This window comes from Carassius carassius, chromosome 29 (genome assembly GCF_963082965.1).
Source record: "Carassius carassius chromosome 29, fCarCar2.1, whole genome shotgun sequence".
NCBI lineage: Eukaryota > Metazoa > Chordata > Actinopteri > Cypriniformes > Cyprinidae > Carassius > Carassius carassius.
In genome coordinates, this window is record NC_081783.1 from 15,862,397 (window position 1) to 15,964,473 (window position 102,077).

Below are 102,077 nucleotides of genomic sequence, written 5' to 3' on the forward strand. Positions count from 1 at the left end.
TTGTAATACATTTAATATCCTGGATACTACAATAGACAAGACATATATATGGTAAGTTCTGTCATGAAACTCAAGATGAAGCAGGCTGATGGGTCATTAATGCAAACCGGTGATATTCGATGGAATCGAACTTGGGATGAGGAGTGCAATGGCACTGTATGTTGGCACACGGCCCACAAGGCTATTGGTGACAGCAGCAGCAGTATGTCTTAAATACTCACAGCACCGTATTGGCGTATGTATTGGCAGTAGCAAGTTCATGTACTTGCTTTGAAAGCAACATAGATAACATTAAATCTGTGTGCACTGCAGAAGTTGTGTAAAAAAGTAATGCAATTTTAAACAGTTTAGTGCGCATTATGTATTAGACATTCAGCAAATGGACTGTGGGCCGTCCTGTTTGAGGCTGGAATTAGATCAGAATGCTTGTAGCTCCACATTTGCCTGATGGTTCGCATTAAATTCAACTGTGGTATCTGCTCAAAGAGCTCTTGACATCAATGTCATTAACATGGCAAGTGTTAACAAGAACTTTATTTCTTCCTTTGGTCTTAGCAGTGAAACAGACACTTCTTTGTCTAAAAAGAGATAAAATATGACAGTTGGCCAATGGAAAAAATAGAGTTATCCATGCCTAATGGGATTCAGCTGTGGTTCTAATCAAAGGAAGATGACAGGATATGTAACAAAGGCAGAGCAAGATGGTTCAAACAATAGCTATGAAGACTGTTTTTAAACAGACCTTCAGTCAGGCTGTTTTTATTCGCTCTGTGATCTCAGTCTGTGCTTAGACATGATAAAAAAAGGAAAAGAAAAAAAAAACTTACAAGGAGACCTGGAAATGATACAGACTTCTGTACAACATCATATAAAGACCCACATAGCTTGGGTATGACCGGGACTTCCCATGCTGCTTTGACTACAAATGGTCTCATTAATTTATCCTGTTGTTATTTTAGGCATGCTGGGAAAAAATCTGTGGGTTGTTCTGTATGTTAGACTTTCTTGGTGGGCATCACATTAGCTGCAGCATGGAATTGTTCATTACAGGGGAGGCATAATATTAAGCAGGCCTGCAAGTGTTCATCCACCCGTCAGACACATACCAACTTGACCAGTCACTTCATGAATATTACTGCATAACATAGACTTGATGTGCATCAAGACCAGTGTATAATTTTATTCTGCCAGTCGGTAAATGCATGAAAAATATACTAGCTAGTGAATCTTTTTTTGACAATATGCTGAATCTTGCAAAGATGAGATCTCCACAAAGAACCATTCAGTCAAAGGTTCTTTAAAGAACCATCTCTTTCTTTCCTTTTTATAATCTGAAGTACCTTTTTTCACCACAAATAATGTTTTGTGAAACAGAAAGATTCTTCAGATGTTAAAGGTACTTTATGGAACCATTTAGAGAATGGCAACATATTATTCTATGGCATTTTTAAGATTGTAGAGCCTTATTTTTAAGAGTATATGACAGTGAATGTTATCAGGCTGTTATTAATAATCATGTGCTAAACATAACAAAGACAAGACAGAGAGAATGTTTTTTTTTTTCTATGTTATTATATTATAGCAGAAGACATGCAACTCTTTGCCAGGTATAATGGAATAGATTATGTTCTGTTGAAGATAAATAGTAAGGAATGTTCCTCACAAGAGTGTTGTGGTCTGTTTTTATCTCTTTTAAATCTCAGGACTTTCCTGTTACTGCCAGTCAAAACACTTACATATACCACAACAACCCGCTCTGACTCAAACCACAAAAAGAAATAATAATAATAATTTGAAAAAACCTGTTAGGGAGTGGGAGTAATTTGTCTAGCATTTACAGGGTTATTTGACATTATGTTGTTCTCAACTCAAGACCTCTTGTTTGCTGAAAGTCTTCTTGAAAGCACAGTTACACTATGACAGTGACGAATGGAAGGAAAGTATTTGGCTTTTTTCAGTTTTGAATGCAAATAGCAGATAAGATTTGGTTTCACGAATTACATTCTCTCTGGAATATTTTTTTTTCCCGTCAGTGCCAGAAAACATTCCAGTACAGATTTTTTTATATGATCCCAGACTAAATAAGCTCTTTTGCACTACAATAATTATATCTGCACTGTTTACTTCACTGGTTTCCACTCTATCTGCCATGTGCCTTGTGCTACTTTACTTATCTTTATTTTTTACATGACCTATTTGTATATTTGTATAGTTGTACTTTATATGTTATTATTTTATTCTCTGTATTTAATGTTCTACTGTTAGTGTAATCTGTATGCATCAAGGGTCTGAGAGTAACGCAATTTTAATTATCTGTATGTATGTACTGTACATGTGGAAGAACTGACAATAAAGCAGCCTTGACTTGACTTGACTTGATACATTCAAGAAGGTAAAATATTGTTTCTTTCAGGTATTTTTTTTGTATCTAATGCATAGTCAAATGTAAGTTGTTATTGTAGTTGTTTTGTTTCTTTTGTATTTTTTTTTTAAGTTAGAGACTTAAGAGTTATTGGTAATTTAGTCATTCCACATTCCTCACAGAGATGGACCTGCCCTGTTCATCTTAGCTGAAGCCAAATCCCTTTCAGAGCCTGTTGATAACAATCCACCATCATTCAAGCCACTCCAGGATTACTGTGTGATTAATGTAGTGCAATATTATATTCTACTGAAATGTAGCACATATTTTAGATGTAATTATAGACTGTAAATACTCGAAACATTTTTATTTTCAGATACCGATAGCAAGACATTTCTAAGTTAAATAAGGTTCCAGTGAATCATAAATCATGGGCAAATCTAAAAAAAAAAAGATGGCCCATTGACTCACTGAGACAATTTCAATATGTTATGCCAGTTATGGCACAGACATAACAACGAAGAAACAAAATGCTTGTGAGTGCTCTAAAATAGCAAACAAATAGGAAAAAAAGCAATAACACTCTTCAGTGTCACATGATCCTTCAAAAATAATTCTAATGTGCTGATTCTAAAGAAACATTTCTTATTATTATCAATGTTGAAAACACTTGTGCTGCTTGATATTTTTTGTGTAAACTGTGATGCATTATTTTCATGATTCTTCAATGAAAATAAAAACATTATTTATTTATTTATTTATTGTCATTTTAAAGTGGGCCGTCATCTTGGAAATTACATCAAATCATGCCAGATGTTTGACCTTGAGCACCATTCCAGTGGTTGCTTTAAAGAAAGAGGTGGGAGAATTCCAAGTTTTTTCTGGAATGCAGCATTAGAGAAATGATGGGGGTGGGGTGATGTTTTTGCACAGCCTTATGGGAAGTGATGCCATTTCAAAACCTCAAAGGGCAAGTCTGGTCCAGCCATTCTGTTTGAGGACACGTCTGCGGTCTTCCTTTTGTGTTCACAAATGCTGCCTTGAAGAAGGCCTAGTTAAAACACACCTAACTCACACAAAACACACCTGAAAGCAAGGCTTGTGTCATGACAGAGAGAGAAGGAAATGTTCTCTTACGAGAGCTCTCTCGTACTGCGTCTTAGCTAAGACGCTACGGGAAAAGTCTCTTTTCACGAAATACTGAAGCAAAAAATTATCCTTAATTTTGTATTTTTGTAAAGCGCATTTGCAGCAGTACACAGCCATAGGCGAGACGGCTCGCTCGCTCACTGGCTTGTTCTGCGGCAACTGCACAGCCTATCGAGCGCAGGCTGATGCAACATCAGACCAATAAGGGCGCTTCGCGCCCTTCTTGCCACTTCCCGCCGAAACGGGTGTGGCCCAACCTATAAAAGGAGCTCGAAAAGGCTGACTCACCTGATTTTTCATCTCTTCAGCGAAGCTCACGCATCGCTGGATCACGAGGAAGCAAGCGCCGTCTGGAAGAGCACATCAGCAGGACGAGCCATCCTGAAGCCGCTGGCACCGCCGCCTTCCACTGCCGTTCCTGCTGCGCTATCCGGCGCCCATATCCTTTATAATCCTTGTTCTGTCATAATCTGTGTGTGTGTTCGCCCTGCGACGCACGTTCACAAAAGAGCTGCGTCTTTTTAAAGATGCCTTCGTGCGGCTCGTGCAGAACCCCGCTCAGCGAAGGAGATCGTCATGTCATCTGCGTCTCCTGTCTGGGTGAAGACCATGCAGCGCTCGCGCTCGCTGATGGAGGATGTCCTCATTGCGAGCTGATGCCTATGGTGACTCTGAGGACTCGCCTGGCATACTTCTCGAAGCCTGCATCATCCGCTGCGCCGCAGCGCCGTAAGAAGCGCCGCTCGCAGCGCCTACCAGAACCGCCTCCAGCTCGGCCGAGCTCGCCGGTTCCCTCCGCTTCGCCGGTCTCCCCTGCATCGCTTCCCGATGCTCAGTGTCCGCTGCTTGCCGACGCGTCATCGGAGGAAGTGGATCTCAGGCCCGCGTCGGAGGAAGAAGACACGTGCTCTCTGCTGGCTTCGGGCAGTGAGGGTTGGACGAGCTCCGTGGATCTCGCGCCAGCTGCTCAGAGGCCCAGCAGACGGGGGGATATCGATAAGGAGCTGATGCGTGTACTCTCGTTGGCCGCGGCGAGCCTCGGCCTCGAGTGGTCTGCACCAGCGCCCCCTTCACGTTCCCGGCTGGATGGTAGCTATCTTCCGGATGAGCGCTCTTCCTCAAGCTCAAAACACGCCCCTTTTCTTCCTGAGCTTCACGAAGAAGTGGCAAAGGCTTGGGACGCTCCATTCTCGGCGAGAATCCGCTCATCTGTTTCGCCAGCATTCTCCACACTGGACGGTGCTAAGAACAGAGGCTACCTGTCACTTCCGCCGGTGGAACAGGCTATAGCAGCGCACCTTTGCCCGCCCTCTGCTGGACGGCGGACTAAGGCGGCGTTGCCATCCAAAGCCTGCCGCATGACGTCATCGCTGCTCACACGGATATTCTCTGCTGCTGGGCAGGCTGCGTCTGCGTTACACACCATGGCGACGCTACAGATTTTCCAGGGCGATCTTCTCCGCAAGCTGGATGAGATGGGACCTGAAGCGATCTGTCTCGCGGATCTGAGGAGTGCTTCGGATCTCTCCCTCCGCGCTGCTAAGTCCGCTGCACAGGCCATGGGACGGGTTATGGCTTCCGCTACGGTGGCTGAGAGGCATTTGTGGCTGACGCTTTCTGACATCAAGGAGTCTGAGCGCGCTGCGTTTCTTGACGCTCCGCTAACTCCTACCGGCCTCTTTGGATCTTCCGTCAACGAGTTTGTGGAGAGATTCGCCGAGGACCAGAAAGCTTCACAGGCGTTCAAGCACTTCTTGCCGAAGCGCTCCAGTTCTGCAGCTAGCCGCTCTAGACCGGCCCCACAGAGCTCTCAGTCACGCCCACCGCCTCCTGCTGCGCCATCACGACAGCGTCAGCAACGCAGCTCGGGACCCCGTTCTCGCTCTTCGAGCCGTCGCCCCGCGCCGCGGGAGCCGCGGCAGAGGATTGCGGTGAAGCCAGAAGCCCCGAAAGCATCCTAGCACTGCTGGGAAAGCGCCGGTGTTCGAGTTCCGCTGCGGCCGAGCTCTCACCCAAGCGCGCCGCTGTTGCAGTTCCAAGAGTTGCGACTGCCTCAGTGTTTTCTGCAATGAGCAAGCCTGCACGAGTGCCCGCTTGCCTGCACACAAAAGCCGTTATCACGGCTACCCAGATGTTTCACAAAAACAGCGTTTTTTCTGGTGTCCCGGCCACGGCCGATGGTGCTATAAATGTTGTGACGATGCCCACTCCTCAGTGCCCATCTCCACATGTAAGCACAGCCCTACACACAGGGCCTGCGCTCATAATGTCGACTCAAGTCGGTCGCGCACACTACATAGTAAACGTGCCCACCCCTCAGTGCCCACAATTACTATGTCACACGCGTCATGCGGTTTCTGTAAAAACGAAACCCGTGCACGCTCGTCCGGCCACGGCCGATGGTGCTTTAAATGCAGTGACGATGCCCACTACCCAGTGCCCATCCCCACATGTAAGCACAGCCCTGCACACAGGGCGGGCGCACATAAGATCGACACAGATCGGTCGAGCGCGCCGCATAGTAAACGTGCCCACTTCCCAGTGCCCACATACACTATGTCACTTACGGCGCGGGGCTTCTGTAAAAACGAGGCCCGTGCACGTACATTCTGCACAGGCAGACGGCGAGTTGGAAGTGGTAAAAGTGCACACATGCAACCCACGGTTACTCGCAGATATATTGAGTCCCACGGGACCCGCTCAGCCTCCCTCCAGTCGGTTAAGCGCCGGAACGGGGTCGAGGATGAGCGATCTGCCCGCTGTGATCAGCGCGCTCCCCGCCTCAGATGCGCAGCACACTCGAGCGCCGCCGTTGCCCAGTCAACGGAGCGCGTGTCACATCCAGCCCTTAGCCATTCATGCGAATGCATGGTCAGCGCTTCCAGGGGTTTCGGATTGGGTGCTAGGCATTATAAAGAGAGGCTACTCGCTACAGTTTTCTCGACGCCCACCGCGCTTCTCAGCGCGCGTCGAAACTACGGTCAAAACAGAAGTAGCACACATACTTCGGGCCGAAATATCGAAACTGTTGAGCAAAGGGGCTGTAGAGCCTGTGTCTCAAGCTCAAAGCGAGGGGGGGCTGTACAGCAGATACTTTCTGGTGCCCAAGAGAGACGGGGGTCTCAGGCCCATACTGGATCTAAGGCAGCTGAACAAGGCATTGATGAAACGCAGTTTCAAAATGCTCACGACCAGGAAGCTCCTCGCGCAGATTCGCGGAGGGGACTGGTTTATGTCAATAGATCTGAAGGACGCGTATTTTCAAATACAGATAGCGTCAAACCACAGGCGGTTTTTGAGATTCGCCTTCGAGGGCCAGGCATACCAGTTTGCAGTCCTGCCATTCGGCTTGTCCGTAGCTCCTCGTACGTTTACGAGGTGCATGGATGCAGCGCTCGCTCCTCTCAGACTCAGAGGCATACGAGTGCTGAATTATTTGGACGACTGGCTAGTTCTGGCCCAATCACGAGCGGAGCTCGTGAACCACAGGGCTGTTTTACTCGATCACCTCGAGAAGCTCGGCCTCAGTGTCAATTGGGCGAAGAGTTCGCTGAACCCCAGTCAGACGATCCTGTTTCTGGGTATAGTTCTGGACTCGTGTTCCATGACGGCGCGACTGTCACCACAGCGCACGATGGGCATTCAGCGCGCAGCGAGTTCTTTCCGCTGCGGCGCGACTGTGTCGCTCAAACACTGTCAAAGGATGCTGGGTCTCATGGCCTCAGCATCTCCGGTTCTGCGGCTGGGCCTGCTCCGCATGCGCCCCCTGCAGTTCTGGCTGAAGGCTCGGGTGCCGCGCAGAGCGTGGGCGTCTGGCCGGCTGCATTTCAAGGTCGATCAGAGCTGCGTTGCGGCTCTAGCACCTTGGACAGCGAACGGCTGGTACCGATCAGGTGTAAGCCTGGGGACTTCCCCGAGTGTGAAAATGGTGTCGACGGACGCCTCCACTTCGGGATGGGGAGCGCTGCTCGAAGGCAGACCGTCCTTTGGCCTATGGTCAGAACGGGAAAAGCTCCATCATATCAACTGCCTGGAAATGCTGGCAGTGGAGAATGCGCTGACGCGCTTTTGTCCCCATATCAAGGATCACCACGTCGTAGTCCGTTCGGACAACATGTCCGTGGTGTCCTACATAAATCGCCAGGGCGGTCTCGGGTCCCGAAACCTGTACAGGCTGACGGAACGCCTCCTGATTTGGGCTCAGCGCAACGTGCGCTCGCTGAGAGCGGTGCATGTGCCTGGACTGCAGAATCTGGGTCCAGACAGGCTGTCCAGAGGCAATGTCCCTACGGGCGAATGGTCTCTACACCCGCAAACAGTTCGGCTGTTGTGGGAGAGATTTGGCAAGGCGGAGGTGGACCTCTTTGCGTCCCACGAAAACGCTCACTGCCCCGCATTCTTTTCCAAGAACGAAAGCGCGCTGTCACGGAAATGGCCGTGCTGCCCGCTTTATGCGTTCCCTCCCGTCTCCCTCCTTCCGCAGGTGATAGAACGGGTGAGAGAAACGAGATGTTCAATACTGCTTGTGGCACCTCTTTGGAAGAACCAACCATGGTTCCCAGATTTGATGCAATTAGCGGATGTCGCCCCATGGCCGGTACCGTTGAGGAGAGATCTCCTCTCGCAGGCCAGGGGCTCGATTTGGCACCCTCAACCGGAGTTGTGGTCCCTCCATGTATGGGCACTCAACGGTTACCCGCTGATCTCGCAGTGGGAGTGCTAAATACCATCACTCAGGCTAGAGCTCCGTCGACACGACGTCTGTATGCCTCGAAGTGGTCGGTGTTCTCCAGCTGGTGCACAGCTCGAGGTTATTCACCCCTTAGTTGTGAGGTGACGGAGGTCCTCTCCTTCCTACAGGAGCTGTTGGATAAGGGCAGAGCCCCATCCACGCTCAAAGTTTATGTGGCGGCCATCGCGGCGTTTTCTGAAACGGCGTCTGGTCAGTCAATAGGAAGGAACGATTTAGTCATCCGGTTCCTCAGAGGAGCTAGGAGGCTGAATCCTCCCAGGCCTCCGTCAGTCCCTATGTGGGACCTCGCGGCGGTTTTGGAGGCCTTGAAGGGTCCCCCTTTTGAGCCTATCCAATCGGTTAGCCTTCAGCATCTGTCGTTCAAGACAGTATTCTTGTTGGCTCTCGCTTCTGTGAAGCGTGTGGGTGATTTGCACGCGCTCTCGGTGAGCCAGTCGTGCTTGGAGTTTGGGCCCAATGACTCAAGGGTCATACTCAAACCTAGGCACGGTTATGTGCCGAAATCCCTCAACACACCGTTTCGGGCTCAGGTTATTGCCCTGTCCGCCCTGCCGGTGTCAGGGGAGGATGGAGACTCGAGTCTTCTTTGCCCTGTCAGGGTTTTAAGAGCTTATGTGTCTCGCTCTGCTGCCTTTAGGCAGACGGAGCAGCTATTTGTCTCATTCGGTGGACGTTCCAAAGGAATGGCTGTTTCGAGACAGACTCTATCCAGATGGATAGTTGACGCCATAGCGTTAGCTTACGCTTCCAGGGGCCTTCAGTGCCCGTTGGGCGTCAGAGCACACTCCACAAGAGGCGTCGCCTCATCGTGGGCGTGGTCTACTGGGATCTCCTTGCAGGATATATGTATGGCGGCGGGTTGGGCCTCGCCGTCTACATTTATCAGGTTCTATAACCTGGAGGTTCCCGCCTTGCAAGCAAGGCTGCTGTCGGTATAGAAGAATCAGGGCCCTGAGGGGAATTCTGAATTCATGAGCGCTAGACGCTGCCGACTGTTATATGGGCAGTATTGCGTAAGACCCGCATTGCCACATTGGTCAGGCCTTGCCTCGGCTGTGTGATGTCATATTGCCGCATCTACGGATGCTGCTAGATATGGGACGGAGGGTTTTTTCCCCCTTTTTCTGTCCCGGACTCTCTGTGAGTCCCTCAGGTGACTGTGCACTGTATATCCTGGGCGTTGCTTCAGGTTTATCGGTGTGTGATCCCTGCGCGCACGGCGTTTTACATCGGGTTCCCGTAGCGTCTTAGCTAAGACGCAGTACGAGAGAGCTCTCGTAAGAGAACGTACTCGGTTACTAAACGTAACCTCGGTTCTCTCTAGAAGAGCGAACGAGTACTGCGTTCTCTGCCGTGCGTACGATTCACTCTGGTTCGCTTCGGCGATGAAATAAATCAGGTGAGTCAGCCTTTTCGAGCTCCTTTTATAGGTTGGGCCACACCCGTTTCGGCGGGAAGTGGCAAGAAGGGCGCGAAGCGCCCTTATTGGTCTGATGTTGCATCAGCCTGCGCTCGATAGGCTGTGCAGTTGCCGCAGAACAAGCCAGTGAGCGAGCGAGCCGTCTCGCCTATGGCTGTGTACTGCTGCAAATGCGCTTTACAAAAATACAAAATTAAGGATAATTTTTTGCTTCAGTATTTCGTGAAAAGAGACTTTTCCCGTAGCGTCTTAGCTAAGACGCAGTACTCGTTCGCTCTTCTAGAGAGAACCGAGGTTACGTTTAGTAACCGAGTACGTTTTTATAGTGGGATATTCCCAGAAGAGGTTTTTCTTCCTGCGTAGCTGGACTTTAATAAGAAAATGGAGGCCAAAGTCTCTCCAAAGACATGTTGACAGTTTTGTGTCCCTTCTTGATTGAATTATTCATCCAGAATAATAAAACTTGACCTTGAAGTTTTGCTTTACCAGGCTGAGCAAAAAAGGTTTTGGGTTTTATGTACTGTTGAACAGTAAAAGCAACTGGAAATCATGTCCTCTGCAAAAAACATTATTGTCTTCTTATAATATGCTAAATTATTGTCCGATTTCAAATGCTGTTTAAATCGTTTTTTTGTTGTTTATGTGAACAAATTTAACATGTCTGCTGTGGTTTGTGATTTTATATTTTGTGTTTTAGTGATTCCGGGTGTATGTGCTGTAGAAAATACTGAGAAACTTAATGCTTTGGCAGAGGAAAATGTTGCGTCAGTTATATAACTTTTTTCAATAAAAGAAGAAATAGTTTGTGGACCACAATGCAAGGCTGGACTATGGGAATTGCATCGTAAAACAAAGAATATCGAGGCTTTGAAATCAATCTCTATGACTTCATACAATCTCACAACAATAACCCAATGTAGCACTGACACATAAAAAAGAAAAGTAGTTTCTGTGAGGTCACACACCCCAGTGAATCACGTCGATTTTAGAAAAGGCTGTCTTACTAAAATGGAAACGTCAAATTGGCCAGACCTCCCTTTCTATCACCTCCCGTTTCCTTTGAAACAAAGGAAATTCTTTTCCCAGCTCCAGTTGGTCCATACATCATATCTCAACATGTTCTGATAGTGCACTATCAACCTCCGCCCCATTAGACACCTGAATGACTGTACGTGAGGCTGTTAACAACACACAACAGACCTTCCATTAAAACAATAAGCCTCTCTTTTGGGGCTAGACTAACAGGACACACACCGATAGTTGACTTTTAACCCTGTCAAATAGCCGAGAGGGCCAGTAAAACCACAGGAAGTTCTGCATGGAATAAGCATCAAAATCCAGCTTTCCTAAGTGGATTTTAAAAAAGAGATAAAAAGGCAGAGGATAAACGCGAGAGCGTGAGACATAAACCCTCCTCAAAAACTCTGTTTAGTCTGTTTCTGCTTATCTATATTTGTTTTTGGATGTCTGTTAACTTGGAAAGGGAGGTCATTGTTAAGTTGCGAGCATGTTAGTGAACATTACAGCCCTAGAGACCTTTCTGGATGTCGTGCTGATGCTGTTAAAGCTGTGGCAAGGCCAGAAATTTTCAAGTGAGTGGACATTAGGGTGGACTTTGGCTTCATGAAGTGACTTTAGCCTTTGACTTTTGGCTCAAAATATTGGAAATAATACTATAACTTTAATAATATGAAATTGTAATGTTAAGCATAGTACATAACAGATAGTCTTGCATATATCGTTGAAAATGTCTCAACTAGCAGAATACAAGCATAATTGTTTCAGGAGACCAAACAATGCCAAATCGACTACATGTGAACAGTATATAAATGTGGCTTTTGGGCTGTGTTTTGGTTTGTAGCTTCACAAACATTAGCAAACTATTGTGGATTGACAGCTCTTGCATTTAGTAAGAGGGGTCTTATTAAATAGATTAGGTGAACCCGCCATCAGTCTGAGTGGGCTAGTGCCACCCTGGCCCTTATGTAGCCTCGCCACTGTGCTAAAGGAGTACCCCAGTTCAAATTACAATCTTAATAAATAATAATCTTCATATATTTATTCCAGATCATTTCTGTAAAATGAAACAAACGATTCACTTGAAAAATTTAACTCTATAGAGTGATTAATTCAAGAACCACCTTTTCTCCTAACAATGAGAATGTGCCAAAGGTGAGCTAATGTTGTATTCAAGATTTCAGTGAATAATCACCAGATATTTGCCCACAAAACTTTTCTCATGGCATCAGAAGACTATATAGTATGTGCGTTGTATGTACCATTTATATGATCTTTTGCATTATTTTTTTAAGTTTGAACGCAAGTCGACGTTTATTTGTCATTCTTTTCTATGCAGTACAAAATCCCCCTTTTGTTTTACAGTGAAGAAAATAAGTCATTTTGGATTTGAATGTCATGAGGGTAAATAATGGTACAGTTTTTATGTTTGGGTTAACTAAAACTTTAACTAGTGGTGAATTTGTTTTTCTTGTTTTCTCTTTTTTTCTCGATTTCCTTCGGATCAGTTTTTTAAACTAGATCACTGGATTCATTGAAAAGATCCAACTCAGCAGAATGCATTATTCAACAATCACTGCATGCGTCTCTCACTAAGGAGGAGATTTTTGTAAATAATGACAATTTTCTCTGACAAAGCTTTTTTTATGGCCTCAGAAGATTCAGAATATAGTATGAGCATTTATAAACCATTTATAATATCTTTAATTTTTGAAATTAGAAAGCAAGTGTTGCATGTATTAGTCATTCTTATTCTATACAATTACTGTACAATTTTAAAATCCTCCAAAATCCTCCGGGGCTGACTTGAGGATGAGTGAAAAATGAGACAGTCTTCAACGAAAGCTCAACTAATCCTTTAACTGTTGGTGAAAAAAAAGAAAGAAATCCTGTTATTATTTACTCACCCTGATGTTGTTCTACACCTGTATGACTGACTTTCTTCTTTCAGATTATGTGAACTAGATCGAATGATTCAGTAGAGAAGTCCAACTCAACACAATGATTCTTTCAAGAATCACTCCTTTTAGTGAATAATGACTACATTTTCTCACCCATAGCTTTTTTTTTTATGGCCTGTACCAATTATATGATGTTTTATGGTGCTTTTGCATGAATTTGGAACAAACGTCACAATTATTGGTCATTCTTTTCCCATGCAGTATTATTCTTCAAAATCCTCCCTTTGTGTTACAGGGAAGACAAAGTCAGTTGGAACGTGGTGAGAGTGAGTAAATAATGACACAGTTTTCATTTTTGAGTCACAGTAATCCCTAAACTGGTGGTGATACTGATTAAACAACCCAGGTGTAACAGTAGTCCTAAAATGACTGTCAACCACAAGTTTGAGCTTAAACCTGCTTTTGACATGCTGTCAGCATAGACAGCTGCTTATGTTTCAGCACAAAGACTTAGACGGATTTAGGAAAAGGCAGAGATGTAATCTGATGTGCACATCCTTATTTTAAGCTCAAAAGTAGCATGGAAAAGCTATGTGTGCAAAAATATACAGCCTGACATTGATCTACGACTCCGAGGCACGACATCAGCGACTTGACATTCTCCTTTCATCTCATCTTGTTTGACTGGGTGTAAGAGGCAACGTGGGTCTGTTTATCTGCTCCCCTGGACAATCTCAAAAAGTGGGGTCATCTCAAGGTCCACGATCAAGGCATCTGCCTAACAGCTGCAGGACAGCTCATTGGGGGGGTGAAGGGTGGTCCGGGCTCATGCCCTGGAACTCCGTCGCTCCTTTATGGAGGCGGTGAACTTGAATGAGCCCTTTCTGTCTGTTGAAAGGCTTGGTTTTGTGTCCATGGCCCGAGGCACTTTGCACTTTGCTCAAAATATCTTGTTTTCCACAGCAGGGGCTAATGGAGAACCCTGTGGTTAAATAACGCATATAGTACGCAGTGAAGAAACGAGTGTAAAACGTCAGGGCTTTCCCTGAATCCCAGGATCAACTTTTATGAGAGAAACCACAAATCTGTTCTCAGATCAGTCTTATGGTCAAGTTTTACCATAGGACATAACCAATCAGGGCTGAAAAAGTCCCTCTTTGAGTGTATTTAAAAATGATCCGGCTGAGCCAGGGAGGAAGCTTTCATCAGTAGCTCAATTCACACATAAGGTTAGATCATTATGTAATTATTCAATATTCATATCCCCTTTGAATGTACAACAAAAGCAATAACATGGGATGATTGTAAAGATTGTAAAGAGACAAAAAAGCATTGAAGTATTGTTCATTGTCCAAACGATAAAAATACTTCAACTCATTGAATGGAAAAGATATGAAGGGGGGTTGTTAAATCAGAGAATAAGAATTTGAGAAGCCCGAGCACATATGGCTGGAGTCATAGAGCGTAATTACTGCCAGGCCTGTTGCAAAAGGAGGGAACAGAGGTAGCTGTACAAATAGCGCTATGAATCATGGGATTCATATTTTTTCTAAGAGGCTATCAGACTCAAGCACCATATTTGGGCAGTCTGAAAAGCCGTGAGAGTTGTCGGGACATTTGTAAACCATAAAAACAGCTTAATTAAAAACCTATGAGGCCAAACGGAGCATTAGCAGAGAGGTGTAGATTCGTTTATTGACGTGCCATAGAGAAAGGCAGTGGATTTCTTAGTAAATGTTGACATAGCCTGGTGTATCTGCTCTGCCCCTAATTGCTGCTGGTCTCCAGTGACCAAGTAAAAAAGAGAGGCCTCCATACAAAGGACATGAGCCCCTGCTCATTACAGCAGCACTGGCTTATATAATGAAACACACAGTGCAGCACAATCACATTGGGGGCCACTGAGTCCCTGGAATGCTGAATTACACATCCACAGTTAGAGAGAGAGAGAGAGAGAGAGAGAGAGAGAGAGAGAGAGAGAGAGATACCTTTTGCAAAAAAAAAAGTCATCATTTGGCAATCGAATTGGAATATACTGTTTCCAAATCAGTGTTGAAACATCTGGAATCGTAAAGAGAAATTGTTAAATTCTTTCTCATAGCATTGTATAACAGACTTAGCAGGATTTTGCTGAGAAATAATTACTCTTGATAGCGTTGTTTATTTGCAGGTGCCGTCTACTTGTTGTAACTTCTGATTAACTAAAGAATTATGCAAATCACATAACCGCATAAACACCCATAAAATATGCTGACCCTGTTTTGCAGGCACTTGGTGAATAAGATACAGGGTATAAAATGGTATGCAACTGTTTAATTTCTTCACTGCAGGTCTCTTAGCTCAAATTCACTAAAGCAGGGAAGCCAGCTTGTTCCTGAGATATTTTGTTTATTTGAATCTTGGACTGATTTTGATTACAGTCTAGGGAACTGGGATCAAAACAGGCTGAGAGGGAAATGCTGTCCCACTCTGGTTCTCATCTGTGCTTCAGTTCTTTCCCAGGGCATGTTTAAAAACAACCAATAATTGTTCTGTTTGATCCAGTTCAACCAGAGATTTGTGCTTACCCTGGCTAAACACCATCATCTAAATGTGTACAATAATAAAAACAGGTGTATACAACACTAGTATAATTAACAATACATTCTAATACCCCAAAGTATTTCATTACAGGATTTATGAGCAGAAAGCAGCCACTGGTTACTTGGTGGTGATCTATGCCACGTCAATGTAAGTGTTACGCCAGGAATTCAGATGTGTCTGTGCCATTCTGAGGAAAAGCTCCCACCCACTTCCTGTCATTCTTTCTTGTATTAGCATCATTAAGACGTATAACAGTGCTGGCAGCCATTCCTCAATGCCCAGTAATGTTGTGTGCTGGTTGGAATTACAGTCTGACTTGAATGCACAATAATCTACCATTCCATAAATCAGATGTGTAATGCAAGTCTGTATTATGCATTCATAATAATAGTTTTGATCATAATGTCCCCGCCAATATTTTCTTGGCTTTTTAAAGGGGTCAAATGATGTTGCTAAATAGAACATTCTTTTGTGTATATGTTGTAATGAAATGTGTTTATGCGGTTTAAGGTTCAAAAAACACATTTTCCACTTACTGTAAATGTTTCTCCTCTATGCCCTGCCTTTCTGAAATGCATCGTTTTTTACAAAGCTCATCAGTCTGAATAGCAAGATGTGCTCTGAATGGCCAGCTATCCAGTGAGTTGTGATTGGCTGAATGCCTCAAGCATGTGACGGAAATGTTATGCCCCTCACATTACTGTGATGCTGTCTCCTGGCACGACAAGACAAAGACAATAAAACCAATTACAAACAAGGCCTTTGTTGCATCCAGTGGGGACATATTTACTGATTATAATGACTTGAACTGTCTTTTTGCGCTGCATAAACATAAAACTATGTCTGAATTTCTGATCAGAGAAACGCTACTCTACACTGCTCAAAACTTGCAGATAATAAAGCGAGAAGAATAGTTTAGAATCGTATTTGGCGTTCTGCCCAGGGAGAGGGCTCCGAGCTCTGCATTGGCCCGAACGCTTAGTGCTCCCCCTGGAATGGGTCGAAGGTGAGGAGTTGGTGTGGTGGAGTGATGCTGAAAGACTAGAGAGAATGAAGATAAGGCTGCTATGATTATTTATAGTGGTTCTTTCTCGTGGTGGTTGGATAGAGGATGTGATTACTGATGGTGAATTGGGCGCGTTGATTATCTGCACATGCTCCTCCCGAAATTTCTTAATAAAACATCACGTTGTAGGCTACTCTCACAGGAAGCAGTCCTCATCCTCCGTAAAAAGTGTTGCACACATATTTGAGTTGAACAGTTCCAGAACAGTGTTGTAAATACAACTTATCCACTGATTTCTAATTGTATCCTCTTTTGGAAGGCCAAACAACATTGTTTCGCTTTCATAACAAAACATACAGCTTCTCCACAACGGCGGCAGTGGCAACAGAGAGACTAAAAGTTACGCCTTCTGTCTTTGTGTGAACATTTGGGCGGTGTTATGCAAATCTTCCCATGTCATGATGCAGACGTGGGGTGTGTTTGAATGAACCTTTTTAGGAGGGCTTGGACAAGTTTTATCTTTTATAAAGAATATCTCTTTGGATTTTAGACTGCAACTTTACAGATTTTTTCTTTATGCACCAAGAGATTGTAACACTCCAAATAGAAAGGAAAAATTAAAATGGCATCAAATGACCCCTTTAAGGAAAAAATGGTGGTTTGAAATCTGGCCAACCAGTCATCAGCAGACGCACACTCTCTTGACTAGCCAGAGACTAGCAGTGAGCAACAGCCAATGAAACTGCAAAAAAGCTTAATACAGGTTGAAACTTTACCCCAACTCCAAATTTTAAGTCTCTTTTAGGTTATTTTTCTCATTCTATGCGAAATTCATTGTGAAAACAAGTCTGTCCTCCTTATGTTTTGTTGTCACATTTTCAGAAATCTACTTTCTTGTTACTCTGTGAATGTGCATTATGTGGAGAATTAATTTTGCTTGCTAAATATGTCATAAAACAATCGTGAACATAAGTCTTGTGTATTTATAATGACAGCATTTTCATTTTCTGTGAACTATGCTTTTATAAGTGAAACTGTAAAGTGTTTTTTGCACAATAATGTAAATGATGTAAAAACAATTCTTTGATGTCTTGCTCTAGAAGCAGAAGTACATAAATGTATTTGCCAATGTGACATCATAAATCCCACAACATTCAAATAAGCCATTTTTGGAGCTTGGTTAAATAATGTTGTTTGTTTTTTTTAAATACTAAGGAGGATGTTTAAAGATATAAAACTTGCATTATGTTTTAATGGTACAAATACCTCTTAAATGATTAAAGGAATGTCATGACCCCTTTAAATGTGCACTTGGACTTAGTTGGGAGAATAAGAATCCATTCTGGATTTTGAATTTGAAAGCTGTGCATGGACAAGGAGTCTATCTGTGGTTGGGAGTGCAACTTAACTTAAAAGCTTGTAGTGAGTTCAAAGGTAAACCTTTGTGTCATGGAGATTTATCGATCAGTGGGAGGAAGTGTTCTATATGAGATGTTTTAAAGTTTCCAGGTGCTGACTCTACATTGTGGTGGAAAAATCTCTAAGGCATTAACACCATCTCTTTTCAGGTGCATTCATCTTGAGACTGACAAACACACCTGTGATTGGTGAGATGCCTGGAATAACACTGCTGCACCCATAGAAGGCCCGACTCTCAGTCTCCATTTATTGCGCAAACGATTTCATGGCCATATCTGCCATTTGTTTGCATTGGCCCGTGTAAAATCATATCTTGTGCAGTGATGGATTACACAACGGAGCCAGTACGTGTCATATTAAGCAAGTTATCAAAACAGCACTAGAAACCAAATAGTGGAGATTGTTTCCAAGTGCGTCTTATGATTAATCCAGACTTGTAATGCTGATTCATATCTTTTAGGAATTTCTCTCACTTTGCTGGCAGAACCATTGCCAACCATTCTTACCTCCGGGTTTGTTCGTGTTCTGGACGTATACTCATAAACCAAGGAACCCTGTAGACTAAAAAGGGATTGGGATTGATTTGTGCTTCCCTTTTGACAAGTGACACAAATACACATTAAGCAGTGAAAGCGTTTGTTTTAGGAACTCTTTAAAACACCTCCAGAGGCCAAGAAATGCTCAACAAAACAAATACATTGCAGTGCTTGTTAAGCTTGGATGGGGAGTGGGGTGCAGAGGCATAGAGTCTGGTTGAGGTTTTGGATAGGAGTAGAGGAGCTCTGGCCACATGAAGACGCCCAGTCGCTTGCTTGCAGACATTTTGACTTTGTGATTTCTCACGTCATTGCTCAATCGCACACCCACACCCTTCACCGCGTTGGGGCAGGCCGTCTGGTACGCGCTTTGCTGTAGACCACAGCTCAGTGGGCCCTGCAGGGTCTGTGGCGCTGGTCGATCTCTGGCATAAATCAACACAAGTCATTCTGATGAAGATATAGTGGGAATTTTTTTAATTTTTTTAAAGGCTTTCTGAAAGAAGAGATGCTGTAAAAGTCCCTGGTTTCTGGAATTTTTCTCTAATTAAAACCGTTTTCCTTTGGCATTTCGGAAAACAAAAACTTCTTTCATTCTAACAAATTCAAATGAAAGTACATATGATTTAAGAAAAGATTTTAATATAAAGAAAAGTCCATTTTCATGGCTGGATACACACACACACACACACACACACACAAACACACACACGCACACACTTATTTATTTTATTTTATTATTTAATTTCATTTCAGGGTCTGGATGGTCTCAGCTTCAGATGTCACACCCTAGAACTGGTGAGAGTCTGTTTGATGATCGTCTGATTATTACTGCACACTGGAAAGCATTTCCTGATGAGGTAACCTGTAATCTGACTTTTGGCATCATGTGTCTGTTTTTTTTGGGGTTTTTTTGGCTTTGAGGATGAAAAATCTCCATATTTTCCAATGTTTGCCAAGTTAGTGTCATCAAATCTTTGAACTATACTGTACAGTGTATAGAATATTTATTTTGAGTTTTGTTCAGGCACTTAATTTGACTAGATGCATACAAACAAAAAGTATATTAAATTTTCTCTGTGAAATCAATGCTCTGTATTTTTTTCTTCTTTTTTTGTGGTATAATCTGTTTCAGATATCAGAATCAACTCCTAAATATACCCCAAAAAACCCACTGAAATATGAAGGTTTTCACTTTACATGCAGGTCAGATGGTCTTTTCCTGTTTAAATTAGCAGTTTTGGCCTTAACCTGGAATGTGGACTAGAACTTTAGCTGTTTAGTCATGTAGTCTGGCTACGTGAGTCTAGGATATCTGGATAACGTTGTTGTCATTGACCTCCTTGAAGTCCTGGACACCTGTGGGGCTTTTGCAATTGCCGGTGGAGCATAATCAAACATTTTTAAAACTCAGTTGGATTCAGTTTCATCTCTCAATAGGGTTTTGGTGGTCTCCTGGAAGAGGGGGACGGAGAGGTTCACTGACAGGCTATGTATTACTCCAGTTAAATGACTGCTCTGCTATGGCCTTCTCTCAGTAACAGACATATTCAAAAGAGGAGAATGTAAACCAGAACACTTAGGAAATTCCACACACACTTCAGAAGAAAAGCTCAGATTTGATGGACTGTGTTCTAACATTTCCTCCACTGGTCCGTTCAGCCACACATGGATACAGATTCTAGAGTGAGACATGCACACACACTTCTAGACGTATGCAGACACAGCAGCCCTTTGAGAAAGTCACGCTAGACTGTTGAAAGAAGAAACGCAATGACAGGCTGACCAGCTGTAAAGAGGGCGTTGGGGAAAAAACAAATATGTTTGCAGAGGCGGCAGGGATAGAATGAAGAAGTCAAAGAAAAAAAAAGAAGAGAAATGGCATTTTTGCATAAACAGATTTTGAAAATCACTGGCAAACTATTTTAATAGAGATATTGCATATTGCAAACTGACATTCCTCTTAGGATCTGCAAGAATTTAAGTATTTAAATTAGCATTGGCATTCAACTAGATAAACAAGGTAGCACACTGAATAAATTATTAGTTTTATGTGTGTATGTATGTTGTGCATCATCCATGTCTGTTTGTTTCATTTTTGATACTTTGAAAATCATGCCTTGAGATTCCTACAATCTTTTCCCTTAAGAATTTGCATATGGGTCAGGCTGCACAATTAATTTCACGGAATTTAACTATTTTAAATAATTATTAATTTATTATAAGTATTCTTATATAATTGCAAAAGTTAACAAGTGAAATAACCACATACTTGTTTTTTGATACTTCTCGTCACAGGTCTGACCCAGTTTTTGCAGATGAAAGACTTTATTCTGGATACGACCGCGACGGTGGTCTGAATATGGCTGATGGCCTCAAATATCACCCAGGTATGACATTTCAAAACAGAAGCAAATATTTGATGGGTTTACAAAGGAACTCAATGTTTTGAACGATTTGCTGTGAGTGTTATTTCAACTGTGAGAAAGCACTTAGAGATGATACAGATCAGAGCTTAGTTTACACAGTTGCATACAACTCTGGGATATCATAAAGATCGTTTTCACTAAAATAACCTTCAAACATACTCTGAAGTCTGTCCTGCCACAGATACTTTGTTTTCCATCTTGCATGTCTGTTCTCAGACAGACATCTCTGTTGGGAGATCAGTGGGCTTTAGATCCCATCCCATTGAGACTTTAAGTGTCTTACTTTGCTTCAACACGCAGCTCAAGAATCATTGCGGGGGCTCTCCACGTCTGTGAAACCAATCTGCAAGGCCCTTTTGTTTTACACTTTATTCTTCTCAAGAGAAAACACTCGACACTGGTTACTTTTTATAACTCCTAGCAATCAGAAACAAGTGCATATTGGCAGTTTTAGTGCATGCAGATGCTGCATACGTTCTATTCCCCTGTCCAGTGTAAAAATCTGAGCGGGACGAAGAGCAAAGTGCACACCGGTCCTCAACTTTAAATATGAAAATATATAATGGAATAATGTGTTCAGGATGCATGCTTGAAGGAAACCATATGAAGAAGGCAGACAAAGAACTCTCTGTGTTCCAATTCCTGCTCGTCCACACCCCCTTTTCCCTTCTTTCGGTCTGCGAGAAAGAAAGAGAGAGCGAGAACGAGAGCGTGACTCCATGTGAGACAGAGGGGGAGGTGAACGCAAGGAGGACCTGAAAAGGGGCTGTACAAACTAGCCATCACATACACACCGAAGCACTTGGGAGTACAGGTGAGTCTACCATCAGCTCCAGACTTTCATTGAGTTTCTCTTAGCATAGTGTTATCAACAAACAGCTTTATCACCTGTTGAATCGCAAACTGCATCCTTGAAGAACCTACTGTGTGAGGTAGCCAGCTGCAAACGAAGTCTATCTTTCTAAATATTTGGGTTGATTAATTCCGGATGTTAACTTCATTCTCCTCCCGTGGAGGAATAATCTCACTGGCAATGGGCTTCATGTGTTCCCTGTTTGGCTGTTCTTTGTCCTGCCTGCATGTGATTCTTATGATGATAAATGTGAGCAGCGTGCAGTAACAGTAGAATGAATATCCGGTGCTGGGGTTTCTTAGCGACAGTAATGACTTATGCATTAGGCAGGGGTTCTGTTTAGCTGAGACGTCATGCTAAGCATCTGTCGCTGACCTTTATCTGATCTGAAATTTTATAGAGTGGCATAATTCATAAGACTTATTAAGTCACAGCTCTTTAATGCTACTAAAGTTTTATCTGCTATTTGGATCTCCTAGATAAGTTTAGTATTGGATTCACTGCTTTATCAGAGTCCAGAAAGGCTAGTTCTTCTTTTTATGTGCTTATGGCTCTTTAATGAGCCATATAAAATGCAATTGAAACAATTACAGTGTTTACACTTTATGCCAAAGCACCTGGTTTTGTTATTTTATTATTCTTCTAAGTGATTCTCTGCAGACTTTATGTCACATTTATATAACGTTATATACAATACAGATATCATACAACAACAGAATGGGTTAACTTCAAATATTAGACTAATTCAAATTGTGCTCGAAAAAAGACAGCTGTGTCATTATTCAGCTTGCTATTGAACACACAGCCCCATGTTTTCCTGTATAATTTAGATATGTGCCCACTATATACTTAGTACCCTTATAAAGCAAACACCATGTCTCTGAGCCTCATTGAAGTTTAAAACTAATGGTGTTTTTGCTGTCTGTCATCAACCTGTACAAGTCAAGGCATGCTGGCTATCTGCTGAGAATTACTCTCAAAGAATGCCAAATGTAGAGTGCAACCCCCAAATTATTTTTCAGGCCACTTACAGGTGTTTCAATAGGCCTTTGTGCGAAAGAAGCTGAGTTGAAGAGCAGGTCTCTGCATTGTGCCATGGCATACAGTTGAAGGATCTGGCCCTGGAGGGCTGTAATGGATCTGGGAGATTAGAGAGACCTGTCGGGCCCCGAAGGGTCTATCAAAACGCTGTGTCAGACACCGTTACATACACCTTTACTGCTTATATTATGCACTGTAATGGATACACCCCAAAACACACACAAATACTATCTCCCAGTACCTGCATCCGGTGCCTCGGGACTGATAACATATGGAATGTGATGGGTAGAGCTCAATGCAGCTCATTGGATTGGTGTATGAGCCAAGTATGCCCTCAGTGGATTGGAATGACTCATAAATCAAAGGATGGCAAATCGTTAGAAATATGTGAGTGAGCCATGCAGATAGGCTGGTATGTTAATGTTTTATGTGAATATCTGGAAAGTGAAATCAGATAAGATGATCTTTAAAACGCTTAAAGATTTATCATCATACTCAATTTTAACATACGATTTGCCCTGTAGTTCAAATGCTCTGTGATGCATCAGCTTTCAACCTTCTTTCAACCAGCTTCCAGCCTTCCAGCTGATAGTCTGAGCTTCCCTGATGTACAGTAAGATGTGACATGATTAATATAAGGAATTAAATGTAATATTATTTACATTAGGCCACTTTGACAAAAGAATGAGGAACAAAAGCCAGCGGATCTTGAAAAATTTGATGAAACAATTCCATATACATTTTTTTTATGAGGTTGTATTCTCACCAAGGCTGCACTAAAATCTGTTACAAAAGCATTACAAAACAAAGCAACTGCTCTTTATGTTTCGTCCAAAGCAGTGAAAGGCAGAGAGCTTGTGAGAGGCTTTTGTGGGTGAGAGTGTTTGTTTTGTTGAGTTGATTGTCTTTATTTGTGGAGGAGGGCATGGAGGGCATGAACAGTGGGTGTCGTTTTTGTGGCCACTTTCAGTCAACTGTTGGAGTGAGCGGGACGTAAACTCCCAAACATAAACGCACAGGGGTCGAGTTAATCACTGGAAGAGTGAAACAGACCGCTCATTTGTCATAGGTGTTATTAGTTAAAACAGTGTTTGAAAGGGGGTGATGAAGACTAATGGGATCTTATTACCTCATGAGACTCTTGCAGTAGCCTACAGGATGTGAGAGAGACAACACTCAGCTGACAGGGTGATTCAGTGCTATTGAGACTAGACTGTGCTATTTGTACAATTGCCAATTAACTCAATGTCCTGTTTCAACATGCAACTGAAACAGTCAAAGCCTTTCCTTATACAGAAACTGAAAGATATTTATTATTTATAGTGACTCCACCCTTAAATCTTTCAAAATCATGACTTTTTAAAAGGAATGGTTCACCAAAAATGTAAGGTTTTAGTTGTGATTCTTATACTGAGCACAGTTTAGTAGTAATTTAGGGTTTAGTGGGTTTTTAGGTGGTCCAAGTGGAAATTTAAATAAGGTTAAATTGTGTTAAACAGCCTTGAGTGTTACAATAAATTATCATAAAATAAAGTCCTCAGACAAATTAGTAAAAATATTTAGAGGACGAAATGTATAATTGTAATGAAAGAATATTATATATTATAAGAATATTAGAGTCTTTCTGCACAGATTCACATGTTCCAGCTTCGAAAAATATTGACCTTCCTTCCTCTACAGTCTGTTTAATAAAATAAAAACTCCTAATTGGTCAACACCTATTACTTTCCTTATCCTGTCTCCTTGATATTAGTCAGGCGGAAAATAAGATATGCATTGTTTCAACTTCACATGTAGGAAACGCAGTTCATTCCTCCCACTGATTTGACAATGGGTGGGGTGTCATTTTCACAAATGATATCAAGTGCACAGTGCCAGAGGAAATACCCCTCCTTCATACAGTATAATAAAAAAGAGGAATATTTTCTTCATGAGGTTTCTCACCTCATCTAGTTCAGATTTAAAATGGTAATATTCTGTCGAATATTCTTTATTTTTTGAATGCATTAGCATGGTATATGTTGACTGAGAGTCTGCATCTTGTATGTTTCAGGAAGTAGCAGTTGAGAGGAAAATCACTGACTCGTCCTCTGGCAGCAGTGGAAGTTCATGCAGTGGCCTTTCATTTTAACTACACAACAAGAGGTTAAGACATTAAGCCCTGTCTGGATATACCATATAGTTGCCCGAGGAGCCTCTCTGGACTAGATCTAAAGCAAGCAAATAAACTATATGTCTGCTCTTGATGTTGGGTTAGAGATCATATCACTTGGCTTAAACCACCTAGAGAGATTTGATCAGTAATACAGGGATAAAGAATGAAAACTACAGAACATATCTGTTTAAAATCCAAACAAATGGACTGAGCACAATAAAGCTCTGCTTGAAAGTTTAGTAACTACAATAGCTGCAGTCAGAACGTTTGGACGACCTTTCGGCTGAATGTGTTTTTTCATGTGCTAATGAAACGACAGGAAAGCACCAAGCACTGCCCTTCATCTTGACATTGTTAAAACATTTTGAGAGCAAGGGCTACGCGTGCCTTTAGAGAAACACTCCGTCTCGGGGAGATTGCGATAAACTCGAGGGACATGTTTTGGTGACTCAAAAAGAAAGACAAATATCTGGATGTAAGATCGAAAACAGACGCAAATAGAACAGAGGATAGTCTCCCAGCCTTTGCCGCATTTGCAAAAGAGCACATCCCACTTGTGAAATTTTCTTGGCACTTTTCCATGGGAACTGATCCAGGGTGAATTGAGAAATACCTCCAGGGAGGTCTTGTTAGAGTTTGAATAATATTGTGTGGATTGAAAGCAAAAGTACATTTCTCAGCTCATCTCTGGGCGGTAGCACGTCTACTGTGAAGGATTATGGTGAAGAAAGCATCCAGCAAAATGTAGAGCTTTGGTTTGACTTTGATCCTGCTTTTGATCCTTGTTTCTTCGTGGAAGTCTGAAGCATAAAACAATCCGGGATCCCGAAACCAGCTCTTACAAACCAAACGTAGGCCCCAGCTGAGAAAAAGAAAACTTTATCACACCCAGGCTAGCGTGCCGGCTAAAAGGGGGCTCCGCGAAAGGAGAGAATCTCTTAGGCAAGGACGGAGTGAAGCGGGCTGGGATGGAGTGCAAACATGAGCCTGCTAGAAGAGGGGACAGCTGGGGTGGGCCTACCACTACAATATCCTCCACTCTCAACAAGACTGGAGCAAACACGTCCCAGGAGAGGCACAGTACTAACATTTTAGAGAAAGATGACCGCTGCGGAGTTAAAGCAAAGCCAGGCTTGACGTCTTGCCAGATGGAGCGGAAAACAAGTAAATAGTTTCTTCCTTATTTCGTTTATAGACCTGAATCTGAAGAACCTGATATATTACAGTATACTTTATCCCTTGGGTGTATAATATGTGAGGAATAATTGGCAAAAAACAGATCGGCCCCCTGACATGAATGCTTAATAAATGATTGCAAACACTGAGTTTATTTTTATTTTTGTATTATTACTATAAAATCAGGGTTTCCTAACTGAGGTTGTAAGTTGATGAAAAGCTAATAATTAAAACATTTTTAAAAAAACTGACTGCAGAATGTTGCAATTAACCAATCAGAATCAAGTATACCACAGAGTTCATCATTTAAATGGATTAGGGAGTCTGTTCAAATGCAGGGGTTTTAAAAGTATAAAACAAATGAATAACACTAAAGCAATTAAAATAAAACACTTACTAAGAAACATGCAATTTTATTAGTTTACCTGGATGTCATGTGGCCATAAACAAATATCAGAGAACCGTTAGCATGCAAAAGTGTTGTTAAATTATCAAAGTATTTGCTTAGAATCTTAGTGGGATAGTAAAATAATATTATAGGCCAAAACCTATTATAGGAATACCTATTATATGATAAAAAAAATAGATGATAATGTGCAATGAAAGACATGTAACTAGCAAAACTATGTAGAAAATTGAATGGGTGCAAATTGGAATAATGGTTACAATTAGTGTAATTATAGTCTTAATACGGCAGACTGCAGAATGTTGTGACTAACCAATCAGAGTTATTTATTCAGTAGAGTCATGTAATAAATTTAAATAAATTAGTGAGTCAAGACAATTTTATTCTTTAAAAGTTGAATGCTTTTACAGGCCCTACAGAGGCCTAAGACCCATCAGATAGATAGACTGGCGTAACTATCCACTAAATGTTTAGACATCAGTTCTTACTAAACCCTCAGTGACACATTTGTTTCCTCACAGACGCAGATGAGCCGTACAGTAATAGCTCTTCACTTCATACCCACTGACCATAATGCTCAAGCTGTGGGTAATGTTATCTGGAAAGATTGCATAATAAGGTTTGCAGATGACCAGGCACCCATTGCAAGTGCAGTAGGCGGCAGTTCACACCAGTGACTGTGTGACAGAGGGGTTTTACAACCCTGCTGATGAGAATTCAGACCCATTTCAGGCAGTCTGAAACTGTTTTTGCAGAATTCAAGAGGTTGTTATGATGTTGTTACAGCTTTGGAGTGTGTAAAATGGCGAGTGGGGAGGATGTGGAAAGGCTGAGGTGGAACAGCTAATTCAGTCACTTTATATTGGTTTCACACTGTTCCTAGGAAGAGATGCTGAAGTAATTGTCACAATTTTCTCTTTTTCTTTCATTCTCTCTCTCCTTGTATGGGATTGATGTCGCCACACAGTATCATGATTTGATGAGATGCAGAATGTTATGCTTCTCTTTATTGCATCTCCAGATGCTTATAGCATTTGTCTGAAAAATGATACAGTGTGATCCAAAAGTCTGAGAGCAATTTTTTCTCAGAATGTTTTAGGATTTTAATTCTACACTCTTTTTAAAATTTAATTCGACACTGTTTTTAGGACATTAATCAGATTGTGACATTTCTTTGAGTTTGAACATGAACTCCTTTTGTTTTGTTTTTTGTTTTTTTTACGAACAGTCAGCATAAGATTGCATTTTGGATCTTCTCAAATCATGCTGGAGATCATGATCATCAGGTTTTACACAAACTTTTGCACAGTTCATCCAGTTTTAGTACTGCTGTCATTAAAGCAAAAGAGTGCTTAGACAGTCAAAAAAAAAAGAAATAAATTTAAGATATTCTAAAATTTAATTGAATTGTTTTGCTAATAATATAATTTGTAATACATTTCTTATTACCACTGTATATGATAAAGGCATTAATTCACGTTTATAACTTATTTATGATTGCTAGAGTTGTAGTCCTAATTTAACATACCTCTTGAAAAATTTACTAAATTCCTTATAACCATTTTGTGATCACTCTTATTAATTTTCTTCTTCTTTCTTTTATAAGCCAACTCATACAATGCAAAAATAAAGTACTGAATCCAGATACAGTGAATAAAAGAGGACTTATATAGCCAAAGTCATAACCCCCCTGACCTTATGCAATTTGTCTTTTAACTGACTCCAAATTTGTGTCTTAAATCTTTAATCTTTTTTTCTATCATCTAATTTTTCATTTTGCAGCTTTACAAATCTACAGAAATTTATGGCCACAGCTGTACATTTCATAATAATATAGCAGGTCAGTTACAAGGCATTTCTCAGCATCAGAACTGATCTGTAGAAGCTATTCTGTGAATGTTGTTCTGCTTGAGAGTAAGGAAGCAGAGTACGAAGAGTCTCCAAATACAGGTTTTGTGGTCAGTGATGTGTACAGTAATTGCACATGGTCTTAAACATTTCTGATCTCATCCCTCCTCATGTACTCGCATACATTTCCCAGAGCAAAACTGTCATTTTATCCCTTCCTCCCAGCGAACCATAACTTCGGACAGGAGAATCTGACCTTTGATTTACAACCCTTATGTCTGCCAGGTCCCCAAATCCTCAAGCTGTGAGGGAGTTTCCCTCATCTGTCCGAACTGAGAGCCCACATATCATACCCAGCTCAGTGTCAACCAAATGGAAACATTATTCCTTTCCCTGAATTCCTAATTTTTTTAGGTTTAAGGAAGTTCTTGTGTTTCTCTTCTGTTAATGATAAGTTGAGGGTTATGATTCAGGCATGATGAATAAGCTAAGCAAGCAAACCTCTGTGGTCTAAACTGATCTCCACCCTTGAGGCTCAGGTGTCCCATCCACCCAAGCGAGTGTGTTTGCCGGATGGCTCTCTGCCCTGACATCCAATCCTCTGAAAGAGCTGACACATCGATTCTTTATACATGACACTAATGAAATGTGGCCACTTAATTTGGCGTGGAACAGAATGTGCAAACTTAAATATTCTGTATGTGATTATTGAAGTACGTCCAAGGACATAGCAATCATAAATATTAATCTTTCCTACATCCATGACTCTGGTAATGAAAACAGCAGTTACTCAAAGGGATAGTTCACCGAAAAATGAAAGTGTTGTCATTATTTGCTCACCCTCGCGTCCTTTGAAACCCAAAAGCTTTTCTTTCTGCTGTAGCCTAGAACACAAATGGAGATGTTTGGCAGAAAGTCAAGAACTGACAGCCTCAGTCACCATTCTCTTTCATTGCATATTTTTCCCATTGAATGACAGTGAATGGTGACTGAGGCTATCACTCTACTTCTAGTTTAGTGTTTCATATAAGAAAGAAATGGGTTTTAAGGTTGTAACAGTTTAGATCAACATGTGGGTGACATATAGCCTAATATAATATATATATATAGAGTATAAGAGAGAGTTGCTGCAAAACCACTTCTAGAGAAACGTGTCTAATTGGACTTTTGGCTTAAAACCTCATAGTTTCTGACTATAGCCCTTTTGACAATCTCCCGCGTGACAACTAGCCCCCTTTCTAAGTCTATTCTGCATCCCGGCTCTTCGCTGTTGAATTTGGAAGCAAAAAACAGAGAAAGCAAAGTCTGTCAGGAACGTCACACAGCATAGGCATCCTTTAAAAAAAAAAGCAAAAGTGAAGCGCAAGCCTCGTCCAGTGCCCCAGCTGCCCGCCTCACGCTCGATGCGCATTTGGAGCGCGCAAGAGATCATCATTCGCAACGACACGAAATCCGATCCAGGCTCTCGCTGCTAAAGGGGGAGTGGAGGAAACACATGAAGTTAAATTAGAAAAGCTCGCGAAGCAGCAACAAAAGAGACTGTATTCAGAGTTAATTAAGGTAAGAGAAGTTTAGTTTGACCCAGTGCTTGGAAAGATCAAAAACGGTAGCCTATTTGCGTAATAAAACGCTTAGATCTGTGAAAGACATGTGATGAAGTCATGTTTAAGTTCTGAGGTCTGATGACATGATCGTTTAAATTATATTATGTGATGACTATTTAAAGCGAGACGAGAGCAATATTTTGCAGTGAATCCATATTGTTTTAAAAGATCAACCAGACTGGTTGCCACTTTGTGTTGTGTTTAGACAGACAAAAGGCAGAATGAAAAGAACATCATTGTTTTGAAATTAAAGTGACAAATTGCACTGTGTGGATCTCAGACATAATGTTTTAAAAGTTTAAAGTTATTTTTGATTTTAACGGTGTATAAAAACTATTATAACCTAAAATGTGCTTCATGTGTTAAAATGTGTTAAATTAGTTTCCTATTCAACCTAGGTCATTTTTTGCACATTACCACAATTTTATAGTGTGTTTATTTATTTAAAAAGTAGAAAGTAGTCAGGGAGTGAAGTCATAGCTATTCACTGAACTACTCTGGTCTGGCTCTGATATGGAAGGGAAATTTATAAGAATAACGAACAAATGAAAACTGCATCAAGTAATTTCATAATTTTAATTTTATTTATATAAAAAAAAGAAAACTGCATCTATGTTTATAAATTATTTCATTTTGTTCTAGATTTATAAAAAGTTAATGTTTTGAAACACCGTAAAGATTAAAATCCGTAAAGAAGGAAAATGGAGAGCTTTTTTATCCCAGTGCTTGAGGTTGTGTTGCATGGCCTGACTGAATAAAAAGGTGTTTTTGCTGATGGAATGAAAGGCAGATGCACATTAAACATGCTCTATTATAAGTTTATGCCATGTGATATAAAAGCTCCTTTCAGTCTGGCAAACTTGCACATAAAACAAATGGGACAAACTAAGAACTCTTGCTTTTTTACTAACTTTTTAACACTCATTGTGGCTCTGGCAAGACAAAGACCTACCTGCTTGGATAGAGAAAAAAACATTCACAAAATTGTTTTCAGCCTTGCAGCCAAGTCTGGGGTTGAGGATAAAAGCTAAGAACTACCTCAGGGAAACCAAAGTGGTTAATTATTCAAAGGTCTATTAGGGAAACAGATTGTGTTTGCACAGGTTAACCATGCTTATATTGAGTCAAGCCGTACAGCCAATGATGTAATTGTTAACAGTCTGTTCCTCAGGATGTAATGTTCTGGTATAAGATGTTGACGTTTTGTGTTTTAAAAGTTATGTTCCTTTCCTGAAGCACTCATTCATTTGTAGGCAGGATCTTGTTTTATTTACTGAAACTTTGATGCCACAGTATATCAAAATAGGTCAAAGTTCAAGCATTTAAATGTAGACTTTGTCTTGTAAGTTGATGATAGAAAGGCATGAACCTGTCAGGATGTCAGCAAATAGACATGGTTCCTGTGCCTCAGAGAGATTTCTCAAGGCATGCTGCAGTCTCAAGCAGGGAATTTTCTCGGCAGTTGAGGAATGCTAAGGGAGGGACTAGCCCATGGTGAAGGAAATACTTTCTGCAGCTCGGAATGGGGCTTTTTAGCCCAGTCAATAAACCTTTGCCATTTTCAACAAATAGATGACTGTTTTAACATCCATCTTTGCCAAAATATGGGTAGAACTGCAAATATCAGCATTACGATTTACTTACAGGAGGTACTTAGAACTATAAATGTGTGAAAGCATTATACGGTCTACAAAAATTTGCCTGCAGGCTCCATGAATCACAGCAAACTGTGAAAAGAATAATTTTGACCACAAATCCTTGAAATTAATGTGTCAGCATTTCTTTTATAAGTCTGTCCGCAAAAAAGACGACAAACGAATATGATTCATCTTTTTAACAGGGTGACTCATGGAAGCTAGAATTACTTAAAAGACATATAATCGTCTTGAGTTTTAAAATAATGATCCTCCCATTTGAGCACATTGCTACTATAGCTGAAAATTAAATAGCAACCAAATAATTGTGACAGCAATGCTGAGATCATGAAATAAAATATAAAGCAAGTTAATATTTGCCAAAATCTGCCCAATTACTCTCTCTAATAAAAAGCCTGTGATATTATATGTTAACACCCTTTGTTAGGCTGAAACAGTTATGTGCATTTAAAAAAAAAATTTCCTCATAAGACTTGTGGATACTTGGTGGGTTGTGCAAAATTTTTACATTTATAAGCGGGGTTGAGCAATACTTAGCTTAGCTTTTCGAAATTTTCTCTTGATTTGATTGTTGTGTTTTTCTACCATTCCAGACCTCAGCAGAAGTGCCAGTTTGTCGGAGAAGGAGCTGAAGGAGGCACGAACCAAGAGTCAGATCATTGCTGCTCAGCTCCAGGCCAATTCCAACTCTAAAGGCGTCCAGCTTTTCAACCGGCGCAGACAGAGAGTGAACGCTTTCACACTCGTAAGCGTTGGAGGAGGGGGAGCGGAGGCATCTAAGAATGTAATTGATTCATCTTTTGAAAGTCCACAGACATGGGACAAACGCTCGACTGAGGACCAGGACAAAGAGTTGAATCACAGGAACCTCAAGACAGGTCTCATGTGGTCGGCCGGCAGAATCCACAGTACTGGGAGTGGCATGGAAGATGCTAGTGAGGTAACACGGGAGGATGTAGCAGAAGAAAGCAGCCAAGATAGACACTTTCTCCCCGTCAATGAGAAGGATGAGGAGCTTTCAGAAGACCTCACAGAGCATGTGAAGGATGAGGTTACTCTTAGAAGTGACAGTAACTCAGCTGTTAAGGACAGAACTGGTGAAGATGAAGCTGAAGTCAATGGAGGACACAATAAAGAAACCCCAAATGGATACAGTGCGCAATGCAATGGAAAAGCAGATAAGACGCTGACTAAACAGCCCACCATCATGAACAGAACAGCTCGCCCATTTTTCTCCCCAACAACAGTAGGATCCTCTGAAGCTACAAGTCCAGTCCCAGCCATCCATCAAGGCCATGACTCTACAACTCCCCCAGTGCACCCAAGACCTGTTTTCTCTCCACCACCACCTCCACCTTCATATCCGACTCCTCCTCTCCCCAGCTACTCCAGCCCTCCTCCACCTAACACAGGCCATGCTGCCTCACCTCAGCCTTCTTCTTACTACATCCGCCCATATGTCCCCAAGCCTACATTTGTCCCTGACCTCTTGAGTGAGAAGAGATCTGTAACTACCATCAAAACGGGGATCCTCGATGAGGGCCAGGCTCGCAGAGCAACCCGTAAGTCGATGTTCACGTTTCAGGAGAAACCAAAAGTGGCTCCGAATCCGGAACTCCTGTCCTTAGTGCAGTGTGCAGATGAAAAGAAGAAAAAACCCCAGCCAGACGCAGGGCAAGAGGAGGAGCTGCTGGCTCTTGGGGCCGAAGCCTCAAACTTCCTGGCCAAGGAAGAGGACGTTCACGAGGAAGCTGCGGTGCCAGAGTGGGCCTCGAGTTTGAAAAGCTCCAGAACACGTGCCAGGATAGAGCACAAGCCTGAGCAGGCCCTGACCAATGCTTCAGGAAAAGGAGCTGAACTGTTTGCCAAACGCCAGTCGAGGATGGAAAGGTATGTCCATGACAGCAAGGACCTGAGATCACCCTCTCCTACCATGTCCTTGCCTCCTTCGTGGGTATATCAATCCAACATGCCTGGTCGAGTGAAGGCCATAGTAAACTCCTCCAATATAAGTGCAGAAATTTCAAAGACACTTCAAACTCAGCAGGCCATTCAGAAAAAGACTGTCCTTTCCAAATCGCCAGCTCCTGCTCCAGCTCCACCTCCAGAGATACCTTTGGAGAACGGCTGCACCAAAATCGAGATGGAGCTGTCCAAACATCAGCCATACCAGCTAAACTCATCCCTCTTCATCTTTAACCCAACGAAAGATCCCTACAGCACTCTTCCCAGAGCCGCCCCAGCTCCTAAACCTGTTGTGACAGCTCACTCCTACTCCAGACAATTTTCCCTTCCAACAAGCCCTTTGCCATCGCCGTACAGCCCATCTGCCGCCTATCGGTCAGCCCATTGCTTTTCGCCTCCTGTGACGCCTCTCAGTCCCATCACAGCAGGCAGCATCAGTTCCCCAGTGTCACCTTTAGCTCCAGAACGTGTGGCTTCACCTTGCTCTGGCGTCCAAGCACCACGTCCCACGTTCTCCACCAAAAAAGCTGGTATCAGCCCACAGGTGTGGAAACCCTCTTCATTCTTTTAAACCTTTCCATTTCTTCTCTTCTTTGCTGTATGTACTCTTCAGACCAAAGTATAATAGAAGAAAAGTAAAAAGGACACATATTGGACACTGACTGTCCACTTAGATGTGAATAGAGAGCAATATGGTTCAAAAAATAGGCCTACAAGAAACTTGAAATCTAGCACTCTTGGTCAGATTTGTTTTTGTTGTTTCTTGTTTATTATTGCATGTGGAGGCAATAAATGTCACGTCCTACCTGTTAAACTGACCTTTAATTGTAACTCATAAACTGGCCACCAGAGGGCCATAAATTTAACCTTACATATTTTTTTTTATCAAGACATTGTAATTTAGTGCAGCTTTGTGTTTCAGAACTACAGTTTATTCAGTTTTGTGCTCATGCCAGATATATTTTAGGTACAAAACCAGTGTGTCATTTTCCAACACTTGCCTCCAAGTTTTCAGGTTGGAGTTGGTACAAACTCATAAGCAGTTTAGCAGATGGTGTCTTGCCTTTTATGATGTACGAAACACAATTTAATATAAGTCGGACGATATGAGACCCTCTTCATGTTATGGCACCCGCACTGTTCTTTTTCTTAATTAGTTCTGTGTGCTTCTCTTGGATTTATAGTTCTAGTTTACAACTTGCATGCTGCGTAACAGTTAGGGTGCATACACTACTGTGTGTTCCACTGCAGGTCTCGGATTAAACAAAGCCATCATTTTATTTTATTTTATAACTACATGCAGTACGTAGTAACTATTTTAATGCTGGTTGTTTTCAAACTAACTGTTTCATCCTAGCTTCTTCTCTTTCAAATGATTTTGTCTACTCTGTTTCATTAAAACCATGAAACACTTTCTTTTCTGTCTCTTGTTTTCATATTATATTATCTTCCTCTGTTGACTGATCTGTTGAATTTCCTGTGGGATTTCTTCTTTCATTTGCACTATCCCCTCTAAACAGTCGTTTCAGTTTTTGGTAGTATCTATCCTGCAATGAAAATCCCAGGCCGGCTTTCCCACAGAGTCGTTTTTATCTATACACTTGTAGCAACAAAACAAAGATATGCGTATCAGAGCCACCCGACGCGTAGTGCTCTGACCCAAAAGGAAATTAGACACTTTTTTAACGCCGACTGAATATGTATGTGCCCCACACATTCCTGGCCTGCCCCCTGAAAATGCACATCTGAGGCGAAACTGGCCGCTGTGGGCTTGAGCTTTAGGCTAAAGGCCTGACCTCTGGCCTCCCTTATGCTTGGAAAAACACATTTACTGGAGGTGAAAACATACCCAGCAGCCTCAGCAGTGCGAATGCATATCTCAGTAAAGGTTAGTGGTGTTGGCAGAGTGAATGCAAGCGATCTGAAGATGGCATGGTATCGTGCTGTGCTGGGAAACTACTCAGACATTGGTCAAAAATAAACAGCTTGACATAATCACACGGTGCATGAGAAGGCCTGATATCGATAACCACATCTGAAATTGCATGCAGTGCTGCAGGAGGTGTTTTAGATGTTTCACTGGTGGTTTAGAGGCTAACCTGTTATTGGCATGAACTTGGAAAGCTTGGATTTTTGAATGTTTATTGATTCTTTGGATCCAGGATTGTTCTGCTGTTGTTGTACTTTTTGTGTAATGATATCTTTGTTCCTGTACACTAACATTCCTTACTATCTACATTTATAACAAAAAAGAAAAGAAATGAATCGTGACATGTTATGCAGGGCTCAACAGTAAGGAAGGTGAGCTGAGCTAGTTTTTGGTCTAATTGACTGAACTGCCACTTGTACTGTTGGATCAACACCATATATATTTGATTGTGTATATATATTCTTATGCCTCAAAAATTGTATTCCTTGTTTTTGTGTCATTTGGTTGCAAGTTAATTTCCTCTATCATAATGTCTAGCTATTATATATCCAACTAACAAATGTTTGTAAATCTCAAAATGTGATCATTTTAATTTAGATGTGTGAAAAATGTAATGTCAACTTTATTTATGTACTGCTTTATATAAAACAGATTGTTTCAATGCAGCTTCACAGTAGCAAACTGACAGAATCGATAATGCAATAATCCTAAATAAATATGGGACAAAATCAGATTCTGCTGTAAAACAGTTTAAAAACAAAAATAAAGTAAGGTCAAACAAAAATATCCAATAATAAACAAGTTAACAATTTTGTTAACAATGTTAATGTTAAAATATTAAAAAACGATAAAACATTTAAAAATATTATCTTTAATTAGTTTTGATTCAAAATGATTCTATTGACATAATTTAAAAATAATAGTAACTTAAGTTATGCATTTAAATGATCAACTTTGAAATGTAAATATACAATTATATGTTGTATTATTAAATATTTTATTATATTAAATGATATAAAAATATATAATTAATAAACATATTATTAAAGATATATAATATATACCATTTGAACTATGGCAAACAGAAAAATCCTTACTGTTGAGTCCTTTTATTATTCAGTGTGTGTGTTTGTGAGTGTATTTAGTGATATAGGGACACTACATTAAAGTGATGTCTTACCTCTAAGAGTAATCTTTTCTTATCTCTTGTCTTATCAGATTAAGGTGGAGACCCCGGCACCAGTCAATAAATCCGGCTCCACCACCCCAACCTCCAGGACGCCCAACCTCACTAGACGCTTCACCAGCCCTGAGGTGCTTTCCAGTGCCGTCTGGTCCCCCAGCAGCCCTCTAGTGACCTCCACATCCTCCACTCCAATCTACAAGCCCACTCCAATCTCCCCCTCCACCCGACCCATCCATAAACCCATCACAACATGCCCTTCCCCAAGCCCTATCCACAAGCCTATTGCAACCACAGCATCTCCAGGTACCATCTTCAAGCCGACCGCCACCTCTCCAGTGTCTCCAGCCTGGGAAACCAGGTGCCAGTCTCCGGCCGTCAGCCAGGACACCAAAACCAACCACCGCATTTTGGCCAAAAACATCATCAATGCTGCAAAGCGGAAAAACAGTCCGTCTCCCAGGGCGCTGGGTGGCCACAGTCTGCCCATGTCCCCGGTGAGCGGCAGGATCGTGCCTTATGAACACAGTCCTGTCAGTCCATTTCAGCCAGGGATGCTGGGCGCTCAGTCGCCCACCCTAACCAGTCCCTCTCCCACCCGCATGATCCACTCTCCGGTTCGCTTGTACAACACCCGCTCACTGACCGACTCGGACGCCTCGGTGGAGTCTGAGGATTCGGGTCTGCGCTCTCCTGGAGTGCGCAGCTACAACACCTGCCCCCGTGGCTGGGCCGGCGGTCTGCAGGTGAAGAGGGGAGGCATGTCTGAAGATCTGTAGCAAGCACTTGATGATTTATACTTCAGCCTGATTTCGTTGTAGACCAAAGTGTCCTTTAAATATTGAATGTAAAGCATTGTGGATTTTGCAGTAGGTTGATTACAGTACAGTATGTTGACTGTGTGATGGAAGAAAAAAATACACTATTGTTCAAAAGTTTGGGGCAGTAAGATTTTACTGAGAAATTTAATCAGCAAGGGATGCATTAAAATGTTCAAACGTGACAAAATGGCTTTTTTATTGTTAATAAATAAACAGTGTTCTTTTGAACTTTCGATTCAGCAAAGAATTCTAAAAAATATATAATTACCTCAAAAATATGAAGCATTGCTAATAATACGAAATGTTTCATGTGCAGTAATTCTCCATAATAGAATTAATTTTGAATGATCATGTGATTTTGAAAACTGGTGTAAAAATCAAAATATTCCTGTTTTCACAGTATTTTTGATCAAATAAATGCAGACTTAGTGAGCATCTTTCAAAAACGTTGAAAATCTTACCAATGCCAAATTTTTGAATGGTAGTGTAGCTTAACATTGAAAAAAAGAAAAAGAAAATTCTGACATCATTTACTCACCTCACATGTTTACTCAAAGCAATATGACTGACTTTCTTTCATGGAACACAAAATGAAGTTACATTCTGAAATGTGACTAACATATTGTCGTTGTTGGAGTCTAACGGCATCTGTTCCTATTCACTTTCATTTTCTTGTGTATTCTATGGAAGGAAGAAAGATTATATCAAGGTCGTATCATTTTGCAACAACATGAGGGTGAATAAATGAAGACTAAATCTATGCAGCTGTCTGTAATCTAATGAAGAAGGCATTACATGGACTCGGAAAGTTGTACCAAAGAACCAAAGATAAAAAATAACATGCAAGACTTTTCAAAGCAGTATTAGTTATTAACCTTATTTTTTTTTAAATCTACGTAAATATAAAAGGGATTGACCCTTTGCTTTTTTGTACAGTATGTTTTGACAATGTGTTAGAGAGTATTGGAATGTGACAATAGGTCCGACTCGAGTCAAACTTGGAAGGAACTGATTGCTTTTTGTTGATTGTGAGTAAATTTAGATGTAAAGACAGAATGACACAGCAAGGTTTCTATGGTATGAGAGAGAATGGTAGGAAATGTTCTATATTATGTATACTATAAATGGAAGCTGCAGGTGATCTGAAATCCAATAAGGTTTCCATATTATTTTAGCGCTGAAATACATGAGGGAAATAAAATGGTCTGATGCACAACGGGAGAGGTGAAAAAACAAAGCATTAGGAGGTTTGTACAGTGTGATTTCACATAAAATGTAGGAATGATTAAATTTCAGCGTTCATTAATGCACCTTGCTTAGACTGCTATTATTATATTTCAGTTTCCCAAGAGGGCAAAAACAGGAGAAGAGAGGATTCTTGCTGATGTTTTATACAATCAAGTTAATCTTCACAGCATTTCAGCATTTCACATAAAATGGATTCTGGGTTTAGGGTGATTGAGTGCTCTGTTGGTACAGTAAGGTGAGATAATTGCTTTTTTATATACATTTCACACAAATAAACATATTTTATGGGGCACTTGAAAGGGTATATTATATACATAAACATCACCTCTGTCAGACTGTCTACAGCATGCATTTACAGGTATAGACTGGTATAGACACACTGTATACTGTGTGGTAAACAGTAATTCACACTACTTAATACCGTATGTTTGTCTGTCGTAGTTCTGAAATTACATATTGAAATCTGTCTGAGCTGATCACTAGCACTCATTTAAGGATTAAGTCTCAAGGGTCATAAACACCAAGTGTACTCATGTTTGCCTGGTGTCAAATATTGAATCACTACACATGAGAAAATCATTCTCTGTGTCGGAGCATCAGCAGATTTTTGAGTATTTGCATATGGGGGAGTTTGATTGACAGGGACATCAGCTGTAAAGTGACTTGGCACCTTTGGTGAGAATAATGTTATCACTTTCAAGGATGCTTTACAGCCCCTGTGTGCTTGTGCGATCCTTCATTTGGATTATGGGAGATGTTATGCATGATTCAATTTACATATACAACTTCTTTTAAGTTTGATATCATGCCTGAATAACCAGCCTCATTATTATCTCTGTCTGTTTTCTGTCTGTTTTTAAATTAAGTGAATAAACACAAACAATGTCATCTTCTCGGATAAAGGTCTTCGTTTATTGATTATTTTGATGTTAAAAGAACAATCTGTAATTTTATTAATTATAACTACAAATTTATAGTTTTACATCCAAATAACTGAAAAATGCACATTATTATAAACCTAATATAATTATAGGAAATTGTTGTAGTTTATATTCTGAGCTTCTTTATTGATATGGTAGGAAATAGGCCTATTTAGGATATTGTTGTTATTATTATAATTACTACTACTACTACTACTACTACTACTATTTTTCCCAAAACTGAGAATTGGACAGTATAGACAAAGTCTTAAAAATCATTCAATCTAGTCTGCGAGTTGCATTCATACGCTAGGATTAAGTAAAAATGCTTTAATCAAAAAGTTTGGTCTAATGTCTTTTGAAGAGATGAACAGATGCCTGGTCAATACCGCCACCTTTAGGACTAAACTAGCCATCGCTGCAGACTCATTTGAGTTCAAAAGAATATGGCAAATATGAAATATACAAATACAAAGCGAAATTAGTTATTATTATATGAAATAATTGGAGGGGGCGTGGGTTGTTTGGAGGGTCAGTAACGACTACATGTGTGCAGACATTATACCAGGGCTTAAAGTTCTCCGGCACCGTGCCGTCCGGCGTGCAGCGTTTAATCCTACATTAAAAAAAAAAAAAAAAAAAAAAAAAAAAAAAAAATATATATATATATATATATATATATATATATATATATATATATATATATATATATATATATATATATATATATTATATTATATTATATATATATAATAAAATAAAATCTTGTTGATTGATATCACTTTTGAGTCCATGCGTTCGCCTACCAATGGTATGAGAGGTGCAACTTTCACTCTCATCCAAACTAGTAGCCAGTCACAATGTTTTGCCTTTATAAACACGAGACGCGCATAACAGTATTCAATTGCAGAGTCGCAGCCTTGATGAATGGAGAAGCGCGACAAAAAGCTGAGGCGAAATGGTCAAATATATCCATCTAGCGCGTATTTACATGGACAAGCTCATTATAAAGCAGCGGAGCTTTGTAAACATCTCAGAGTAATCATGTCATCTCCATGAAATGATTGCCTAAATATATTTACCGGGATTTCTGAAAAGGTCCTGTTCACACATGATCGATTAATGGTAACTTTACAGTGAAGACTGTATGTGTGAAAGGGGCTAAACTCTTCCTCTGTATACGCTGTGAATTTTAATTGCTTAACGTAATCTGGAAAAACCGTCTGCATTATCTCACTAGATTTGTAACGTAAATCATTTATAAACCTTTAGCAACACAGCAGATACATCAACCTATGTCTAAATATGCCATTGTATTGTACATCGCGATTTAAAAAAAAAATGTTTCTGCACGTGGCCAAATATTAAAATTTAATGGATGTAAACATCGTTTAATCAAGCTGTAAAGTGAAACGTCATCAGGACGTTGGCGCCCTCTGCAGGTGTTTGTTTTAATACATAATGTGCTATGTTCATGTTATATATAGGCATACTACATTATGTATTTTAACAGTGTTGTTCAATACAATCTTGTAATTTCTTGGTTTTTATGTTTTATTTGAGCCAATTATTATTGCCTCATTGTTAGTTTATATATAAATAGTCATACTAAAGCCTGGTTTTCACTTACGTAGGTCTGTTTGTGTTACTAAAAAAATATATATATAATTTTAGATATCTCAGTTGTCAAAATAATCAGTAGATTAATTGATACCAAAATAATCGTTAGTTACAGCCCTAGATTAACGTATTTCTAAATACAACTGCATTGTTTTACTTTTTGTAATAAAAAGACAAACATTTTATTGAAAACTTCTTAAAAACAGTATTCAAATATTGTCACATTCTAGTGAACCAAGTATCTGTACTTTCTCATCTCATTAGCTAAGTCAAAGTCACCTTTATTTATATAGCGCTTTAAACAAAATACATTGCGTCAAAGCAACTGAACAACATTCATTAGGAAAACAGTGTCAATAATGAAAAAAATGATAGTTAAAGGCAGTTCATCATTGAATTCAGTTATGTCATCTCTGTTCAATTAAATAGTGTCTGTGCATTTATTTGCAATCAAGTCAACGATATCGCTGTAGATGAAGTGTCCCCAACTAAGCAAGCCAGAGGCGACAGCGGCAAGGAACCGAAACTCCATCGGTGACTAAGTGTATTGTCACACCCCTAGTGTCAATAAGCGATGATATAGCTCATAATTTTCCAAGTGTATGATACAGCTTTCATTCTGCAGGTCAATCATATATTCATGAAAAAGAAAATCAGTTTGAATAAAGAAAGCAATAACTTTGCCATAGTATCCTTTCAAATGTTAAAGTTGTCACAGTCATTGAATGCTTTACATGTGCTGCCCCGCTCCCGAAAAAAAAGTTCAGGCTCAGGATTTTTTTTTTTGCATTAAACCCTGTTATACACTGTGTATTTTAGTATTTAAACTATGGAAACCTCATAAAAATATTTTAAGTCTCAAAAATAGTTAATTATTTAAAAAAAATTAATTCTGTATTATTACATCAACACGGCCAACATGGTCACTAATGACGTCAAGGAACAGTTTGTTTTTTTGTAAACAGCCATTTCATGATAGAGAATAGAAATGAGAAATACAATGGCTTGTCCATCATCATCATCATCATCTTGTCATCTCAGATGCATGTTTATATCATGTTAAGAACATTTACTCGTGTTAACAGTGTAACATGCTTCACGTACTCCAGAGAGACCACCGATGCTGCATATACGCTGCTCCAATGACAGCAATAAGCAACGATAAATAACAACAACAACCGGAAGTGGCCAAATAAGATAAACCCTGAGCAGTCTGTAATTATTTTACATGATATAATGGCATGTTTTTCAACATTTACATTGCCAAAGTATAAACTTGTGTAGCAGTGTAACGGATTATAAAGACGGTAAAGTAAATACAGAAATTTAGGAAACCAAGGATTAATCAAAAGTAAAGGGAAAAAGTAAGAATAAAAAATAAAAATACACGAATTTGAAAATACAGTCTCACAGGGCGGGAAAAGCTTGGGTGGAGTGGGAAGTGGTGAATAGTAGTTAAATAAAATTGTATTATTTATATTTATAGGTATAAAAACAACACTGTTTCCAAACATCATTATGAGTTGGTTTTTGGTAAAAACACTTTTTACTGTTTACTGTTTACTCAAGATGAACGGAAAAGATCGCAAAAATACGTCATATAAATAATCTTCAATAAATTATCTATGAATGGAAACTGACAGGACTTTTATTATGACAGCTTGTTCAGTTGTCAGTGAGCTCGTCTCTGAGTTCAGTGTCGCGCTTCTCTGTTCTCACTGGATTGTTAGATTCATTGCCGTGGATTGTTTTCCTAGGGACATTCTCAACAAGGTTAAATTATCAAACACATCTCATGACACCTATCCAAAGCGTTCGGGGTTTATCAGGGGGGACCCGGAACAATAATTTCCCCACCCATTTAACTCCTCATGCGTTGTTTATATGTTGAAAAACTGATGAATAGATTCAGCGTTTGTTTGATGGTGCATTGTTGTGGTCTGCGATGTATTCCTGGTTCGCAGCCTTTTCGGCTGAACTATAGATGCATGAATCGGTTTTGAATTGTTTTTTTTTTTTTACCGATCCGTTTAGTTTTTCGCAGCTGATCTTTCAACACAACAGCGTTAGCTGGCCAGGACAAAATGAGCAGAAAACAGCATCATTTTAAAGGAGCAGAGGTCAGCTGCTGTGTTAAATACTTCTTATTCGGATTCAACATCATATTTTGGGTAAGTTTTGTGGATCTGCAGTTCATTTGCTTTTTATTATGCTTCTCAAACTAAAATTAATTGCCTCCATAATCTTTTCATTGTGTGTTTCCATCATCTAAACAAATCAGGATTGCAAAACAAGTTAAGCAGGATTGACTTTTGCCTCTTTCATTTCACAGCATGTAACATTACTGTGTTTATATGAAATATATCGTACCAGTGCTGTATATTTATTTATTTGAATGGTACATGATCTATTGATCATAAAAATTATGAATAAAATAAAATAAATCACCTGTTTTCCCATGGGAATGGATTATAGTAATCCTGGTTTCTCAGTACCTTTCCAGAATTGAAGAATACATCCCATTGAGAGGTGAGGTGAGGGAAGGAAAGGGGAAATAGGATTATCCAGGTCTTATTAGTTGGGGCAGATTGGGTCAATTCACAGGTTTAACAGAGATGACCTCACACCATTCGGTTTTTCCATGTCTGGGTTGGAAATTGTTCAGTTTTTGCCCCATTCCCATGTTTCTTCCACAAACAGTTTTTCCATATTTTTGTATTGATTCTGAAGAAAGCTGATTGTATCAGTTCTTGAGCATTTCACTTATCGTGATGTTGATGGTAATGCTAAATCATAAAATGTCAGTGTTTGTGCTTTCATCTGCTATCTGCTCTTATTCTTTATCTGATATTCAAATCAGATAAAAGAAAATTAGGTGGTTGATTTTATTTTTATTGCTTTATGTGTTCCAGCCAAACTTTTTTCATAAAAACATTGTTATTGTTATCCAAGTGTTAAGAATATTTTGCTTTATTAAATATTTAGTTCACCTATAATATATATTAAATTAATTTTATTAATTGTATTTAATATATAGCTAAATATTTCTATTTCATATAAGTTATATTTATATATATATAAATTAATATATTAAATTATTTTGACTAATCTTCACATATATGTTTTCCATATATTGAGAGTTCATAGTGATCAAAGGCTGTCAATATACCAAAACTCTGTAAAGGCATTATTAAAGTGGACTATATCTTGTGCGATATAGCTGTTCATTGGCTTATGGAAACTTGGAAAATAGCAAATGAGCTGTTTGGGTGACTGTTGTTGTGCTTTCTATGGCCCTATTTGAGGCTTTACAGCCAGTATATAATATCCAGTTCAATTGTAATGACAGAATTACATTTTATGGGTTCAGAACAACTTCAGAGTGAGTAAGTGATGAAAAAACACAACTTATTTTTCAGTGTAGTATCTCTCATAAGTGACTCTTCATTTTTTTTATAAAAATACAGACATTTCTCCATTAGATCATCATGAAGAATCAATCATGTTGCTCAATTGTTTTCTTGCAAGAGAGTGATAAATCGTGAGATAAAAGGGTAGTCTTGGAGCGGGAAGCTTCCATGAGTCACTTCTGGGGTGAACACATCGCCTGGAGACTGATTCTGTTAAGCTTCTTGATGTCATAAATTCCAGCCTTCATTGGTTAGTATTGAATGGGGTAGTGAAGACCCCTCTGGTGGGTGTGGGGGTAATTGGTGCCCCCTCATGCTTTAATGCCATCCCGTCTGAAATGTTAACCTTGCATAATGATCTGCTGTCCTCTGTAGCAGCTAGTCCTCCCACACTGCCATTGTTCTCACGTTATAGAGAGCCTGTTGTGTTTTGTTGGAACCTAGACGCCTGTGTTTTCACCAAATCATGGCCAGAATGTCAGTATATACTCCTGGAAGCTGAAATCAACCCTCTTGTTGCTAAATTAAACACTTGACTTGATCTTTTCAGGAGCAATTCTCCCAAAGTCAGATCTGATTCTTAACATTCACTTGAAAATGAAAGTTCTGTTGACATTTACTCACTTTCGTACATGACTTCCTTTCTTCTGTGGAGCACCACTGAAGATGTTTTCAGAAAAGATATTTTAAGAAGCTGTTTTTGTACGTACATTGAGCGTCAGTGTTGTTTTGACTTTCATTGTTTGGACGAAAATGGTTAAAATGATGTTGCAATGTTATTGTTAACTAAAACAAAAATGAAAATTTTTACAAATGGTTTTCATTAGTTGAAATACAGCAGAAATAAAATATAAATATTAGATGAAAAAATTGAAATAAATACATTGGTTGACTTATTTTGAGAGTGAAAAGTGTCTCTAAACCAGATTTTTACACTTTCCTAGAAAATTCTTACTGGTGTTTACAAAGGCAATATTCACCACCTTTGTGGGTGAAGATGAATAATTTTTATATATATGTGCATGTTTTTTGTTATGTAGTTGCTAAGGTGTTCTGGGTGGTTACTAAGCTGATGCTTACTGTCCACTGCAGATATGGCTAAATTCCCTCATTCAGTGTAAATCTAATCAGTTTTTACCTATTTTATTCTCTACCAGGAGAAAATTGTACATCGTACAACTTAGAAAAGTGATAGTAGACTTCTCCAGAATAATTATTAGATATTGGATTCACTGAGAATTATTGAATAATCATTCATGTCCATAGCTTCAACCGTTCAGGATAAGTTACATACTTGTGTTACGGGTACGTTCAAATCCCTCACCCTAATTATGAGCAGTAGCATTAACAATTAAGCATCTGATCGCCATACTTCTTCTTGTCATCTTACTGTCCCCTCATCATTTCTGAAAACCTTTTATTGCCTCTCGACTCTTTTAGTCTTAGCAGACTGTTTGACCCCTGTGCGTCCATACTGTCTAATGCCTGTCTGATTGCTTTAAAGTGGAGACAGTCTGATTGGACAGAAACCTACCTGATCCCTACAGAGCACTCACTTTGCCAGCCTCAGACCGGGCCGAGTTGATGGCCTGTAATTACAGACGCCTCGCTCTGTAATCACAGTCTGATATCTACCCAGGAGGCTTTTGAAGGGACATCTTAACGTTCCCACCGTCAGACCTCCCCCCTTTCCACCCCAGCAGCCTTTAATTCCTCCTCTCCAAAGTCTCCTCCTCCTTTCCATTTGGGAGCCTCGTAGCCCCCTTGTCTTGTATTCAAATGAAGACGTTTAGGGGTGAACAAATGGCGTGCGTGAGAGGGGACGTGCTGTTCCCACAGTGTCCGAGGGGCCCGAGTGTGTGTCTCGGTGAACCCCATTCAGCCTCTCGCTATGGAGCTGATGGGGCCGTGTGGCTATTATCACACACACTGCCCCTGATGCGACAAAAGCATTGACTGCTGTGCTTGTTTGCACACTTAATGTGACTGGCTTGTGCATTGTGTACCAAGCAATGCACATTTGTATTTATTGTGTGTGTTTGTGTCCTTGCTTGTGCTCGTTCGGAGCTCATGTGCTTTTGTATGTTTTTCCTTTTCATATCCTCCAGGTTTATACGGCAGATGGGAACCACATGTCCGTTCCCCCTTCTTCCTCTGTTGCTCTGCGAGGGAGTTTATTTCCATGCCATTTCCCAGCAGGCCCAACTCTCACTCACACACATTGACTCATTCTCACTAAAACACAAATGAATCAAGCCAGAGTCACTCTGGCTGTTCCATCAATTATTAAAAATGACTCTAACGTGCTGATATTGAGCCACTGCTGACATTCAGAAAAGATGCGGTAATAACAAACTGCTATTGTTCGTCGTTTTATAGCTTCTGTTGTTTTTAAAATGGACTAAAGCGCACGGCATGTGAAATTCGTCCCCTTGATGAGGTATAAAAGTCATATTCCATCCTTTTGGAAATGATGAACTAAACATTTCCATAATCTTGGCCAGAGGAATATATTTTCTAACAATTTAGAACCAAAAACAGGCTGCCATTATAAGTGTTAAACTTAAAACAAAACATACGAGGACAACATTTCTGCAGTTTTCATAAGAAAATCTGAATGGTGTTTGCCATTGCAAAAAATGTTGCGGTGATTGCCAGCATGTTGCTATGAAGTTGCAAAGTTTTTCTGAGTATTTTTTATGTGTTTCTATGCATGTTCTAGATGCATACTAAAAGGCATAGTGCACCCAAAAATGAGAATTGTGTCATTATTTGCTCACCCTCATGTGCATACAAACCTATATGTTGTGTGACTTTATCTATGTTCATTGCCCTTACAGTGAAAGTTGTTTTGGACCCCATTGACTTTTGCCCAGGGCAAAAACAGCTTATCTAAATATCTTCTTCTGTGTTCAACTATGATGCAGTAAGATTATACAGGTTTGGAACAACATGATTGTGAGTTTGTTTAATCACCCACCATGTGAAAATCATATCAAATAAAAGTCAGATAGTTTAAAAAAGTTATAGTACACATAGACATGATAAAAGTTTGACAGTTGTTAAAAGAAATATCCAGCAAAACATATGATGGAATAATTTACATTACATTTTAATATGTGCTTTTGTCATTTTTAATGAATATTTTATATTTTTATTTAGATTTTAAGTATTTCCCTTTCAGTTTTAATTTTAGTACTTTAACTTAACCTAATTTATTTCCTTTATTTCTTTCATTAGTTTTAATCTGATTTCTGAAAGTATATATATATATATATATATATATATATATATATATATATATATATATATATATTTGATTTATTTTTATTTCAGCAATGACCAAAAGTAGTTTTTGAGAACAACAATAACAACCCCTGGGTACTGTGCATACGTTAATATATATATATAAAAATATATAATATCGATGCTTGCCTTAGCAATAAATCCCGAAATAATATGTACTGAGTCAGGCTTTCCAAAAGCATAAGTTTCCATGACAGTGCAGCAGTTTTTTAATCAAATAAAGATAAAGATGTCAGAAGATGGCTCAAGGAGAGCAAAAGCAAAAGCTGTTCTTATGGAAGTAACAGCTGGTGGAAAAAGTGGTTCTGTTCACTGTCACAGTGCTGAGAGTTTAAGCCAAGGGTTTATTTGACTGCTGTTAGTGATGATACAGAGATACTGTGTAAGTCTAATCATCCAATGTGTGAGATAGCAGCCATCCTCTGTTTGGCCGGAATAACTAAATAAGCTCTTTAAGTGCTCTGTGATGCTTGAACGTGTCTAATCCCGATGTCCACGTGGGCGACACATCACTGGCCTCCCCTAGATCAGGGCCGACAGGAGTGGAGGAGATAGGCCGATGTTTTCATGATAGGGACGAGTGGGAGTCAGTGGTACATATGGACAGAGAGAGTGTGTGCAGTGGATGACTGGCACTCAGCTCTGTCCCAGCCACCATTCGATTAGCCAAGACCACGGGGAAATGGGATTATGGGATTTGCGGCTGCTGATACTCGACCTCTGACTCTCAGCATCCCGCTGTCACGTTTCCCCTCACGTTGGAATTGCTCTAACCTGCAGTAGAACATGCACCGCTGAGAGCCCAGCCGGAGTTTGACAGGGAATCTGTAGTTTTGATAAAACATTAGAATGAGAAGGTCGGGCAGTAAATCAGATTCACTTAGAAACATCTTTTCCTGCATGGTTTAATCCAAGGAATATTGGATTCTAGTTGGTGCCTTGGTTTAGTGGTTGGTGCACGTGTTTAATGTGCTGCTCTGGTTCAAATTCTCAGACTCTCTCTCTAATAATTTTCTGTACCTTTTCTTCTGTTTCTGTTTTCTGAAGCTGTACAATAGCTTGTGGAACTTGTGTTGTTATTCACTGAGAGTCGTCCTCTATTCTGTAGGTTTAAAATTTCAGTATGCCCAAAAATCATCAGCACAGACCATGGTGGGTTTGACTGGAATGATCAATGATATCGCCGTAAAATCTGGTGTGATGAGTTTTGGCAGTGTATGCAAACACATGGTATATGAGTTACTATATGATTTAGGTAGAGGTCTACATGCCTGTGGGACTTTACAACAAAGTGTAAAAGTTGTGGAAAGGAGCGGGAAGACATATTTAACTTCTTTTTAGTGAGAGCAGTCTGGAGTGGGACTAAATAATGAGCAATGTCAGCAATGATGATAAGATGATATTTTGCTGATTTAAAAAAGGGGTTTGTTCTGGTATCTTGAGTGGTTTAGGCTTTTTTAACTTCATACAGTGGTGGTCAAATTCATTCAGAATGTAAACGTATTACTATCTTTATGAGTGTGTTATTAAATTGTCCACTCATTCATTGAATAATGAAATCCTGTGTTGCTCAAAGATGGTCAGCGGATCTGCCCTGCCTTTGTTTACAATATGTTGATAATGTCAGCTCACACATCAGTAAATAATGATACATAAGACAATACATCTCACACTCCTAATGACTTTACAATTTTGGTCCTTTGGGATTTTTTTTTTTTTTTTTTTAAATGTATATCTCTTTAGAGATTGATTTGACTTGGATTGTGTTGGATACACATGCCAAAACAGTCACATTATTGTACCATAAAGTGGTAGCATCCAAGTGATTTCACTCATTCAGGTAAAAACAAGTCTTGGCTCCCTCTCAGGGAACCGTATGCCAAATATGGCAGTGCATGCTGGGATATCTCTGCTTTCCGGATCTTTGATTGAATCTCCGCCAAGAATGTTATTTTTTTTCTTTTCAGATTGCCCTCAGATAAAGAGAGCAGTGCTGTCTGCGCACAGCAGTAACCTCCTGCCATTATGGAGCAGGAATGAATTGTATAAGTGCTGTAAATGTGATAAATTCTGTTGTGTGTTGCAGTTGCTGGGAGCTGCATTCCTGGGTATTGGACTTTGGGCCTGGGCAGAAAAGGCAAGTTGGAAACACAAATACAGAGGATCGGTGACATGCCTCAGATTCCTAATATTATTATCCATACGGTTGCCTGAGCAACATAATCATAGACATAAACAGCAGACAACAGCGCACTTTAACAGCACAAACTACCTACAGATACCCTGTTGTCTCATTCAGTCTGTAAGTTTAGGTGCCCAATTTAATATTTAGCATTAACTTTTCCTGTTGGACTTCAGATTTTATTTTGTGAAGGTGCTCTTATTGCTGAAAGCTCTTCTGTGAATTCCCCCATGTTGCTCTTTTCTCTTTTGATGTCTGTAGTCTCCATTTTAATACCCTTAAACCATGACATTTGACAGCATATGGGTGGCATCTTTTATTTATTTCCATGGCGGTTTAATGTCTCAGTTTGTGTAACAGTGCTGCACAGCTCAATAAGGCTTTGTATTTATTGTGACTATTTGTCGTCCCTCTCGGAAAAGGTCACCCTTGCTGTTACGTATTCATGCATGGAAGATGAAAGTAATTTCTTCAACTAATGTGAGTCGACTTAATGAATGAAGTCAATTGGCTGATTAATAACCTGGAAATTGCTCCATTTCAGTCGTTGATTGTTCTGCTAAAAGACACGTGTAGGCACTTTGTATTAATGTCAGCCGATTAAGGAACATCTCGGTAACATGATGTAAATAATTAATAAAGTGGTTCAGTTTGAATTAGCAAAACGTTAATCACAGAAATAAAGCATTAAGGATCGAATTAAGGCTGTTGAATTTGATTGGTGGAAAATCCTGTTTATTTTAAATGAGTGGTCAGGTAGATTTCAGAGCCTTCTTTTCTAACACCATCATAACAAACCAGGCTAGAACACACACACAAAAAAAGGAAAGCTTGTTTATATTCGCTGTCAGCATGGTCAAAACCCTGCTGTTGGTTCTGGGGTTGAACTGAGATTCCACCCTGATGTGGAAATCCAAACGTGGAAGGCATGAATCACTGCAAACCGTTGCCCAAACACCGTCAATTGTGGCGGCCTAGCAGGTGGTGGAGGATTTTAAGGTCAGGATGTGAACTTACAACCGTTCTGTCTGATGTGTCTGGCCCACAGGGAGTGCTGTCAAACATTTCCTCCATCACAGATCTGGGCGGCTTCGACCCTGTCTGGCTCTTCATTGTCGTAGGAGGGGTGATGTTCATCCTCGGATTTGCCGGATGCATCGGTGCGCTCCGGGAGAACACATTCCTGCTCAAATTTGTGAGTTCCACCCTTGCATACGGCCTTCGAGCCCTGCCTCTCATTTTTTTTGCAACCTGTTTTCCTCTCTTCTCTCATTTCAGGGTTTATTTGTTCCCTGAAATGAATGTGTTAATGAAATGAACTGGCTAATATTACATGAGAATAAACCCAGAGAGAATTGAAATGCCTCCTGGAGGCATATGTATTAGAATGATTTTTATTGAAGAATTATGTCCCATACAAAATTCTGACTCCACTATCTGTTTTCTCTTCTAGTTTTCAGTGTTTTTGGGCCTCATCTTTTTCCTGGAGCTCACAGCTGGCATTTTAGCCTTTGTGTTTAAAGACTGGATCAAAGACCAGCTGAACTTCTTCATCAACAACAATGTTAAAGCTTATCGAGATGACATTGACCTCCAGAACCTCATTGACTTTGCTCAAGAATATGTGAGTCAGCACTTCTCATCCCCGATCATTTTCTGCTGTGCTGTGGGTGTATTTTGAATTGGATTGATATATAAGTGTGCTCTTGAAAATATGAGACATCTGCTTAGTCATTAAGCTTTCTTTATATAAAAAACCTTACTGTAAATTACAGCTATGTGATGATGTAAAGATGATGATGATAGTGATAGTAATCTCACCTCTGATGTTATATATCACATCAGTGGTCGTGTTGTGGTGCTCATGGGCCGAATGACTGGAACCTGAATATCTATTTCAACTGTACTGACTCCAACCCCAGCCGGGAAAGGTGTGGCGTTCCCTTCTCCTGTTGCGTTAAAGACCCTGCTGTGAGTGCCAGAAACAATCATGTCATCTGTTCACTGCTCCTGTTTCACAATGTTAACGGTGTCATTCCTCACAATCTGTGCTGCATGCTTTGAGCTTTTAAAGTTTGTTCATAGATCTCATTCAAAAGGGGTTAGTATTATTTGCTGGTCTGTTTTATGGGAATAACAGGATGTAGCTAAGGATTGTAGCTCAAATGGTACAACACATTTGTGATGTGCATTTTTTTAGTATGTATCTAGGTATACTGTTGCTAAGGTAACTAGTGTCATGAGTCAACTACTTTTTCCAGTATTTATAGATATATATAGATATAGATAGATAGATATATGAAAACATCAATCTATTCTTCTATCCATCTAGTGGTGCTGTAATTAGCATTATAATAATAATGTTGTTTATCTGTTACAAAGTTTACATGATTAAACCCTCTGTTTATTTTCTATTCTATTTTATTCTATTCTAGTCTATTATATTCTATTCTATTGCATTCAGTTCTTCTAAAATTATATTTTAAAATGATAATTATATCCCATTCCAGTATATTGTTTTTATTGTTCTGTTTAAAAAAAATCTATTCTGCCCCTAACTTTCTATTTTACAGGTGCATCTCAATAAATTAGAATGTCATGGAAAAGTTTTTTTTATTTCAGTAATTTAACTTGAATTGTGAAACTCATATTAAATAAATGTAATGCACCCAGACTGAAGTAGTTTAAGTCTTTGGTTCTTTTAATTGTGATGATTTTGGCTCACATTTAACAAAAACCCACCAATTTACTATCTCAACAAATTAGAATATGGTAACATGCCAATCAGCTTATCAACTCAAAACACCTGCAAAGGTTTCCAGAGCCTTCAAAATGGTCTCTCAGTTTGGGTCACTAGGCTACACAATCATGGGAAAGACAATCATTGACACCTTTCACAAGGAGGGTAAGCAGCAAACATTCAATGCCAAAGATGCTGGCTGTTCACAGAGTGCTGTATCCAAGCATGTTATCAGAAAGTTGAATGGAAGGAAAAAGTGTAGAAGAAAAAGATGCACAACCAACCAAAATCAAGCAAACAAGCAAAATTGATTTGAGTGAACTTCACAAGGAATGGACAGAGGCTGGGGTCAAGGCATACAGACATGTCAAGGAATTTGGCTACAGTTGTCGTATTCCTCTTGTTAAGTCACTCATGAACCACAGACAACATCAGAGGCGTCTTAACCTGGGCTGGAGAAGAAGAACTGGACTGTTGCCATTGGTCCAAAGTCCTCTTTTCAGATGAGAGCAAGTTTTGTATTTAATTTGCAAACCAAGGTCCTAGAGTCTGGAGGAAGGGTGGAGAAGCTCATAGCCCAACTTGCTTGAAGTCCAGTGTTAAGTTTCCACAGTCTGTGATGATTTAGGGTGCAATGTCATCTGCTGGTGTTGGTCCATTGTGTTTTTTGAAAACCAAAGCCACTGCAACCATTTATCAAGAAATTTTGGAGCACTTCATGCTTCCTTCTGCTGACAAGCTTTTTGAAGAAGCTGATTTTATTTTCCAGCAGGATTTGGCACCTGCCCACACTGCCAAAAGCACCAAAAGTTGGTTAAATGACCATGGTGTTGGTGTGCTTGACTGGCCAGCAAACTCACCAGACCTGAACCCTATAGAGAATCTATGGGGTATTGACAAGAGGAAAATGAGAAACAAGAGACCGAAAAACGCAGATGAGCTGAAGGCCGCTATCAAAGAAACCTGGGCTTTCATACCACCTCAGCAGTGCCACAAACTGAATTGAGGCAGTAATTAAAGCAAAAGGAGCCCTTACCAAGTATTGAGTACATGTACAGTAAATGAACATACTTTCCAGAAGGACAACAAATCTCTAAAAATGTTTTTTTTTTTTTCCAAAGAATACTTTTCTTATGAAGTATTCTAATTTGTTTGTTATTTGGGTTTTTGTTAAATGTGAGCCAAAATCATCAATTAAAAGAACCAAAGACTTAAACTACTTCAGTCTGTGTGCATTTAATTTATTTAATACATTTAATACAACTATTTGAGTTGAATTAACTTTTAAATTAACTTTTCCATGACATTCTAATTTATTGAGATGCACCTCTATTTAAAAAAAGTTTTATTTAAAATCACAATATTTTTCTATCCTATTCTGTTGAAATATATTTTTATACTACCATACTGATCTGCTCTCTCCTAATGGATTTTAATTTTATCCTAATTATATGTATATTCTGTACTTCAGATTCTGTTTTATTCTGTTTTTTACTGTTTTAAGAAATTGCTTGGAAATTTCACAAACCGTTACAAAGAAATGGCACATTGAAAACATAATGAATTAAACCTAAAGAATTTAGAAGACTAAAATTAGATTTAACTAGTAAGATTTAACCCAATAATCTTTGTTTTATTAATATCTTTGAAAAATATATTTATTTATTTATTTATTTATTTTTTACAGTGTATATAAATGTTTTAAAATTAATTGGACATGTTCTTTTGTTCTCTCTCTAGGAGGATGTTCTGAATACACAGTGTGGCTATGATGTTCGGCTTCAAGGGGTGAGTGTGTTATTACAAGTTAGAAATGTTACAGTTGTGCATAGTATATTAAAAATGATACAAAAAAAAAGAAAAAAAAAACCTTTATAGTGTTGTTTTGGACCACCCTGTGAAGGAGCACAGAAGGGTTAAGCACGTAAGAGATTCCGGAGCATCTGAGTTCCTCTTGTTCGCCTCCTGAATAACAGTTTAAGCCTTTAAAAGTGATAATTAGCTTCTAGTTTTAGCCACGGGAAATAGTGGAGCTCTGTAATTGGGAAGTCAGCGGCTTATGCCAGCCCAGTGCCTCTCAGAATGGGTGGAGTGACTGAGAACTGCACCCATGGTTCACCACGGTCTCTCCATAGCACAGAGTACTTATTCTGTATCCATGGATACTCGTTCTCTCACAATCCACCTTTAGAGAGACTGACTCTGGTTTTATAGTGGTTTTTAATGATTTGTTGTTATGAACAGTAAGTATTGAAAATACAATAAACAAATGTTTGCTCAAAGAATCCTACTTTTCTATATTCTGTATTTCTTTGTTCACCATCTGGAGGAAGGCTTTGAATAGAACAAGAAAAAGAAGAAGAAGTTAACAAAGATCTGCGATGAATGAGTTCAAGCAGTTAACTGTCATACAGCTTTTCACAGGCTTTCTCTGACTTCCTACCGGTTTGACGATACGTTTCTGAAGTCTTTTGTGTGGTCTTCCCTGGGGGGGACAAAGATTCTTTGGAAGAACACATTTGTATGGTTCACAAAAGCTGAATTGTGTGGCTTTCTCTTTCTTCACCTTCAAATATCACATGACAGCTCCAAATGACACCTTTTCATCTCCCTTCCTTCCTAGAATCCGATAGACAGTAGTTAAGACATTCCTGTATGGCAGTGTAATACAAACTGGATCTTCCCTGTGTTAGGTTATATGTGGTGAGCTGTGTGACATTTCGTCTACTTAGCGTGGGAGTGAGTTCTTCCAGTTTTCCAGAGAGGATATTTGTTTTCAAACAGGTTAATGTGCAGGTCCAAACAGGTGAAGGCCTAATTGTTTATCCTGGACTTGAGTAAAGATTAAAGGTCAACTCGGAGGAGCAAACACTGATATGGTGCATTTGAATGAAAATTCGGTTTCTTGTTTAGATCTGACATTTTCCATTAAGTACTGTTCTATGTTGAATAATCTTTTTAATAGGAGTTGGATCAGCAGAAGTACATTTATACAAAAGGCTGTGTGGGGCAGTTTGAAAAGTGGCTTCAGGACAATCTGATCATTGTTGCTGGGGTTTTTGTGGGGATTGCGTTATTACAGGTAAGGACAATGCTAATGAGAATTGTTTAAAGCATGCACACATCCTTTGAAGATGTAGTAAAGACTGAACAGATTTGCTTGAATGAGGCCCGAGTGTTAAAATGGTCTCACATGAATGAATGTTATGCTGCCACCTTCTGGTTACACCTTAAAATTCAGCTTTAAGTTCCTGCATAATGTACTGTATGGCCTGGCTAGGTGCATCTTAAAAACCCCAGCTCATAATTTACCCCAAGATCACAAAAATTTGCATTGTGGTATTTTCATACCAGTACATTTGTACATTAGTACAGTTTTGTTTTTATTCATATAACACATTTAATTTATTCTGTACAACAAATAAACTACAATTTATACTTAGAAATACTTGATAATTTAATATTGTGTCATTATTTGTCAGAGAGTGAATGAGATTGCAAAGGCTTGCATTTGAGGAAGGGCAAGAAAAATCTGCTTTTTTGTCTTGAAAATGTCCTTTTTATATTTAATAATACATTTTCTTTATTATTATTATTATTATTAGTATTATTATCATACATTTGTGTGTGTCAATTTATTTAATATATATATATTTATATATTACTATTTTAGTAAAATACAACTATAGGTTATAGGGATATTTCAGCTTTTGTTTAACTAAATGTGAGAGTACTTTGAATGTATATTGTATATTTTTGATGCCTCTATGATGCCTTCTTTTAAAATATGTTTCAGATTTTTGGGATATGTCTGGCTCAGAACCTGGTGAGCGACATCAGAGCGGTCAAAGCCAACTGGTGATGCTTTGCAGAAGGCGACAGGTGACCGTGACCTCTGATTATGGCAGAGAGCAAATTGCAAATCAGCACTGTTTACACACCATTGATCTGGGAAATTCCGCCCTTTTCACCCCCTGGACCTGTCCATCTATGTCTTTTTTTGTGGTTCCTTATCTGAAAACAAGCTCTTATATGGAGACTATCCAGAAGGAGCCTAACGTGAGATGTCACATTGAGATCAAGCTATCTGTGATCTCGCAGCTGTCTCTTGATTGAACGCTATTTTCGTTTGCCCTTATTAAAACGTTCACCAGACACTCTTCCTTGCTGGCGAATAATGTCAAGTGGAGGGTGTTTTCATTAACCTGTGGATGACTTTCCTTTAGAGAAACACACAAATCAACCACTGGGACTTTAAACAGAGGAGCCATGAACTAAACAAAGCCTTACAGCAGTGCATTTCACTATACACTTGTGTGGGTTCAGCTTTTTACACAACATTCTGTCTGTCAGTCATTCGAGCAGATGGACAGTTAGACTCTTACCTCTGATTGGCTCTCTGTTGCACAGGGTAGCCAATCAGAATGACGTACTTGATAATTACACGTAATGCATTTATTTTTGTGAGTTCTACCACTACTGTCAGGGGGTGGAGAAATGTGCTGTTATTTGTCTGTATAGCTATGTTTGATTCATTCTCTGTTTTTTTGGTTGGCTCTGTGAGTATAAATCGAATTAACTGCTTTCCCAGACTTGCTTATGAATCTTTGTTTTCGCTACTCTGCTTGATAGTGATATGCTATAGTGACACTAATAATGTATTATTATAAATATGATGCTGCTTTAACTCATAGAAAATTTACATCGCTGTACTAACCAACTGAACTTTTAATAGAAATCATGAGGTATACATTCCCTCTGGGGAAACACACTTCTGATCACGCAGAATGCTTTGCAAATGAATCTGACGTGAGTGCACATGAAGCGGACAGATTTAATTAGCCGTGCGTATGAACACATGCCTTATTGAGCCCTATAGAGATGGTAGCAGAAGCCAGTGACAGTTACACAGCATATGGACCTTTAGGAAGGCTTTTTTTACTGTTCAGTCTCTCTTACTCGCGCCATATGCATGCAATCATCTATTCAAATAATGCACGGCAATGTAGACCTCTTTTAACACATGCACACACGTGTGTGGATGTGTGTCCATCTCATTATGAATACCATACCAGTGTGTTTTCACCTAGCTGTGTTAATCCCCTTGTGTTGAGAAGGAGTCATGACCTTAACATTGATAATGTGCAAAGTAAGATAAATGATGCACTGCCGACTGCGTGTGTAGAACGTGCTCTGATGGTTTTAGCAGCGGAGTGTCATGTCAGCCAGACTGATCTGATTCATCTGTATAAAAAGCTTTGCTCTTGTTTCAAGGCTCTATATAACCTGTGTTATCAGAGCGCTTAGTAAAATGTGAGGTTTCTCTTCTGTGGTCTTTTTGGGAGATTTCGCTATATTGTGTATATAAGAGGCAAATCTTTTATGCCGATTCAAGATTACATGCTAAAGATGATATTTAGCCCCCTTTTTGTGCATCAGAATTGATGAGATTTAGGGAAAGCTATCAAGAACGTGTCGAGGTTGCATTTCATTATCCTACATAAAAGACAAAATGGAAAAATATAGTCTGCTTAAAGAAAATCAAGCACATTTACTCCTGAATTCTCATTAATATAATAAAAAAGTATAAAGATGTTAATTTACAAAATATTTATACATATAATATTTAGTTGTATTGCTGTTGATTTCATTTTTTATTCTTCATTTTATTTTATACAGTGTTACTGTAATACAGAAACATGGTGTATTAAAGTAACAAGAAATGAATGAATCAGATTAGAGAATTTAAATAATTTCAAAAGTAACTCTAGAGGCGATGAGAATTTAGGATGGATATGTGCTGAAAATATTTCCTTTATGCAAAATAACATATATTCTGGTTTTTAACTGTAACCAGGACATGTTTTGTGAGATCACTAAAAATATAGTTTCTTTTTTTTTTTCATCATGCAATGGCCTTTTCTCTTTTCTCCATTTTTTTTTCTTAACAAAGAACTCTAACATTCCCTTTTGAGGGAGCCTCCTGCATATCATGAATGTAAAGATCATCTCTTACTAATGTTATGTCATATATAACTTACCCTTCAAAAGTGCAATGCACAAACATGTGAATAAAATGAATGTTTGTCTGACTGTAAAACATGGCAAATCTTTGTTCTTGTAGTGAATTAGACATTCCTTGTGCATGCATTGGCAAAAAAAAAAAAAATTGTTATGAAGTGCATTTTGCATTGCAGTGGTTTTTCTGTGCTGGTTCATCAGAAACAGTTTTGATGATTGGTATTAAAACCACTGAGCCTATTTGCTGGCCTTTCTCTGTACCAGCTGTGATTGTTTCTACATTGCAGTCATTAGAAATGTTTGCAAATCTTTAAGCACACTTTTATCGGATAACTCTGAGTTTCTGTCTGCCAATCAAGAACAGTTGTACAGAACAGTACTGCAGTGATGGTAAACATTTTGTGATTGTGAATGCATATCAGAAGAGTTTTTCAATGATTTAAAGATGTTGATCTTTTTCCAAACATGTTTTGTTTACATTCCCATACTAATTTTCAAAGTGTCTTCATAGAAATGTTTGGATTCTACCTCATCATGGAGAAATGACTCTAAAGGTGGTTATTTGGGGAGTCATAACTCTAATACAACCATTGTGAACATTTTTTAGAAGAGTTGCAAAAAATTAAATATCTTCGACACAAACATGTAAGTAGCGTTAGCAGGTCTTCTCTCACGGTCTCAGCTTTTCTTTAGATGCTTTTTAGGCAAAGGTTCATTTTGTTTTTAACTCATGGAATGCAAAAAAAAAAAAATATATATATATATATAATGTGGATTTGTCGTTTGAATGGTGAGTGTTACTTAAACTTATCCAGTCTCATTATGGGCAGCACTGTTTCAGGACTCTGCAGATAAATGGTTCTCAGCTGTAATCGGATGTCATTTAACTAGTTTAGTGACTTAGTCTTTATTATCTGATAATTTCATATTAGCATAACTCAAAATACCCTATTAAACTGGATAATGATTATTGCACTTGCAAGCCTAAAGCATTTCCTGTGCTCTCCATTATATTGAGTCAATGATTGTACTAACCTGTAATAATTAATGTGGGATTTATACTTTATGAAAAAATCTATAGAAAATTAGGATCATATTTGGAACCAGCGGTGCCACTGTTTTCCAGTGGTTTTGTTTTATTTGATGTTATTTTTTGTAAATCTCGTTCAAAGGTTGATTTATTGGTGGCATACACAAATAGACTTTTCTTGTGGGATATGGTCTGTTACACTGTATACTATTATACAAGATATGCTTTTTCTTTTTCATAATAAAATGGATTTATGTCATTCTGAGCTCAATCAGTGTCTTTCATCTGCAAGTTCTGTCAAACATTTGACTGAAAATCTGTTATATTTTATTATAGTTTTTATACTTTTTCTGTCACAATAGCCAGAACAGTGAGATGTATATTTCCATGCCAGAGATTGAAACATTAAAGGAATAGTTTATGCAAAAAAAGAAAGAAAAGAAAATTAGCTAAAATTTTTGTCACCCTCAGGCCTTCTAATATGTAGATGAGTTTGTTTCTTTAACAGAACAGATGTGTTACAAATTTAACATTACGTAACTTATCCTCTGCAGTGAATGGGTGCCGTCAGAATGAGACCCCAAACAGCTGCTTAAAAAAAATCACAATAATCTACAAGTAATCCGCATGACTCCAGTCCATCAATGAACATCATTCATGTGTGGATTACTTGTTGATTATTGTGATGTTTTTATCAGGTATTTGGACTCTCATTCTGACGGCACCCATTCACTCCATTGGTACAAAGAGGAGCAAATTTTCATTTTTGGGTGAACAATTTCTTTAATAGTGAAGTCATTTATTCTGTTCCAAGTTACTGTTAATAACTGTTAGAAAAAATGAATGAAGGACAGCATCTGCACATGTTGAAGGACATCGATATTACATAAAAACAGAGGTTTTACACTGATGTCGTTTTCACCATGACCACCTGATGGCGACAAACCTACGCAGTTCCTAACAGCTGCTAAATCCTGTAAGATCACCTGAAAGCATTTTCTTCTTTATCTCATCATTCTTTTGCACAATATTGTGTAATGCTGACACAAGTAAAGCAGAAACACTGCATGAGAGTCATTTACCAGATGCTTTAATGCACCTGCGTGCTCTTTGACATGGTCTCTCTGCACATGCAGCAAATACTGTAAATCACCATCTGCTGGTTTTCATTTAGCATAAATTGGATTCTTTTTTTATTTTATTTGCTACTCCTTCAATGGTTTTCTTTAGCCAATGTTTGGGTTGTGAAGCTTTCAGTAATTACTTGCTAACCCTCTTGTGAAGTGTTTTGAAGGTGCCGTCATGCTGTGTGCATGTCAATAAGCAGTATAGTGACATTATCAAGACCACCTCTTTAAAATTATGCCCCCTGTAGATAAAGAGACTCAATTAGATTCCATACTGCTTTTCTAGCATGTTCCACCAATTGAAGTCAAATCAAATAATGATGAAATATTGAGCACATATGACCGGTGGGGATTATTTCTGTCGATGTGTTCCTGTACTAACCAAGGCTCTGCATTTGATATTTTCCAGAGAGCATGTTTCCGATAGGATCAGCAGATTGGAGGAGCATCACAGTATTGCCTAAAGGCAGGGAGATTCTTTGAAGCTTTTTTACCTTTAGAAAACTTCGGATCTGTTTTCCCCCTATGTGCCCTGTGCCCTTTCAACTTATGGCTGAACCTTGACTGGGTTACTCAAAGTCTCAAAGCAGGAATGTGACATTACAGTAGGACTTTAAGACGTCTCTGGCTCAATCTATTTCTGAGGTCTAACCTTAGAGAAAGTCTGGTTTGATGATAGATTCACTTCTGAAACTGCCTTGGCGTCTCAGTTTCAGTATGCTACACTTTTTGACAGTGATTCATTTTTTATCTACTTTAATTCTCGAAGAGTCACAGTATTATTGATCGCTAGTTTCACTTAAGCTTTCTTAAAAGAACAGTTTTAGTGACAATGGCATCTATATTGGATAAAATTGGTGCAAAATGTTTTCATTTGTATTGTATCATCAGAACAGGCTTTTACTCTTACAATTGCAATGTGACTTGTGACAGTGAGTATAAACCTTTAACACTGCAAACCCCAAAAGGCTAAATTCACTCAAAATCTTGGAGTAAAGTCATTATCACAAATGAAATAATGATACTTCTCAAAACCTGTGTTTACCCAAGTTTATCTAATGTGGTAATTACATGAAGTTGCAGCATGCAGATTCAGGTTTATCATATGTAGTTTCTACTTACTAAATTCAAGTTCAAAGAATTATGGATATTTCTCACAACCTTGATAATTTTGAGTTAACACTTTATTTAATTTTATTTTCAAATAAAACCTTGTTTTGCTTAAGGGTTTTTTCTTTAATTGCTAATGCGATGTTTTTACACCACAGACTGAACAAAATTAAGCATTGCTTTTAAATGGTTGACTTAAATTGGTATTATCTAATCGTGTACTTAAATTTAACTGCTAAATAATTTTTGGTTGATTGTAATCAATTACATACCTTTCTATCATATTAATCTGACATGATCAAGATGAATTTGTTCTGAAACAGTTTAACTTGTCTTATTTTATTACCATTTTCTAAACTATAGCGAATGAACTGTGAGTAAATTTGAAGGTGTCTGAATAAATTTTGGTTTCACTTCATATTGTTTTGCAGTGAACTGATTCATCTGATTCATCTTCAAACCTCATGACTGTTCTCTAAACATAATTAGAAGAGAGTGGCTGCAAAAGACTATAAAATATTTGGACACGTGTGTGTAATTCAACAGAGCTGTGTTATTTTCATTTGAAATGAAAGATTTGTCCATTATAGGCTGCGATAATGATGGAGACATGTTTCATCTTTGAAATGCTTTTACTTGGAACTTGAACGTTATCTATCCAATTGGCAAGCCATTAAACGCTGCTGTATTAATTCAATCCAAATCATCACACGTGTGACCAATTGCAGCAGCTCGTAAGTCTGTAAAGTGAGTCATGATGATTGTTGATTTCAACCCATGGAATCGTCTGTTTATTTACGGGCTGCATGAGCCATGTTAGTTTGGCAGTTTCAAAGGCTTCTATTCAGCCAGTGATGCCGTCAAACCTGCGTCACTTGACTAGAACAAGGCGACCATCACATGACGCCTCTTAGCTCCCTGTCGTTTCATGTGGGTGCTATCTGAGAGACTCTTTCAGCTGTGTAATCGCCCAGAAGGGGAGATGCACTTGGGTTTTCGCCGCTGCCCCGGAAAGAGGGAATGAATGTGTCTTAAGACATAATGTGTTGTTTAACTCTGGCTTTTCTCTGAAAGCGTATAAAGAGAACAGGGTCAGCCATGTGCAGCACGCAACAAAATTACACTGTTTATTTTGAGAGCGAGTTGGTGTCCGAGGGCATGAGGCCTTTTCATCCCTGCGTGACTCAGATAAAGCCCGACAGGGAAGGTCTCTTCTGTGGAGAACTGGGAATCCTCCGAGCGGTTTCCCTCCCTGTGTAGTCCTGCAAATGACTCGAAATTGATTCATATCTCCCACACTTCCCACGCTGCTTTGGCTTCTTACCAAATGCTCCAGTCTTCCATCATCTTGACCCATGGCGAGTGGCTGTGTCACCGAGATGCCTCCGTCCAGCAGAAAGTTCAAGGCATTTATTGCTCGTAATGGATTGATTGGATGATTGCGTAATTCGATTCGATATCCAGTGGCTGCCAGGAAGCTTTAACCAATTGAATCAGAGTGCTGTTCAATTAATGGGAAGATTGGTAAATGCGATTGAGAGTTTTGCTGTTCTTAACGTGTTCTTACTTCAATAGGGTGATGATGCTTCACAGAATGATGCTCATGTTGGAGTGTTGGCACTTCCATCCCACCTTTAATTTGTAGAAATGCCCATCTGATGCGTGCTTCTGTCCATTTCTTTTTTTATATATAGTTTTGCTTTAGCGATGCAAGATATGAATTGAGCATGATTATACAAAACTGCATGTGTAATATCTGGTTTTGTAATCGGGGTTGTGATTCAGTGCTCTCATAAACTTGCATTAAATGTTCCCTTTCGGTTAAGTGCTGCTCTCACAGCTCTAATTACCCCTCTTTTAAAACATGCTTTTATTTTCACATGCAACGTTACGCACATTGGCTCATTGTTCACAGCCTGCGCATTTAATGTAATGTCTGTTTTATATGGATGCCCTCAGCATTACCTCCCACTAAAATTTTACAGCACGTCTGTGAGGCTGCATGCAATGTGATCTCACCTATTATGGCTTTTTCTGCTTCACAAAGCTCTGTGTTGAGCTTTGTTCTCTTCCTAGCCTTATAAAACACTACTGTTGTGGTATCAGATGATAATACAGTGGTATTTTAATAGCTATATACCATGTTCATGCATTACCAAGGAATTAAAACTATGAGTCTTAATTAGAGTCTTAATTTAGTCTATCTTAAAGTTCTTCAGACAATCTATCATAGGGATATTTGATTATTGTAATTATAGTAATTAGTAATTATTTACGAATTAGTAGTTATCTATCTATCTATCTATCTATCTATCTATCTATCTATCTATCTATCTATCTATCTATCTATCTATCTATCTATCTATCTATCTATCTATCTATCTATCTATCTATCTATCATCATCATCTATCATCATCATAAAAATGATACTTTATGATACACATTGAAAATTTTATAATAAGGCAATGCATGCATTTCAAAATGTATTTAAAATATTACAAAATATATTATTCAAAGTATGTGCATTTACAGTAATGTACCGTTTTAATGCAACTGATTGCAAGTAACTAGTTTAAGCCATCTTGTAATTTGCACTGAAAACTGCAAGGTTTCTAAGTGACATCAAACATGATTATAGATTTAAGCAATCAATGGCAGACAGGTGAGTGCTTGTTGGAAAACTTCTATTAATTTTTGAAAAACCTGTTTGTCATTGTAAATTACACACTTCTGCTTTCAACAGTTTTTGTGATCAATTATGCATCGGGTGTTTTATGTAACATTTATGCTGTTTATTATCAGTTTTTGTGGATAACTTTTTTTGAGGGCACAAGCTTGGCTTCCTACATAAAACATATTTGTCTTAATTCTGTACAGCAGCTTGTCGACTAATGTGCTTCTGCTTTTTACATTTTTAAATTAGGCCCTGTGCCATTCTTATTTGACAGAACCTTATGTCAAACCACTTAAAGCCCATGTAAAAACCTTGCTTTGTTGGTTTTAAACAAGGCAAAGTGCTTTTTACGGTGATGGAGTTGATCCATGATCTATGGTTGGGGGAGAATAATGGAATACTTGGGTGGTGGGGAATATTGACTAAAACACTAAAGTCTGCTTTACACGCCATTTGTCTTCGGAACAGCTTGGGGAATGTCATAATGAAGATAAAAGGCATCTTGTGATGAAAATGCGCACGTAAGCATGCAAATTAACTTTCAGTCTTTTCTGATCTACGGCTGACCCTGCAATAAGGTCATGCATCAGATTAGCACTCCAAACCGGAAAAGAGTTTCTCCTTGACTACACAGATTACAACAGAGCTCCACCGGCAGAGGAGTCTGGCTTCCTTATCAAAAACACGCCAGAAGATGGTAAGCGAGGTTCGATTAGCTTCAGGAACGGAGATAGTTCTTCGAACACATGATAGATTCAAGCTAGAGTGTGTTAATTCCAGATTCAGCCCTATATTTAATCTGCCCTTCTCTCTGTTTGCTTTTGATAGACAACATGTGGGTATTATCTTTTTGTACTTTCTGTGACAGTTTGAGTGTCGGTAAACATCCACGCTCAACAGTTTGCTGAGTGCAATGATTAGCATATCAACAACTGTTGAGACAGACATATTTATATGGCCAGTCTAACTGATAGGCAAAAGCTTTCAGAAAGCATCTAAACTATAGTCTGCAAACTCAGATAATCAAGGAACGTACATTCAAATGAAAGATTGTTCCTGGTTTAAGACTGATATGTTCTTATGACAGCATTTGTTATATGCTGTTTATGCCACAGAAAACTATTTAGACTTTTCCCTCATTTCATAAAAACCAACAATTGCCAGCAATCAACCGGCGTAAGAAGTTTTTGAATTAAATATGTTGTGCTTACCAACGATGTGTGATATTGTGAAGTATTATTACAATTTATAATAACTGTTTGTATTTTAATGTAGTTTAAAATTTGATATATTCCTGTGATGGCAAAGCCGTGTTTTCAGGAGCTATTACTCCGTGTCTTCAAACGATTCTTCAGAAGTCTTTTGTAAACCTTGAAACTTGGGAATTTTTTTTCTGTAGTATTTTTTGATTTGTAGAAACTTCACAAAACAGCATATATTTGAGTTATATATATATATATATATATATATATATATTTGCAATGTAAAAGTCACTACTCTCCCTATTGAACAGCTTAATACATCCCTACTGAAAAAGGTATTCATTAAAAAAATCTTACTGACCCTAAACATTTGAGTAGCTGTGTCTATAGTAAGTATACAGAGTGTTATATTTGTTTGGTTTTATTTTTTGTGTTTAGATGTACTTTTATCTTTATGCTTTGACTGAAAGTAATATATATATAAGGTCAACGATATTAATGAAGATGGTAAAAGCAGTATAATAAATTACAAGCCATCATGTGATCTCAATATGGCAGCACCGAGAACTGCTGATTGCTTTTGGAATCTGATGGTTGCTAAGTGATATTTTTAGTTTCGAGTGAACAAATAATGTTTAAGTTTGTGGCCAATGCTTCTCCAGGTGCAATGCACCATATAATATAAACAAGCTTTTTTGCATGTTTTTACAAACAGAGCAATGTCTGTCGATACATTAACTTAAATTGAACATTTCATTGCTGGTTAAGCTGTTCATATACAGTAACATGGCCTTGTTGTTTAAGCAGTGAACCATCCTGAGGACAAACTACCATGCCATGCTGAGGACCAGCATTCAAAACACAATATAGGCTATGCTGTTCTTTTCAACGGGAATGAAACTAAAAGAACATCTTCTAAAAGGTTGGCATATTCAAGTTCAGCAGCCTTTTATCCAAATGATAAAGTTTGTATGAAATAGGCCCACTTAAGCAGAGATATTTCTCAGAAGGTTGTTGTGTCAAGCAAGGTAAGAACAGCGTTCATTATGAAGTGAAAGAAGGTCTTATGTCCTAGTGCTTTGTTTGAGTGCAGCAAGGCTTCTTTCTAAGAGCTTTAGGTCCTTACACTTTCTGCTCCAGATGCTTTTAATGAATCTTCTCTCTGACCGTTCAATAGCCCACCTAAAAGAATTGCTGCTACCAGCATTTGACAGCTAAATTGGTCCAAATCCACTTCTCGGTGATACGTACATTGTGAATAACATTGATAACTGCCTTAATTTTACTTTCCATAGTGCACAGATTGTCATTTTTTTTTTCACTAATTTTCTGTCATTTTATCCATTTATCCGGTTGTCTAAAAACTGAATTGGAGAAATCATAATGCTCAACATGGCAGCTGTCTTACAGCGAAAAGAGCCAAAAGTCTTTTTATAAAGCCATTGTCTACTGCTTTATGTTATTAAAAAGTAACACTAACAAACAATTCCAGATATTTAACTCTTTACTCATTTAAGTAGGAGCTATAGGCTATTTGCCTGATTTTTCACTCTTGAATTGCTAGGGATTACGTTTTGTCCTCTAGAGTTATATTATCAATATAATTTGACTCACTATCATATTTGATCATATTATCATCATACTTTAGCTGTAGGAACAGTTCTCTGATGGTGAAAATCAATATATATTGATATAGCCTTCAGTTCAGTCAGTAACTTTCAGTTTTTCTTTTTAACTTTCAAACTTTGGTTTACTTTAGTGAGATATAATTTATTTTACCTGGAATCAGGCTGTTCGCCCGAAAATTGTTTCAAACCTGTATGGATCTCCTTTTTACTTGGAACACACTTGTTTTAAAATAGTTAAAGGGAAATGAGGCTGTCAAACTTATGTAGGATGTGAAAGCACCATAATAGTGTGATACAAGCAGCTTATAATTAAGTCTTACTATAATTACTATAATCAAATATCCTTATGATAATTGTGTGTAATGAACAGACCATATTTGAGTTGTTTTTCACTGATAAACCTTTGCAGCTGGATCATTGAGTTCAGACAGGGTTTGTGAACTGGATCACCTGGTTAACCAGCTAGACATATCAAGTGAACTTTCCTCACAGGTCCAGTACTAAAACTTTCGTTGTATTAAAATCTTTGGCCAGGGCATTCTACAGAACTTCTGCATTTGTGTTATACAGACGAAAGTGAGTCATACAGGTTTGGAAATGTTCGATTTTTGGGTTAACTACAGTATGCCTTTAAGAAAACATTTCTAAAGCAACTTTAAGGCAGAAACTTTTCTCAGGCACAGGTCGAAGGGTCGTGTTCATTCATGTTTGACACTGCTCATCTCTGTGGGACTCTGGTTCTCAGCATGAATCTATCTTGTGAGAATGGGGGGAAAACTTGAGCTTCAGTGCTTTTAGCTTGAAAGTGTTCCCTTGGACTGGAATTTAATTTTGAGGCAGTAACATTTTCTTTGAAGTGTTATATCACATTATGGTGACTTCCTGTTGAGCAGTGTGGAGGGGAAGGGATTGACTTCATGTGAGGCCTGATCATCTCCAAGATTAGTCCTTCTCTCTTTTTTCTTTCCCTCAATTTAACACATTGTCAACCAAAACACATTATTTAACAAGGTCCACAGAAATGCCAGCATGTACACATTTTACGTACTACTTGCATGTTGTTATCATTCTTGTTTTGCTGATATTTCAATCTCATTAAAAGTTAGTTTCATAAAAGAAGTGTTGCTGTAGTAACTGTTATCCAGTACTCAAAATCTGAAAGTTGCTTCAAACCTGTGGTTTAATGTTGCATCTATATTTTATATATATACGGATCCTGTGACTTCCACAAAGGTTTACAGTCAATATAACTGAATGTGAAATAACTGAAAAGCACATTAAATGTGGCCCAGATGGTGGCAAATAGTCTGTTGTTGACATAATCATATGGCTTAAGAAGACTTTGAATATACAGTAGCACACAAGTACACTGCACCACATTTAGATTTTTTATGGTCTTTTGTACTTTTCCATTATTTTTGGACCAGTTTTGACGTCCTATAAAAACTATTTGTTTTCCATGGCTTATATATGGAAAATCATACAGGTTTTGAACTACATTAGGTTGAGTATAAATGACAGAATTATCATTTAACCCTAAAAGTTTAGCCTTGGGTAAACTGACAATCCTTTAAAACCGCCTGAAAATGGCACAGTCTGGTGGTGTGGGATAAAAGGCATTTCGTAATGAGGGTGTTTTGTTCATTTCAAAGCATGCTGAATTTAAAAAGGATCACAAAACGTTTGTGTCTGGCTGTGGAAATGCTATTTAGATCTCCTCAGTTCCTCTGGATAATGAGGTGTATAAATGAATTGTCTGATGTCTGATTCAGGATGCCTTCTGATTATCATTCAGGATATAGTAACCAACAAATTCCTAAGTTAATTCATTGCATGTGATTAAACTAGTGCCCGAACTAACTATTTTGCTTGGATAATCTCTTGACTATTTTCTTTTCTTTTGTTGACCCTCAGGTTATCCAAGATGCATTTGTTTCTTCAGTGGAACAGATTTGGAGAAATTTAGCTTTGCATAAACAGTTTTTTGTGTGTGTGTGTGTGTGTGTGTGTGTATGTTTGTGTATGCAAAAAAATCTTTAAACTACTTAATATAAGAACACAGAGCAGCTGATCAGTAATGACATTTGTTCTCAGCTGTTTTCACTGTGGACTCAACGCCCACAGTTCCATATGCCTAAATTAATTTTATTTTCTTTTTAACTGACTTTTATGCATTGCTAATGTTATAGAGTAAGGCATCTAATATGTAAATTATACTCTGGGGCACTTGAACTGACTTTTGGCAATGTGGCATAGTAATTTTTATTAAAATTAGATGGCGTCCATCACCCTGTGGGATCGGAAGCATACTGTGTTATTTCTTTCAAAGCGCATTAGCATCTAACATCAGAAAAATCAATCGCAACCCTGGGCGAGTGAGTTTTGGTTAAGCAGGTGGTTAAGTAAAGATTTTCTGATGAATGATGAATATGTCATGGATAGGTCAATACTCTGCTCCCTCTCGCTCCAGGACCACTGAGCATGACAATGTTGCATCGCATATGACCTTGAAGTACTTGGAGAGATGGGTAGTTTTTATTTTTTTATGTGAGACTGTGTTCGAAAGGAATATTTTGCTTTAGTTTTGTACCTTTCATCCTTATTTTCACTTCCCATTGAGGAAGAGAAAGAAGCTCAAGGCCTCATGGGATTTCCTTCAGTTTATATTATACCTTTCAATACACTAAATTTCCAAGAAATCCTTCAATCGTGTTACAATTTTGTCAAACAGAGATCTCTAAAGAATCAGTCATGAAGGGAAAATCTTTCTTATTTGGTGATAATTCCCTGTAGCATCTGTGCGGTTGCATTGCACAAGGACACAACGCAAAGGGATGCTTTGTGTGGCATTTTTTCCCCTTTTTTTTTTCTTTCAGGGTTAGATATTTTAAACTGTTCAATGCAGCCCATTATGTGTATACTTACACACCAATGTTTCTCCTAATACGTTTTGTCCATTTGATAAAAGGACTTTATTAAATTTTATTCATTTATTTTTTGCATTTGTGGCTGTATGAAACTAATTAGCTCAGCATGGTGTGTGTGTGTGTGTGTGTGGTCTGAGTGGGTTGGTCTTAGTCTTAAGGAAAAACAGGGCACAGATCTCTTATTTTTTCCAACAGCATTAAAAGGCTCCTAAATTAGTATGATATTTATATTACATGTAGGAGATTTATCGTGCAAGTGATTTATTGCTGTGATTCTATGGAGAGCTAAAGCAGAACATGATTGAAGCACCACTTACATTTATAAAGACATTAAACCATCTCAATATCATCATAATCTTATCCAAATCTTTGTGTCTATCCCTAATTGAATTAGACCATAAAAGGACCACAGGCTGTATTAAATGGATGAGGGCACAGCTTAGCCTGTTGTGATTTTCAATACAGCCACTTTATTATGATCATACAGCTTGTGATCTCATATATATATATATATATATATATATATATATATATATATATATATATAAAAAACAGATGTCTAAAAAGATTTCATTATGTGCAGTCTCTTCATATTCTGTTGTAATTTCTAAATGCATTAGCTGTCTTTATTATTTATTTTCTTATTTTTTATAAGCCATCATGTTTGGGAAGAAAAGGCCAGTTATAAGGCCATAATGATCAGAGCCATGGCCTACAAATGCCGAACATTGGCTGGTAAATACATAGTAAATATTAAAGATATATCAGTTTAAAGACACGTCTCAGACATCTTCCCAGGTTACTAAATTGTCTGCTGTCAAGTTAATAATAATTACTACTGACAACATAAGGGCAAACACATACCACTATAGGCTATATTATATAATAAAAGTTAAGTTGTTAAATGTTTTAAAATTATGTCATGTTAATTTGTTCAATGTCATGTATGTTGTGTGTTTTACTTGATTTGATCTTTTTTATGCAAATGATAATATTTTCAAAATTATGTTTTGTCATTGTCCGATTATGTTTTATGTTATATTTTATATGATTATGTTATTAAATGTTGTGTGTTAATTATATTTTAATGTTATTTAATTTTAAAAAATGTAATTTATATGTTTTTGTTTGTTTTGCTGTTTTATGTGTTTTTGGTGTGTTTTTAAATATGATGTTTTATGCTATTCAGTTGTGTTGTTTTATGTTAGTAAGTGTTTTATTGTTAACATTAATGTTAATACCAGCAGTATGGCTCATGCCTTCAAAATACTTTCAGTTCTTGGAAGGTCATACGAGTTCTGAAATGTTTGCAGACGGATAATAGACCACATTTACAATTATCAATTTAGCAAATGCTTTTATCCAATGCTACTTACAAATGAGACGGCTATTCATTAAGAAGAAAAGCCTCTGGTTATTCGAGGTATGAAAGAAGTGGAAATCTGTTTTGCATTCAGAGCTTCTGAACTTGCTTCTGAAGCTTCAGTGATGTCTAAATATGCTTGACTGGGGAGACGTTTGACTTCATAGAGTAACATTCCATACATTTTTCTGGGCAGTGAAAGTACCTAACATTTTTCATTTATGACACTTATTCTATAAGACTAATTAAAAAACTTTTAAATTAATAAATAATTCACCCCAAAAATTAAACTTCCGTCATCGTTTAATGAACTTCATGTTGTTACTTCTTCTGTACAGCACAAAATAATATATTTTGTAGAATTTTCTGGATGCTTTTTTCTTTATACACTGAAAGGAGCTTCTAAAATACCGTAAAAGTATCAAAGAAAGTGATTTATATTTTCTAAATTATTCTGAAACATAATGTACAGTAGTAACATTCAGTTAGGAATAGATGGATTTAATGTTATTTCGGTTCAGTTTAATTTATTCATCCCTTGGGAAATTTGGTTTGCACAGGTGTCACATATCACATTAACAAAGTCTCACACATAATCATTCAAAAGGCTAAGCACCGATAAAACAGTGTCATTAACACTGTGCATATTTTAGAAAGAGTTCATTTTCTTAAGAAAAACAAACGTTGTTGGACCTTTTTACAGAAAGCCCCAGTATTACCATCCAAATTGAATTTATTATCAATCACTGTACCCAGATATCTATACTCATCCACAAGTTCAATGTCCAGTTCAATGACAGTAGGAGAAATAGAATTAGCAGTTTTTCTAAAATCTATGATCATGTATTTGGTTAACTACATTAAAATTTAAACTGCAATTTGCACACCAAGAAACCAAATCCTCCACCACAGGTCCATGAGATGTCTCCTCATTTACCAGGAGACTCACAATGACAGTATCATCTGCAAACTTCATTATATAGCTATTGTCAAATGTACTCCTGCAATCATTAGTGTATAAAATAAAAACTAGAGGGGAAAGAACTCACCCCTGAGGGGAACCTGTAGAAGAACATAACTTGGAATATAGCAAACCACTGACTCTCACACACTGTTCGATTAAAAAAAAAATCATTGTATCATTTTTTCAGTGTAGTTACCACATCTTCCACACCCCTCCCTGCTCTACACAAACTGAAAGGGATCTAATTTATCTTCTACATGCTTCAATATCTCCACAATTTTATCGAACATTTTCATCACCAGAGAGGTGAGGGCTTCTGGTCTAAAATCATTTAAAACCTTTGGGATCCTACATTTTACCACAGGAATATGTGTGTCATGTTTTCCTAATCTGTTGGATAATTAGCATTTTAAGAGACATGTTAAAAATCTTTGTAAATATACCACTTACATGTTTTCAACACCTTGCCACTAATGTTTTCTGCTTATGGTCAGAAGAGCCCAGTGGGGGCTCAGCAACGGATCTGTACGCCCCTCATATGAATCCATATCATAAATTTAGAGTCTTATTTCTAGGAGTGTAACAAGTGATGTAATGATGAAAATGGCTTAGTTTTTTGTTGCAATTACTGTGATTTAAATCACCCATAACAAGGCACGGGGGATCGATCGGTTGAGACTAACTGAAGTCTTTGTGACACGGAGAACAACACCTCTTTTTGCTTTTTCAGTAGCTTTAGGTTAAATACTGTATATAGAACTGTCAGGAACACCTGAGGAAACTCCCTGGGCAAATTATGGTCTCACAGAAATTGTCAGTAGCTCTCTGCCATATCTTTGAAATCTCATAAAATTTATTTGCTTTAACAATCCTTTTGTGTTTGACAAAAGAAAAAAAATGCACCCTTTTGTTTTGGGATGAGTTATAAAATGTCACACTGTCTGGTCTCTGTTTCCCTGGGCCTCCTAGCCTGGGAAAACCCAGACTACTTCCGGCGAATTTCAATTCTCTCTACAGAATAGTCTGGCAAAGAGGACTATCTAGCTCATTTCTGTGCCGCCGAAATCGCGCCACTAATCAGAAACGTTGAGGCGGGGTTTACACGATGACGACAGCGCAGCGACGGTAAAGCAGATTTTGTGCATTACAAAGATGGATGCTGCAGAGGAACATTCGTTCGAAACTGCTATCGCGTCTGTTTTAAGTGATTTAAACTTTAACTTTGCGTTAAAACCCGAGCAAAGAACAACACTTGAAGCCTTCATATCTAAAAAAGATGTTATCGCTGTCTTACCGACTGGATTCGCTCTGGATTCGCTCTGCATACGTCATCTCCTTCATCGCTCTGATTGGTTTTAGGTCTATCCAATTGCGCCCAGAGGCATTTGAACGAGGTCCGTCGGTGACGCCCCTTTAGAAACGAGACGTCTAATAGGCTTTGCCAGACCCTAACTCAGTTTCAACTGAAAGGGTCTGGTTTTAACCAGGCTATGGGCCTCCACTAGTGGTCTTACTTCCCCATAGGCACCTCACCGCAGGCACTACAATTCCCACAAAGCCTTGTCCCTTCATCACAGTAATTGCACTCCTGTTAATTGCACTCAGGTGTCTTCACTTGATAGTCATTACCCTGCCTATATTAACCGGTCTTTTTCTGTTTGTATCCATGGAGTCCTTTCATTCCGTCACCCAGTTTCCTCGCCTTCCAAGTTTCCTCGTCTTCTGAGTTTCCTGTTTCAGTTCCTATTCCTATTCCTGTTCCTGTTCCTATCCCTATCCTTATTGTTTGTTTGTTTGGATTGATTTCTGGTTTTGACCCCTGCTTGTTGGATTCTGATTTGGATTTCCCAATAAATAACACACTGCGTTTGGATCTCTCGTCTCCTGTGTTTCCCTGGGTTCCGATCGTAACAGAAGGACTCCATCCTGTCGAGATCCAGCAGTGTGGGACTTCATACCCGCTCCCCAGCCAGTATGGTGGAGCGAAGGGCAAAATACATAAACTTAACCACCCTCCGCCAAGAGGGCAATGAGGTCGGTGGTATGGCTCAAGTGTTCTGGACCCTGGTGGATGGTATGGGGTATAATGATGCAGCCCTAAAGGACATTTTCAACACCGGTCTGGATGACCCGGTGCCAAGAAGGGAGATGGATATATTGGAGGCTTTTGATTTCTGGGAATTCGTGTTCTTCCTACAACATCGATCTCCGTGGAATTCCCCAGCCACACCTGTCTCTCCCGGTGGGATGGCTGATTCTAGACCGGGGTCTACAGACAGGAGGACCGCCAGCCCAGCACCACTGCACAGTATGGTCGCCAGACCAGCGCCACAGCACAAGGTGGTCGCCAGCCCAGCGCCACAGCACAAATTGGCTGCCGACCCAGCGCCACTGCACAAGATGGCCGTTGACCCTCCAGAGTCGAGTCAGGTCAAGTCACTGTTGATCTTCATGAAAAAATGCAAGTCACCATTGATCTTCATGAGCAGAGTCAAGTCACCAATGATCTTCATGAGCAGAGTCAAGTCACCATTGATCTTCCTGAATCCAGTCTAAACACAACTCCACGTCCCTGCGGAACTACCAGAGCCTCCCCACGTCTCTGCTGAACTTCCAGAGCCTCGTCACGTCTCAGTCGAACTCTCTGAGCGCTCGACAGATCCTGTCGTGGCCACGGAGGCCACCCTTAACTTGTTCATATTCTCTGTTTCAGACTTGCCTAACCAGACTTGCTCTCCTGTGTCATCGATCCCACTGTGGTGGTCTTCTGCGCCGCCCGGGTGGGCTTCTGTCTCGACCACACGACTGTGGTGGTCTTCTGCGCCGCCCTGGTGGGCTTCTGTCTCGACCACACGACTGTGGTGTTCTTCTGCGCCGCCCTGGTGGGCTTCTGTCTCGACCGCATGGATGTGGTGGTCTTCTGCGCCGCCCTGGTGGGTTTCTGTCTCGACCGCACGGACGTGGTGGTCTTCTGCGCCGCCCTGGTGGGCTTCTGTCTCGACCGCACGGATGTGGTGGGCTTCTGTCTCGACCACATGGATGTGGTGGTCTTCTGCACCGCCCTGGTGGGCTTCTGTCTCGACCGCATGGATGTGGTGGTCTTCTGCGCCGCCCTGGTGGGCTTCTGTCTCAACCGCACGGATGTGGTGGTCTTCTGCGCCGCCCTGGTGGGCTTCTGTCTCGACCGCACGGATGTGGTGGGCTTCTGTCTCGACCGCATGGATGTGGTGGTCTTCTGCACCGCCCTGGTGGGCTTCTGTCTCGACCGCATGGCTGTGGGGGTCTTCTGCGCCGCCCTGGTGGGCTTCTGTCTCGACTGCATGGATGTGGTGGTCTTCTGCGCCGCCCTGGTGGGTTTCTGTCTCAACCGCACGGACGTGGTTGTCTTCTGCGTTGCCCTGGTGGGCTTCTGTCTTGACCGCACGGATGTGGTTGTCTTCTGCGCCGCCCTGGTGGGCTTCTGTCTCGACCGCACGGATGTGGTGGTCCTCTGCGCTGCCCTGGTGGGCTTCTGTCTTGACCGCACGGATGTGGTGGTCCTCTGCGCTGCCCTGGTGGGCTTCTGTCTCGACCGCATGGCTCCAATTCCACCTTGCTCCTCTCTGGATTCCTGCCCTGTCGGTTTGGCCTTGGGCCACTGAACGTTATGTTCCTTTCTGGACTTGTGTTTTGTTGTTGTTTTGTTTTAGTTTTTTTTTGGTTTTTTCTCTGTCTCCCTCTATGGTACTGGTCCCTCCCCCTGATCCTCCTCCTGTCCACCTCCCTCCTGGTCTCCTTGTTTTTGTTTTTTGCTCTTCTTCTCTCTACTTCCCTCTATGGACCTGATCTTCTGCCGGTCCACCTCCCTCCTGGGCTCCTAGTGTTTTTTTTGCGCACTTCTTGTCTCTGTTTCCCCTATTACCTGGCCCTCCGTCCCTCCCCCTGGTCCTCCGCCGCTCCACCTCCCTCCTGGTCTTTGTGTTCCTTGGTCTGTTCTTGTGTTCAGGTGGAGCATCTGGTAGCTGCTCCGTGGAGGAGGGGGTAATGTCACGCTGTCTGGTCTCTGTTTCCCTGGGCCTCCACTAGTGGTCTCACTTCCCCATAGGCACCTCACCGCAGGCACTACAAATCCAAGACATATAAACTAATCTAATGTCACGCTGTCTGGTCTCTGTTTCCCTGAGTCTCCACTAGTGGTCTCACTTCCCCATAGGCACCTCACCGCAGGCACTACAATTCCCACAAGCCTTGTCCCTTCATCACAGTAATTGCACTCCTGTTAATTGCACTCAGGTGTCTTCACTTGATAGTCATTACCCTGCCTATATTAACTGGTCTTTTTCTGTTTGTTTTCATGGAGTCCTTTCATTCCGTCACCCAGTTTCCTCGCCTTCCGAGTTTCCTCGTCTTCCAAGTTTCCTGTTTCAGTTCCTATTCCTGTTCCTGTTCCTGTTCCTGTTCCTATCCCTATCCTTATTGTTTGTTTGGATTGATTTCTGGTTTTGACCCCTGCTTGTTGGATTCTGATTTTGATTACCCAATAAATACCACATTGCGTTTGGATCTCTCGTCTCCTGTGTTTCCCTGGGTTCCGATCGTAACATAAAGTTATAAAAGTAATGGTCCAAAGTTGCTGAAAATTTACTCACCCGCAGGTTATCCAAGATGTAGATGAGTTTGTTTTTTTATTGGAACATATTTGGAGAAATCAGCTCCTCACCATCCTCGGCAGTGAATGGGTGCCGTCAGAGTCCAAACAGCTCATAAAAACATTACAGTAATCCACAAGTAATCCACATGACTCCGGTTAATATCTTGTGATGTAAAAAGCTGTGTGTTTGTCTGAAATTAATCCATCATTAGTGCAATTTAACCAAAATAGGGTCCATGTTTATATGAAACTAATACAGTACATCAAGGCGTTTGAAGTCCATAATGCACTGCAGAGGGTCCAAATCTGTTCAGATGAAGAAACAAACTCATCTACATTTTGGATGCCCTGAGGGTCATTTTCATCAAATTTAGATTTCTGGCTGATTTATTTATTTGGTACTTCACATTCAATAGAGTGTTGTAAACACAGTAATATTGTGATTGTTTATTTACAACATGATACAACAACTACATGATTTATATTCAAATGGTCAAGGTTTTTTTGAAGTTTATTTTGTACATTTATAGCACATAAAAACAAAAGCCTTCGGGATAGTATGGACAGACAAGAAACAGGAGGTATATGTTAAATCAGTGACCATGAATTATACAGTTCTTCTCCTTGAATAACCTAAAAATGGTCATCTGCCTTTTATCTTTGCCTTCCCTACTATAAAGTAATTTGTCAGTGCATGCCAGAGTATATAAGATATAATATGCAATTCTTTGTTTATTTGCCAGGCATCATAATGTGTTGACTGAGGGTGGCAAGACTGAAATGTGACTAGTCACACATAGTTTAAGTGTCACACGTTAACAGTGAACATGACTGTTCTCACACAAGCCGCAGGGGCTTCTTAGAAAACAAATGGGAAAACAGAACCACACTGGGAATTTCACACTGGATATCTTTGTGAATTCATGTAATAAAATGTTTAGAAGCATACAGTCGCGGATATTATATCTTCTACAATGTCCTAAGTCAAGATTAAACAGACATGCATGACAGCATGATGTCAAAGGATCCACATCTGGAGACATTTAAAACCAACACATTTCAATATTTAATATATTTTGCAAAATAATTTTACACATTTATGAGAGTACAATTTTAAATGCCATGGAATGTCATATTTATGATTAGATAAGCCTGTGTCTTTGATTAAGCATAATGCTTAATTTACATACTAATGAATTTCTTCAACACAGTACATACCCACAAAAACACTAATTTTATTTCATATTACAAAGACATTTTATAGCCTTTTGCATAAAAGACAATTCTGATTTGGTTTATCATTCCCTAAGAATACAAACAAAAGCCGCCAATACTGTATCACAAAATCCTGACCATTATCTGTCCTTAATAAGAATAAGCTATGGAAATGCTGTCATCATTTACTCAATCTCCTGTCATTCTGAACACAAAAGGCACAGTTTTTTATTTTGCAGAAAAAAGGTTTTTTTCAACGAACAAGCACCAAAGCTTTAATGCTTCAAAAAGTATAATAGTTTCCCAAAATGGTGCATATGACTCAGGCACTTTATTCTGAGGTTCTAAAGCTATAGTTTAGCAAAAAATAAATAAAATATTGTGTGCATGGATAATTCTAATTCATTTTGCTGAATCAGTAGATTCATTCACTTAACCAATCTGAATAATTCATTTACAAACTGAACTAATCCAGTTCACAAATTAAATGATCTGGTTATAGTGGAAAACATCTCACTGAAAGGAAATAATATCAGTGTCACACATTTGAAGTATAGCCTGTTCCTCACACAAAGGAAAAAAAAAATATTGTATGACTTCAAGACTTCAAATATCCAACAGTAGCTACACTACTATACTTTTTATATACTGATATTTTTTGTCTTCGTGAAGCTTGAAAGACTCAGTCTGTATTCACCATAATTGCCTGAAAATGTCAACCTTTCAACAATTTCCAAAAAAGAAAAAAGAGACAGAACAACCTAACGGTTTGTAAATGATGAAAGAACTTTGGTTTTTGAATGAAACATTCAAAACAACAGATACATTAACAGTATGGCAGCGGCTATTTGCACTAAGTGTAAATAGTAATAAGTGTAAATAGCAATTAGATGATATTTACAATAACTGAAGATATTTGCACTAAGTGTAAATAGTGATAAGTGTAAATAGCAATTAGATGATATTTACAATAACAGTGCAAATAGCGATAGATTCTATATACACTATATAGAAAAAGCAAGATGTTCTGCTATTTATACTACTTATTGACAATAGTGACAATTATCTGCAGTATTTTAGTATTTCACATTATAAAACAGTATGCAATAATAACATATTGAGTGTAAATTATAATTGTAATTCAAATGATTCGATGGATTCCACCTTATTGGGACAATAAAGCCCTCCCTACACTAACTCTACCCCTAATTGATACTTTATATTCAACTTTTCGATTATTTCCTTCATTTTTATATATAAAAAAATGCCTTTCAGATGTAATACGAAAATTGAAAAGGGAGAAGAAAGAGGTTGATAAAAGGCGGATCTGAACACGTCAAAAGTCTATGCCACTGGAGCTGTTGTCAGCTAGCCGTCTTTTGTATTGTTGACTATTCCAATCACACATTGGTGGGCGGAGTTAGCGTAATAACCTCTGTCAACAATGTGAGCTATTTGCACCTAGTGTAAATAGACACTCCGTAACAGTATACAAAGAATAACAGATAAATTAACAGTAAACATTGAAAACAGTAATAGGATATTATAATGACTTTTTTTATAGTGACACAAACATAAACACAGTCGAGTGCTGATTCCCTCCTTCCTGCCTCCTGAAAGTTCACTGTGGCATTTCATTTCACAGTTTTCCCCTTTGAGAAACAAGCTACCATGCGATTGACACTCGTGCAGCAAGTGTTGCAGTGCAGGCCTCACATTTTCGCTTCATTTTCCTCAGTTAGCATGTCCAGCGAGGCAAGATAACGGGTGCTAGATAACGGTACAGCGGTGGCTGGTGTCCGGGCTCATGCCAGACCCTCCGTCAGTTTTGAAGGTGGTCTTGGATGAGCTGATTTGGGATCGTAGCTCTTTGTGATTGCAGAGGCGATCGCGGTAGTTTTGGGCGAACAACAGCAGCATTAGAGGGTTGATGCAGCTGTGAGAGTAACTTAGGCAGATGCTGATGTTGTACGCGTACACAAAAGCGCTGGTGGGCTGCTGGATGCTGAGGTTGATCACCTGGATGACATGATAGGGGGACCAGCAGACCAAGAACAGGGCGATCACCATCACAACTGTCTTAGTGGCCCGCTTGGCCCACACTGACTGCTTGCGTTTGACCCGCCGGATGGAGCGGAACACGTGGTACAGAGTGAGAGTGTAAAATGTGCTTATTATAATGAGGGGGACGATGAAACCCAGTATGGACTGGTAGAGAGTGTACCAGTACATATCCTGAGGCCCATCCAGGTTAATCATACAAATGTTCGTGTTCTTTTTGGAGATGACTTTAGCATATATCATGACCGGGATGCTTAGAAGGAAGCTGCCCAACCACACCAAAATGTTAATGATGATGGTCCACTGAATGGTCCTCTTTTCAGATGTAGGATGAACGATTGCAATGTACCTGGAAATAGAAACAATAAATCATGGTAATCAAAGTAGTGCCACCCAAGAGTTAATGTGAAGTATTTTAGTATTTTTTTTTTTTAGCTCTTTTGATATTGCTGCATCAACTTTGTATAAGATGTTTCTCACTAAATTGCTTAGGAGAAATAAAAACAGAAACGGTAATAGTTTGAAAATTGTAGCTCAGTTCATACTAAAATTTGATCTCTTTAGCAGACTTTGGTATCTGGGCAAATCTGAGCACAGTTTGTGATATGATTAAAATGTCTTCTGATACTCTATACAAAGCAGACTTGTGAGATTAATAGGGTCTTTTTCTATAGAGAGAAATATTGAGAAGTTGGAGACATAAGCACAAGTAATTTGATCTCTATTTGATCTATTTTTCCATTTTTCCAGAGATCTTATTTCTTTAATGAGATTTTTTTTTTAAATGAGAAGAAAATAAAAAAATTCAGGATTAAACTTTAATGAAAACTCAAATGCAGGGCTATTATAATATTCATGCAAAACAGATAGATTTTGAAACTATATAATATAACATAAATAACTTTGTATAAGTTCAAATGAGGACAAATTGTAGCTTTCCCTAAAGATGATTCAGTAAGTAGAATTTGAGTTTATCTTTTGTACAAATTGTGTCGGTGCCAATAGCCTGTAGGTTAGTGCATCGACATACAGTTGTTCATGGCAACCCGCGTTCAATTCCTGTCTCTTGATCCTTCGCTGATCCTGCTCCCCTCTCTCCACCCAATGCTTCCCTGTCATCACTCTACTGTCCTTTCCAAATAAAAAATGTGTATCTTTTGTACAAATTTTCCAACAAAACAACTGCCTGCATCCAACCATAGTTTAAACATACAGTAAAACTGTAATGTTCTGAAATATTTCTTTACAGTTTAAAATAACTTTTTTTTTTCAATCTAATATGTTGTAAAATGCAAATCCTTCAGAAATCATGTGCTGATTTGCTGCTCAGGAAACATTTCTTATTATCATCAGTGTTAAAATAAACATTCTCCCTCATTCCAGCATCCTTTCCTGGCACAGTTGCCTTTGTCTTGCTCGCTAGGGGTATAAAGGCACTATTTTACCAAAAGCCGCTTTGAAACAATATGTATTGTGAAAAGAGCTATACAAATAAAGCTGACTTGTCTTGACTCTTGGAAGGCAAACCGTTCACATGTTACTAGAGCTGCAAAACAGCACAGCAAGTGACAGCTTTCTAAGAAATGCAGTTGCTGTGTTTGTATTCTAGATTTCTAGAAATCAAATAAAAAAAGCTTGTGTGTAAAATCAAGAGATGTGTACTTTACTTGTGAACAGTCCAAACACAGCTCTCAACAATCTTTGTTTTTTTCCCTTGCAATATTTTTTAAATGGAAGAGAATGTGTCTGGCTTCATGTTTAATGTATTGCTTACAGTAGTAAAAGTGACTAAGGTTGTCTTTTAAATAGAATGTGGGATTATAATGTTTAGCAAAAGATAATGAAAATGTGCAGTTAAGATGCTGTATCTAAGTAACTTTAAGCGAGTGACCCAGTAAAGACCAACAGAATTCCTTTTGGGAATACAGCAATGACACAATATGAAAAAGTGATATATTGGAGCTTTATCACCTAATCATGCATCAAGAGGCTTTCTGGGGGACTCATGTCTCTGACACCTACAACTAAGCAAAAACTCCTCTGCACTCTGTTTTTTATGTGCATTCGGTGAGATATTGTGTTAAAGTGCTTTTGTATGCTATAATTATAAGTACGAGGGCTTTTCAGTGTCACAACCTGCTATTGCTGTAGTACAGTCTTGCAGACTTAAGATACAAAAATGATCGATGCAGCATGCTTTATTTTTCAAGGTCATGTAGCATGTATCACATGGATGTGAGAGTCGCATTGATTTCATTCTTTTCTTTTCTTTTTTTCTTTGCATACATTCACTGGAACATCTAGATTAGACTTTGATTAGCAGCAATGAACAGCTGGGCTGTAATTTAATATACTTTGGTGAAAAAAGTCTGTGCTCTGTAATTAGAGTTTGAATAAAGAATTCTATCTCTTTGACCTCAAAGCTGATGCACTTCATAAGCACATTTATTATCTTGACTGTATTGGTTTGAATCTGAAAGAAATGTGTCACATGTCATAGGTCAAGGAAAGAAATGTCATTTTATGTGTTATTATATATTTATATTTTGCAAAAATGAAGCCTATTTTGGTTAATGATTGTTTCACATAACATGCAAAAAAAAAGAAATAATAATAATATGTTTTATTTTTATAGTGCCTTTCAAGAACTCAAGGACGTTTTCCAAAATAATAGAAGCAAATTGGCAAACAAAATACACCAGACAGTCAAGAGCCCAAGGCCATTTCACTAAATAATACAAGCAATTGGCAAATAATAATAATAATAAATATATAAATATATATATATACATACACAACAGACAGCCAAAGATGACATTTAGAAAAATAGGTATTGACAAAAATGAACTACAGTTAAGAGGTCATGCAATCATATGATAAACAAATTAGGTCAAGAAAGTGGTCATATGTAATACAAACAGACGTTGAGAAATAGAGAAGCAGAGAGGTAAATGAGTGGTTTAGAGAACAAAGTGAATAGATGTGTTTTAAGCTAAGACTTAAAGGTCTGGAGAGAGGAAGCAGCACGAATATTATGGGGCAACATATTCCATAGTTTAAGGCCTATAATACAGACAATTGTACCATACACCGCAGAGAGTTTATACTGGGGCACAACAAGCAGGTTATCATATGGTGATGTCTCTGTTTATTCGGAAGTTCAGATGCTTCGCCCAAGCATCCAAGCACTGTTCCATTAAATCCAATTTTTTTGTCCCAAAAAAACACATCCAAATGCTCGGATATGGTGATGCCACTGTTTATTGCTACATCCAAATAGTTTTATTCAATTCCAACTTTAACTTTAGTAAATATTAATGCCAATAATAAACACAAATCACACAAAACACATCTATGTAGCCTGCTGCAGTAATTTCTATTAAAAATGACTGATTACTATAATGAGCATCTCATGGAAAAAATATTTGAGGTCACATTGAAATCTTTTGATTACAGACTCCTATATAAACTGCAGATGAGACTCAAGACTCCAATAAGATACAAGTTATGAACAAACGTTCTTCCAATAATGTTAACATAACTTTCTTTAGTTACCTGGTCAAAAAAATTTTTTTTTTTTTTACATTAATCATAGAACGTTTTATTTTTGACAGTTATTATTTGGACAGTCATATTACGTTTTTTAAATGTTGCGTCTTGTTTCAGAACGTTCCCTATATATATATATATATATATATATATATATATATATATATATATATATAAAGCTGGACATTTTCAATGAAATATGAAATAGCAGTTAGATCTCATTTGTGATTTTTCTTTTTTATAGTTTCAGGCCTACTTTGCAAGTATGCACGCAGCAATGGGCCACCGCATTAACATTGTTCTGACTTCCCAAATGCATGCAACTCTCACCTGTCAATGCAGAGCACTGTCACAATGCCCACTGTGGTAAACTGGTTACTGACATCCACCACCACCACAGCTTTACACATGAAGTGGCCAAAGACCCACTGTCTGTCCCGGACCAGTTGATGGATGTTGAACGGCATCACCAACAGGAAAAGCAGGTCTGCGATGGCCAGATTCAGCACGTAAATATCAGAGACCATCTTCTTCTTGCATGATGCCACAGCATAGATCACCAAACCGTTGGCTAGAACTCCAACTGAACACAAAATGCCGTAGATAGTGGGGAAGATGTGCATGAAAGACGCGATGTCAATGATGCTGTACGACGGAACGGTTCGGTTCACACACGAAAAGTTAGACGAATTTGCAAATTCGGAATCGCAAAGAATATCCGAGGTGTTCATCTTAAAAAAACTAAAAAAAAAAAAAAAGAAATGACAGTGAAAAGTTGTCGTCTGGTCTGCGCACGATTACGCAAGCTTTTACGCAGCGCTCTACTTCATATCAAAACTGTTTAAAGTTGTAAAAGCTTCCCTCGGCTGTCAGTTATCGCCCTGTTGTCATCTGCTTTGCTTTTCAGTCAGTTTGCCGATGCTTTCTCAGTCTCCTGAGATACTGTTTTAGCAAGTGCCCAAAAGCTGGTGGTTCTGCGCGTCTGTCTCAGTTCGGCTGTTTGAAGAGATGCGTATGTCTCCACCCTTTCAGAGTCCTCTCCCCAAGCTCACCCGTCTCACTCAACATTTAAGAGCAAAAATATTTGATTATACATTCGTGCAGTCCATCACAGCAAGACACTCCATCTCCAATGGTCGCAATCAGGCTCCTTGATCTGACTGCTTGCTGCCTGTTGCAGGCACATCTTATTAGACCTTTTTTTAAGTTTAAGTTTAATCATTTACATCCAAGCTAACTGACAGATGTCTTTATCCAAAGTAGCTTTAATGTATACATATAATCAGTTCATGCAGAAATTGAACCCCTTACCACCGAAAGCACTGTTTAAGCTTATATTGGTTGTGTATTATCACTGTTCATTGTGTTTCAAGGTTGAATAGATTAATTGTTAAATTGATCTTGCTGCCCAGCCCTTTTAAGGATTATGTTCTATTAACAGGTAAATTCTAACATTAATTTGCTCACACTTTAAAACGAATACCTTATCTCCCCAACACACATCCTTAAACAAGTTTCAGCACCACTGCATTCTTGTAAAAACAGGCACTCCATCATCTTGCCTAGATTTGAGGGAACACTTTTCAGGAGAGAACAAAGCATGTCCTTTGAAGATTGGAAACCTCTTTTCCACAGATAAAGAAGTAACTTAAGGTGCTCATCCTCTTCCAGGTGTCTATAGACAACACTGATTGCTCCCACAGAGCAGAAAGGATATTGATGGAAAAGGTTTACTCCAAAAAAAATAAATAAATGTGCATATATTTATGGATTTTATCCATATATCTTACAAATCACGTCTGACAGTGCATGCAAAAGAGCATTGTAGCAGTCCAGTTTATAAATGACCTAGTAGGAATGGTCTGATTGGGTGCAGTGTTTTTGTGTAATGTATAATAATAATGATAATAATAATAATAATAATAATAACAACAATAATATATATAATAATAATAATAATATTATACATGTTAAAAATATTTTTGCTGCTTATCCAAATATGCAGTCTTTGATATTTCTGTTAAAACCTTGATACGTTGTTTTTGGAAATTTTTAATAAATAGCATTTATTAAAAATCACGGTATTACAGTTTCCACAAAAAATATGAAGTATAAGCAACAATTGTTTCAGTTCATTTTCTCTCTTCTCACACATCACAGCACTCTCACACACTCATTCACTCTCTCTTCCACACGCTCATTTACTGCTGTCATAAATCCACCATATCAACCACAAAACCTGTTCAAATGTCACCGGATTTCATTTTTCAGAAGGACATCATCAAAATCAAAGCCTTTGTGACAATGTATGGGAATATGAGGTAACAATGTGTGTGTGTGTGTGTGTTTGTGTGTACTTGTTTATGTCTCCATAAAATTAAACTGGCTGAAGAACATTTAGTGGTTACGGTGGCTTAGCCTGAGGTTGATTGCATGTCTTGTGATTTGGATGGGTGACCAGTGACCAAATGATCTTCAGTCACTCTGACATCTTTAGTCACAGCCTTAGCCTGCTAAAGAGCATCATACAGCTCATCACATATCATAATTACTATATGCTATATATTAAGTATCACACTGTATATCATCATACTACTATTTGCAGTGGATCTATGAAGTATTTTTCACACAATGTATTGTAAAATATATATATAAAAAATACCTCTATATCATTAAGTGTCATATAAAAATATGTAATGATGCTCTGACCCCCAAAGGGTCCTTGGCCCGAAAAAATGTATAGACCCCTGTTATGGGCTGAAGTATGACTTTCACTGTGACAAGGTCAGACGAAAACAGCACTGACATTGGCATTATTGCACCCTGAAATGAATAATTCACTCAAATCAATGAGCATCAAGAAGAAGGTGAAGGCTTTATTCAAGGAGCAGCATAATTATGGAAAACTTGTCAAAATCTCCAGCTCAACTGCCAATTTGGTGTGACTCATTACTTCACAGTTGGTTCATGCTTCTCTTTTCTAAGTCTGCTGATTATGGAAGGTAATTTGCAGTTGTTGATACATGTGGATTCATTCATGGTAATAATGCATGTCCTCATTCATAGTAATCAGCATAAGTAGATTGGTTTGTTCTGTTTCGGCAGAACTGAAAACTCCTTGTGTTCCTTTATATTGCCTCTGATACAGTCTTTGATATCCAAAGCAATTAAAACAAGCGAATTTGCATTTCATTTTGTGACATATGTTCAGCTGCAGTGCATGGCCAATCCTCGATGACTGTCACAAAACGTACATAAACAGCAAGATTCCTGGATATCAATCTGAAAGGACTGAGAAATGCATGCTTCCAGGCAAATATTTCTCTCAGTCGTCACAAAAAAAATACAAAAGGATAACAGAGAAAACATGGACATGACACTAAGATGATTGACCAAAAGTCTGTTTGACTTTGTAGTCACATGCCTGCAAAGATCATATGATGGCGTGAAGAACAGAACTGGAAGATATTTGGCAAGATAACAATTCCTGTTTCAAGCCTTAAGCCTATAATGCCCAAAACGGTCATACAAGACAGCTAACTGGGTTTTGAAACACGGCCTTAATGAATGAAAGCAATAATGTCCAGCAGAGGGCGCAGTCAGGACTGACATGAACTGTCAGTACTGTCATAAATTTCACTGTCTAGTCTTCGCCTGCATTCTTGTCGGTGTGCAGTCGTCAGTTTGGATTAATCAGTCAAGCTGCCTTAGATGAACTTGATAGTAAACCTTTTTAAAAATGCCAAATTGATCCTATTTTGAGATTATATTGAATGGTATTAATATAACAGCAATGTAAACAATTATTTTGTACGAACTAACTCATAATTGCATGTGTTTGTGATTCATGCAAATGTGTACTGTATGTAAACATACTCTCCCATGAGTCATAAAATATGCTTGGTTTCATCCAGTCATGAAATATGAAATCATTTATGTTTGTTTCATCCTCCCTGTGAAATCATTGGAAACTGAGCTAATCAAAAAATATGAGCTGTTGGTGATGAATTTCACAATAAAACTTAACAATTATCTCACCTTAAAGTCACTGGCATTTTTTTTTTTTACTTCTACTGAAACCTTATGGTTTGCGAACTCATAAGTGTAAAAAAATTAAATTAAATAAAAATTATATCTACTATTATGACACAATTACATGATCATTCTTTCAAATGTTTGACAATTGGATTCTGATCATTCTGTCCGTCATTGGGCTTAAGATATCATCTTTGAGCTGCTTTTCATCTCAAGGTGCTTTTCAAGAGAGGAACATGCCTGTACAACCACTACTCAAGATGTCAAAGGGGATTCAGAGAATATAGAGTGAGCCTGGGCCAAAATTATTGAATTGCATTGATTCAAATGCATGGTTTGCTGTTTCAATAGCTCTTGCCAAGTTTAATCAACCTAATCATGGTAGTGCTGATGGAAAATGGAATAATACAATCTGACAGGATTTCTGGTTTCACATTTAAGTTTATGAGACAAATGCAGCTCTTGTAAAGCAGAGCAAAATCTTTGAACCTGTTCACCGTGCACACAAACATACACATGCACACACAGTCTATACACAGTATATATTAAGATATTTATATTTTATTTTATTACTATTTTTAATATAATTTTATATTAAGCACACTGAAAAAAAAGAAAAAAAAAGAAACCTGGTGAAATACCACTGTGTATGAAATGTGCTATATGAATGAGCTATTTGAGAGCATAAGGAGTGCCATCATCTACAATGCTTTATGAGTGGTGGATCTCTCTCTGGGACTATGAGTAGTATAGTTAAATTAACAGTGACTTGGGCTTCTGCAGAAGCACGCACCATCGATTAACACCCTCAGAGCACAGATTTGGTCTTTCTAGAGAGGTTTATCCATTATCACTTAAAATCAATTTCCATGTTTTCACTTCCGGAACCTGACTGTTGAAATATATTATAGGGTTGAGTGCCTCGCTTAAGGGCACAATGATTATAGTGTATGGACTGAAGGGCTTGAACCTGGAATTTTTCAGTTGCAAACGCTGATTTTTAACCATTAGGTTACCACCACCCAGATGCAGGTTCTTACTGCTTATAGTGGTTAACAAATCAGTTAATCAGCATGGAGAGGAAACGACATACTACACTCCAAAATACAATATAACAACATATACTGTCATCTCAGAAATTCTGACACGTAAAAATACAACCAGAAGCTTCAAAAACACACCCAGGCATAACTGAAATGCAGCACTAACTAGGTTTGTTCACCAGCTGATATTTATTTGTTTGTGTGAAGTGCTTGCAGCAACTATCTGCCCACTTAACGCATGCTGCAAAATTCATTTCCGATTTTCATCCAAAACAAGGCGTCCACACATAGCTGGGATGAGCGTGAGAGTGAATGCCACAGAACAGTCACTGTACTGCAAACACAACCGGTGATTTATTTGTTTTTGATGTACCACTGAGAAATGGGCAGGAATTATTAGAAAATATTCAAGTCACATGAACTAAAAGTTAAAATGAGGACACAGCTGCTGTGTTTTCATGCTGTGATATATTGGGACTGACATTTGTGGTTAAAAACACATCTCTTCCATCTTTATTTGACCCTCTAACTTTAGCACTCACTATTCTAATTCTATTCTTTAAAAAAATCTAATCTTTTTGTATTCTATTTTCTTTTCATTTATAATGCAATTATGTGTGTGTGTGTGTGTGTGTATAAGACCTCTAACACTAGCTTGCTCTGTTCTTTTTCTATTGTATCTGTTTTCTTTTTATTTATTATATTATTTAAAAGCCCTTGCTACATGTACTGTGTTAAGCTAACTGAGACTTGTTATAGCACTTATATATCATTGATCTTTTTGTTGTTTTTGTTTGCTTCCACTGTCCTCATTTGTAAGTCGCTTTGGATAAAAGCGTCTGCTAAATGAATAAATGTAAATGTTTAGCCACTTTTTTTTCTTTCTAACTTATGCAAATAATTAGGGATGAATCAGAAAAACTGTGCTATGCTCAAGGGTCAATCTAAGTAATCTGGCCCTGGGTTATAACCTTCTTATCACTGTCTCACTCCAACATGCAGAGTTAAGAGATCTGGTTCTTGACTGTTTTATAGAAGTTCATACACTCCCTGACAACCATTAACATTCTTATATTCTTAAAATTAGACATTAAGATGGCTCTAAACATGTTTTTCACCATCAGTGAGATAATTATCTCTGAAATAATATAGGCTATATGCACTTTGCAACATTGCTCTTCAATGATAGCTATTTAATCACTGGACGCTCAGATTTATAGATGCATATGGAGGTACCTCCCGCAAGAAAAGTTTTTTTAACCTTGCGTGTTCTTTGCATAATTTTTCTTTCATAGTTCTTGATGCATGCAGCAAGCCTTTAAGCTACTTGTCAGTAAATTAAAGGGTCATGTTATTGCACATTCATGTTAATAATAAATGTCCAAAGGCAATGAAAAATAATAGCATACAGTGATTAGGCTATGAGCAGTCTATGAACCACTGGACACATGGCTATTTTAGCTTGCAGTGATAATTACGCAAATTGAGAAAACACTCCAGGTTAAAGGGTCTGTAGTCGATGCCAAAACAACAATGATGTTATTAAACATATTCAGTATGAAGCTCATTAAAAAAAAAAACAATAAAAAAATACAAATTATTTATATCAGTTTTTCAGGTCATTCCTGTTATGCAGAATATGTTTAAATCCTCATACTATATAGAAAATTATGAAGTTTTTTATTATCCATTCCAAAATTATCCAGTTAGCCCCTGCTGGTAGATACTGTAACTGCAACTGACATAATTTACCTGCTGCTACAAAGTAATTAGTCACACTCATAAGGCATAGGTGATTGACTTAAACAATTATGTGGACTAAAACCTCAGTAAGTATTAGCAATTACTCTGATTAATTATTTGATGTTTTGTGGTATTAAATTGTTGGTTTTACACTGAAACATTCTCCTGCTTCATAAAACCACAGAAAAATGGTATAATAATTACAAAAGATCCTGTAAGCTAATTCTCAGATGTGCATTGTTACATTGATTATGGAAGTATGGAGTTTCTGTGCTGTTGTGTTGACCCAAAGTGTGTTTAACGATATTTTTACGCCCTCATCCAGCTCTGAGATCTATGCCACATAATGTCTCCTGCAATAGAAGGCAACACATGCATGACACAGGTTTAACAGAATAATACTGGCACAGTCATGCAGACAGGCGCAGTGCAAATACAGAAGTAATTGTTAACACACACACTACCCTGCAAGACTGTTGAACGAGAAACACCAATGTGAAATGAGATGAGAAACTTCTTTGTTTCTGTATCATATTGAACACACGCAGAGGCAATCAAATCTGCCATGAGTGGAATGAGATGTGGAGGTTGTATTCATTTCATATTGGATTTTAAATCAGGTATTCACACAGCACAGGTGTTAAATCATGTGATTATTGTGACCCTGGCTCAGCTGGTGCCTTTGTGTGCCAGGGGACGAGGCATGTAATGCACGGGCAAAGTCATGCTAGACTGTGTCATTAATTTCTCGCTGTGGCCAGGATTTCAGCTAACCGAAAAATTGCAGATACAAGATATGTCTGTGGAGTTTGGGGACGAGATGGAAGTTATGATGAATTTCTTCCTTGGTGGTTTGTGCACACAGAATGAGCTGCTTGAAATCTGCATGCAGGTCTCAGGAGCTTTTCCACAGCAAATATAACACTTGTGTTTTGCAAAATGTAACGCTTAATTTAAGCTGCTGCACACTGAGTTTTGTATGCATCAATTTTTACCGACATATGGTTGAGGGTTGAGGGAAGCACTTAAGAGACTTGTGCTTTGTTTAATAAGAGTCAGTGTGTTTTTTTCCTGTGAGCATTTGACACGCATGGTTAATGTATCTTTTAGTTTTAACTTTTAAATTAGCTTTATTCTATTAGACTATTTACAAATTAACTTTAAGCATGTAGGCTATACAGCTTTATCTGAGTCAAGTCATTCCAACAGAAGTACGTTGTGGCTTCAAAGTCTTCCTAGGAAATGGGATTTATCTGTTAGTTTGGCACAGACAAGCATTTTCACGGTTGACCATACAATGTCTCTTTAGACCAGGGGTGTCAAACTCAATTCCTGGAGGACCACAGACCTGCAGAGTTTAGCTCCAACCCTAATTAAACGCACCTGATCCAGCTAATCGCGTCCTTCAGGCATGTTTGAAAAATACATGTGCTCTGTCCAGAAAGCTCTATAATGCTGCATGCCTTCGGAGGCAGCATTCCAAGGCGAGAAGGCATCAAGGCACATCCAAATCCAGATTCTGCTTTACTTCCTGTCTCCGGAGGTACCTTCTTTTGATCGAATTTTGAAGGCAGCATAGCTGTATCCTTCGCTGCCTTTGATATCCCACAATCCTGTGCACTCCATTCCATGACTGCTGACCTAAAAAATAAAGATGGTGTCTGAAAGTTGCATTTGGTGGTCAGTTTGTGTGTAAATTTATATTTCTGACAAACTTTTTGCACTTTTGATGTTATTTCTAGCGAGAAATCAGTATTATTGTAATTAAATATTCGTTTAGTTATCACCACAACTCATTCTATTTTGTTGTAGATCGTTAAACTGTTACAGTACCACAAAAGTCTGTCTGAAATCAGTTTCATGAGGTGCATTCATGCAAAAACACTGCCTAAAGAGTCATCTGCCTACGTTTTATGATGCAGCCATAGTTTGTGTTTTGGAGCAGGGTTGGAACTAAACTCTCCAGGACTGCGGCCCTCCAAGAACTGAGTTTGACACCCCCTCTTTAGACGAAGTTCGATGTACTGTTGTGGCGAAGGATGACGTGAACAAGACTCATTTCCATGTAGAAGTTAAGCTGCAGGCAACTCATCCAGGCATTCGGTTATGTCTCTTGGTAATGTGTGGAACAACTTTTTGAAACTTTATTAGCAGAGACATAATCTAAAATGTATGAAGACAAGTGTGGTAAGACTCTTTAATTGGTTCCTGGGAGAATGCTGGTCACAGTGAATACTAGGGCAGCGGTGTGACAGTCTTTTATGCTATTGTTTAGAAGCTCCCAACTGAGTTTAAAGGTTCATAGAGCGAAGAAACAATTATTTTTGAATTAATAGACAACTTAGTTTTAGCCTGAAAGCAGGTATTTCCCCTCAACTATCACTGTAATGACAATCCTGTGCCACCTAGAGGATTTTGGTTGTACTGCAGCAATTCCTACAAGTGTTAAAATGAACGTATACAATTAAGGCAAAGCAAGGCAAGGCAAGTTTATTTATATAGCACATTTCATAAACAATGGTAATTCAAAGTGCTTTACATAAAAGAAAGTAAAATAATCATGAAGAAAAATAATAACAAAAATAAAACAAGCAATTTTTAAACTTTTAAAATGATAAAAATTAAACAGAAAGAAGAAAACAAATGAAATAAGTTACCAGCTATTTTCATCCCTTAATTTTAATTTAATTTAAAACTTGAGCTTTACTTCTGGTTCCTATGGAATCCAGTTGTGTGAAAGATTTAATTAACCCATTGTGCTCTACACTCTAATTTTACCTCTTGTTCCTTCAATTCAACTCTCCATGTGCCGGTTTAACCAAATTTAATGTGACAGTTCTATTTCCCTCTTTACACTGCATGCGTCGGTCCCTCTGTACATTTACACAAGCTATCAGAGAATTGCGGGCGGGAGGGTTCATTTTCTCTGCTCAAACACAGCCGTTCACAAACAGTGAGCTGATATTTTGCAGTGTTTGAGGGAAAGGGCTGCACGTGAGATGAAGAGGTGGGTGACACGGAGCAAAGCGCCGTCATAACTGCAATAGGCCTAAATGAAATACAAGTAGCTACGGGATCTGCTTTCTATTAAGCCCTAATTTCCGACATGCATAATTTGAATGGATTTGTCGATCAATTAATCAAATAAGGGATTAGCCTAACTGATAAAATAAATTATTTATTCGTTTAATGCGTTTTATCACGATTCGGTGCATGTAGTAGTAGGTTATTGTTAAAATATTTTGAAATTACTGCATTGCTAACATTTTATGTTTCATCACAAGATATTGTTTATATATATATATATGTATATATATATATATATATATATATATATATATATATATATATATATATATATATATAGCCTATATATATATATATACAGTGTTGGGGAGTAACTAGTTACACGTAACGGCGTTACGTAATTTAATTACAAAATTATTGTAACTGTAATTAGTTACAGTTACTAAGAAAAAATGAGTAATTAAATTACAGTTACTTATGAATTTTTTTACGATTACAAAGGGGATTACATTTGAATATTTACACACATTTAACTGATTTCTTTCCCAAATTGCACTGACTATTCTGAGACATACCGCCCTAATAATTTCCGGGATGCGGAAATACAGTCTGGTTCGCCCAGTCATAAAAACGAAATGCCTAACGCGGACGGAATATGCCACATTTTGGATGACTAAATCAAAAGTAGGTCAGTACACTTGAATCAAAACATGACATGGACTAGTGTCTGTGAATATTAAGCCCCAAAAATGCAACATATGACTTGCACATTCTGGATGTCTGTGGAAATCAGGCGCAGACTGGACACCGGGAGAACCGGGACAGTTCACAGTGGCCTTGCAGCCGATTTTGCCCCATTATTTAATATCATTATTGTATAATTGCCTGCCGAATGTACTAAAGCGATCATTTGCGAATCCGCCATTTGATAATTAAATCTCTAATAAATCATGAATTGTTAGTCATGACTCGCGCGCTCTCCGTGCCTCCGCCAAACGGTTTGGATCAGACTCAGAGTAATCAATGCGAGAGAGAGAGAGAGAGAGAGAAAGAGAGAGGGAGAGAGAGAGAGAGAGAGAGAGAGAGAGAGAGAGAGAGAGAGAGAGAGAGAGAGAGAGAGAGAAAATAGAGTGGACTACTGGAGCAGAGAAGCAGAACTCCTGTTCAGGGTTTCAGGTCAGTTTCATCTGTAAAGATGCTTTTTTGTCTTTGTTTTTTTATTTATTTAATCAAGCAGCAGCACGTTGCTCACCAGTCATCACTCAAAATACTATATAAAGGACATCATTATTATCTGTTGTAATGTTACAGTAGTAATTTAGCTGAAAAAAAAAAAAAGATTTTTTTTTTATAGGTTTAGGGGGAGCTACGACAGACAACAACACAACCCTTACGAAAATTAACATTTTAATATTTAACTATAAATCCAGAGAAAATGGTTACTATTGTTTAACAGTGATAACCAAAAATGTAAAATTATTTTACAAATGTATTTATTTAAAAATAAATACAAATCCATTTGCAAAAAAAACAAGGTTATTTTACTTTTATATAGGCTAATAAAAGCAAGGTTAATTTTTGTAAGGGAAAAACATGACTCGTGTACAGTATTAGGATTTTTCTATAAAGATATTGTAGTATTGTAGAGTATTGTATTATAAAGTATAGTTTTGTTCAATCTTGAGTATTTAAGTCACGAGAGAGATGGATAACAGGGCAAAATAAAGAGACTGAAGAGAAAAATGGAAGTGAAGGTGCAATTCAGGAGAAAACTTTTAATTATTTTGCATATACCCAAATTAAAGATTTAAACCTTTTTTATGTCAGGTCCATACAAAAAATAGTTTTGTCCATGAATTTGTTTGTATGAGTTTGAATTTTCCAGTCTGAATTTTTTTCCCAGTCCGCCCCTCCTGTAAATTAATGGCAAAGACATGGTTTCATTTACCACACGTAGGCCTACTGAAGCTCGCAGTGTTTTCAACCTCTGCTGCCTCAATATAGGAGTACACGATCACATAAACATAATTTCTAGAACTGCTCTGTGTCACTTCATGTGCATTTTACTTATTTTGAGAAAACTATCATCATATACAGAGACAGCAGTTTAAAAAAACACCAATGTTTCAGGAGTTTATTACACAGAATACGTCACATGCTTTTTAGATAACTGTATTTAAGTTGATGTATATGCTTTTATTTATTATTCTTTAATTTTCATAAATTTTGAAAAGTAATCAAAAAGTACTCAAAAGTAATAAGTTACATTACTTTAATAAAGTAATTGAAAAAGTTACACTACTATTACATTTTAAACAGGGTAACTTGTAATATGTAACCTATTACATTTCCAAAGTAACCTTCCCAACACTGTATATATATATATATTAGTCTATATATTTTAGAGTTCACATTTAACGATGTAAATGTTATTATTCAGTGAAGAACTTCCTATTTGTTCTCAAATATAATTCGTACAAATGTAATATGTGCATATTCAAGTTTACCTCAACGATTTGGCTAGGCTTCACGCAAGAACCAATGAGCAGACAAGAATCCTTTTTTTTTTTTTTTTTTTTTTTTTTTACATACAGTGGAAGTCAATGGAAATTCAAATAACGACACTCTTCATATCTTCTTTTGTGTTCCACAGTATAAAGAAAGTCATGTTTGGAACGACATGAGAGTGAGTAAATTACAGAATTTTCATATTTACATTTACATTTAGGCTACATTTATTCATTTAGCAGATAATTTTATCCAAAGTGACTTACAAATAAAGACGACGGAAGCAATCAAAATCAACAAAAGAGCAATGAAATGTAAGTGCTATAACAAGTCTAAGTTAAGTATGCATAGCACAGTTTTTTAATTATATAACAAATAAAAAGAAAACATATAGAAAAAGAATTAAGCAAACTAGTGTTTTTTTTAAAAGAAAACAATTAATAGAGTGCAAGTTTTTTTAAGGAATATAATTAGATGAGAGAGTGCTAGAGTTAGAGGGTCAAATAAAGATGTGTTTTTAGTCGTTTCTTGAAGATGGCTAAGGACTGGGTTGGGCAGGTCATTCCACCAGGAGGGAACATTTAATTTAAAAGTCTGTGAAAGTTATTTTGTTTTAGGATGACACAATAAAGCGACGTACACATCCAGAATGCAAGCTTCTAGAGGGCACATATGTATATGTGGGAGTACATATTTTGGTGCTTTTTAATTTCTGTTTTATTTATTTATTTACTTATATGGAGCTTTATAGCCCATTGTTACCTTACTCACGCGTGGTGAGGAAGTAGGTCAAGTGCAGAACTACATTCATCTCCTTCTCCTTACAGTGGTTGGAAAAAGGCAGCCAAAAAAAAAAAACATTTTCAGATAAGATAATTTTTTTTTTTTACACATTTAACATGAAATCTAGAAAAAAGTAGAAAGACTGAAATAGTATTTTCTTGTAAAATATACTCCAGTATTCTGTTTATTTTCCAACTTCACAGTGCAGTCTTCAGTGAAGACAGTGTAGTGTAGTCTCTCTATATAATTACATATTGAAAAATATTTATTTTTAAATTATTTTCAATTAAAATGACTATTTCACAGCATATGCAGACCCCTCTTGTGGCATGTAAGAACACTGCAGAAGAGCACACTTGTACACTCATTCTATGACCACCAACACTATGTGAAGTTCAGCATGCTTCAAATCATTTTTGGGGGGGTGGGGGTTATTTAATTTTTAGTGACCGGCGCTGTGCGGTCAGCCCTCAAAGTCTTTAACAGTCAACATGGAAATCAGACAGTAGGAAAAATGGCTCTCATACACTAGTAAGAATGAAAGATTAGCAGTATAGTGCAAGTTTGTGTTGACTGTTTTATCATTTCCTAGAATATGGTGTGCCTATATCTCATTTTGAAGCATCTTCATCCTTTAGATTGACTGGCAGTCTCATGATAATGGTAAAAATAGCATCGGCCCACTCAGGGTTGATTTAATTTACGAGCCTGGTGTCTCACTGTGAGAAGAGTGTGATGAGAATAGGGAAATGGAGTGTAACTATATGCACACTCTTTAAAGCTGAAATTGAAATCTGTGGATTTTCTTATTGGATCAGAATGAAAGTGAAACGTAGGGAAATGCAATTAGGTACAAAAGTGAATTAAAAAAGAATGTTGCAGATGTAAAGAAAAAAGATACATCGGGTGTTACAGACCACATGAAATTGCTGGACGTGATCTGTTTGCCATCTTATGATGATGTGCTTTTCTACTGAAATTATGTGATTTCAAAACTGTCATCTTCTGAGAACCACAGTTTTCAAGTCAATCACATGAATCATAACCAAATGCCGTATGACTAATGAGTTTATTTCATTTACATATAGGACTATAATAGCTCATTTGGACTTACTTTTAGGCAGCTATTTATATACAGTATAAATGTATATATAAAGACCAATTTCTACAATGAAAATAAATAAATGTGTAATAAAATACGATAAAGGTGTAAAATGTGATATGGAAATGCCCATCATTATATTACTGTCAGATATATCCTAAAGACAATCTATGGCTGTCATAGAATAAAATACAATTTATAAAGTTAATAAAAATAATAAAAAATTAGAAACTCAGAAATTGTGGAAATTAATTAATTATTATTATTATTATTACAATTATTATTATTATTATTATTATTATTATTTTCCTTTTCTGTGGATCCATAGCATCGACTTGTGCCCCCTGGGGATGTTATATGCTTTCTTATTATTTTTTCACACTTTATATTTATATGTCTTTATTGATTTAATATTTATAAGGATATTTTTTTAAGTATTTCTTAATCTTGGAACAATGCATTTTGAGTTTGCCTCCTTTGTGAAGGATTCATGCTGTGCTGCCTTTCGAATTTGGCCAAGAGAAGATATTTTATTAGGCTGCATAATTAATACACCAACATCTTAAAACAGCCTTCTCAATAGGATAGCGCCTAAGATGTCTTAAGATGCGGCCTACAGTAGCAGCTCACTAGATTTTAAAACAGTGCTACAGGGCCTTTAAGGAACGAATGCACATGCTGTGCTCCACGAAGGTGCATATGTGCATCTGTGTGTGGTATGCAGCTCGATGGGGAATATTAGATTTGATGATTTCAAAGAGAAAGAGTGACTGAGAGAGATGGTACGCTAGAATGCTGATTGGGCCTGGAAGTAAACCGCTATATAAGCCTTTAATCTGCAGGTAGCTCATTGCACTCCTGGGCGCATCAGAGAAGCGTAAGTAGCTGTGTGAATTATGGGACGCTGGCCATGGGGGGTAATGTGCTGTAGTAGAATGAAGAGAAAGATATGTGCGAGTTGGTTAATAATGAAGAGTTATAACAGAATGCAAAGCTTGAGCAAACATCTCTGCAGACTGTCACGCCACATAGAGCAGAAATGCTTCCTCCATCTGCTGGAGCTCATGTCCAGTAGCACCAGCATGCTGATGTGAGCGTTAATGGAGATGATGATGGCATCTGAAATCACAGAGATGGGATGGCTGGCATCTCTGTGGAGGACATTAGTGAACTGGCGTATTTGTTGCGAGACCCTATCTGCCTGTGTGAGGTGTGTAAGAGGGCGGGAGAGAATGGAGGAAATCATTCATTTTGAGACCCATGTGTTATGGAGAGACCTTGAGCACTGTGTGTGTGTGTATGTGTGTGTGTGTGCTTCTATCTGTTAGAAGACAGTTTTAAATGTGAGGCTGTAATGAAACAGAGGTGAAAAGGGAACCAATAATAATAGTCAAATCAACATGAAAACGGGTTAGTGAAATGACCTCATGATGCAGAAGATGGGAAGCTCTAGATAGCCCCACCCCCAAAGCAATGGTTTAATAGCACCACAATGAAATAAACCCCAAAAAAACATATTATCATAAATAATCACACTCTTCGGGCCCATTAAATCTAGATTTGTTCTGTCACTTTTCATTCATCTATTTCAGAGGTGGCCAAACTTTTTACTACAAAGTGCCAAATATTAAACTTGATCGTTGGCCGAAAGTAAATGTTACATTGTATAATTATATTATATAATAAAACATTACAGTTACATTTTATTAACTATATTATATAAAAACGGTACATAAAAAATTTCTAACATTCTGTAAATTTCAATGCAAAAATAAAACCAAAAAATGTTAAAACAAAAATATAAATTAAATATATATGAAGATATACTGTATCCAAAATGCATTTCTTTTGTATTTATTAAATATTTTTTTTTCTGTGTGTGCAGTTCACTTATACTATACACTTATTCACTTAGTATACTTATAAGTATGCCGCAGTGTTTTGCAATACAAAAGCACAGTATGGTGCATCTAAAAAAATTTCAATATCATGAGACAGTTTTTTTGGTAACATTTAAAAAATTTAAACTTTCAAGTATTCTAGATTCATTACATCTAAACGTTTTGATTAGAGCTTACAGCTCATGAAAGTACAGTAAAAATCCAGTATCTCAAAATATTAGAATATTTCATAAGATCAATCCAAAAAAGGATTTGCAAAACAGAAAAGTTCAAGTTCTTTAAAGTATGTTCATTTATGCACTCAATACTTGGTCGGGGCTCCTTTTGCACAAAATCCAGCATCAGTGAGGTGTGACATGGAAGCGATCAGCTTGTGGCACTGCTGAAGCACTATTGAGCCTTCAGCTCGTATGTATTGTTGAATCGATGGTTTCACATCTTTCTCTCAAAAATATTCCACTGATTCCATATGGGGTTCAGATCAGGCATGTTGGCTGGCCAATCAAGCACAGTAATATCATGGTCAGCAAACCACTTGAAAGTGGTTTTGGCAGTGTGGTCAGGTGCTAAAGTCCTGCTGGAAAAGGAAATAAGTATCTCCATAAAACTTGTCAGCAGATGGAAGCATAAAGTGCTCCAAAATCTCCTGGTAGATGGTTGCAGTGACTTTGGACTTGATAAAACACAATGGACCAACACCAGCATACTGTACGTCACGGCACCCCAAATCATCAATGACATCCGAAACTTCACAGTGGACTTTAAGCAGCTTGGATTTTGTGCATCTCCAGTCTTCCTCCAGACTCCAGACTCCAGACCTTGATTTCCAAATTAATGCAACATTTACTTTTATCTTAAAAAAAGAGTACTTTGGACCACTTAGCAACAGTCCAGTTCTTTTTCTCCTTAGCCCAGGTAAGATGCTTCTGACATTATTTCTGTTTCAGAAGTGGCTTGGTAGCCCTTTTCCTGAAGCAGTCTGAGCATGGTGACTCTTGATGCACTGACTCCATCTTCAGTCCACTGCTTGTGAAACTCTCACAACTGTTTGAATCGGCTTTGTTTGACAGTATTCTCAAGCTTGCAGTAACCCCTGTTGCTTGTGCACATTTTCCTACCCAATTTCTTCCTATCAGTCAACTTTGCATTTAATATGCTTTGATACAGCACTCTGTGAACTTCCAACCCTTTCAGTAATGACCTTCTGTGACGCACCCTCTTTGTGGAGGGTGTCTGTGATGAGTGGGGCGGGGCCGAGAGCCATGGGAACGGAGCGAGGCCGGTGGAATAATTGGGAAATGAGCAACACCTGCTCCACTCACCGGTCTCGAGTCCCACGGAGGAGATCGGAAGGATAAAAAAGAGGAGCGATGACAGTGGAGGATGAGAGAGGACCAGGCCTGGGTTTTATTTTGTGTTTTGTTTTGTTTGTGTGCGGCAGTCGTCCGTGAGGGGCTGTCGCGCTGCTTTGTGTTTATTTTGTTATTAAAGATTTATTTGAATGACTGCCGGTTCCCGCCTCCTTCTTCCCATGATTGTGAAGTTTGTATACCGTTACAGTGTCAATGATTGTCTTCTGGACCTTTGCCAAGTCAGCAGTCTTCCCCATTATTGTGGTTTCAAAGAACAAGAGATACCTTGAGAGATGCCGCAATTTATACTGTAGGTATGGTCATTTAATGAAACTCAAATGTCAATCCTCTAGTATTTTATGTTCTCCCTATATATATATACTTTTATTTAGCAAGGACACATTAAATTGACAGTTTACATTACTACAATATGAAAGATCATA

At 38.5% G+C, this 102,077-nt stretch overlaps 3 protein-coding genes across 3 annotated transcripts; 2 read left to right on the plus strand and 1 right to left on the minus strand.

Annotated features, from left to right (window-relative positions):
• Positions 1-21,241: 21,241 nt before the first annotated feature.
• LOC132109737 (synaptopodin-like) lies at positions 21,242-37,492 on the plus strand. Its single transcript, XM_059516050.1, has 4 exons — positions 21,242-21,389; positions 24,523-25,788; positions 31,907-33,822; positions 36,427-37,492. The coding sequence occupies exons 2-4, from the start codon at positions 25,593-25,595 to the stop codon at positions 37,168-37,170; spliced, it is 2,856 nt and encodes a 951-aa protein (XP_059372033.1). The 5' UTR covers positions 21,242-21,389; positions 24,523-25,592; the 3' UTR covers positions 37,171-37,492.
• A 5,205-nt stretch (positions 37,493-42,697) lies between these two features.
• Positions 42,698-57,230, plus strand: LOC132109738 (tetraspanin-17-like). The gene is made up of 8 exons (XM_059516051.1): positions 42,698-43,171; positions 49,803-49,857; positions 50,951-51,093; positions 51,352-51,522; positions 51,744-51,869; positions 54,379-54,426; positions 55,604-55,720; positions 56,435-57,230. The coding sequence occupies exons 1-8, from the start codon at positions 43,085-43,087 to the stop codon at positions 56,498-56,500; spliced, it is 813 nt and encodes a 270-aa protein (XP_059372034.1). The 5' UTR covers positions 42,698-43,084; the 3' UTR covers positions 56,501-57,230.
• Positions 57,231-79,509: 22,279 nt separating this feature from the next.
• On the minus strand, positions 79,510-85,181 carry LOC132110150 (melanin-concentrating hormone receptor 2-like). The gene is made up of 2 exons (XM_059516746.1): positions 84,471-85,181; positions 79,510-80,940 (listed from the first exon to the last, which is right to left on the minus strand). Exons 1-2 carry the CDS (start codon positions 84,869-84,871, stop codon positions 80,301-80,303), a joined length of 1,041 nt encoding a protein of 346 aa, XP_059372729.1. The 5' UTR covers positions 84,872-85,181; the 3' UTR covers positions 79,510-80,300.
• Positions 85,182-102,077: the final 16,896 nt, after the last annotated feature.

Coding starts and splice junctions, on each gene's coding strand:
- LOC132109737 (XM_059516050.1), top strand. CDS start 25,593: ATGGAGTGCAAACATGAGCCTGCTAGAAGAGGGGACAGCTGGGGTGGG. Junction 25,789..31,906: donor CCAGATGGAGCGGAAAACAA/GTAAATAGTTTC, acceptor CTACCATTCCAG/ACCTCAGCAGAAGTGCCAGT. Junction 33,823..36,426: donor AAGCTGGTATCAGCCCACAG/GTGTGGAAACCC, acceptor TTGTCTTATCAG/ATTAAGGTGGAGACCCCGGC.
- LOC132109738 (XM_059516051.1), top strand. CDS start 43,085: ATGAGCAGAAAACAGCATCATTTTAAAGGAGCAGAGGTCAGCTGCTGT. Junction 43,172..49,802: donor GATTCAACATCATATTTTGG/GTAAGTTTTGTG, acceptor TGTGTGTTGCAG/TTGCTGGGAGCTGCATTCCT. Junction 54,427..55,603: donor ATGATGTTCGGCTTCAAGGG/GTGAGTGTGTTA, acceptor TCTTTTTAATAG/GAGTTGGATCAGCAGAAGTA.
- LOC132110150 (XM_059516746.1), bottom strand. CDS start 84,871: ATGAACACCTCGGATATTCTTTGCGATTCCGAATTTGCAAATTCGTCT. Junction 80,941..84,470: donor ACAGTGCTCTGCATTGACAG/GTGAGAGTTGCA, acceptor TTCTATTTCCAG/GTACATTGCAATCGTTCATC.